Genomic DNA, 144,179 nt, shown 5'->3' on the forward strand with positions numbered 1-144,179 from the left:
GAAAAGGACCTATACATTTTACCGTAGCCTATTAAGGTAGGCTAATTTACAGTTAACCAGCTAACGGGTTTTTAATGTAGCATGTTTGCATTAATTTCCCCTCGTTGTTTCTACAGAATGGTTTGAGGGTTGTATTTCAGAAGTTAACAGCCGTGAGAAATAGCTCAGGCAGTAAAGAGCCGTAGCTGTGGATCAATAGAGTGATGCTGCGCCGAGCGAGCGCAAAGCCACGAATATGTGAAAGAATGCGCGAGGGGTGGAGTTCTACTCCTTTACTTTCCACTCCACACAGTAGGGACGAGAGATCTCGCCGCTGTCAGAAGAGGCGCACACTTGCACTCTTCTTTGAGTTTTTCATTTAGCGAACCAAACCTGTTGTGTAGTAATTTTTTTCTTGTAACATTGCTGATATATTAATATAAAGCGCATCACAGGGCATCCGCGCTCTCCAGCGCGCGACCAGCACAGACGCTGATTTTCTGTCACCCTGCCTGCTGCGGTCCTGCGCGCGCCCGCGCCTCGCTGGAGCTGTGAGATTTTAGGAAGCACCGCAGCAGCCCGAACTGCTAAACTGTTTGAAGTAGAGAGCGTTCTATTGTCCCACGCGCCCATGGAAGGGGACGTTATGGATAAACTAGAGGACATGGCCTCAGTGAGCGAGTTCGACCCTATCACGGGGAATATTCCCGCCACCAAAGTGGAGATCACCGTCTCGTGCAGGTATGAGATAGAATCAATTTACATTTGCACACTCGAGTTGAAATCACTTTAATTTCTTGACCTGTCATGTGTTTGACTAGATAAAAGTTCTTAAAAGGTTTTTTTTTTTTGGTTTAACAAAGAATCCTTTTCTTGTATATAAAAAAACAAGTTTAGTTTGAATTAGCGGGTTGGTTCTTTAGAAAAGAAGTTCTTGATTTTTCTTTCTATTGGTTCTGTTGACTGAGAAAAACGAAGCTTTTAATGTTCTTTGAAGCACCAGTAGCTTATGTAGATGGTTTTGCAAAGAAGCATAGCAATGTTCTCCTTTGGCATCAGGCTGTTCAACCCTGTTTTTTTTTTTTTAAGCCACCATGAATTATGTATATGAAAAATAGTTTTGATAGCAGTTCATATGCAACAATAATGATACCAGACTTTCTGGCTCTACAATATTGATGTGAGTGTAAATATCTAATATATCCAATATATACTTGCCTAAAGCACTTAACGTTGCTGCTCAATTGTCTCTATACAGAGATGCCATAAGTTGTCAGATGCTCTGAACATCAAGCCCCGACGGGCACCCCTATAGCCTATATAATCTTAGCTTTCCATCGATAATAAATGTCACATGTTTGTGTATTTAGTGAAGAACTGCTTGTTAAAGGCAATATATCTTCAGTTATTCTTTGCTTGATTTAGCAATGTGTAAAGTCGTCAAATCATAGCCCTGTAGTTTTGAAGCAAACAGTGTATATATTTATGTGAAGGAGCATAAAAACCCCACCCAAAGTCCTCATGTCAATGGATACAGCATTCACCACAGTGTGAAACAGCAGAGAGGGGTTTGTATATTGCATGTAACGTAATTTCTTTGGGTGAACGTTTTTCTTTTCTTTTCTGATGCTTATAACATCATCTTTACTTTTAGAGCAGACTAGGTTGGTCTTGATATGAATGCATCACTGAAACGCTGCTACTGGAAAAACAGGTTCTGAGATGTGGTGAAAATGAATTTCAGCCAGGACCACAGCCGGCTCTTTGCTCAGAGTGATAGGTGGGCTATTGGTTTGGGTTTTCAATCATCTTGAGGAGTAATGGATACGGCTGGTGTACTCAACATCTGCTATGCCTTTAATAGTCGCTTATAGTCAATTATACACGCTCCAGTCCAATTTAGACAAAATGATTTTACTGAATTTCCCAACTTGACAGTCAAACCATCTATTTAATGAGAGCAATTTCCTGTGCAAGTAGCTAATAACCATAAGCTCGCCAACTTCTCAGCTGCAAGTTAATATTGCCTGCTGTCTGCAATGAGAAAGGAAGAATACTGATTATGGGTGTAATTCGGTCTGATTGTTAGCTGAATGAATTTCTCTGTTAAAGACCAATACTTCATCACATTAGCTAAATGTGATCTCAACTGTTTTCAATAAACCAGATATAAATAGCTTTTTAGATTGAAATTTATTTTCAACTTTTACATCCACTAAAAGCTAAATGATTATATCAAAATAAGCAATACATACTGTACTGTACATTACACAAAAATTCTGACTTTAGTGATTAATTGCATTTTAATTTGAACTTGACATGTATTTGACAAGGGTCTTAAGTGTCACGCATATGCATGTAAGAGCATGTTATTGAATTTTTCTACCATTCTTTCTCTATCCTACTAAATAAAAAAGGGGGCTGGGGGTATGTAAGAAAATCATGAAGGAATACTAAAGCATGCATTATCAATTATAAGGGGATTTCTATCATATATCCAATCCTTATGGGTTCAAATAAGATTCTAATGAATAAAAAGTACTGAATATTAAACTTAAAATAGGAATTTCAGTTTGTACAGTATGATCTCAATTGGTTCTAAGAGAATTTTTAGAGGATCCTCGTTTGATCTGATTAGGACTGGTTCCCATTTCTAATTATGAAATTCCATTAGCATTCCTTTATAGGATTTTTTTTACCCTTCTCGCTTCTACACCCGCACATAACTGAAATAATTCCTCAAAAAAAAACTCATTAGTGTTATCAAATATGTGATCAAGTTATTGATTTTTACATTATTGTTATTATTTTAATTGAATTAGGTTTTTTGCCACCTCCTTGCTTCTGAGATTGAATCAATGAATAAATAAATCTATTGGACCTAACCCATTTTGGCCCTCTCTGTCAGTGCAGAACATTCTCTCCAGGTCTGTGATGAGACTCTGCAAGGCGGCGGTGGAAATCATCACCTGCGTTTGTTCTCTGTAATTGATTTAGTTTGGGCTGATTATCAGGGGATTGTGGCAGACATGGAATTGAATCGCTTCACTTCCCCCTCCAGATCCCTCATAACCTGCTGATGTTATTGGAGCACAGAAAGTTTGGCCTGAAAAACCAGAGACTCTGTGATAACCCTTATCACAAACAAAAGCTGTCCTGTGGCTGTGAGATATGCAATTGATCCAGTTGTCTGGCACTAATTGGGTTTTGGGTTCCGATTGGCTTGTGTTTTAGTATAGTCAAGTTGCAAGAAAAGTTTTTGGATATACTTAGTGGGTCTTGAGCATTAGAACTACTACAAATATGAAATATTCAAAAGTTGCTGTTCTTGCTGTTCAAGAATCAAAAAACGCAGTTTCCACAAAATATTAAGCAGCACAAATGTTTTCAACATTGATAATAATAAGAAATATTATTTCTTAGTATTCAGCGTATTAGAATGATTTCTAAAGGATAATGTGACACTGAAGACTGGCGTAATGTATGCTGAAAACTTAACATTTAGGTGATACTTTGCTAGAACTAGTCTAGATTTAAGTACACTGCATTGTTGTTTAATTTCCTTACAACTGAATGAACCAAAATTCACTCTGGACTGGCACTAAGCTGCCTTTTCAGTTAACTAGAGAAACGCACATGACAATACTGCAAAGACGAAACACAGTAACTACGGCAACACTGGATCCAAGTAAATGCTTTTCAGATATTTTTGATTGAATTTTGATTGATTTTAAGTCAATTTCACACTCCATTTTCTATGAATCTAATCACAGTTGTTCATCACCAAACACAACTGTCAGGACAGATCATAGTCTAAGAGACCCAAACTTTATTCCTAACTCAAATTTGATAAAATGCTCGTTTTACTTTTTTACTTTAGTTTTTATGGGGGAATGGAATTAACTACCCTCTGAAGGGGTAGTGATAAATATGACCACATACATTTGGGAAAACAACATTGTGACTAAGAGCCTCAGTGTAATGTTTATGTCATGTTTCTCTTTACCCTTTCTCTCTAGTCTTAGCTTTGAGGAATGCTGATCAGCTTTGTGAAATGCTGATAATGATTTAAATAACACAAATGCAATTTAACTAATAAGAAAAAATATTGTCGCAAAATAGAGTGCATCTGGTACTCAAAAAAATGCCTTGGGTGCTCTAGAAGGGGTAAAAAATACAAACAATTATAAGTGGATCACTTTAACAGACTGCATTTAACAGACTGCAAGATAACTTCCTGTTCTCTATTGTTTGGCACCCCGATAAAGGCCTGTTTGGGCCAATTTCACGTTGGTGGTTTTTAATATGCAAATAAAGGCTTTTTAATATTAAAATCTATGCGAGTGCCTGGACTTGGAACTGTGTCTCTTTCATAAGGAAGGATCCACTTATAATCGTTTGCATTATGCAGTTTAGCTAACTAGAACTTTCTAGATACTTCTGCATTATGCTATTAGAGATACAGAAGTTTCTTTACCATTTATCTAAACATTGAATTCTGAATTTAATTCTTACTGCAGGGAAATTCCTTGTCCTTGCCAAAAACCATGTGTCCCTGTTGTTACTATCCTCCATGAGTAGCTCTCTGTATTGAAAAAGTGAAGGAATAAAGTTGCAGTTGTTGGCAAGCTTCAGTTTCACTGCAGATTCACGTCCTCCTCTTAGTTGACCTTGCAGGTGAGGAACCAGATCATAGTATACATCTACATTCACACTGCACCGCTCTGCTGCTAGACTCTCCATGCTCTACACTGCTGAGAAGGGCTCTGTCTGGTGGGTATTTGCAAACCTGGAGATGATTTACGGTTGGGGTTCAGCTCTTTTCTAACCGTGTGACTTGATTCCAAATGGAGCCGTGGTGTATTGTAAGCCGTTATTGTTCTTTTGCTATTCGTTCAGCTCCAGTGCCTTTTATTGCTGGATTTCATCATCTGATTATATATGCTAGAATAGCAGAATACCTTTATTCCCAGAGCTGTGAATATTAGGGCAGACATTCACATCGTCATATGTATCCTGCTTCCCACATGTCTTCCTTAATAGATTTAAACACTCTGCTACCAAAATGAAAAACAGTCAGTTTTGATTTTGCAGATGCTACTTGGACCTGAACTGGTGAAGAAGCAAGTAACTCTAAAGTGACACTGAGAGAAAGATAAATGTAGAAAGATGGATGGATGGATGGATGGATGTATGGATGACAAGTATATCAGAATATAAGGATTCTACGTAACGGCATGTCTGTCGCATTGCTCAGCAATGGCTTAGAGTCCGAGCCTTTCACTGTGGAAATGTAAACGCGGGTCAAACAAGATGCATCGTCGCACCCACCCTGTTTGCCATCTTCATTGCTGCCATACTCCACCTCATTGGCGAAGAGCTACCACAGGGGATTCCAATCATGTACAGAACTGATGGTAGACTCTTCAACCTTAACAGGTTCAAGGCCAAGAACAAAGTCAACTACACCACCATCACAGAGCTTCAGTACGTGGATGATAACATCATTGCAGCACACTCCGCAGAAGACCTCCAGGACATCCTGAATGCCTTTGCCAAGGCGTACAGAGCCCTGGGCCTAACCTTAAACATCAAGAAGACCAAGGTCCTATATCAGTCTCCACCCAACAGGCAAGCTACCCAGCCCACCATAAAAGTGGACAACACCGCTCTTGAAAACGTGGACCACTTCCTCTACCTTGGCAGCCTTCTTTCCTCAAAAGCTGACATTGACTCTGAGGTCAACCGTCGCCTAAGTTGTGCCAGTGGAGCCTATGCCAGACTCAGGAAAAGAGTCTTTGAAGTCCGAGACTTAAAGGGATAGTTCACCAAAAATGAGAATTTGATGTTTATCTGCTTACCCCCAGGGCATCCAAGATGTAGGTGACTTTGTTTCTTCAGTAGAACACAAATGATGATTTTTAACTCCAACTGTTGCAGTCTGTCAGTCATATAATGCATGGCAATGGTAACAAAATGAATGAGAGTAAAAAAAACATGCACAGACAAATCCAAATTAAACCCTGCGGCTCGTGACGACACATTGATGTCCTAAGACACGAAACGATTGGTTTGTGCGAGAAACCGAACAGTATTTATATCATTTTTTACCTCTAATACACCACTATGTCCAACTGCCTTGAGCGCGCGCACGGCATCTGGCGTAGTTTAAACATGGTGCCTGTAGTACAACAGTTGTTATACAAATAGAAAAGTAAACCACAAAAAAACATGGATTTATTACATCAAAACTTCATTTTATTTTGTTACTTTTCGTAAGGGCAGCTTTACAAATAAAAAGGACACATACAAAGGTCTTGTTCACATACCTCAGTTGGATGTGGAAAAACCATAGGCACAGCTGATGGTTTAAGTCGTACGTGATCCTCTCCTGGGTATGTAAAATCATCAGGGGAAAAATGATCACTGCAGACCCTCAACAACTTTAGTACGTTAATGGGTATGTTGATATCCAGCCAAAGAGCAATCAACCATAACTTCAGGCGAGCAGGCTCAGAAGTTGGGAATACGTGGAAAGTCACCACTCCCGAATTAGTTAGCGCGAGATAACGTAATCTTTTAGTTTTAAGTCGGTTTGAACAATCCGGATAAGCGCAAATAAGTGCCATTTTGATTAGCCGTCATACCTACAATGTTTTTGCACTGTGTAAACAATGAGTGACATATACGCGCGAGAGATCACTTCCGGCGCTTGCGTAAACTACGCCAGAGCGCGTACACACCTCACGCACCGGATGCCATGCGCGCCCTCAAGGCAGTTGGACATAGTGGTGTATTAAAGGGTGAAAAATGATATAAATACTGTTCGGTTTCTCGCACAAATCGTTTCGTGTCTTAGGACATCAATGTGACGTCACGAGCCGCAGGGTTTAATTTTGATTTGTCTGTGCATGTTTTTTTTACTCTCATAGATTTTGTTACCATTGACATGTATTATACGACTGACAGACTGCAACAGTTGGAGTTAAAAATCATCATTTGTGTTCTACTGAAGAAACAAAGTTACCTACATCTTGGATGCCCTGGGGGTAAGCAGATAAACATCACATTTTCATTTTTGGGTGAACTATCCCTAAATGTATGGAGCCTGAGTGATGGACCACCTACAACAGGCGCCTGAGAGCCCTGGAACAATACCACCAAAGATCCTTATGAAAGATCCTGAGGATCTGCTGGGAGAACAGATGCAACAACATCAGCGTCTTGGAGGAAGCCAACATGACCAGCATCACCACTATAATAATGAAGTACCAACTTCGATGGACAGACTACGCCATCCGCATGTCCAATACACATCTCCCTAAACAGATCCCGTACTCCCAGCTGAAGGAAGGTCATCGAGCCACTGGCGGGCAAAAGAAACCTTAGAAGGACAATATCATGGCCATTCTGAAGAAATTCCACATCACATAGAGCAAGTGGGAACACATTGCACTGGACAGGAGCTCCTGGAATAAATCTGTGCAGGAATGTTCTGCACGTCATCAAATAGAACAAAGTGACAGCTTCGCAAGGAGAAAGACAACCACCACCAGCAATCAACACTCTCCGCTGCCCACACTGCACCAATGTACGCGGATCACGAATTGGCCTCTACAGCCATCTGAAGACCCACAAGTAGATGACCCAATGGAGAGGACAGTCATACTCACCCAGAGTGACAGCCGATGATGATGTTGGGATGGATGGATAGATAGTGAGGTCTTTGGCTTGTGATAAAGAGGCAGAATCAATGACAAATGACGTGAGAGGCTGAATGAGGCTGAGAGATTTACAGTCATTATATATTCACACTGTAATCTACTGCAGAAGTGATTGTGCGTGTCCAAGTTTATGTGTTGTTTTCATCCAATCTCTATTCTTTTTGTCCTGTTTTTGTAATGATTTTTGTCTGTAGGATTGATTGGCATAATTGATATCTAGAGGAACCAACCGATATTACAGTGAGGCAGTAATTTTGAACTTTTAAGAATAAACAAGCCCTACAATATGACCAATATGTGATTAAAATAAAATCATAGGTTGGTAGATAACAGTTTTTAGGAGGAGGGACTGAGTGTCTGACCTCTGCATGTCACAGAGGGAAGCGCTTAATATGGTGAATAGTCTAACAGATGGTTGAGAGAGAAAAAAACAGCTGCTGAACGGATGGATGGGCTGGATGAGAGCTTGGCCAGTTGTTAATTGAGCTGGCTGATTTAGTATGCGTATAAATGTGTTAGTAGAAGAGCGAGTGTGGGTATGCCTGCGTTTTGACAGAGTATGGTGTCAAATCAAAGAGCTCAAAACGGCTGTCTCGCAAACCCAGAATTCTCTTGTGAGGGGATTTGTGATCATCGTGTGATGTGACAAAGATGCTAGGCATGACAAAAGGCTTGTCTGCACTTGCTATTCATCTCTGATCTTGGTCACACTTTATTTTGATGGTCTACTTTAGACATTCTACTAACTTTAAGTAACTTTGCAACTACAGGTCAACTAACTCTCATTAAAGTTAGACTGTTAGGTTAGGGTAAGGTGTTAGGGCAAAGTTACTTATAGTCAGTAGAATGTCTGTTGGGGGACTATCAAAATAAAGTGTTAGCAGATATTAAGTCTACTAATACTCTACTGATACTCTAATGAGAGTTAGTTGACATGCAAAGTTACTTATATAATGTCTAAAGTGGACTAAGTGTTACTCTGATCTTTATTGGGCTTATTCAGTTGAGTGCGGCTGCCCCCTTATTGAAATGAAAACACATTGATTGGCATCACAGTTTTGAACTCCAAAACTAGAACTGACCCAATGAGATGTACTAAATATCAGCATTGATATTTTCACATTGCTACTATTAGTTTTTTTTACACTGGATTGAGGGAGTTTCTTGGTTGTTATTGTGAAATTGTTGCAGAAGAGTCAACATGAACTGACCCTATTTACTTTCTTGTTTTCTTTAATTGAGATGTAATTGCTTGCTCCAAAACTACATGATTTAAATTACTTTTCATTTTTGCTGACATCTTCTTGAAGGCACTGACAGGTGGAACACCAGAGCAAACATTATTTAGCGTAGAGCAAACAGAGCTGGCATGGAGGTCAGTTTTTGGCTTTGAGCATCACTTATTTTAATTCTCCTTTTTTGACCTGCTTTAGTGGGTTTACTCTGATCCATTTTAAACAGTTTTTCAGTATTATCTGATAACAATTTCTCTGGTAATTGTAATCTGCATTCCTCTACCCCTTTGTGGAAAAAAATCTAATCAAATATCAAAATTGTAAAACATAACACATTAATTATTTCTCTATTAGGCATTAATTACACTCATATAACCCATGGTGCAGCACAAGTGTTTAGGGAGGCACAATATATTGGGACCAAATTGTTAATCATCTGATATTAAATTAATATTTAAAGTTTTTATATATTGATTGATTGAAATCAGACAATACTGGGTATTTACAGGCTGATGTTGACATTTATATGTTGATGCCTTTAACTGATTTTAAGGGAATGTGTTAAAAATTTAGCTGACCGTTCATACTTTTCTCATCAGCAGTTCATTTCCCAATGAGTACTTATCCATATTTCAATATAATTTTGTGATGCCTAAATTCACTGAAAATCACAACATGAACATAAACATTTTAGTGTTTAAGTTTATAGACAACATTTTGTAGAATTTTAATAAAAAAAAAATTAGGCTATAGAATTGGGCAAAATTTTAATATTAGTGTAGTTTTTGTTTATATATGCTATATATACTGTTCAAAGGTTTGTGATTAAATTTTTTTTTAAATGATTTTGAAAGAAATCTCTTACCTAGGCTGAATTTATTGCATTTATTTACACAAATACAGTACAATATTGTGAAATGTTATTAACTTTTTAAAATTTTAAATAATTTTTCTATTTTATATATTTATATATTTTATTATATAACCTTACTGACCCCAGATTTCTGAATGGTAGTGCATAAATATGCATAAATATCTACCACAATTTGCAGAGTTGTTTGTTAATCAGTGTTGCAGTCTGTTAAACTGAGTAGTATAGTCCTTACAAGTGGAGTAGACTGATGCCTAATGTTTTACCACTCCAATTACTTAATCACACAATTACCATTACTTTAGCAATTTTTAATGTGTTTTTTAAGCACTTTTCCTTTTTATTGTGCAATATGACACTTTATTAATATCTGTTTTGCTGAACTTGAGTTTTATTGTTTGTACTGTCCTCTGTAACCAAATAAACAACATGTTTATCCTATAAAGAGGTAATTCAACTTAAATGAGCACCATAGATCAGAATGTGCTGTGTTACAGTGATTAAGTGTTGCATTTACAAGCTATTGAGCAAGAGACATGCAAAACGAGATCACTGGCCCTGCTGACTTCTGACTACACCAGAGGTTTTTGTGTAGATTTATGCCTGGTTTATGAACAGCGCTTGCCAGGATTTAATTATGCTGTTTCATTCTTGTTGTTGATGAGCAGTAAAAATGCTGACACTCCCGTTCTTCTGTAATTACTTCTTGAGGAGAAGACAGAGGGATTGTATATCATATTACATTTAATAAAACACTATAACAGGAATTCCTAGGTCTTAGAAGTGGCACAGGACCTGTGAGAGACATTCTAATAATGTACTGGTTGATTGCCAGTGTCCTATGCTGTTAGGTGGCAGTTAGATGGAGCCCTAGGTCATTAAATTATTCCCTGCTAGCCATCTTTTGTTTTGACTCATGGGAAATGTTTCTCCTAGTGTTGTTTGTACTCAGTCCTGCTCTGGGCTTTGTTCAGAGTTCATCAAATAGCCATGATGATAAGCACTCTCCATTGACCTGAGAGTCTGTCATGGTGGTAATACCCCTGCCAGGATGGCCAGACTACAAGAGTTTTCATTCCAGACGACATGATGAGCGACATGATCCTTTCCTCTCCTGCACCTCCAGGTCTGTGGCTTTTGGCTGAGATGCACTCTGAAATTTCTCTTTGCTCCCCTTAACCAGATAGCAACTTGAATTACTTTTTTTTCTGCTTCTTTGAACCAATGAGGATTCATTGGCTGAAGAGTTTAGAATCTATTTTGATCCCCTCTGGCTGAAATAGCTTCTCCCGCATGAGGGTGCCAATTACAGTGCCACTGGGTTCTGGGAGAGCGGGGGTGAGATGGAGATTGGATCACAAGTCCAATAGTGTCAGACCACTGCTTTGGCAAAGAGAAAGAACTGATCTGTGTGCTGTAACACATCTCACTTTGAAAGGTGATATTAGCACCACAGATCAGTTCTTTCAGTCAAAACATCAACACAGAACACTACACTACAATTACAAGTCTCTTCAGCCAGATCTAAACATATGTTCTGAGCTCAGAAACTTGGCAGAAACATTTATTTTATTTTATTTTGTTTTATTTTATGAATTTGAGTTACGCACATTAATTGGTAAATTAAATAAAAATCAGTTTCATTGTTGCATTAATATTTGAGACGACTCGGTCTCACTTGCCTTCTATTTCTTTCTTCTGTGAAATATATGGATATTGGATATTTTGAAGGATATCATCTTTTGCATTCCACAGAAGAAAGGAAGTCATACAGGGTTGGAACAACATGAGGGTGCGTAAATGTGACAGAATTTACATTTTTGGGTGAACTAAACCTTTAAAGGGGACCTATTATGCCCCTTTTCACAAGATGTAATATAAGCCTCTGGTGTCCCCAGAATGTGTCTGTGAAGTTTCAGCTAAAAATACCCCACAGATAATTTATTATAGCTTGTCAAATTTGCCCCTATTTGGGTGTGAGCAAAAACATGGCATTGTTGTGTGTGTCCCTTTAAATGCAAATGAGGTGCTGCTCCTGGCCCCCTTTCCAAAAGAGGGCGGAGCTTTAACATCTTGCGCTTTGGTTGTTCAACAACAACAAAGCTGGAGAATCTCACGCAGCCAAAATGATGATTGTCCGTTATGGTGTTCAGCCCTACATTGTTCAAACTGGAGTTGGACACTGATGGAGAGACCCAGGAAGAAGTTACAACTTTTAGAATGCAACTGGATGTTTCTGAACGGTTAGTGGATTAATTTGTGTAGTTGCTGTGGAGTTGATTCAACTCATCATCAAACAAAGTTGCTGCACTTAGTGCATTATAGCACTTAAACACGGAAGATTTTTATGATATGTCCCCTTTAAGACAGGATTTTAATCTCTTTAGTAGCTTCATTAATGTTTATATGTGAAAAAAATAACATGACAAGCAAGGCATTGATGAATGATTTATGTGTAAATGTATGATTAATGTCCTGTCTTTTATGGCTAAATTTAAACCTTTCTTACAAACCTCAGACATATAAACTACTGTTTTAGGATTCCTCTTAGGATGCAGTCGTGCCTCAAAGCCCAAAGGAGTTAATTTGAACTTATGGTCTGTGTTTGAACATCACAGATCTGTCAGAGCTTCTATATGTTTAGACAGTTAAGCCTATTTCAGCAGACTATAATGGCTTTCCAGAAGCCTTTATTTCAACAGTGTTTTAACGGTTATCATAGAATATTCTCTCTTAGTACTGCAGATTTTCAGCTTTTCTGACTTTCTGAAATCTGTATAATTTAATATAATTTAATACCGACTCTTTAAAATACAGAGAAAGAACAGAAAAATAATAAAATAATTCACATGACTTCAAGTTCAATTTTTTTTTTTATGTGACTTTATCCTGTTTTTCTAAAACACTGCTTGGGTGCAGTTAAATTATTGGTTTTCGCATTAATTGGCGCCTGACTCTCCATATAAATGAACTCTTTTGTTTTGGCGTTCTCAAGGCTCTATATTCCACTGGTGAAGGATTGAGAGACTCATTTAAAAGGTTTTCATTTGCAGGAGAATTGACAAGTCTCTGTCTGTTAGAGGTTTGATACGACAGCATGCATTAACAACATGTAGCTGACACTCATCTCACTTTCATTTTCAAACACCCATTATACAGTCCAGAGCCACACATAAAATTTAATTAAAAACCAGTTTCTCTGACAATGATATTGTGACAGAAATTAGATATTTTTCAAGCCTGTCAAATTTAAACCAATGGTTTTTTGATTGTTTTTGTTAAGCTGCTCTCAATTTCTAGGTGTGTATAATCATGCAAGCGATCTATTATAGTGATTTAAGACTCTCTGAGACTCTATTGAACCTGTGTGCCAGAATCACTCTCTGATTCAGTCAGCTCTGATTCAAAGATCCAGTTTATGAGAATTAGATCAGATGCCAAGATCTGAATGGGATGCACAGTTGTTACATTCTGCAAAAGATTAAATTTTTGAGCATACTTGTGCCTTATTTCTGTGCTATCATGTAACAAATTTAAAGATAATGTCTTTCTGTTTTTAATTACAACTTGTTATTTACTCATTTAGCAGACTGTTTAATTCAGTGGCTGCCAAAGGTTGCCTCCAGTGGACAGCTAAGTGAAATCACAGCAGCGCACTGAGAATCTGTCATTTCAGCTCACTTTTTAACCAGGGTACATTGATCAAGGATACATCGGAGATGATCACTACACAGCAAAATCACAGTTAAATCATCTCTGCTCGGAGAACATATGGTCCCTCTCTAAATAGTGTTAAAGTAACACTGAAGCAGAGTTAAAGTTAATGAGATAATTAAGCAATTAACTAAGTGATGATTGAGCGTTAGTGATGAACACCTGCTGTTAACAAGCAGAATCAATGAAGAAAAGAGAAACATAAGAACTACAACTGACTTCAGCCACAGTCTTAGATGAAATCACCTGAAGATAAAAGACATTATATCTCTCAAGATCTCAGCAGAGGAGGATTATATTTTCTTCAGTGATTCTGCTTGTTAACAACAGGTGTTCATCACTAATGCTTATCCATCACTTAATTAATCACTTAATTATCTCATTAACTTTAACTCTGCTTCAGTGTTACTTTAACACTATTTAGAGAGGGACCATATGTACTCTGAGCAGAGTTGATTTAACTCTGGTGATTTTGCTGTGTAACTTTCATTGCACTAACTTTTCAACAGTTCATTGTACTTTTTATATTATTCCCCTAGAAAGGTCCAACCACAAAACTACTATGAAAACCAAGTCCAAATCATTAACTCTTACAGCTTAGAGCTTTTCATGTGAATCATGCTTTTGTACATGAGAACCCAATTAAAAATCAGCATGCCATAGCAATATAAGAGAGATATGATTGTGAAGTATGAGATATGAAATAACAGAAGATTAAAATGTAAAAAATATTATTTATAGATAATTTGTATATTTATATTGCAGATAAGGCTGTTTAATTGCTGGTAAAATACCTGCACATAAGGTTGTGTTTCATTACATGGTAAATATATTTGCAATTATAAAATTAAAACACATTTCAAATGTTGTTTGTGCTTATTGAGTTATAATTGAGGTACAGTTTTTTTTTTTTTTTTTTTTTTTTTTTGCCACCCAAAAAGTGTATGTAAATGTATGTGTTTTATGAAGCATTGACAGTAGAGATCCTTCCATTTTGTGTTAGTGCTCTGCTAATGTTGGCCAATTGTACAATTTTTGGCATGATTGGAGAAAAATGTGCATGTATAAAAAAGTTAAATGCCGTCTTTCTTTCATATATGGGCATGATGGAAGTGTAACTTGCTTCAAAACACACAGTGACAAAGATAAAATCTCATGTCAAGAGATGCTGCTAATGGAAGGGAATGAATAGATTCTAAAATAACATGTAAATGAGAGCTCCATCTGGTTTATTTGTGAGGCCTTTTATTCATTTTATGGCTGAACTGTTTGACCGAAGTGACCTAGTTTATCAGTCCTTAATTGACTTTTTTTTTCTCTCCTGTTTCCCCAGAAACCTGTTAGATCGAGACACGTTCTCCAAGTCTGATCCTTGTAAGTATTTCTCTTTTTTCATGGCTGAAGTACTTGTTTTTGAACCTAAAATCTCTTTTTACACACATATACAATCTTGGTCCCCAGGTTTCGTACCTCACTGACATGTTTTCCAGTTCAGTCTCTTCCACACACCTCTCTGACTTTCTTCCGCTCTCCACACTTTGCTTGCAATTTGTCTACTCTGCTATTTCTCCAAGTTGCCTAAAACACATGCATAGAATTTGCATCACAATGTGACAGCTTTTCTTCACTATCAACAAAAATGCAGAAGTGCTTAATATATGCAGAGCATGAACTCACCCCCCCTGAATACAAATGCTGCATGAGTCATGGGGACTTGTGTACAGTAAATCTCTCGCTGAAGACATGAGATTATGAAATAGAGAGCAATGGGTCAAATAGTCTGGCCACCTTTGCAATTCTAATCATTGCAAGAAGAACTTGTCTTTCTTAGAGGTTGCTTTTTCATCAATGAAACTTGATGTTGAACATTTGTTTGTTGTCAGAATTATTCAAATTTCTTAGTTATGTTTCATTTAACCTTTATGTTCCACAGTGCTGTGTGAAACTAATAATTTTGAAATCTACCTTAATATAAATATGAGACAAAAACTTATACAGGGGCATTTTTGCTCTCATATCTTGATCTTAGTGTCATTCTAACAGCATTCTATAGGCTCCTTCATGTCAAATAAAGACACACACATACATATTCAATCGCGTCTCCCTATTTGTGACATTTGGAGAAATATTTATATATTTCCACATATTTACTTTACATTTCAGTAGTAAGATCTCTTTAGATTTCTTTAAGTGGTCATTTCTAGAGATGTGCATCTCCATAACTGAGGCCGACGCGATACGCATCTCGATGCATAGCCATCTATACGATACATTAAAGGTACATATGAAGCAGCTACCGATGCGATGCGATACGATTCTCCCCTATTACGATGCAGTGCAATCCGATTTTGATTCAATTCAACACAATGCGATTCAATGCAATATGATGCAGTGGAAAAAAATATGATGCTATGCAATTAAATATGTAGGGCTCTAAACTTTTTATTTTTTCTCAAATTCTGTTTTATTTTGATTTATTTTTTCAAATTACTGCTAAAATTAAAACATGGATGAAAAATGTGATTATTCCTTCAAAAATCTTAATAATTATTGTATAATTATTAGTAGTAGTATAGTATTACATCAAGACATACATTATACCATATAATAGTAGTACATAGTACTACAATAGTAATAGGGCTATATTTCTATTACAAGTTAAATTTTTATTTTGACGGGTTGCCGTGATCTTGAAGTTTCTGTGTGTATATATGATATGACAATAGTTTTTTTTCTCAAATTAAATGGTAAAATGCTCATGAAGTGACTCTCAGAGCAGCTCTGGAGATAAAGTTTATGTGTTTATGTCATCATATAGTCAGATGGCAGACGCTGGAAAAAACAGCGAGCGTCACGTGTGCTTCAGTATGTATAGTAAACATTCACGCAAAACATGCAGGTATCATATTCAAATAGTCTTTTTGCGGTTGAATATTCACAGACACTAGTCCATATCGCGATTTGATTTAAGTGTACCCACACAGCAAAAGTACTCCGCGGCAGATCGGCCGCGGAGGTATCGCGGCTTCTGGAACGTATCCGCGAACGGACCCGTATCAGCGTCCACTTGCGCGCAGTGACGAATCTGCAACGAAGGCGGATCGCGGACCCGCCGTGGCTCCGTGCGGCATCCGCTCCACATCCGTGATTAAAATCTTACCTCCGCGGCAAATTGATACAACCATTGCAGTAAAGGCATGTGCGCGTCCGCGGATCCGACATGGGTCCGCTCAGGATCCACTGATTGACAGTAAAATTTACGTCCAGAGGATCAGCCCAGAGGATCAGCTCCGCCTCTGGGCAGCGCCAAAACGAATGTGACAGTCACGCGGGTTTGGCGACTTGAATGCAGATCTGCCTAGGAGTCTCCTGCTGTGTGGGTACCCACCTACTTTTGATTTATCCATCCAAAATTTGACAAATTCCGTGATATTCCACGTTATACAGTAAATTCCATTTTCATGAATGGATTCCACGATTCCGTCCGTGTCTTCTGCATCGCGGAAATCATAGGGCCCTGAATATGGTACAGATAGTTCGCTTTTATTTCTTTAGTTCAGACAGACAGCAAATCATAAATTAAAAACTTCTAATGCATGGCCCTTTCACAATCATTGTAGTGCCATGTTAATCTATATTCTATGTGACTCTCAGGACATGCCTCGGTCTATGTAGTGTTATGATACGTCATATTCACAGAGCAGCAGTGATGAGAGAACGCGTTGAGAAACAGTTTACAGAGGAGAAATCAATCTACTTATAAAATATTTGTCACAAATTATTGTTCACTTTCTGTAAATAATAAAATATATAGTGCATCTACTAATAATTATATATAAATGAAACGTTTTTTACAGATGCAAATATGTTAGAAACGATGCATCGCGATACAAATGCCAACTTGTATCGGATGCACACTTTTTAAATCGATGCATCGCATCTGTAACTATTATGCTGATCCCTAGTCATTTCTATTAATTTTCCACAGGCGTGGAAATCATGAACTAAGCTTCTAGTTCTTAAGCTGTTCTTCAGAGATGCATCTACAGTAACTGTAACCTAAAAGATTTTTCTTAAAAATGAAATAGATGCTGATTTCTCTCTTTTTTTCCCCCCCTCTTTCTCATCTTCTCAGTGTGTGTTCTGTACACTCAGGGAGTGGAGTCTAAGCAGTGGCGTGAGGTAAGTGTCCACGTTCGGGAACAAACCTACAATCAGCTCTGACAGAGACTCCCTCATTTCCCCTAATCAGCTCTGCATATCCTCTCTGTCTCTCCGCCCCCTTCACTCTCTTCACAGCCCTCTGGTGCCCATCACTGCCCATTGATTCTCCTGTTGAATATTCATGAATCTGTCCCCTTGGCCCTGAGTGATTGGCTGTTAAGATGATTGTACACTTTCCGTTAGTGATTAGCATTAAAGTTGATCTGGCTCTAAAGTTACAGGCCAGTGCATTTGTAATGCTTCCCAGCTCACTGAATGTGATTTTTCACACTTAAATTGTGTTGAGCTAGAGGACCCGGCCCTCAGATTTGGCAGGTCATTACAATCAGCCGAAAATCGGACATCCTTGGGCTATCATATCCATCACTGAGCCAGCAAAAAAGAGCTTGTGTATGAAAAATCGCATTGCGGTACTCTTTTGCAAGTCTTGGTTTGTGTTACAGAGACCCTTATAATTAAATCCCTTATTAGCAGGTGACGGTTGTTCTAGCAGGTGTTGTCAAGGCCGATGTGAATGCGTCAAAGCGGTCGTAAATGTCAGGATGTGCGCGTGAGGAGCTGTAACAACTTTTTGACCCAAAATAAAACCATACTGGTGTCGATCCTCCTTCTTCACAGCGGGTTTTGATGGAACACCTTTCTCCTATGATGAAAGACGACAGCTTACATAACACTGAGCAGGTTGCTAACTCCGATTAGCTGCGTAGACTCTTTCTCCATGCCTTTGCCCATGTAAGATGCCTCTTGTTTGGGTATAATACCAACCGCTGTGGAAAAGAGGCAGTCAAGCTGTAAGGGATTGATAAGGATGGAGTGTTCTTTGTGCGTTTTTCTGTCTCAGCAGGAGATTTGGGAATATGTGTGTCTCTCTCTTTGTTACTAACACAGCGTAAGCGCCTTACTTTGACTGAGTGATTGTGTCCACGGTTTGACTAGTGTACCCCACTTTCTTTTAACTTTTTTTTTATATTTAATTCTTTACACATTAATAAGCAATGAACCACTCAGTTATATGCATTACAGTGATATTACCATGGATAAGAGTGTTGTTATGTGAAAAATCCCCCTTAAATGTAATAAAACATTTAAATATTAAGTTTGATAAAAGACACCAAATGTTCAATAAATGATTCTGTAATGGTTCTGTAAGAGATGTCATCCTTTCTGGAGTTTCCTACTTACTGAATTACGCACGCTCCCTTTTTTTTTAATCAAAATAGCGTAGTCACACCCCAAACTGACAACTACTGACGAAGCTGAACATGGCGTTAAACATGAATGATATGCTTCAACTACCACACTCTCAGTTTCCTGCTTCCCATATATGAGCTGTTCATGATTGCACGGAATGATGGACAAGCAGAAAGCGCATCAATGGCTTTTGCTTGACTAAACAAAAAATCCAACTAATAAGGATATTTTCTGAGTGGCATTCTAATAAAAAAATAATGTACAACACCTTTAAGAAAGTTTAACATGATTTGCAGTTGTAAATATTATAAAAAGGCCTATTCACATCAAGAATGATAACTATAGGGATAACTATAATGATAATTATGTTAGTGTCCACGACATTGGACGGTAACAATGGTTATTATAAGCATCGTGTTGTCTGCTGCGTTAAATGCTCAAGCTCTTTTAAGATTCTGATTGGCTGTCAATGTTTTTAGCGTTCATCAGCTGGAAGAAAATTGCTCTGAAAGTCGTTATTTTTATAGCTGTTATAAACGTCTAGAAATCCCAAATATCTCACTTTCTGAAAGTCGCAGTTATTTGTCACATCACATGATGAGTTTGAACTGACATTGCTGTCAATTTGAAAAGTCATTGATTTGATTACTCTCCTTTGGATAAGATCGTTTTTATCTTCTGAGCATAATTAACTTAAACTTTATTTTTGCACCTGTTATGATTTCATTCTCTTGTGATTTCTGTTGTGATGTTCTTTTCTCATCACTGCTATTGTGAGGTTCAAAATTTACAAATGTCAACTGCCCCATATCAGACAACATTGTGTTTTATCCATAATTTCTGAATGTGACCTTGTGCTAATTCTCCTAGTTTGCACAGTAGTAGGTCTGGACAACATGTTTCACCCCCTTTTCACTGCCTTGGCTTTGTTTTTAACACTCAGTGGGAGGTAAAGCTTTTCCAAAAACAGTTTGGTGATTTAAGTTAAATGTTTTTCTTTGCATCTCCTTTCTCCGATGGGATTTCGGTTTTGAAAAAAGGATGTTGGAAACCAGTGCAATACTTGCAGAATAATGCACCATATGACAAACATAAAAGGCTTTATGGCTTTATATAGCAGCAGGTCAACAGAATGATTTATACAGTAGCAGCCGGTGAAATGATAAAGTCGGACTGTGAGGTCGTATTAGCAGTACATAAAGCATTATGCTGTGAATGCTAATGACTCTGTCCTCTGCTATCACAGAGCCTAGCTTGAGAATGTTCAGTCATTATGTTTATGGACTTTTCAACCTAATTTTATACAGATTTAGGAGTGTTATTTGTGGTTCAAGCTATTGATTTTGAATTTTTTAATTCTTGAGTTTATGCATATCTAAACTACAGCAGAGAATATCAGACAGACATGCCTCATGTACTAACCATATATTGCACTCCATGTTTGTAAGAAAGTCAGACTGTTGTAATACAGTGTTTTTCTTTGTCATTAACAAAATTATGGTGGTCTTTACTGTATGTTTAAATCACTTTAAATCACCTACAGTATGTTTAAATCACCTTATCATTCCCTTATCCCTCATAAACTGTCTCCTTCATTTCTGCAGGGCCAGGGTGTTGTAACACCCTTCTGGTGATTCATTTATTTATGCATTTCTCATCTGCCTCATCTTGTTTAATTATTCATGGAAAACACAATTAGCTGAGGGAACCGACTGCAGAGCAGCCTTCAAGAATACAGTGCAAAGACGACAGGCTTCTGTAATCTCTTCTCTTCTCTTCTCTTCTCTTCTCTTCTCTTCTCTTCTCTTCTCTTCTCTTCTCTTCTCTTCTCAAACCAAACCAAACCAAACCAAAATGTGTGATTATATTATTAACATTTTACCACAATCAAGCTTAATGGTGTTACGAGAATTTTGACGAAGAAAGAAAGGAAAGAATTAAAGAACTAAACTAAAATTACAGTATCACATAAGATTACTACTATATGTATGTGTGTATATATATATATATATATACACCATTCAGGCATAACAATGAACACTTACAGGTGAAGTGAATAACACTGATTGTCTCTTCATCACGGCACTTGTCAGTAGGTGGGAAATATTAGGCAGCAAGTGAACATTTTGTCCTCAAGTTGATGTGTTAAAAGCAGAAAAAATGGGTAAGCATAAGGTTTTGAGTGATGGCTAGACGATTGGGTCAGAGCATCTCCAAAACTGCAGCTCTTGTGGGGTGTTCCCAGTCTGCAGTGGTCAGTATCTATCAAAAGTGGTCCAAGGAAGGAACAGTGGTGAACCAGCGACAGGGTCATGGGCGGCCAAGGCTCATTGATGCACGTGGGGAGCGAAGGCTGGCCCGTGTGGTCCGATCCAACAGACGAGCTACTGTAGCTCAAATTGCTCAAGAAGTTAACGCTGGTTCTGATAGAAAGGTATCAGAATACACAGTGCATCACAGTTTGTTGCGTATGGGGCGGCATAGCCGCAGACCAGCCAGGGTGCCCATGCTGACCCCTGTCCACCGCCGAAAGCGCCAACAGTGGGCACATGAGCATCAGAACTGGACCACGGAGCAATGGAAGAAGGTGGCCTGGTCTGATGAATCACGTTTTCTTTTACATCACGTGGATGGCCGGGTGTGTGTGTATCACTTACCTGGGGAACACATGGCAGGACACATGGCACAACAACGAGTTTGAGGTGTTGACTTGGCCTCCAAATTCCCCAGATCTCAATCCAAGCGAGCATCTGTGGTATATGCTGAACAAACAAGTCCGATCCATGGAGGCCTCACCTCGCAACTTACAGGACTTAAAGGATCTGCTGCTAACATCTTGGTGCCAGATACCACAGCACACCTTCAGGGGTCTAGTGGAGTCCATGCCTCGACAGGTCAGGGCTGTCCTAACACAATATTAGGAAGGTGGTCATAATGTTATCCCTGATTGGTGTATATACTTGAAGAGTTCATTTGCAAAAACAGTTAACTCCGTTTTTATTAATTCTCACAAATCATGTTTTTTTATTGTGCAGTTGGGTTGTTTTGATTAAGTAATAATAACTCCAAAAAATACAGGTAACTTACAAAATTAAAGTTCACTGAAAGTATGTTTTTTTATACATATTAAAAGTTTGTTTCTTAGCAAATGCAGATAACTCCAGCAGCCGTTTTTTGGCAAAAGCAGATAACTCCATATTTCAGTTAAACAAAACCAAGTAATTGCTTTGTAACTGCATTTAAAACGCACTTAAACAAGCGTGTGCACACAAACGCACACACACACAAACAGATTGGCACACACATACACACACACACACACAGGCATGCACGCATGTGCGCGCGCACACACACAAACGCAAAAGAACAAACAAGGTTTCAGCATGTAAGACGTGTACATGGACTTGCAGGAGTTGAAATTATAAATCCTCGATCACTTTTAGTCAGCTTTGACGAAACTTCCCTCTGTGTGTCTTTTTGAAGTGACTAAAAGCCATGTCACCTGACCTGAATACTGCGCGCTGATTCACTAAAACAGACTTATCAGTTTCTGTACACAAACAACAAGGGCGCTTGTCGGCTTTTGCTGTAAAACGTGAACTCGCAATGCCTTGACAGTGGACAATACCGGCTTTTCTGACAAAACGGATTTATGGTTCAGAACGTGCTATATGTGGAGAATAACGCACAGCAGTTCATTTTTTTTTAAAGTGGCGTTTATCAGTTTTTGCAAATGAACTCTTCACTTATAAAATACTTCACAGTATTTTATATGTTTTAGTTTAGTTCTTTCTTTTAGTTTTTTTCTTAAATGCTTTACTTTCATTTCCTCCCTTCCTTCTTGTTTCCTTTTCCCTCCTCCTTTTCATTTCTACTGGCATTAGATTCTGAAACGTTCACCCACCCTCTCTAATTCCAAACTCTGATTTATGTTTCTTACATAAAACTAACTATGGACACATCCTTACAGAGACAGTAGAAGATGAAGAGGAGCTTTTATCATAGTGAATCGAAAGGCTTTCTGCTTTTTCAGAGGGTGTTACACAAGGAATATTTTGAAATGGGAATGTTTATGGTTGCACAGTAATTCAGATATAACACAGAGAGCTGGAGCAAAACTGTTATTTGTACATTAACATAGAAATCACAGTTTGCAGTAATGCATATGTTCAGGTGGATGAATAGACTGTCATTAAAGTGACATCCAAGGCATGAGCTCAGAGCCTTGAACTCATGAATATGAATATTCCTGAATATGTATTACCTGTAGTCTTCATTTGCACTTACACACACATACATATACATACGTGCCACACAAACATTACTGATTCTGAGCAGGGGTTCCTGTTGTTCATTAGTAGCATGGATACTTAGCCTCTCAAAATATCACCTCTTCTAGTTTTTCCTATGGCTGCAGAGTCACAAGAACAGGGCAGTTAAATGGATATAGACTTGTCTGTGGCTGCACTGTGACAACTTTTTCATTCCCATGTAGCTGTTCTCTCTCTCTTTTTGTGTAGTTTGGGAGAACTGAAGTCATCGACAACACCCTGAACCCAGACTTTGTGAGAAAGTACATCCTGGACTATTTCTTTGAGGAGAAACAGAATCTTCGGTTTGACATGTGAGTTATTCCCTTTGATGCTGACACACAGGAATCTGCCCGACTCTCCGATGTGCTGTCCCACTCCGGGCTTTCTGCTCTCGCTCTGTCTGTTTGTCTCTCCCTCTCCTAGTGTGTCTTCTTCTGTAATTATTAATGCTGCCTCTCTCTTGACTGTCATGTGTAAGGGGCTGGATCAGTGGAAGGGTGATAAATATTTCAGATGAGTTTTATCCTCAATCTTTACGCAGCGGTTCAAAAGCAAATGTGTGGCACGGGATCCCAGATGATTTACAGTGTGTTCCTCCCTTCCCTGCACCCGACTGTCCATCTCGCTCACATTCACCACCTTAAATGGGTTTTGCTGAGTAGAAAAGAGGCCCCTGCAGTGCAGGCTGGACTTAATTGGAGAGTTCAGTGTGCCGTCAGCGAGAAACCTTTCACGTTTGTGCCAACTCTCGCTTATACCAATGCAAATATTCACTGAGCCAACCAGCTGTGCCTCAGAACAAGAATTTAAATGCAGTCTAACGGTGATCTGATTTAGGGTGAAACGTATAATTTCTTCACCAGTAGTGAAATGTAATTGCAAAAATAACACTCCTTCTATTTTCTATTGTTCGGACAAAATTATCATGGCAACCAGATACAAATTCAAGTTTTGATTTGTTAAAGTCACGATGCAACGGAACTAGCGACAAATGTTTTCTTCCATATTGTGATGTACAGCCGAGTGTGACAAATTATTCTAAACTAAAAAAACTAGGATGGGCACTTGATTCTATGCATTGATTCTTGATTGATTTTGAGATGTGGGGCATTGAACTTAAGAGACGGCAGATGAACATGAGCTTGCAGAGGCGGACAAAATGATTGGATAAGTCTGGCATACATCATCAGAGAGAAGTACACTATATTACCAAAAGTACTGGGACACCCCTCCAAATCATTGAATTCAGGTGTTCCAATCACTTCCATGGCCACAGGTGTATAAAATCAAGCACCTAGGCATGCAGACTGCTTCTACAAACATTTGTGAAAGAATGGGTCGCTCTCAGGAGCTCAGTGAATTCAAGAGTGGTACCGTGATAGGTTGCCACCTGTGCAATAAGTCCATTCGTGAAATTTCCTCACTACTAAATATTCCACAGTCAACTGTTAGTGGTTTCATAACAAAGTGGAAGCAATTGGGAACAACAGCAACTCAGCCACGAAGTGGTAGACCACGTAAAATCACAGAGCGGGGTCAGCGCATGCTGAGGCGCACAGTGCGCAGAAGTCGCCAACTTTCTGCAGAGTCAATAGCTACAGACCTCCAAACTTCGTGTGGCCTTCAGATTAGCTCAAGAACAATGCGTAGAGAGCTTCATGGAATGGGTTTCCATGGCCGAGCAGCTGCATCCAAGCCTTACATCACCAAGTGCAATGCAAAGAGTCGGATGCAGTGGTGTAAAGCACGCCGCCACTGGACTCTAGAGCAGTGGAGACGTGTCCTCTGGAGTGACAAAACACACTTCTCTGTCTGGCAGTCCGATGGACGAGTCTGGGTTTGATGGTTGCCAGGAGAACGGTACTTGCCTGACTGCATTGTGCCAAGTGTAAAGTTTGGTGGAGGGGTGGGGTTGTTTTTCAGGGGTTGGGCTTGGCCCCTTAGTTCCATTGAAAGGAACTCTTAATGCTTCAGCATGCCAAGACATTTTGCACAATTTCATGCTCTCAGGGGATGGCCCCTTCCTGTTCCAACATGACTGCGCACCAGTGCACAAAGCAAGGTCCATAAAGACATGGATGAGTGAGTTTGGTGTGAAGGAACTTGACTGGCCTGCACAGAGTCCTGACCTCTTAGAGCGGAGACTGCGAGCCAGGCCTTCTCGCCAACATCACTGCCTGACCTCACAAATGCGCTTCTAGAAGAATGGTCAAAAATTCCCATAAACACACTCCTAAACCTTGTGGAAAGCCTTCCCAGAAGAGTTAAAGCTGTTATAGCTGCAAAGGGTGGGCCAACTCCATATTAAACCCTATGGATTAAGAATGGGATATCATTAAAGTTCATGTGCATGTAAAGGCAGGTATCCCAAAACTTTTGGCAATATAGTGTGTCATTTTTCACTGGAAGGTCCAGTTATGACATTTTAATGAAACATTATACAAGGTCAATTTCAAGGTAAAATTGAAAAATAAATTAATGGATGCACAGATGAATTGTTCACAATAAGATCTATAACATGCATTTAGAAAACACATGCGGAGTTTAAGAGACATTCTCTATAAGAAATCAAAATATTATCATTATCATTAGTCCATTCCAGATCAAATAATGTGAGGATGGTTGAGCATTCTTCTTCATAACACGTAGCAAGAGAAAATGGACCATGCTATCATCTAACAATACTGACTGAATCTGTTCTCTTGGATTTCAGATATGACATTGACTCTAAAAGTCCTGATCTGGCCAAACATGTGAGTATACTGCAGCACTTTGTATGTGCTTTTTGTGTATGTATATATGTATGTGCATGTGTGTTTGCTTGGATATATATGAAATTTCCTTGTGTTCATTGGCGATTGCACTCATATTGTTTACATGCATGCTTCTTCATTCTGCAGTTGGTTTTATGCAATTTTGTATCATTATCAAAGCTGTGCAAAACTGAAGAAGTAAAGTTCTCTCTCTGGCTCTCTAATATAACTCACTTTGGCTCGAAATAGCACACTGTATTCTGCAATGTGCTTAAACTTTGGAAATACACAGAAATATAGACAGTTCCCTATTAAACTGATAAAAGGCAAGCTACAGTATATAATGAATTGAGGGAACACTTGCACCACTTTTCTTTCTCAGTCATTGTGATTCTTTTTAGCAGAAACAGGCTTTCTTTCTATGTAATTTATTATACTTTATAAAATGTATATAAGTATTATAAAATAATTGGTTGTAGGTTTTTTTTTTTTGGACATTTTTCCATCATTATTTGAGTTGCATAATTATTAAAAACTGTACCAAAACTATGCAGACAATAAACAAGTGGAGGCAGTTGGTGAAATTATGGTTTTGCATAGAACCAACCGAATGTTTTGTGTGGGTGTGTGTGTCTGTCCATTTTCATTTTCAGTGAAATTCAGATTCATGATTCGGTTCTTACTCTTTATTTATTTTTTGTTTTGTAAACCATGGTCATCGTGGGTGTTTTCCCCTTTCTCTCTTCTCCAAGATCCTTTCTCACTATTCTCTAACTCTCGTTTTTTCTCTCCTATCCTCTTCGACCTGACTTCTTCAATTCGTTTGTATTTTTTTTTTTTTTTTGTCTTTTCTGTTACATGATATGCTCTGTTGTTATTGATATATTTGCGGCCTCACCTCCCTCCTGGAAGCCCTCCGATTTCAACGTACGTCTCTGCCTTGCACTCCTAGAATTTTCTCTTTACCGGTACAACTCATTTATACACAGTACCACCCTGACTCATTCTGCTCTCTCTTCTTTACTTCCTGCGTGCCAATACTGCCTCCTTTGGTCTTTCTTTTGTTCGGGCTGCCCTTCTGTAGGATTTCCTAGGTCAGACCTTCTGCACTCTGGGTGAGATAGTGGGTTCACCAGGCAGTCATCTGGAAAAGCCTCTGGGGTAAGAAGCTAATGCACTGTTCTATCAGCCACGCTTACCTCCTCAATCAGATCGGGATGTATTCAAAGTTAGAGAAGCTGTATGGGCTCAACGGTTGTGCCTGAAACCATCTCAGACAGATTACTAGCCACAGCAAACAAAGAAATGGCTTTCTGTGCAGATGTTCTTAAGTAGATGACCTTCATTCCTATTTGCTGCCTATCTATCTACACTGTAAAAATGGGAATTTTCATTGGTGTTCCACATATACTAAGAAATAACTTACACATAAATTATTTACAAAAAAGTTTTCCTAGGTAAGGTTTTTTTAATGCTATTGAAAAAAATTCTCTTCTGCTCACCAAGGCTGCATTTATTTGATAAAATATACACTAAAAACAGTACTATTGTGAAATATTATTACAATATAAAATAACTCTTTTCTGTTTTAATATACTTTAAAATGTGATGGCATATCTGAATTTTTCAGCATACTCCAGCATACTGAAGACCAGTCACATGATCCTTCAGAAATCATTCTAATATGCTGATTTACTGCTCAAGAAACATTTCTTATTAGCAATGTTGAAAAAAGTTGTGCTGCCTAATATTGTTGTGTAAACCTGGAAACATTTTTTTTCAGGATACCTTGATGAATAGAACATTCAAAAGAAAAGTATTTATTAAAAAAAATCTTTGACTATCACTTTTCATCATTTTAATGGATCCAAACAAAAAAAAAAGTTCTTACTGACCCCAGACTTTTGAATGGTACTTATTCCAAATATTGTCTTTGTAAACTCCCAGAATGCTTTTTTTTTTTTTTTTTTTTTTTTTAAGTTCTTTTGTTCTGTGGTGTTGTTGAAAGCTTATTTCGTCACTTAATGATGTTTGTCTATTCATTGAGGTCCCTGTGTGTCTATATATAATTTTTGTACACATTATTTCTGTTATGCAAGATGTTGTCATCTTCAGAGGCAGATTGCAGAGTTACTTCATATTAGCTGTTTAAAATTCTGATAAACTGCTTGTGATAATTTGTTGAACAAAAAATCCAGTTTTTGCTTTTTTTTTGCAATTTGAGTAAGACATTTTGATTGATGAAAAAAAAAAAACATTAAATGAATACATTCAAATTAGCCAGACAAAGTAGTATTATTGGCAACAATTATTAAGAGTTGTTGGGAGGAAAAAGAAAAAATCTCAAAGCATCTTGTTGCCTTGAATATTTTCCTTGAAATACCCTTTTTTACAGTTTTAGTGCATCTGCTCCATATTTCATTTAGCAATTGAGTTATTATTTGGTGCTAAACTATTTGTGCAAGCGCCAAAGCTTGTTTGACCAATGAGTCATCTTTTGCTACTTAGGCCATAAACATTTTCTTCTTAATTAACTTTATATTTGTATGAACTGAAGCACACAGGCCTTGTATATTTTGACTTTGGCCAAGCAACTATCATGCACTCCACTTGATCGGTTTAAACTGTCTTCCTGTTCAGATCTTGCTGAAATGGGCCGTAGCCTGGTGTTCTGGTGTAGTTTAAAGCGTTATAACTGCGGAATGATGATGGATACTCCCATCTATCCCTCACCATCTATGTCTCATGTCAGTGTAGCAGATTAGGCTTGTCGGTGCAGATTGCAAACGCTAATGGAACACAACTAGACTTCCATGCTGCGTTTACTCCTAAAGAATTTGACATGCAACCCTAGAGGTGGCGGTTTCTTCAACTACTGGCACTGATATTGTAGATATTGTTGAATATTTGTGAGACAAAATGTCTTTTGTTTTGTTAAGGCTGCTTTTATGGCTAGCATTTTGTACAATTAAATTACACTTTCAAACTTTTTGCATAGTTTGACAATCACAGATATATTACATTTCATGGGTCATATAATGCCACTTTTACAAGATGTAAAATAAGTCTCTGATGTCCCCAGAGTGTGTATGTGTTAGTGTATGTGTAAGTTTTAGCTCAAAACACCCCACAGATCATTTTTTATAGCATGTTAACCCCTTAAGCCCGAAGTGTCCCGCCGGCAGGACACCACCCCCCGGGAAAAAAATCATAATCAAATTACTAAGCAACCACTGACAGGAATAACACAAAATAGGTATAATTTTAAAGCTTAGAAACTCAGCTTTTTAATGCATTTTAAACCATTTTGTTCAACTCTTAAAGAGTGCTGAGTCATAACTCTAAAACGAAGTGTACCGCCCGCGGGCGCCACCATGTAGCCGGTTGATTAACTCCTAAGTACTGTTATTTGCTGAAAAAGAATAAAAAAAATAATAATAATAATTTCTGAAATATTTCTTTTTTTGTACTATGTACTCCAATGTGTCAAAAGCAGCATATAGCTCAGATAATCATGTGTTATATGTCATTTGAAAGGTCTCACAGAGTAGAATACGAGTAGAATTGTTTTGGGCTTTGACTAAACTTGAGCGAGTTTTTGTAATAAACCGATGCAGCAGTTATGTCACGTTTTGACTCGTAACTTCAAGAAACATGCTCCGATTGTGGAAAATTCTTACGATTAAAATGAGTCCAACATCAGCATAATCCAATAAGCCGATCACGAGATATTGATCACGCAATTACGACACATAAAACCCCACAGGCGCACAGATGCTGACTAAAACTAAAATGTAGCTATCACTTGGCATTTCCGCTTATAACTTCAAGAAACATGCATAGATTGTAGAAAATGGCACATCATTACTTACAGTGGATTCTCCCGATTGTAAAATTGTCATTTTACAACAATAAATTAAATTTTAAACGTCAAACAAAAATAAAATCTATACAAAAAATGTAAATGTTTTTGAAATATAGGAAAAATAAGTGACAGTATAGTTTGATCTTTATAGAACAAAAAGAAAAAATATGTTAGTTTTAATAAAAATCTACCCCTGGGACTTAAAAGTGCAGACACATCTTCCCACCCCCTCCATGAGCTGGAACGGTTTTAAATCTGTGCTGGCTGAGAATAGATAATACAAGAGAATACAATAGAGCTGAAGTTTAGGAGGTAGATGTAATGATTGCCGGGTTTAGTTAGCCTTTATATACAGTACACAACTGAATGCTGTGGGTCGAGCAGACCCTTATTGATCAACCTGAAACACCCACTCAATCTCATGCTGGACTGAGGCGTGTGAATTGCTTTCATTTATGGGCATTATCTGTGCAGAAAGGAGGGTGCAATTGGAGATATTTGGGGTGAAGAGATTTCCCAGTGATGATGAGCTGTTCTGCTCAAAATCTGTGGGAGTTTAAGAGCTTTAGGGGGGAATTTGAGCCCCTGATCTCTGTACAGTTTTCCCAGACTGTGTTAAACTAGATGGAGACAGACATGGAAGGGTGAAGGCTGTAACAAAGAGAGACTGCATTCACACAGCAGCAGAAAACGCTTGTCAGTTCTGTTTTAGAGAGCTAAATGAAATTGTGTTCGTACAGAATTCTGTTAGTTGTCAGAGTAGCAACTGGTTTCCACACTGAGGTGACTGTCTTAAATTTTCAGGACACGCAAACAAAGTCTGACAGCAGGTATATTGAATAGAATGAACAGCACTGTAGTCAACAACTGCTGTCTGGAGAGTCACCAACATACAATACTGTGCAAAAGTCTAGATGTTTCACAAAAATATTCGTCTTGAGATAGTTATTTTTATTTTCTGCTTTAGTGTGTCAGTAGAAAATATTAATTTTAGTTTTCCAAAAGTTCCTTTAGCAAAATCCTTGTCTAAAAGTCCAGTGAAAAGCAAAGGGTGTCACACCAAATATGGATTTGATTAATTAATTAATTTATAAATAAAAAGCTATTGATGCCAATGTACATATGACACTACACATCGGCACACACATATTGCTTTTAATCTGAAGATGTAATTTTATAATTTCCTGATAATTTACTCACCCCCATGTCATCCAAGATGTTTATGTCTTAAGAAATTAAGGTTCTTGAGGAAAACATTCCAGGATTTTTCTCCATATAGTGGACTTCAACAGGGTTCAATGGATTGAAGGTCCAAATTGGGCCTTTTATGTGCATTATTATGCAAAAATATGAGGAGAGTTCTCTGCTTGAAAGACCCACAACTGGCAGATCAGTGTGCTGCTGCTTTTCTCTCCTTATAAAATATAGAATTGTTGACTAGTCAAGTTAATTAAATGAACTGAAACAAAAAGAGAATATACTTTTAGTGTACAGTATAAGTAGGTGAATTGGGATGAAGCAATTGACGTTGGATTTGTGTTCAGGCAAACTTTATTTGAATAGATAATTGAAGGAAAGAGAAAATAACTTTGTACTCTATGTAAGTGTGTGCAATTGAATTGTCGTCTTTATTACACATAGGCAAACCCCTTTCCTCCTCTTTCCACACTTCAGTAATTTCAGATAGCCATAGAGCTGTCTTTGTGTATCTATTGCAGGAAACAGACTATAGCGTTCACATCTATACTGTGCAGCTGATATAGATGCAGTCATCTCTTGAAATGTATCCATCCGTTGTGTTGAAATAAATACATCACAGACTACAGACTTAGCAGCTGAATACAGAGAATTGTTTGGCAATAAACAGAGTGTAAGGAGAATTTAGCCGCAGGTTGAACTGCTTTAAGACAAACTGCAAAACTAGTCTGATTGGATTTGAATTTCAGCAATGTTAATTCATCATCTCCCCTTCACTGGCTGTGTGCTGAAAGAACACAAAACAGAGCCCAGCTTTAGATTCAATTAGAGCTGTCTACACTTCAGATTGTGTTCATATAGGCAATATAGGAAGGGAGGTAACATAAACCTTATTGAATTCAGTACATTTGGTCCATCTGTGCCTTAAAAGCACCTGTAAATCTTTCTCCTTTAATGGTAGAGATTTAATCAAATTGACTCCAATGTAAGGCAATTTATCTTTGATATATATACAGTGGGTACGGAAAGTATTCAGACCCCCTTAAATTTTTCACTCTTTGTTATATTGCAGCCATTTGCTAAAATCATTTAGGTTCATTTTTTTTCCTCATTATGTACACACAGCACCCCATATTGACAGAAAAACACAGAATTGTTGACATTTTTGCAGATTTATTAAAAAAGAAAAACTGAAATATCACATGGTCATAAGTATTCAGACCCTTTGCTGTGACACTCATATATTTAACTCAGGTGCTGTCCATTTCTTCTGATCATCCTTGAGATGGTTCTACACCTTCATTTGAGTCCAGCTGTGTTTGATTATACTGATTGGACTTGATTAGGAAAGCCACACACCTGTCTATATAAGACCTTACAGCTCACAGTGCATGTCAGAGCAAATGAGAATCATGAGGTCAAAGGAACTGCCTGAAGAGCTCAGAGACAGAATTGTGGCAAGGCACAGATCTGGCCGAGGTTACAAAAAATTTCTGCTGCACTTAAGGTTCCTAAGAGCACAGTGGCCTCCATAATCCTTAAATGGAAGACGTTTGGGACGACCAGAACCCTTTCTAGAGCTGACCGTCCGGCCAAACTGAGCTATCGGGGGAGAAGAGCCTTGGTGAGAGAGGTAAAGAAGAACCCAAAAATCACTGTGGCTGAGCTCCAGAGATGCAGTCGGGAGATGGGAGAAAGTTGTAGAAAGTCAACCATCACTGCAGCCCTCCACCAGTCGGGGCTTTATGGCAGAGTGGCCCGACGGAAGCCTCTCCTCAGTGCAAGACACATGAAAGCCCACATGGAGGACTCCAAGATGGTGAGAAATAAGATTCTCTGGTCTGATGAGACCAAGATAGAACTTTTTGGCCTTAATTCTAAGCGGTATGTGTGGAGAAAACCAGGCACTGCTCATCACCTGTCCAATACAGTCCCAACAGTGAAGCATGGTGGTGGCAGCATCATGCTGTGGGGGTGTTTTTCAGCTGCAGGGACAGGACGACTGGTTGCAATTGAGGGAAAGATGAATGCGGCCAAGTACAGGGATATCCTGGACGAAAACCTTCTCCAGAGTGCTCAGGACCTCAGACTGGGCCGAAGGTTTACCTTCCAACAAGACAATGACCCTAAGCACACAGCTAAAATAACGAAGGAGTGGCTTCACAACAACTCCGTGACTGTTCTTGAATGGCCCAGCCAGAGCCCTGACTTAAACCCAATTGAGCATCTCTGGAGAGACCTAAAAATGGCTGTCCACCAACGTTTACCATCCAACCTGACAGAACTGGAGAGGATCTGCTAGGAGGAATGGCAGAGGATCCCCAAATCCAGGTGTGAAAAACTTGTTGCATCTTTCCCAAAAAGACTCATGGCTGTATTAGATCAAAAGGGTGCTTCTAGTAAATACTGAGCAAAGGGTCTGAATACTTAGGACCATGTGATATTTCAGTTTTTCTTTTTTAATAAATCTGCAAAAATGTCAACAATTCTGTGTTTTTCTGTCAATATGGGGTGCTGTGTGTACATTAATGGGGAAAAAAAATGAACTTAAATGATTTTAGCAAATGGCTGCAATATAACAAAGAGTGAAAAATTTAAGGGGGTCTGAATACTTTCCGTACCCACTGTATACTGTATACTGTATATATATATATATATATATATATATATACACAACCCGAATTCCGGAAATGTTGGGACATTTTTTTAAATTTGAATAAAAAATTTCAAATCACATGAGCCAATATTTTACTCACAATAGAACATAGATAACATTACAATTTTATGCACAAAATAAGCTAATTTCAAATTTGATGCCTGCTACAGGTCTCAAAATAGTTGGGACGGGGGCATGTTTACCATGGTATAGCATCTCCTCTTCTTTTCAAAACAGCTTTCCAGCTGCTGAAGAGTTCATGGTCGTCTTTCGTTTAATAATGCGCCAAATGTTCTCTATAGGTGAAATATGTGAACTGCAGGCAGGCTAATTCAGCCCCCGGGCTCCTCTACGACGAAGCCATGCTGTTGTAAAAGCTGCAGTATGTGGTTTTGCATTGTCCTGCTGAAATACACAAGGCCTTCCCTGAAATAGACGCTGTCTGGAGGGGAGCATATGTTGCTCTAAAACCTTTATATACCTTTCAGCATTCATAGTGCCTTCCAAAACATGCAAGCTGCCCATTCCGTATGCACTTATGCACCCCCATACCATCAGAGATGCTGGCTTTTAAACTGAAGGCTGATAACATGCTGGAAGGTCTCCCTCCTCTTTAGCCCGGAGGACACGGCGTCCATGATTTCCAACAAGAATGTCAAATTTGGACTCGTCTGACCATAGAACACTTTTCCACTTTGAAACAGTCCATTTCAAATAAGTCTTCACCCACAGAACACAACGGCGCTTCTGGACCATGTTCACATATGGCTTCCGTTTTGCATGAGCTTTAGTTGGCATCTGCAGATGGCATGGCGGATTGTGTTTACTGACATTTGTTTCTGGAAGTATTCCTGGGCCCATTTAGTAACGTCATTGACACAATCATGCCGATGAGTGATGCAGTGTCATCTGAGGGCCCGAAGACCACGGGCATCCAATAAAGGTCTTCGGCCTTGTCCCTTACGCACAGAGATTTCTCCAGTTTCTCTGAATCTTTTGATGATGTTATGCACTGTAGATGATGAGATTTGCAAAGCCTTTGCAATTTGACGTTGAGGAAAAAATTTTTTTTTTTAAAGTATTCCACAATCTTTTTACGCACTCTTTCACAGATTGGAGAGCCTCTGCCCATCTTTACTTCTGAGAGACTCTGCCTCTCTAAGACATCCCTTTTATAGCTAATCATGTTACAGACCTGATATCAATTAACTTAATTAGTTGCTAGATGTTCTTCCAGCTGCATCTTTTCAAAATTTCTGGCTTTTTCAGCCATTTGTTGCCCCCGTGCCAACTTTTTTGAGACCTGTAGCAGGCATCAAATTTAAAATGAGCTCATTTAGTGGATAAAAGTGTAAAATTTCTCTGTTTAAACATTTGTTATGTTATCTATGTTCTATTGTGAATAAAATATTGGCTCATGTGATTTGAAAGTCTTTTAGTTTTCATTTTATTCAAATTTAAAAAACGTCCCAACATTTCCCGAACTCGGGTTGTATGTATGTGTGTGTGTGTGTGTGGGTATATATATATATATATATATATATATATATATATATATATATATATATATATATATATATATGTACTGTGCCTATAGAAAGTCATCATACCCTGTAAAAATCTTTGTCACATTACAACTTGGAAAATAAAATAAATTAAGTCTAACTTTATTAAGCTGTATGTCCACATTATAACCCTCATCAGCAAAGTGAAAATAACATTATAAACCATTTTGGAGGATTATTAAAAATTGAAAAACTAGAATAACATGGTTGGAAAAGTCATCAGTCTCATGATTTAATAATATTCGTAGAGCCCCCTTTTGCTTTAATTACAGCCATTAATCTTTTTGGATATGTCTGTACTAGCTTTGCACACCTAGATTGGGGAATATTTTACCCATTCTTCCTTGCAGAATTGCTCAAGTTCAGTCAAATTCCATGGTGAATGACAATGGACTACTCTCTTTAAGTCCATCCACAGATTTTCTATCGGATTTAAGTCAGGGCTCTAACTTGGCCACTCAAGGACATTCACCTTCCTATCCTTATGCCTTTGCGTTTTTCTTTTGGTGGTATGTTTAGGATCATTGTCGTGTTGGAAGGTGAATGGAAGGGATGGAAGCATCCATTTTCCCTTCAATCCTGACCAATTGAAATATTGAGCGGAGCGTCACACCACGCAGTGATAATGGCTGGAGTGAGAGTGAAACCTGAGCACTAAACACTGAGGGATGGGGCGACGTATGTTTCTGGCTCATATTTTTGGCCGTTTTTTCTCTTTCAGTCAAAAAACAAAAATGCCATTTTCTGAAATTTCGGTGCATCCCTAATACATAGGATTTTTTTTTTTTTTTTCAGGGATCATTGGTAGCAGTTATAGCTTACTTGGTGCCTTTTATTTTCTTATTTCTGCTTATTTTGCATTTTCATTGTATAGAAAAGGGCAGCTTTGACATTTGTTTTTTTGTGCCCCATTCAGTTTAAATGGGGATGATGCTTCTGGCCCATGGCATTGGGTTATTATGTCATGCTGATGGACTGAGCCTGTGCTTTATATCAGCGTTAAACAGGACTTGTATGCTTTGATTCTGGAAATGCATTATGCTGAGCTGCACTGACAAATAGAGAGGGAGGGAGTGGAAAAACAGAGAAATAGAGAGAGAGAGAGAGAGAGAGAGAGAGGTTGAGAGAGAGAGAGAGAGAGAGAAATATGGGCCAGTGAGTCTTATCTAGGCCTCAGATTCGATACTCTGGTGGGACAACACAGCCATGAGTTTCTGACTGCGGGCTGTTTGAGCTTTTTACTGAAGAAAAAAGTCTTTCAAATTTAAATGGTAACCAGACAAAAATGCACAACGAACTGTGAGCTGTAGAGTGCAACAGCAGACAGGGCAGAGAAATCTTTTGGAGGAAGCTTTTGCCCTCAATGATGAGCACAGTCCCAAAAAAAATCCCTCCAAGCAAAACAAACTGCAAAAATGTGCTGTGATGTTGCTCTGATACACCAGAGCTATTTCTGCATGATCCAACTACTGACTATTATAGTCTACTTTCATTGGAGAAAGGTTGATTTAATCATAAATAATAAACTGGTTTTGTTCAAGTAATTTTTACTTATATATATATATATATATATATATATATATATTGGCTTTTAAAATTATAAATTAAAACAGTATGTAAGAGCCACAGTACACAGTACACAGTACACAGTACAGCAACAGCAGGTCTGCAAAACTGCAAAATCAGAATATTCAAATACCTGTCCCACCTAAATTGTAAGTGTTGATCCATCACCTTGGATGAATTAAATTGGAGTTCACACATTCAGCACAGGAATCCGTGATGGTCTAAGCCGCTCCATATTATGCAAATACACAAACATTCACACTGAAGGATGGTGCTTTTCAGTGCCTTTTTTTATAGGTCCCCATCACAAAATGAAATTTTAAGCCATTCTGTCATTTTCAGAGAGCTCAGGACAGGAAATGCATTTTCCATTCCATCTAGAGCAGCACTCTAGGCTAGGGTCATTTATGCAAGGGAATTGTTATCATAATGTATACAATGATCTCGGCTGAGCAGACAGACCATGTAAAACGCCTCCAGTGCCGGAAACAAATTTTACCTCATGGGTATTCTACCTGTTGTCATGTTGACAATAGCTGATTTGTTCACTTAGTGGTCAGTGTCTCATGACTGCACAAAGGCACACTGCCATCTCGGTGACCTCTAGAAGGATTTATTCTTCTCTTTTTACTACAGTAGGAGACCTCTGACATGCTTACGGTGCCATATTTTTAAACAGATTCCACTATAGGCAGCAGCCTATAGCCATAAGGACAAAAGCAAACAGAATTATAGATATGAATGCTATCAATCCCTATGCACAGTCAGGTAGGAGTGGTAAGAAGAAGAAAATGTATCAGCTATGACACAAAAATGACTCTCTGAAGAATATCTCATTCAAGGAAAGTCAGATACCCAGAGTAAGCACAATTTCAGGTCTGTAACAAACATCCCCTTCTCTTCTGCTAGATGAATGGCTTCTGTTTAGCTGAGGTAGATCCGGTAACTCCATTATGTTGAATCGATTGTTTTAAGAATAACATTGAATTGTAGGTATGCATTCTCGCACAATAAACAATAATTATTCATTCGAAGCTTGTTTAACTGCTATGCGTCTTAAGTAGCTCTGGATGCTGAAAATGAGTCTTCGTTATGATAAAGCAATGGTCGGTTAGCCAGGAGGTTTCCTATTAATTATGGATTATGCAGCCACTTGCAAATCATGTGCGAAGCTTTGATTTTTTTTTTTTTTTTGGTTAAAGCTATTTTGCAGGATTCTTCAGGTGTCAGAATATTCACTGTTGCTGTGTTTAGGCTTTTGAGGCCGTTGGAAGACTAAACTCCACAAGTGGTGGAGAACAGTGCACCAATCTTAATTCAAATCCGGGTATATTTAAGGATTACGGATGTCTTTCTAAGTATGAAAAGCAATTGGATTTAAGTTATAATCTCATTCCAACCCCTTGTGGAGTTCTGGAGCTTTATGTAATGCAGCTTGACTGCGACTCGCTCTGCGCAGTGAATCAGCGATCCGTCATATTTTACCCTCCGCTCTGTTTGTCTTAGTTTCACATGAAATGAGTCTGGATAAACTTATTCACTTAATCTCTTTGTTAGACAGATGAATGTAAATGTTCCTAACAGCCCAATGGTCTGTGAATGCACAGCTTATCGCTCTCAAACAGGGCTGTTTATTTCAGGTACTCTAGTTACACACGTGCTCGCATACTCTGAAACACATGAATATTTAATCTGTCTTTCTCTGTTTTCTTCTTTTTTTCTCATGTTCAGTACTTATTCTCTAAGAATGATGCTCAGTGCTGAAAATCATGAGGCACAGGATACCATTTTTATAGAGGACCAATCACATGTAGTATTGAGTGGGCTGTGTCAATAATTTTCTTTCTATGATTGTTATACTGTACAAACTGTATATTCTATCCCCTAACCCTAAACCTAAACACAACCCTCTAAACACAACCCTCACAGACAACTTTCTGCATTTTTACATTTTCAAAAAACATAATTTTAGTATGATTTATACTAAAGAGACCAAAAAAAAAAAAAAAAAAGTCATTGTCTGCTATTACAATGACATGAGGTTTACCAGGACCACACATTTTGGACACATTTGGGTGAATACATTTCAAAATAGAGCCTATTTTACACCTTTTTTAGTCATATATACAATATTACCTGCATTTAAACTCGTAACAAACATTTTAATTCATGTATAATCAGCTATTCTCTGTTATCACTTTTTCCACCAAAATGGTGCTGGTTCTCATGCCGGTGTGGTGCCGAAATCTGAGCCGGTGATGCACTGCTGTTTGGCAGGGGAACAATTTTAAATTATTATTTATTTTTAATTTTTAACAACATTATTAACAATTATTATCATTTTTTTTAAAGGTGTTTTTTTTTCTCCTTTTTAAAAAAAATCAAAGACTCCCTAGCACCCTTTGTGGACCCATGGGATCCCCAGACCCAAGTTTGAAAACACCTTCCATAGAGGACCTTAGTTGGCCTCTCATCGCAGGGCCTGGGACAACGTTCCTTACGACGGCCTTGATTGTTCATTTATTTTTCCCCCTCTCTCACCTGTCAACCTGCTGTCTACTTAAATACCAACATAATCCTTCATCCTAATGATGAAATGTGCAAACATCTCCACAAATCTCACTTCCTGCTGTATGGAATGACAATGCTGGCTAGCGTTAAATCCTATGCATCTTCTTTAGTCATGTGAGATGACATTTAAGCATTTTCGATTACCCAGAGGGCTTTTGGCAGGTTTAAGACATCATGGGACACCACGTTTAATTACAATGCAGTTTATCTTATTCTTCGGTACAGTATACAATTTTCTGTGATTCATTAGAGGATGAGCATAAAGAGAAATCTTCCCTTATTGTAAACCTTGGAGTCTTTGTCAACAATTTGATGAATAGCTTCTGATATAGCATGTAGAATTACCTCACAAGCCGCAAGTACCGAGAAATTTGTTAGGCTGACGAGTAGCTCCATAAATCACCTGCTCTTCTCACATGAACTGATCAAATCAGGCCTGCCCGTTCGAAATGAGATGCCGAGCAGCCACAGATGCCATGATGAAGAAAAGGCTGTACCAAGTGCAACAAAGACTGAAAATATTCAGCATAATACCAACTAACTCCCCTCTCAGCTAACTTTCTTTCATCTGTGATCAGTATGTAAAAATATTCCCCCTGTTCCTTAAGGACAGGACTTAGTGCGCATACTTTGTTAAAGGACTGTTTGATCATACCGAACAGGTTGGGCTGTGTGATGTTGACTTATAAGTCATTTGGCTTTGAATGGCGGATTTGGGACAGTATCATTGATCCTCCAAATCTCCAATGGCCTCAGTTAAAGGTTAGAAAGTTGATATCAAGCTCTCAGCTATGTGCAAAAAGATGCCTTGATCTCCTCCCTCATGCTGGTGTGAGCTCTAGATCATTGTTATTGCTTATGTCAACATTATTGAGCTTTCCCTTGGAAGGTGCAATGCTGGGAATGCCAACAAAATCTGCCCATAGTCAAATCATGGGCTGCAGTTTGTGTAAGGTATGGAGTTTGTGTCTAATTTATACTGAATTATTGCATAAATGCAAAGTATCTAGCATCCTTGCTGAATAAAAGTGACAGCAACGACTTTATAATGTTACAAAAAGATTCATATTTCCAAAAAATGCTGTTCAAATGAACTTTCTGTTAATTAAAGAACCTTAAAAATATATATCATATTATATATTAAGCATTATAACAACTGATTTTAACATTGATAATAATAAGAAATGTTTCTTGAGCACCAAATCATCAATGATTTCTGAAGGATCATGTGACACTGAAGACTTTAATGATTGTTCAAAATTCAGCTTTGCTATCACAGGAATGAATTACATTTGAAAATATAAAGAAACCATATTTAGAGAATAGAAAATGGTTATTTTAAATTGTAATAATGTTTCACAATATTACTGCGGAGTGAAAACCTTCTGAAATCTTACCGACCCCAAACTTTTGAGAAAAGTTGAACTGACAGTGTATGTATTCTTAAATTCCACATAGAGTTTAATGGCTGGGAAATTTTCAAAATCTTATTTTCTGCTGATGTGGACCTTAAACAGCTTAGATTATCTGGTTTGGTTCCAGGTCATGATATTGCTTCAGTGGCAATATGCAATGCAAACATTTTTTTTTAATAGCTTTTTCAATTTAAGAAAGGAAAATTAAACTCCGGTGAGTTTTCATTAAGAATAAAATAGCGTGCTGCGTTCACTGTCAGGCTGAAGGCACAGAGGGGTTCAGATGTTTGATCAGATGCTAATCAATTGGGGATGCAGCAGGGAGTGGTGTGAGCACCATTGATTTTGCTCTTCTGCAGAGCACAGCTAACACACAGTGTTAAAAGCTACTTTCCAAATAAACAAATGGCCATACCAGTGGGGTTTGTGATAGGAAAAAATGCCATATTTCAATCAGTTTCATCATTTTTACTCTCCTGTCGCACTGAATGACAGTACATACAGCAGCTTGTGAATGAATATGGTTATAAAGGATGTTACAGTTGTCAGTTTGTTCACGTATCTTGCAATTACAGTGCAACATGTTTAATATTGCTGTCAGTTGCAAGCTTTCATCTTTTTGGCATTTTGGAAGCCTGTTTCTGAGAGCGTTAATCAGGGTATGACCTTAGAAAATGAGCTGAACTCCATCAGTTAACCCTGTTTTCTTGTTTCTGGTTTATGTTCAAGAATTGAATCAAAGAATCTGTTTGGCTGTATGACTTACTGTACCACTCTGTCAACGATTCAAAGAGAATTGGTTTAGATACTATAGAAAAGACACTGGAGAATTCATAATAGTGTATAAAAAAGATTTTTTTTTCTTTAGCAAAGAAATTGTTTTTAACAAATTGAACACAATACGTTTCAACAAGTCATCTCTAATACCCGAGGGGAAAATATGAGCAGCAGCAAACACTGACCTTTCCAACCTACATGTGGAGGTGAGACTGAGGCAGTTCAAAACAATTCTGGTGATCCTGCAACTTCAGAAGGTTAATGGGGAAACTCCAAAAATCCATTGTGTGTTTGAATTATTCAGTGTATTTTTTTTACAGAATAAATGAACTGGCCTCAACTTTAGATTGTGAATTTGTTTTCCACCAGCCATTTGAACTTTTAACAATAATATGTGTTCGTTGAAAAATGACTCCCTATTCTAAAATAATATTATGTAATTATATTATATACACTAGTGTTCAAAAATTTGTTGTCAGCAAGATTTTTTGAAATAAATTAATCATTTTTTTCAGAAAGGACACATTAAAGGGTGACATGACATTATAATATTAAAAAAGATTTCTCTTTCAATAAATGCTGTTTTCTTTCTATTAATCAAAGAATCCTAAAAAAAAAAAATGTATAAAAGTTTCAGTTGTTATAATAAGAAATGTTTCTTGAGCACAAAATCAGAATGCATACCTGCAAACTAGTCGCTTTTCTGCGAAATTCACTGTTTTGAATCAAAATGTGTCATTTATTTGAATCGTGTAGATCCAAAGAGTTTTTTTTTTCGGGGGTGGGGGGTGTCAGGGTGAGTTTGCAGGCACAATAAACCTCACAACAATCGAAAATGGGCTACTTTCCCATAGACTGGAGTGAGACCATAAACGTCTCTCGAGCTGTCGTGATCTTTTTTGGCGCTTTGTGGTGTGACTGACACATCGCTGTAGCACTTCAGTTCAAACAGAGGCAGAGCGCACGTGAACGGATCATCCGCTTTACAACACGAAATAAACATGAATGGATGTAGGATGAATGAATAGCGAAGCTATGTTGAAAGATGCAGTAAAACTTACTTAAATCCGTATCATGTCATATGTAACGTTAATCGATCAATCATTGTATCAACCGCGGAAAAGCGCCAAAAAATAGCTTGTAAAAATGTCACATTTACCTCAGAAAAGCCGTTCAATGTCAAAAAACTCGTTAGTCAGCCACATTTTGTTATATATCCACTGTGACTATAGGCCATTGCATATACATGTACTTAACATGTGTTTCAATATTGAATGTATAAATCCGTTTTATGACAGCCACCATTTAAATGTTTAGGCCGATATTAAAAATGAGTAGAAACATAATTATGTCATTAAAAATGACAGCTTACAAATCAATTAATTTTAACCTTCAATATTATAATGATGTACCAGCTGTGGTTCCCTGTATAGTTTACAGCATTAGTTGAGAGATAATTTTTTGAGGAAATTTGCCATGTACTTTACCTTATAGGCCCCAAATTAATCATTATTGAATTGAAGGTAATCAAATCGAAATCAAATCGCATGCTTCTGAATCAAAATCGAATCTAATTGTGAAATTTGTGTCAATGCCCAGCCCTAGTGTCAATAATTATTATTATTATTTTTTTTTTACTTGAATCAAATGTTGTTTTTTCCATTTATTTTCTTGTGGGAGTGCCTCAGAATGCTTAGTTTATATGTTAAAATCACAAAAAAATTCTCCTGGGGGAAAAAGGATGCCCCCAGACATCCCTACTACTATTTACTTTGTAAACATGTCACATTTTTCAAAACTTTGGAGTTTGATTGTGACATCTAAATTAGAATCTTCAGTGATTGACAGAAATAAACTGGTGCAAATCAGCCAAAGATTTAGCTTTACAACATCTAAAACACATCCTGAGGCAGAGATTTATTTTAACAGCTGATGGTTGCTGTTTGTTGACTGTGCAGGACGCATTCAGGGCAAAACAATGATCTGAACTAAAATATCAAGTTTTTGTGAGCACACAACTCAACTATGATCTTCAGCTCCCCAGTATATCATTTTAGCTCTGATATCACTTATCCTGCTGTTGTTCTGGCATGTGGCCATGTGCAGTCCTGAAACTTTTTTTGTAATTATATGGGAATCAGGTCATTATTATCAGTATTTCTTTTACAGTATTCCTGCCCTACTATTCCCAGTAACACACTAATGCACTGTATGTGTTATTCTTACAGTGGCATCCCTGGGAAGAACTGCGGTACCATTATTCTCACTGCAGAGGAACTTGGAAACTGTCGGGTAAGTCAGCAGTTTTACTTTATCCTCCACAGAATAGTTTTGCTCAGAATAATTGTTTTTTCAACCGCCTTTCTCTTCTAAATATATGTAACTCTTCAGCAGTGAAAACCTTAACTGAAATGATTCACTTTGATAAGAAAGCTGACTGTTTTACTCTTGAGATCAGACCATTCACTGCCTGGCAGCCAAATACATTATTCCGGAGAAATGAACTACAATATGTTATCTCCACAGACAAAAGGGAAACAACTTCAAAAACCAATTGAGCACCAAAGACATATTTTCATGCTTTTATTTCCATTTTACTGACAAAATGCTTTAAAGGCATACATAATGGAATAACAGAAGCCATGGTATTTGTAGTCACAGGTTTGCATCATTATTTAATATTTCTAACATGAATTATTAACCTTCGGCCATTTACTTTAACTAAATAAAACCAGAACATGGGCTGATGGAGCAACAGTTGAAAAATTACAGCACATTCAGTAGTGAAGATCATTGCAGCATTGCCCATTGGGTAGGGTAAGAGAATTTGATCTAGTACACAGTGAAGGCTTTGTTTCTTCTGAATCCCTTGTTCTTCTGAATGCTTTCAGCTAGTAAGAACCGCTCTTATTGAACCAAAGGATCATGGAATTGGCATCAAGGTTTTCAAGGAAGAATAAACACAGAATGGAATGTTGCATCAACTCTTGTCACAGCTTGAGTATAAATAATCTGGGTTTGCTTAAAAAATCAAAGTGAGATATGGATTTTGTGACCTCTTTGAACCAATTCAAGGGCGACAATGTCTCTAAAGTTCCCTTCTAAGACTTGAATGCTTATAAGTATACATATGAATTCTTGGATTGCTCTTTGAAGCACTTTGGACATTTTCTACATGTCTTGTTTCAACCTGCATTAATTGTCTGGGCCTAACGAACTGAAGAGGTTCATCCATCCAATCTAATATTCTGCTTATGCATTTTAAATTTGTTCTGACATCAAGTCTTGATTGCTGTTGGATACTGAAGGGTTGGAGATGGTATTAGTGAATAGCACTAGATGTATATGATAAGAGGCTTCTTATAAATGGGAGTGATGGCTTGGAAAAATGATAAGCAATAAAATGCTAATTAAGAGGCATTTGATGAAATCTGGTTCTGTAGACATACATAGACTGATGAATAGGTGCGGTGGGTAATCAGACCATGAAGTGTTTTCTGCAGAATAGTATTTTATTTTAATATACAATACTATATTAAAATTATTTATACAATTATACAATTTTTTTCATATTTATTATATTTTTTGTTTTATTATTTTTGTAATAAAATATTATTTTGATATCATTTTTAAATATCTAAAATATCTTTAAATATAGTTTATTACAAAAAATCAAATGTGATCTTTTGATATGCATTGTCATATGACTACCATTGACTACCATAGTAGGAAAAAAATACTATAGTAGTCAATGGGGGGGCGAGATCTGCTTGGTTACAAACATTCTTCCAAATATCTTCCTTTGTGTACAGCAGAACAAAGAAATTTATACAGGTTTGGAATCTGGTTTCATCTGCTTTTCTGATGGATTCAAGGTTTATTCACAGTAAAGGAGTTTGTGGAATTCATTGAAAGAATTGACTCATTTGTTTTGTTTTTTTAGTGCAGCCAGCGAAGATAATGTAATAGAAAAAATGTTGAATTGATATTATTTTGCAGTCCACAGTTGTTTTATTTCATCTCATTCTCTTCAGACTACAAGGTAAAATATAACAATGCCATGGCTGTGTAGATTGAGGAGGTCAGTGATCCAGGAAAACACAAAAAAGTTTCTATCTCCATCCCTCCCATCTCTTTATCATGTCTTCTCACTGGAATGTTCCTGTATCGTTCCTCTGTCTAGTAAAGTTTACTCTGTCACTGGAGATTGTACTCATTAAATAGCTGAAATAGCAGCACAGAGTAAATTACAGCTTTTCCGGGTTGTAAATGGCTATGTTGCGTTGACTACAGGCTCAAACACACACAAAGGACTGCTCATTTGAACGATCTATTGCATGCACTCGCAGCCTCACTCGAGCTCATTTGAAATGCTCAAAAAGCTTTTCCCCTCTGTGAGAGTAATAGATTGGTACATCTGCTTGATCTATATATATTTCACATGGTAGATCAAAAGATTTTACAGGATGTTATGAAAGGCCGGGTTTTGATCAGGTACATGCAAAGAACATCTATGAGGAAATGCACCATGTGGAGAGAAAACCTCTGTTTAATAGTGAGAACGAGGTTTGCAAATATCTTCAAAAGTCTGTCTCTTTCTAAGAAGTTACATAGTGGAATCACATTTAAAGACCAGATAAAACCTACAAACCCAAAATAACGAGTGAAATGTCTCATCTACAAAGTACAATGTGGCCAAAGACAGGCAGCTTTAGATGTGATGTGAAGGGCTTTGAATGTCTGTCATTTATTTGACTAACTATGCTGTCGATTAAGTTGTTTACTGTTGCTGAAGAAAGCATTTCAAAGAAAACTGCCACTCATGCTTGATTGCTCAATTCATAGAGGCTGGATTCAAAGCTAGCATAGGTTGATATTTTGCTTTTCTCTGCTCAGATTGTTTTCAGCTTGAATTGATCTTGCTAAGTTGCTATTTATGGGATCATAATCATTTTGAATGTTTGGTTTTAATGGACCAGTTAATCATGTGCAAAGTCCTCCAAACACTGTGGTTTAGTTTCAGTCAAGAAACCATTCAAGCAATGCATAGGCCTGCTAATGAAGGTAAGGCTCTTTTGGCCATCAAATATGAGGTGAATTGTCCCTCTAGAGCATGAAAATCCTCCTTGCTATTCAGTAATCAGTACATGTACTATTAGTTTTAATGACTTTGTATCATTTAGACCACACACCAATGATGGTGTCTCCATTGTGTTAATAATGCCACTCTGCAAACCCCTAGCAAGCAGGTTTATGATGATGTCAGTCGTTACTGGAATGTAATTAACCAACTACACACTGGACGAAAGGTCATGTGATTGAGTCCTCTGGAAATGTTCAGTTCTTCTTCAATCTCTTCTCTCACTCACTCTTCCTCTCTCCTCACTGACTCCAGCCTACAATTTCATCATTCTCTGAATGGCACTTTCAAAGCAAGATAGTGTTTAGCGGCTAATTGGTTCAAATGGAATTGATGCTTGCTGATGGCAGGCACAGATTTACCATTTGGGGCACAAAATAGCCATTTAGGGCCAAGTAGCCCCTTTTGTTTTTTTTTATCCCAAGAAATTGTATGTATTACTGTCAAATTATGTCACAATAATAATAATTAAATTAGTATCTTGATTCATGTGAAGTGTTATTTTAGTATTATTTATATAGTGTTGTTATATTTATTAATATTTTGAATTAGCTTTTATTTTTATATATATATTTTTAGTTTACATTTTATTTTTAAGTTTTAGTAATTTTCTTATAAAAAATGTCATAAGATCATAAGTTTTTTGTAAATATTACTCTATATATTTCTAAAGTTAATTTATTTTTAGTAATTTTAGTACTTTAACTTACTTTCAGTTAGTTACCCAAAAATGTCTCATTTTTATTTAAGTTTAAGATTTTATATTTATATATTTTATTTCATATCAGCTTTATTTAAATTAATATAAACAATTTTGATTTTTAGTTTTAGTTAACAATAACAACACTGTTTAGATGCACGAATATTAAAATATTCTGACCGAAATGATAAATTATTATGTTATTTTTTTTATTTTTTATTTTTTTTGTAGAGTGGTGCAGGGATGGCGACAGAACCCAGAAGACTAATTCGCCGCTGGTTCCTTTGAGATTTTCCTATAGGGTTTTATAATGTGTTATTTTTTTTTTTCAATTTAGCAGTAATATAGAGTACCTCAGGGATGACGTGTTTTTGTAGGCAAAACCCGGAAGAGAGTTAGCATTTTAGGACTTTTTGAATGGGTTTTTGCTAAATTGCCTGAAATAAGGTCTGTGGTTAACAAAGCCTCTAAATATTTTCACGTTTTGATCTATGACATAAAACACACCAGTTATAACCTGCTTGTGATTTTTTTAAACCTTTATTGTGTCTTAAAAACGGCGGTTGCTAACAAATTGCTAAAAGTGACTACTTCTTTTGGCGGGGACTTTAGACGTCATCATGACAAACAGGACATTTGGACAGCATTTGTCATGAAAAAGTGAATAAGTATTCATACACAGCGCAGATCATAATCAGCGAGCATGTTTTTAAATAAAGTTGTTTTCTAAATAAAGTTTGAGGAAGCTTGGTGGTGGTGATGTTGATCCGCGACCATGGTGTGCTGTAGTCCGTTTATAGCCTACTGTTAGCTTTTTATATCTGACGACTTTATTGAGGCTTCAAAATGTATAAATGTTGTGTTAACTTGTAAAGATTATCTTGATAGACAAAACGTGTAAGTGTCATAACCCTTTGTTAAACACGGAGCTTATTTTTTGCGATTTTCCAAAATTCTATGGGAAAAATGCGTAGGCTTTTGGTCGAGGGAACCAGTGCGCCGCTAACTTCCGGGTTGGCCTACAAAAACATGTCATCCCTGAGGTACTCTATAAAGCCCGTGGTAAACATAACTTCATGATACTTTGATGTTTTGTTCTACAACGCAAACTGCACACACTCACACCCCAAACTGTCTTACCTAGTTATTTATTAAAAACACGTTTTCAAAAATAAACATAACTGCTTCAAAATTTGTGTTTTTGGTATGGGTGAGCGTAATTTACGTCATAGAACAAAACGTCAAAGCATCATCAAGATATGTTTACCACAGAAAATCTCGAACGAAACCAGGGGCAGTGTTTTGACGGTTTTGACCCTGCTCCGCTCTATTAGAGATGGTGTTAGATACTACCTCATGATAAACTGTTTGTAAAATGTATTAGCATAAAACTGCTTCAGTAAACAAAAACATTATGAACTAGTCATTGGAAAAAGACAGAAAATTGGAATGAGAAAATTACAATCACCGTATCGTTAGAGGGTGTCAGTATTGACACAGTGTGAAATATTCTGATTAAACAACGGCCAGCCATGTTTCTTGAGAGCAAAATATTGAGCCTCAGTCAGGGTCAGTGGTGCTTGTGGGAGGAATCGTTCATTAGCGAATGATTTATTCCAGAGTCTTTTAAAGAATAGGCAAAAAGGTTGTTTTACCTTTAAACCTTTTCCCACCAAAAATCATAAGGTGCATGAAGGATAGACGCAGGTGTCTGGAGCACATGACTTTATAAAATGTGCACATACTGCTGAACTATAGAGACATGGTGAGGGTGAATTGTTCCTGAGGGTCCAGAGAACCTCGTCATTCATCTAAGCTGCACAAGAAAAAGCAATGTGCCTCTGATTTTACCAGATGTAGCTGCTCTCTGCACTCTTTCAATCTTTTACCTTCCATTTTTCCTTCTTTTGACCCCCCATGTTATTTCTTTCTCTCTTTTCCACAGGACTGTGCAACAATGCAGTTCTGTGCCAATAAGCTGGATAAGAAAGACTTCTTTGGCCGCTCTGACCCGTTCATGGTGTTCTACAGAAGTAATGAGGACGGAACGTGAGTTAGCTGTCTCTCTTTCTCTGTTCGATTCGCAGCACTCTCTCATACAGGGAAGGGTGTATGAGGAATGTGCATGTCTTCTTTTCCTGAAGTCATGTAAGAAGAGATGAAGAAAATTGTTTGGGCTCTTAGGAATGTCTATGAAAATTGTTCTAGCCAATAATATTCACTTTAATATTTACTTTTATCAATATTCAAACTTCTAACTGCCTATATGAAATGAAATATAATCATACAATGCGTACTCTTTTGTTTGAATTTCACATCTTTGTGTTTTGTTGCTTAGGTTCACTATTTGCCATAAAACTGAAGTGGTAAAGAATACGCTGAACCCTGTCTGGCAGCCGTTCACCATCCCTGTCAGAGCGCTTTGCAATGGAGATTATGACAGGTGCACTCACACATACACAAACCGACACGCATGTCAATATGCACGTATGCTTGTGCGCCTGTCGCCAATGTTAACAGATCTCATTCACTGTGAATCAAAACCAGTGTGCAAAAGCTTTCACACAGTAATTATGATGTGACAATACATTTTTCAAAATTTAGGATATTTTTTTAGGATACATAAACAAATCACAGAAAATTATATTATATTATATTATATTATATTATATTATATTATATTATATGTGATTTTTATTTGTCCATTTGATTTATTAAATTAAAATATATATAAAAAAAATTATAAGTAATAATAGTAACAATATAATAAAATATAATATTGTTCCTATTATTACTTCAGTGCTTCCCACACATAGACTTTACTTGGGCAGGCCGCCCAAGTATATTTGGAGACACATTTATGCTTTTATTATTTTTATCCTCGTATACTTTTGTATCCGCCCGAGATAATGAAACCATCCGCGATCGATTAACTAATGGAAAATCTCCCCTCGCCCTACGCGTTTCGTACCTGCTCGTTGTATGCGTCAGAACTGTTTACTCCCGCTGACATTCCCACGGGCGCTGCAGAGATGCGGTGGGTATTTCACAAAGAGCGCTGCATGTTGCAAAGTCACAAGGCGGCGCTGTTGCGCGTTCTACAGGCTCGCGCAACAGCGCTTCAGACTGCTTCAAATTGATTCTCAATCAATGAATAGCGCACATTTATGCCAAGCGATTGCTAATGAACTCAAGTTGATGAATTATGACAATGTCAACTTTATGGCCTTTATATAATATGTTTTAGACAATTGTAGGAATATGAATGATCAGCCCGCAAGTGTGTAGACATTTCAAAATAAGAGTCCCGGTATATTTGGGGCTTGTTTATAATTAAAAGTCACAAGCTAAGTTTTTTTTCTTCTTCTTCTGGGCATTATTGGTATTTTGGTTACACAATAAATTGTATTTCATTTGATTTCCATTTAATTCATAGTAAACTATTGTAGTCTCCCCCCACAGGAAGAAAAGAGTAAGAACATTATTTGATACATATTCATTATATAAATTTTACTAGTAAAATCTGTGTCCCATTCACTGATAGAGACACTATATGACATAGCAAGGAGAACATATGAAAAGGAGAACCATTTAAATGCTGTAATTTTAGATAATTTACAATGCATAATAATACATAATATAATAAACAGTATGCTATGTAATTAAAATTAATTTCAATAAATAAAAATACTGTTAAAAATCACAAATTATTTGTTTGTCACATGCAGTAGATCATTTCTGTGCCGTGGGTAATAGTAGGATTTTTCACCCGGCTACCACCGCACCGCAAGTAAATTTCAAACCTGTGGGAAGCACTGTTACTTGTAATATCATATAATGTTTTAAATATTTTAACTTGAAAAAAGTAAAAAAGTAAAATAAAATTTCAAAAATATTATATTATATATTATTAGATTTTTATTTGTCCATTTTATTTATTAAATTAAAATATTAAAAAATTTTAATTATAAGTAATAATAGTAACAATATAATATAATTTTGTTCCTATTATTACTTATTGAAAAAAGAAAAATGTAAAATAAAATTCCAAAAATATTATATTATATTATATTATATTATATTATATTATGCATGTTTGTAATAAAATAACTAAGAATAAAAAGTAACTATACTGTATAACTATGTGTCTTTTTCAGAGTAACAAAACTGTGTTATTATTCATTCTGATATGCAGTCAATCACGTGTAGTCTAGGACTATGTAAAGGTGTTTAGTATGTGGAATAGCCTTATTTAGAGATGTTTGGGTGTGTATTATGCTAATTAATCTGTGGGTATGCACTCTGTTATTTAGAATAATTTTAGCAATGAGGGTTTAACATTAGAATGAGGATAAGAGCCCATTTGTGTGCATACGCTGTTGTGAATCCTGTGGAAATTTAGCATGAGAATGCTGTCGTTACTGAATAAGACCCCGTATTACGTGCGTGTCGAGAGGGGTAGTGTCACTGTGCTCTTTGATTCAGTCGCAGACTGCTGGTACTCATTGCATCAGCATTTTTTGATCACAGACAGCCCTGTTCACGGTGCTGCACTGTTGTGATTTATGTGCTCTACAAGGACATATTATTTTTGCTTTGTACTTTCTGTGTAGCAGATATTTGTGTGTGTGTTTGCACTACACTGTTTCTTTGTTGGTCTACATTGGCCTATATACTTTCCAGTGTGTGTCAAGCAGTTTGTTGTGTTCAGTGATATTTCGTAGGCCAGGGATGGGCAATGTCGGTCCTGGAGTGCGGCTGTCCTGCAGAGTTTAGCTCCAATCCTGATCAAACACACCCGAACAAGCTACTCAAGGTCTTCAGGATAATGCTACAGGCAGGTGAGTTTGTTTTTATCAGGGTTGGAGCTAAACACTGCAGGACAGTGGCACTTCAGGACAGACGTTGCCCATCCCTGTCGTAGGCTGTGTGTGTGTGTGTGTTCATTTTCATGACCCAGGTGAGGCTTGCAGACGCATTGACAGCTGTGTGTCGTCTGAGAGCTGTCATAGCCAATCAGAACACAGGGAACAAAACCACCTGCCACCCAGTCCCCACCTGGCCTCTGATCCCTTGTGTGTGTGAGAGACAGAGCAAAAGAGAGAGAGAAAAAGGAAAGGGAAACTCCAGCTGTTGTGGTGCTGTGTTAATTATTACCTGCTGTAAGGCTGCCAGCTGAGAGGAGTATTTATATTGCAGTTGGGATATTTTTTTTTCCAACAGAAAAAGGTCCATAATGAGAGTTTTAGCTGTTATGCAGATCCTAATATATCAGAATAGCAAATGATAATAACTTTCAAGCAATAATGTGGCAGAAAATATGCTATTATGACATTATTTTATATTATTAGAGTGCTGTTGTGCTGATGATCAGCTTAGGTTGAGTTGAGTTTGTTTTTAGCACATAAAGCTATGCAGTATCTGTCATGTTGATCATCAGTGTGCATCTTCTGGATGTATATCTTATTCTCTGAGACAAATGCCTGTATTAAATCAGGTTAGCAAAGAGGGCGGGGCCTCCTTCAGGGGTCTTAAACAAATGAGGGAAAATTCAGTTTGATTGACATGAGGGGAAGCCATAATTTGCCCATAGTGTCATAACTGATCTGCATCTGACTGTGATCTTGGGGAGAGACAGGAACAGCACTTAACCCTGTCAATCAGCCACTGAGATGTGTCTCCTGGGGGACACATCTCAGACTTTACAGAGGAAATTACCTCAGGGCTTCCTTATGTATCAGACACCTCTGGGTGATTGATAGAAAGTTGTGGAAGTTGTTTTCCAGTAGAAAGTCCTATAAAATAGTTATGTTTGGCACTGGAGGTTTTAGTGTAGAAATGTGTGCAGAAGTTCTGATTAGTCTATACATTTTCTAATATTTTTGTAGTGTTTTCTGGTTTGAATTGAGATGAAAAAAGTACTTGCTTTATTTATAATGTATTTAAGAATATTTTTTATTATATTTTAAAATGTAATTTACTCCTGTGATGGCAAAGCTGAATTTTCAGCATCATCATTATCTTTATTGTCACATGATCCTTCAGAAATCATTCTAATATGCTGATTTGCTGCTCTAGACACATTGCTTAATATTTTTGGGAAAACTGTAATACATTTTTTCCAGAATTTTTTATTAATAGAAAGTAAAAAAAACAGCATTTATTTGAAATATAATTTTATGTAATAATGTAAAAGTCTTCAATTTAATGCATCCTTGCTGAATAAATAAATATGTATTCATTTCTTTCAAAAGAAAAAAACGGTACTGTATAAAATATAATTTTATATATTATATCACAATAATAGACTGGATTAGATTAAATAATTATATTTTATTTCAGATTACGCATAAAAACAAAAATAAACTGTGGTTGGTCACTTTAAATGTCAATTAGACCCTTGTCTGTAATAAGTTGCAATTTGAACTAGACCTTTTGCTGTTTAGTTGAAGGTCTGTGAATCTATTGGTTGCCTGTCTGCAGGGAATCTGAGTGCTGATAGACAGGATGTGTGCCATATGATCTCTGATGAATCACCTACATCTGTTCTCTTACTCCAGAGCTGTACCAGTCTGCTTTACCAACAGATGGAGAGTTTCCCCATGTACTCAATGGAAGTACAATAGAGGCTCAGTACTCTGAGTTTAGGTCCATTCTCTCATCCCAACTCAGATGATGCATTTGTGCCACTGAGATTTCATTTTTATTTTCATTTGTAAACAGCAGCAAATGATTCTAATCAAGCAACCGTACAAAATCATATTTTACATCCTACGACTATGGAAATTTCCTGATTTCCTAAGTACAAATCCACCTTTCATAGCATAATCATGTGAAAAAAAGATTCTGCTTAGTAGATCGGAATGAATTTCCATCAATTTATTTATTTCTGGTGATGATTTTTGACTAAGGGAGGCTTTCTGGTTAAGCTAGTTAAAGGGCAAGTTCACCCAAAAGTGAAAATCCTGTCATGTCAACAGTTATGATGTCATTTTTTTGTAAGGACACAAACAGCTGAAATATTCTTCAAAATGTCTTTTTGTGTGTGTGTTCTAGAGAAGAAAGTAACTAATACAGGGTTTAGAACAACATGAGGGTGAGTAAATGATGACAACATTTTTATTTTTGGTTGAACTATCCCTTTAAGAAGAGAGCACAGCACACATTACTATATGCTGGTTATTTAACAGGAAAAGAAGAATGATTGGCTGAATTGTGTGTGATCTTTACTGTTGTCTGTTTTTGTTCATTAATTTTAATCGCAACAGTAAATACAAGCACAATCCTGCATTTTGTGATAACAAGTGTGTGACATGCTTCGGCACCAAATGCCGTTAAGAGCTATTACCCTCAAAAGCCATTTTTATTAACGAGGCTACAAATCTCCGTTGCCTCTGTGTAATTGATCGCGTTAACTTGCTTTGAACAGAATGAGTTTCTAATTATTCAAAACTTCAGATGTAATTAATGTTTAAATGAAACTCGCCTGCGTCCTGTCAGGTGAAGTGACGCTTCAGGGCTGCTCCGTGTCACAACCCGGGAGTTCATTCCCTGTCGACCGCTGTTTAATTCCGAGTGCACTGTCTGGATAATGGCCTGTAATTGGTTGGTTTTAGCATGGAGATGAAAAGACACAGAGACAGAGTCTCTCAGCCCCTTTTTAATCAGAAAGCATCCATCAATTCAGCTGCCGCTCTCTTTTCAGTGTCTGACAATTCGCCACACCATGTTTCTAAATGCTCTGTTTTAAATCTTTCAGGTCAATTAAAGTGGAGGTGTACGACTGGGACAGAGATGGCAGGTAGAAAAACACACATTTGTTTATTTACACTACACATTTAATGTAATATGATGATCTCATATGTGTGCATTTGGTATACCCCGCACAAAGACACATTACTGACACATGATTTTTTTCATCATGATTTTTCCTTGAGAACGTAGTGGTAAAATTTCCTCCTAGCCTCCTTTAGTATTCATGTGACCCAGGCTCTAAAATGCCTGGCAGTAACAAATACTGATCTCTCCCTTGTAAAAAAGTTCAATTCCATCTATTTTCATCATCACAGACAGTAAGAGTGTCTTTTTTGTTCCTTGTGCTTCAGTCATGATTTTATCGGCGAGTTCACCACCAGCTACAGAGAGCTCTCTCGCGGTCAGAGTCAGTTCAACGTGTATGAGGTGAGTTTAGTAAATCAGATACTGATACATTAATCCACAGAGGATCCATTGTGTTCAAATAAAGGAGGTGATTCTAGATTCATGAAGTGATGATGGCAGAAAAAGAAATAAAAAAGTGTGTATGGGAACTTATCTTGTAGAACCGAATCTGTTTTGAACTATATCGGGGAGACTGCGCTTGGTTGGAACATCCCCTTGATACAGGGCCATACTCTGGGTTTCATAATTATAAAGATCACAAAATAGAGTTTGCTAGGGGGGTTTGGGGGATAATTTACATTTCCCTGGTCTACATATGTGAATTTTAAGATACTCGAAGGACAAAAAATAGATAACAATAGCTTTAAAACCATGTCAGTAGCCTACATTATTTGTCAAGCACAGCCTGATAACAGATACTTAAACATGAGAATCAGATTAAATGTTGCAATGAATGATCCACAATACAGACTGGATATACAGAAGAGGCTACTGATAAAGGTGAAATATTTGCATTCTTCACTCTAAAAAATGCTGGGTTGTTTTAACCCAGCGTGTTGGCCCAACGTGCTAGGCAGTTTTATTTAACCCAACTATTGTTTAAAAATTACTATATCGCTAGCTTAAAATGAACCCGAAATAGGAAGCAAATTTTAAGCAAGCAATACAGTCATTTTTAAACAGTAGTTGAGTTAAATAAAACTATCCAGCAGGTTGGGAAAACATTTAACCCAACCGCTGGGTTTGTCCATTTTCGACCCAATTTGGGTTGTTTTTAACCCAGCATTTTTTAGAGTGTTGGAACGCTTAGATCTGAGTACATGTTATCTCAGGTCCATTGAATAATATTAAAAGATACAACTTTTGATTTTAATAAAGCATTACATGTTGAAATGAACATCAACTAAGATTAACAAATGCTAACAAATGTTAACAAATGGAACCTTTTTCTGGTATGTTACCAAATAATAATAAAGAGCATTTTCAATCAATATCTAGGGCATGGTTTAGTCCAGAATGTAAAAAATGTTTAAATGTAAACAAATGTTTAAAAATAAATAGGCTATTAAGTCTTTAAGTAGCCTATTAGTATAAGTATTTGGTGCAGTGATGAACACCAAAGCGAATACAAAAACCTGTGGAAACCGACAACCACAAGTGCACCACTTAAATTGAGCTAATAATGAACGCAATATAGTTTTATCTAAGAACTTAAGCTTTAATTAGCACCCATTTGGGTTATCTTAATGTTTGTTTCATTAGATATATTCAGTATGTAATGAAAAGTGCACCAACCATCTCATGGCTCCCTTATTCATCCTGTGACTGAACTTTGTCTGACTGCAAATACAGCAGCAGCAGCAAATGAGTTGAGATATTTGTTTTTGAGTGTTTGTGAAAGAGATCAAGACAAGATATATATTTTGTGTGTGTGGGTATATATATAGTCAAACCAAAAGTTATTCAGACATTTTTAATATTTTTGATATATTTTTACTAGTGGGTGCAGGACACTCACTGTAAGTGAGGATAGCAAAATAAAGTAAACTGTGACATATTATACCCCAAAATTCTTCATACAGTGGACTACCAGTAAAACTGATAAAAATTTGGAACCAAAAATTATTCAGACACTTTGACCTGACCATGTTTTTCTTAAGTGTTATCTGACATAATTAAGATTATTTTTTTCTGACACAGTTTAACTCTGAGCTCTTATCATATTTTATTACCATTTTTTTAAACTATAGTGAATGAACTGTATTAATGAATGAAATGTTCAAGGTGTCTGAATAAATTTTGGTTTGACTGTATATATATATACAGTGGGTACGGAAAGTATTCAGACCCCCTTAAATTTTTCACTCTTTGTTATATTGCAGCCATTTGCTAAAATCATTTAAGTTCATTTTTTTTCCTCATTAATGTACACACAGCACCCCATATTGACAGAAAAACACAGAATTGTTGACATTTTTGCAGATTTATTAAAAAAGAAAAACTGAAATATCACATGGTCCTAAGTATTCAGACCCTTTGCTCAGTATTTACTAGAAGCACCCTTTTGATCTAATACAGCCATGAATCTTTTTGGGAAAGATGCAACAAGTTTTTCACACCTGGATTTGGGGATCCTCTGCCATTCCTCCTTGCAGATCCTCTCCAGTTCTGTCAGGTTGGATGGTAAACGTTGGTGGACAGCCATTTTTAGGTCTCTCCAGAGATGCTCAATTGGGTTTAAGTCAGGGCTCTGGCTGGGCCATTCAAGAACAGTCACGGAGTTGTTGTGAAGCCACTCCTTCGTTATTTTAGCTGTGTGCTTAGGGTCATTGTCTTGTTAGAAGGTAAACCTTCGGCCCAGTCTGAGGTCCTGAGCACTCTGGAGAAGGTTTTCGTCCAGGATATCCCTGTACTTGGCCGCATTCATCTTTCCCTCGATTGCAACCAGTAGTCCTGTCCCTGCAGCTGAAAAACACCCCCACAGCATGATGCTGCCACCACCATGCTTCGCTGTTGGGACTGTATTGGACAGGTGATGAGCAGTGCCTGGTTTTCTCCACACATACTGCTTAGAATTAAGGCCAAAAAGTTCTATCTTGGTCTCATCAGACCAGAGAATCTTATTTCTCACTATCTTGGAGTCCTTCAGGTGTTTTTTCATGTGTCTTGCACTGAGGAGAGGCTTCCGTCGGGCCACTCTGCCATAAAGCCCCGACTGGTGGAGGGCTGCAGTGATGGTTGACTTTCTACAACTTTCTCCCATCTCCCGACTGCATCTCTGGAGCTCAGCCACAGTGATCTTTGGGTTCTTCTTTACCTCTCTCACCAAGGCTCTTCTCCCCCGATAGCTCAGTTTGGCCGGACGGCCAACTCTAGGAAGGGTTCTGGTCGTCCCAAACATCTTCCATTTAAGGATTATGGAGGCCACTGTGCTCTTAGGAACCTTAAGTGCAGCAGAATTTTTTTTTGTAACCTTGGCCAGATCTGTGCCTTGCCACAGTTCTGTCTCTGAGCTCTTCAGGCAGTTCCTTTGACCTCATGATTCTCATTTGCTCTGACATGCACTGTGAGCTGTAAGGTCTTATATAGACAGGTGTGTGGCTTTCCTAATCAAGTCCAATCAGTATAATCAAACACAGCTGGACTCAAATGAAGGTGTAGAACCATCTCAAGGATGATCAGAAGAAATGGACAGCACCTGAGTTAAATATATGAGTGTCACAGCAAAGGGTCTGAATACTTAGGACCATGTGATATTTCAGTTTTTCTTTTTTAATAAATCTGCAAAAATGTCAACAATTCTGTGTTTTTCTGTCAATATGGGGTGCTGTGTGTACATTAATGAGGAAAGAAAATGAACTTAAATGATTTTAGCAAATGGCTGCAATATAACAAAGAGTGAAAAATTTAAGGGGGTCTGAATACTTTCCGTACCCACTGTATATATATATATATATATATATATACAAATAGCAAATATATACAGTATATGTATATGACGGGAAAAAGCATTTATATATTTGACAAAGGAAGGGGAGGATGGGGTTGGGTGTGTATAAATATGCCATGTGTGTGTGTATGTAGTCATCCTAGTATTAGCCCTGTGGTGGGGTGAGGGGGTGGTGAGATGTTCTACAGGAGTGTGACAGTCCCAGCGGTGTGCTGAAAGGATCTGGGGTTTCCTGGGGATTGAGTCGGACAAACAACACTAGAAGCTGTGGTGTCGGTTCAGCTAAACCCCAATCCATACAAATCACATCATCTGTGCCCTGGTTTCCAAACTGTTAGCCAAGGTTGCGTATGTAACTGACCTGAACTGGATTTGTCAAAGCATCTAAACATTTAGATCAGTTGTGTCTTTGAAATTAATAAAAAAATAACTGGCAGCCTGGAAATGATCCAGTAGCAGTACTATCAAATTTTTCTTTCTTTCTTTTGGATAAATTTAGGTTTAATTAGAACCGCATTCATTTTCTCATTCTCTCTCTCTCTCTCTCTCTCTCTCTCTCTCTCTCTCTCTCTCTCTCTCTCTCTCTCTCTCAATTCAGTTCAATTCAAATGAGCTTTATTGACTTGTACACTATTGCCAAAGCATTGGCCATTACATGAGCAATGAACAAAATAATGATTATATAATATACAAAATAAAAATAAATCAATAAATCAATCAATAACTAAGTATATAAATACATGAATAGATTTTATAAACAAGAATTAGCAAGAAAAAGATTAAGACAATGTAAAGAAACAACAACAACAAAAAAAACGTTGTACTCTCTCACACACACACACACACACACACATTTGTTTTTGTGAATTGTGGGGACATTCCACAGGCGTTGTCATGGTCTCGTATGTCTTGAGTGTTGTTTCCCTGCCTGGATCTGTATTTTCCCATTGGATTATCAAGTCTTATTTGGGAGTATTCTTTTCGTCATGAGTTTATATGCAACCAGCACGTTACATAAGACCCGACCTAAAAAAGATAAGCGGCGTGTTTTGTTGTTTGTGTTTTTGTTTTATTTTTGTGACTACGTGTTTTGGGGTTTTTTCTGCACATGGATCACTTGACAGCAGTCGAACTGCTATGCCTTGAGCAGAAGGACCACTCCCTCGAGGCACATTTGGAAGATTTTCTCTGCCTCGTACTAGCTACAACTTTCCCGGACAACTGCCTCTGTAGCTTCCTATATACCGGCCTCAACACCGCCACCAAAGAGCAGCTGTCTGGAGAAGGGCCTCGAGGGAGCTTCACCGAATACGCAGAGTGGGTGCTGGTGTCCTGTGATTCGCCGCTCACAGTAGACATCGTTGACGATGACGACGACACCAGCCCCACTAGGTCACGTCATCAACACCCTGACTGCGAGGATCGGCAGCATGAGCCCACCGCAGGCCGTGAGAGGGACATTGCCGCGATGTTTGAGGCAGCGCCAATGAGAGCGACCGAGCAGAACATCATCACGGAGCCTGAGCAACACGGGACTGACCAGGTGTGCGAGCTGGCTGCACCATCTGTCGCCGAGGGAGTTCTAGTGGAATACGAAGGTATGGAAGTGAACCCCACCCACCTTCCCGCCACTGAGAGTGAGTTGTTGGCAAGCACTGAGGATATCTGTTTTGATTTAGGAGAGGTTAATCTTCTGCCTGTTCTGCTACCGTCTGAATCTGTCTGTTACATATCTAGTTCTCTGGCCCCGCCCAATCTCCCTTTCCCACCACCTCTTCTAAACTATTTTGAGACTTTTCTATTTTTTGTGGGATTTTGTAGCGCTCTCCAAGCCCATCGACCTGGCTCCTATACCTACGCTCCTTCCACCCTCGTGGTCAGCAGTGACCATTGGGCATTCGGCCTCACTGGGCTCCCTCGGCACGTCGGCTCCGCCTGGGTCAGACATCGCCACGCCTCCACTGCGGACTTGCGGGCCATCTGCTGCTCTCTGGCCCTCCAACCCTTCTGCTATGGCTAGCTCCGCCCTCCCTCAGGCTCCACCTCCGCCCTCGGTCGCTCCAGCTCCACCTCTGCCCTCCAGATCCCTTCTTCCACTTCGGGGGGTCGTCGCTGCGGTTCCGTCGCGGTCGCCTAGGCCATCGGGGTCCCTTCGCGTCATCGGCTCTCCAGCTGCGCGGTAGGCTCCACCATCCATGTCATCGTCGCCTCCGGTCGTCCCCATGGTGGCGTCAGTGACAACATCGCCATGGCTCCTCCCTCCTGCGACGCCGCCATGGGGCGCAGTCTTGGCTGTGGCCTGGATCGGTCAACATCTTCCTCTGCTCAAGGCTCCACCTTGGCTTTCACCACCTTCTGCACCACCCTGGACTTTTGTTTTCCGCCTCCTCCCAGTCGGCCGTCCACCTCCAGAACCACCTCCAGCATCATCTGCTGTTTTAGCACCACTTCGTCCACCTCCCGAACCCCCTCCAGCCCTCCCTCTTTGATGTTACTTTACGGCGTGAGGACGCGCCTCGCCGGAGGGGGATGTACTGTCACGGTCACCGTCATGTTCTGTTTGTTTTGATTTTCATTCATCACATGTGCTGCTTTGTTCTGTGTTCCCGCCACTCGTCAGTCACATGGACACTTCACTAATCATCACAGCTGTTTGTCATTTGAGTTAATAGTCTGTGTATTTAAGTTCCTGTCTTCCTTTAGTTCATTGTCGGGTCTCGTATGTCTTGAGTGTTGTGTTGTTTCCCTGCCTGGATCTGTATTTTTTCCATTGGATTATCAAGTAAAGACTTATTTGAGAGTATTCTTCTTCGACGTGTGTTTATATGCAACCAGCACGTTACAGGCGTAATGGTTTTTATACTGTACAAACCGTATTTTCTATCGCCCTACACCAACCCTACACCTAAAACTACCATCACAGGAAACTGTGCACATTTTTACTCACAAAAAGTCATTCTGTATGATTTATAAGCCTTTTGAAAAATGGGGACATGGGGTAATGTCCTCATAAGTCACCCTCTCCTTGTAATACCTATGTCATACCCATGTCATTATACAAATTTGTGTCCTGATATGTCACAAAAACACACACACACACACACACACACACACACACACACACACACACACATTCCCTTCCTGTAAATGATGTGTCATCTCTAAATGTTCTATTTCAGGTGGTGAATCCTAAAAAGAAACTCAAAAAGAGAAGATACATCAACTCTGGCACAGTGAGTAGTGAATTTGCTATCATATTTTTCAGTACAAATGTTTTAATATGTTAAATTTACCTTAAAATAATACTGCATAAGATCAGATTTGTTTTAGTATACTATTACCTTGTTTCCCACAGGATTTTTTGAGACTGTGGGGGTGAATGATCTGGGGGCATGCCCCACCGGAAGAAAATTTTGTACATTTTAAAGTTAAATTCATCAAATGGTGCACTTTGAGAGTTCAAAATTAAGAGCCCCAACCCATGTTCAGTGTGCAAATTAAACAAAGGAAAACATATTATTATCCCTATGACAGCAAATCGTTAATCAAATGCACTGTAAAATAAATGAAAATTAATATTTACTTAAGTATATTGTTTTACTTAGGGCAATTACAATTTTTTTGTCATAATTTCTACACTCACAAGAGCTAAACACTTGAGCTTTTATTTTGATGGAAAACTGCAGTTGTGCCTTTATTTTGGCGGAAAACACTGGATCACGAGCTGATTGCGCAAACAAAGTGCACACTTTGCTTTGAAACACGCAGCGCAAACAGACTTATTTATTTAAGTCACAGTCTTTTGCAATTTGATAAGGGGATTAAGCCATATTTTGCTTTCGATTTTAGTTCGTTTGACAGATACTGTGCCAAAGCAATGGCACAAAACACAATGTTAAAGACCTTTTATGTTATAGTGAGAAGTTTAAATATATTTTCAGTTCATTATGAAACTGTGGCGGGACAGATTAGACTGTGGTGGGCCGCCAGTCTAGTTAATGAATGTGAAACACTGATTTTAGTATTTATTTATATTTTGACTAAAAGTAATATTTTATTAATGTTTATTTTTATATTTTCAGTTACTAAAACTTAAACTAAAATTAAAATGAAAACTGTGCTTTTTATTAGTTTTTCTTTTAAATATATTTACATTATCTTTAATTTATTTTCATTTCAATTTTAATTTTAGTCATTTTTGTACTTCAACTTAACTTAATTTATTTCATTTAGCTGCCAAGACAACATTTCAGTTTTTTGCATCGAATTCACTGCATTCTTACAACAGTGAATATATTTGTCCAGCTGTATTCTACAAGGACTCTGTATGTCTGGTTATTATTCAGATAAATTACTCGACAATCTGATATCCAAGTCCCTTGACTGGATAGTGTGTTCTGTTTCATACTTTGATAAGGAGAGCAGTGAGGAAGTAATATTGGAGGTCTGGGTGGATAACAGTGATTGATGATCCACAAAGACTCTCCGCATTGACTGCCATGAATTGGCTTTGAGATTGTAATCAAAACTCAAATGAATAGTCCATCACCTGTCTTCCTCCCAACATGGAAAGATTCTGGTTTTCTAATGACAATACTAATGAAAAAGACTGTGTGGCACTGACAGCTGAGAGAAGAGAGTCTTTGCATAATGTGATGATGGATTGTTTCGTGGCAGATGTGGTTTGTGCGCATATGCTTTTGAAAAACGTCTGTTCTTTGTTGCTCAATTACCCAGGTGACACTGCTTTCATTCTCAGTGGAGGCCGAACACACGTTCCTGGACTACATCAAAGCAGGGTATGGACGAAAATACACACATTCACCCTCATGTAAGCTTATGCACTGTATTTAGCCTGTTCTAAAATGCTTCTGAAATCTCCGCATCACAACATGTAATTTTTGTAAACATTCTCAGCGGATGTAAAGGTCAAAGTCTTGCTGAAGCCACGAGGATGTTATCATTGTAATGGCGTCAAACAGCTCATCAAACAGCTTTGGCAAAGAGTTCCGGTAAACAAGACCTGAATAACCCCTTAAATGCTAAACTAGAACAACAAACACAGCTATTGTTGTAGTTACTGTAATCAGTATTCAGGGGTTGCCAGGTCCTTTTCAGTTTGCTCTGATGAAAGGCTGGCCTTCTGCTCTGATGCCAGTTTTGCAGAAAACATCTCAGGGCCGTCGACCTTATACTGTGGTCTGATCCACTGATATCTCTGGCATTAGGAAGTATGACCTGCTGCCCCTCTCTGTCTGTTATCTCTGACATAAAGGCTGCATCATAAACTGGAAAAATGCTGCATTGACAGGCAGGGAGGAAGGCATCAGGGCATGTCTGAATCCAAGGTTTGAATAATATCATGCTTATTAAGATCTCCATCTCATTGGTTTTTAAGGGTAGCGATGTATCCTGTCTGTTTGGTGTGGTGGTGAATTGAAATGGAATGATTGAACATGTTGCACTTGGTGAAATCAGGTTTCGCGTCTGGGAGGTGCGTGCACATAAAGCCGCTGCTCATAGAGCGTGCGAGTCTTGATCGGAGTTGTTTTTGCAACCATTTTGGGCTTGAACGGTCAAATACACACATTTATGTGTCAAAATACCCATCTTTGTGTCATGTCTTAAATGAACGTGAACCGAAAGTGCATGTGAATCAGTATATTGGATCAGTGCATTCGGTCTTAAAGTGACAGCAGACTAATAAACCTGCTGCTGCCTGTGTTTTCAATGTTAATCAAACAACAAAAGAGAAACTGCTCCTGACTGAATCACTTGTGTAACTTTAATAAGAATACATTTATATTTAGTTCACACAGTGAAGACTATGCAGTGTTTTTTGAACATTTAAATACTTTATACAATTTATGTAGCCTAGTATTTCTTATTTAGTGCTTGAATTTTTCAGGCAGGTCTATTTCTTTTGTGACTTTGTTCTATTGTAGTTGTTTCATATTTAATTAGTTTCTTTGTTCTTAATGATGTCCTTAATGAGTAATGATGCAGAAAATTAAGCTTTGGCATCACAGGAATGAATTACATTTTAACATATATTACAAAACAGTTCTTTTAAGTTGTAATAATATTTCACAACATTACTGTTTTTGTTGTATTTTTAATCAAATAAATGCAGCCTTGGTGAGCATAAGAGAAACTTTTGAATGTGGTGTATATGTTTATTTATATTAAACTAATTAATATAATAAAATAATAAATTTTTACTGAAAAAGGCTTAAGGCTTTCTTATATTTTTCTAGATCATGATGTGAGATGTTGTTGTTGTTCCTGTTGGAGGTATCTTCGTACATTATATATTCATTCATTGACTTATTAGGTAGCAGTAGTTAGTTTAAGAAAGAAAGATGTGGCTTGCAACCTGACTGTAGTGTTGAGTGAGTAACGGCTGGCTCTCTTGTTCTGGTTGATTCATTGATAAGGTTCAACAATCAACAAAGACTCTTCCTAGTGACTTGACTTTGTTGTAGTCTTGGTGGATAGCACAATTACTAGTACTGCTTTTTTACTGATCCCACACTTTTTAATGGTAGTGTATCTTAAGAATGTTTAGATATTTTTAATGGAAAACAAAAGTATTCTTTAAGATAATTTTTCACAAGGAATGAGGAGAAATAAGATTGGGAATATAAAATATTTTTCTTCATCTCTAAGGTTAAAAATAAATGTGGCAAAATCCGAAAAAATAAAAAAAGAGAGCGGTAGAGTCAGAAAGAAAGCGAGTGTGTAAACGTATCTATGATCTGTGACTATCCAAAAGACGTGGCTGACCTTTCACACTAGAATAATCCATATCGCTCTGACATCACCCTGTGTGCCACGTTCAGTTCACACCGAGTCAGATCACTCTATCCACACTCAAACTGCTTTCTGTCAGGTTTTCACCTTTGTTATTTTTCTCCATCAGACTCTGACCTTTAATATTGACGCTGAAAGCAGACCTTTGTATGGATTTCCCATTGCTACATGTTTCATTCACTTTCCTCTTTATAAAGAGGGCTATATATAACCCTTTTGGTTCCTAAATCAACATTACCTGCTTCAGAGAGTGTGATGGATTCTCTTTTTACTTCTGTTAATGAGTGAAGGAATCATGTCTTGAGCGAGGTGATAATTTAGTGCAGGTCATAAAGGTAGCTCTCAGAATTAATGCAAAATTTAAAACCCTTTCCAAGGACCTTATTAAATGTTTAATCATGTTTTTGAACAGAAATGGACTGCAGGAAGATTTTTTTTCTTCTAGACTAATTATAAATATTAAGGCAAGACACTACAGGTGAACAGGTTAAAACTTTCAACTAAAATATCACCATACTTTCCCAGTTGAAAAATCAGTTCATTGATATAGTTGTTTTGTTTTACAAGTTTTCTGAAATACTATGTTTAAAGGGTCATGAAACCCCAGAACACATTTTTTGAGCTGTGAACAGATATGTATAGGCTTAAGGTACACTAAAGGTACTCATTAATTTTATTTATAATTTGAAATTAGTTATTTTTGCATTTTTCAGAGCGATTTCTGTCTTCCGGTTTGAAAAGCAAAGTCGGAGCAACGTCACAAAATCTGACGTCATCGTGTACTACCGGCAAGATCAGGAGTGCTGATTGGCTCCAGTATGGGCTGGTCGAACATGCTGACGTCAACAATTTCTGCATTTATTCATGAGAAAAAGCACATTCAATCCAATCACTGCGCTGTAGTATGCATAAGATTATAATTGCAGTATCACTTCTCTCGCCTCTGTCTCTGTTGTCATTCAGAGATGGGTCGTATAGTTGTGTTTGTTTCCTGCTACAACACAAAAATGCGTTGTCCTGCAACGCGACCAGAGCAGAAGTTTGGGTGTAGGCGGTTTGTTTTGCTGTTATCTACCAGCACAAATAGAAAATATGTTCGCATAAGATCGCATTACAGCGGAGAATTCAAATGTCACAAAAGTGCGGCTCATTCTCCTCTGCCTGCTCTGCGTTCGGACTCGCGAGCAGTGTGTATGTTTCCCTCAGCACAGCAAGCACGAGTGTTGTTTGTATTTTGCCCGCGATGCGGTCAGAACTGAAGTTTGAATACGAACACATGAAAAATACGATTGTTATTATGATATACACGCGGAGCGCGCATATGATCGGTTTCAGCGCGGAGCTCCGCGATGAGTATAACAACACTAGCCACGTGGATTATAGCTCATATACAGAATAAAGTATCCGTGTTTAAAGTTTTTATAGACATATTTCGCATATTCTCCTGCACCAAACATGAACCAGCACGGTGTATGCACACATATTTCATCAAGTCTTCTTCAAATGACATATATGTGCAAACTGGACACTGATACGTGTATCTGAACGCGATGACATGATTATTCTGATGAACGAAATACTTACAGAATGGACAAAATTAAACTATGTCTTTATTCTTTCTCTGTTAAACTATGTGTCGTTTATCATGAGACTGCAGTGCTCGTAAACGTAATGAAAGTATTATTAGCCCTTTTAAATATTCTTTCTCATTTCTCCCTTGTGCTTGGGAGATTGCTGTCATTTTCTCCGTGCTCATATATTAGTATTCATCATTCTGTATAATGAGTGTGTTGTATGTCTCTGTTTCATTGGATGTTCTCTCCCCTCTTCCCCCCCTCTACACTCCCACTTTTCCAGAGCTTTACACACCCATTTTTAGAGATTTTCCAGCTCAGAGGTGTAAACGACCAGGCTAAAACAGGGGGGTTTCATGACCCTTTAAATATGCAAATGATTACCTAATAATATGCACTAATTTGCATAAATTTCCAAAACAGAAATCTGATTGGATAAAGAAAGGTTCAAAATTCTTGTTTCATTTAGTTGACATTAGATTTTAAGGTTTTTACAGAGGGGATTCTGGATATCTGTTTTTATCACTCCATAGATCAGATACTGTCAATTGCTTTTATGATGCTTTTATTTCTTATTTTGTTTAGTGAATCTGAGTGAAGTGCTTTTTTATAGGTGATTATGTGTTTATAGGTCTCTTGAACTCATCAGATTCCACTTCATCCTGGTCCAGAGTGAGACATTGTGTCAAATGCCATTAAAGAACTCACGAGGGGAATACAGCCTTAAAGACACAACAAAATATTCATAACTCCACTCTACAGCAAGGAATTACAAAACTGTCGCACTGCAGAGATGTGTGTTCTTGGATCAAATTGCACATTTGTGCATTAACAAGATATGTTTAGATATCTTGTATGTGTGTGTGTGTGTGTGTGTATAAGATATATATAATTGTCTTTTTTTTTGTATTTATTGGATTGAAAGTGTCAATTCATCATGAATGTAAAATACATCTCTCTGCTCTGTTGCTAATGTGACAGGCACAATCCCATCATTCTATATCATTCTTTTCTTGCTGTTTTTTTCACACCTATAGATGACATTCAGAATTCCACCATTAAGATAAATGTTCTTCATATAAAAGCTCTGGTTCAAAAGCTCTCCGAGGTTTCTCCACCAAAGGAGCTGTTGAGGTTCCCAGTATAATGCAGATTAATGCACCAGCCCAGACTTTGTGCCTGAAGACATCAGTGATAATAATAAAAAAAAAAAACTTGAGATGGACGGAAAAAAAGAAATGAAGATAAAGGAGCATAAACAGAGCTTGTTAATCACCATTGTGCTGCTCCCCCTCCTTCCTGTTTATATTGTGCTGAGTTAAATAATAAAAAAAAGACAAGGGCTGATAAAAAGTAAGCAGATTTTGGTGCTTACCCAAGGTCTTTGCATAAGCACAATACCCTAGTGTTGCATATGAATGTGATTTGGCCAGAATCACTCATTAACAGATGTGTGGTCATGCTTGCGGATGTACAGTGAATGTTTAAAATACATAATTACTCTCTGATCACCCATCACTGATGAATCAGCTCTTAGGAAAACATCTCACCGCAGGGATTGTGTATGAATGACAGCTGTAGCCGCCGCTTGCTGACAAGAGGCTTCATTTAAAAAAAAAATTCCCCTTTTCGTTTTTGTGTTTTACACGTTTGCATCAGAGGATGATTTCTTTGTATGTGTGGAAATGTTTCATAAATATTCACTGACCTCATACTCCATGTTTTCCAACATTATATTTGCGTCCAGAGCTCATTTCTCATTTGCACCGAGAGCACAGCAGACTCATGAAGAGTTCATGCTGAAAGAGGAATTCCACTGAGATTCAGATATTAGATGTCATTACAATATTTTTCGGTGCTTCAAAGGTTGCCTCTGCAAGTGTTATACTCCCATAAGCAGCAGAAAAAGTTGTTTGCTACATATAATCATTTCCGTTGTGCAGGTGTTCAGATTTGCCATTTGTTTTCTGTGGGCTCAGTGCTCTCTGTTAGTTTATAGGGAATAAAATGATCTAATGCAAGAGATATACAAAAGCAAACTAAACAAAAAAAAATGCAAGTATTAGAATTTGTTCTGTAAAAGATTTTTCTTTTTATTTGTATAGCACTTTCCAGAATATATACAGTATTATACCAAAGCAGCTTTACAAAGAATAAAGAATTATGTGTGAGACAAAATCTGAGACCTATGTATGTATGTTAATTTATGCTTATTTATTTTATTTTATTGTAATGGCTTTCATGCCATTTTGTCTGTATGATTTATGACAGTGGAAAACTGACTGGAAAGTTCAGGGAGAACAGGACTGGGACATTTTTATGTTGGGAACAGCACTACCCTATTTCCAACCAAAATTTAACTTGAGCCTGGAATAAACTAAAACTCTGAAACTGAAGAATGAAAACAAATAATAATAATAAAAATAAATATATACTTCAATTCAAGTTTTTTAATTGGAGCAACTGGTCTCAGAACAGCAGTCGACAAGCTTTCCACATACAAAACTGCCAAAAATCATGGATTCTCTCACAACTCTGTTTCTGTATTGAAATCAGTGGGAAGTCCAGCTTAGTCCTGAATTACAAATGCTTGTCCTGCAGAGAGACTGGCTAGAGGACAATGCAGATTTCAATACAGAAACTGAGTTATGAGAGAATCCGTGATTTTTGGCAGTTTTGTATAATATGGAAAGCTTGTCGACCGCTGTTCTGAGACCAGTTTCACTGTTGCTCTAATTAAAAAAAATGAGGAAAAAGAAGTGGGATTACACAGATGTTAGATCTGCCCACCAGGCAGAGTTGATTGTGAGGAATGTGTGGCTGGTGAGCGGGAGGTTGGCTGTCGTCCTGTCAGGTGAGAGAGACGGCACAATGCAGGGCTGGAGATGGTAATTGCACCAACCCCTCGAACAGCAGGAGTGGAAACATTGGAGTGTTTTGAAGCTGGAAATGTTATCTGTGCCACGGTTTGGGGTGAATCAGGATCCATCACCTTTGCTGAGCTTCACCGTCAGGTTCTCACATCTGAAATGTGTAAAAATGTTGGCTCAGATTTAAATGCTTTCATTTGATATTCTTACCGTCTCACTTTCTCTCTCTCTCTCTAGCACTCAGATCCATTTCACAGTGGCCATTGATTTCACTGCCTCCAATGGTAAGAATTTTCAGTGTTGATTGTTTCCTGTTTTGAGTTTGTTCTCTATGCTGTTGGCTAATGTATCTGAATCAGATTTTACATTAATTTATGATCCATCCCTCTCTCTTTAAACTCTAGGGAACCCTTCACAGTCTACCTCCCTGCACTACATGAACCCCTATCAGATGAACGCGTATGCCATGGCGTTGAAGGCCGTGGGCGAGATCATTCAGGACTATGACAGCGATAAGATGTTTCCTGCATTGGGCTTTGGAGCCAAGCTTCCTCCTGATGGCCGGGTTTCCCATGAATTTCCCCTGGTACCTGTTCCTAGATATGATAGATTATGTGGATTTCACAGCTAGCTGGCACATATCCAGAGTCATTTCTGCTCGAGTCCTAAATACGTGCCTTGTATACACTCAGTTTGTGAAATTTTACTGTATGGTTGTTTTGAAGTATTTATTTAGTTGTTTGCACATATGTTGATGATATTGTAATTAGTAATGCTCGGTTACATCTATGTGTAATGTGTAAATAAGGCTCTCTTGACACTCCTGCTCATTAACGTTACCCAAGCATTCATGATGTGCGTGTGCCAAACCCTCATCTCGTCGAGCATTTTGAGTCTCTTAATTAGTTTTCACTCACTCTTTCTCTTTTTTTCCCTTCATCCTCCTTCCCATCTCTTTTTCCATGTGCTCCAACTTCATGACTATTCATTTTCATTCTTACTGCTTCACTCCTTGATTCTTCGAATATCACTGTCCTTAGAGCATGAATAATTATCTCATGATGAATCATAAAATACTGAACAGTTTCTGAGATCCCCAAGGGTGATACACTAGAGAAAGTTTTGACGGTGCGTTTAATGAATATGAATGAGTAAAATGGGTTGTGAGGATGCAGAAAGAACCAGTTTTTGGTTGAATGACACTTTTGCAAACTCTTGCGGTTTCCCTTTATGTCCTTGGGATGAACCATCGCCATTGAAATCAATGGATTCGCAGTTGAAATCACTGATGCAGCGCAAATTCTAGTGTGTAGATGCCCTAATAAACATCAAGTACTCAAGTTTTATATTCAAATGAATAACTGCAAATATTTTGAGAAATGTAAGTTTTATGATAAATCTTATCTGCTGATTTGACCTTGACAGTAGAGGCATAGTTATTGATTGATCTCTGATGTTCTCTTTGAAGAATGGTAATGTAGATAACCCATATTGCAACGGGATGGAGGGCATCCTAGAGGCTTACCACCAGAGTCTGAAGACTGTCCAGCTGTACGGCCCCACCAATTTTGCTCCTGTTATCAACCATGTAGCGAGGTAAGAAAAAATGCAACGCTCAAAGGAGCATGCTGGAACAGCCGAAAACTCATCCTGTGTAAACCAGTAAAAAGATACAGTGGTGAAACAGATTTCTGGTTTGAAATGAGTAGAAAATGGTTACATTAATCAAAGTCTTTTCTCAAGTAAGCAAAACATTTATCGTGACAGACTTTATTTTGACTGGAGGCTTTACAGTTTTGGAAAAACAAATCAAGCTGGTGTTTTAGGACCCCTTCAAACAAACCAAATCTTCACAGGCAGAAATGACGACATTTATATCAGAAAAACAGGACCCCATAAAACGTAATTTTTAAATTTCAGGCTGTCCCAGGTTCAGCCATATTAACCATAAAACCAAAACCATGCAATTGTGAGATATAAAATCGCAACTGTGAGAAACAAAGTCTCAGTTGTGAGATATAATGTTGCAATTATGAGAAACAAAGTCGGAACTGTGAGATATAAAGTTGGAAATATGAAAAAGTTGCAACTGTGAGGAAAAAGTAGTAGCAATTACAACAAATACAAACACACTTGACCTTTTTGTTTTGTACTCAGAGGCAAACACAGGCTTTTATACTCTTGAATACTGTAACTGATGTGATTGTACTTATTGTATAAATTAACATGCCTAGATGATTTAACAAGCACCAAATGTTTGTTTCTTGTTGCTGTGACCAAGTGCGGACCTCCAAGAGGCCAGATCTTCTGTCATAGCTTCTGTGAAGTGTTTTGCATCACAAAGAGCATTATGGGATTTTGATGAAGGCAGAAGAGCTGTGTCAATAGCACAGGGACATCCCTGAGCAAATATATATATGCATGAGATTCTGCACTGAATACTAAGTGTTCAATGATTATGCTCATTCTTTCATTATTCATCTGCGATGTTAAAACACAGTCAATCAACTGAACCAGCATGAAGAGATTTTCATGTTTGGTTTATGGTTCATTTGGGTGATTTGGATCATAACATTTTCTGCTAATACATTTGTTAATATAAAAAAAGGTTACTGTATGTGTGTGTGTGTGTGTGGATAGGTATGGTGCAGCAGTTCAAGATGGCTCGCAGTACTTTGTGCTTCTCATCATCACAGACGGTGTGATATCAGATATGGCTCAGACTAAAGAAGCCATCGTCAATGTGAGTTATCTTTGACCTCACTCTCTCTCTTTCTGTCCTTAAAAACTGTTTATATCATCACACTCTGGTGAAACATTGCATCACAAAAGCCCCCCAGGCAAAGCCTAAGAAGAGTTAAGGTGCGTTTTGGGTCTTCTGGAGGTCCTCTTCCACACCTAATGGGATTCGTCTGTCACCGTTGCTATAGTTACCCAGCAGACTGGATTTAAAGGGAATTTGCGACTGTTTAGTCACATTATTAGAACAGCCACACCTTCCTTTTAAGATCTTGCCTGCTGCTCTATCTCTTCTTCACCCTCTACCCTTGATGCTTTGGATCTCGGTCTTCGGTCACACGGTAACATGCGCTCTGAATGACCGAACAATGCATGTGCGTTATTCATTTCTATGCCTCAAGTGATTTTTTTTATTTTTTATTGAAGTCTGCTGTGAGAATTTCACTCTTGTGCTCTTTTCTGTTGGTCTTTTTGAAATGATTAGATAAAAATGAGCACTTTGAAGTATTTCTCATTTGCATCCTCTCACTCTGTGATTCTCTGCACTTACAGCAATTTGGCCTCTTATATATTCTGAGAGTAGCTGAAGCGAAATGTAGGTTAATTCAGTAAACTGAATGGTAATAACTAATTCAGATCATGGAAGTTTTTTGAACAAGAATAGACATACATGCTTGCTGGTACTCTGTAAAAATCGTTTTCTTAATCAGTATCTGTCTTGTTTTCAAGTAAAAATATCTAAACATACTTTAAATAAATACATTACTTAAGAGAAAATAAGTTAAAATATTGTTACATTTATTTTTCTCATCTCAATTAGCTTAGTTTTGTTAGTCTCTTATATCTATTTTCTAAGAGAAACTAAAATGATGTCGATTAATTTCTAAATGGTTGCTTTGGTCAGTGATTTAGATCATGGGAGTTTTTTTTCTTTCTGCTACACTTAAAAATAATTTTGTTGATTAGTATTTCTGTCTTGTTTCCTGAAAATATAATTAAACATCCTTAAAATAATGGATGTTTAACTAAACACTTATTAACTAAATACTTACTTGAGAAAAACTGAATTAAACATTAATTATACATTCTTTTTACATTTTGATTACATTTATTTTTCTCATCCCAATTAGCAGTTTTTTAAGTTGAACTTAATTAAACTTTGTTAAATGTATGCTTGAGACGAGAAAAAAAAAAACTAAAAATTTAAATAAAGAACAAACAGAAAAATAAACTTGAAGAGACAGTATATGATCTTAGAAATATATCTAAAGATTTTTCAGTATTTACTGAAAAACATGGCAAAAATAATGATTTTAAGAATCAAGTTTGCAGTGTACGTGTAAGAATTTTGTATTTAATATTTAATAAATCTATTAAATGACTTTATTCTCGCTGACACCAGCAGATGTGAGCGTGTTCAAGCAGCCACTGAAAATCTAAGAATACACTGAAGAGGCAAGAGGGTTTGTGGCTCAGCAGACAAGAAAACACTGTAATTCACAGAGTTTATTATAGGCTAGAGCTGTAAATGTGTCACATCACATAATTCACAGTAATCTGCACTTATTTCAAGGCTGGGAGAGGTATTTGGTATAAAATAAATCAAGAAAACAGGGAGAAACAAGTGGGAGAGGTAAAGTAAACAAGTGAACGACAGAGATTGTGAGTGAGGTGCTTGAAGGAAAGACCTACAGGAAATAGAGCAGTGAATTCATGAAGTGTGTGTGAAATGTGTTTGTTTAGATTCATCTTCCCAGCTCTATTTCTTTCAACACATGACCGCCTCTGTCCCCCATGAGCATTTCCGGGAATGCTGACCTACTTCCAACCCCATAAATATGTTTTTATAATCCTTGCCCATTGGCACCAAGCACTCAGTGTGCTGTCTGCACAATGCATACAGACAGGGATGGACTGGTTGACGAAAAACAGCCCGGGACCAATACCATCCCCATCACAACACATAGTGGATAAAATAATAATTGCCTGCATTTTGTATGTTTGTTGTTTGTTTGTTTGTATGTACTGTATGTATGTATATACACTCACCGGCCACTTTATTAGGTATACATTGCTAGTACTGGGTTGGACCTCATTTTGCCTTCAGAACTGCCTTAATTTATAGTGAACTCATTGTCATGTTCAAGAAAACAGTTTGAGATGATTTGAGCTTTGTGACTTTGTAGAAGTAGCCATCAGAAGATGGGTACACTGTGGTCATAAAGGGATGGACATGGTCAGCAGCAAAACTCAGGTAGGCTGAGGCTTTTAAACAATGCTCAGTTGGTACTAAGGGGCCCAAAGTGTGCCAAGAAAATATCCCCCACACCATTACACCACCAGCAGCAGCCTGAACCTTTGATACAAGGCAGGGTGGATCCATGCTTTCAGGTTGTTTACGCCAAATTCTGACACTGCCATCTGCATGTCACCACAGGAATTGAGACTCATTAGACCAGGCAACATTTTCCAATCTTCTGTTGTCAAATTTTGGTGAGCCTGTGTAAATTTTAGCTTCGGTATCCTGTTCTTAGCTGACAGGAATAGCATCCAGTGTGTTCTTCTGCTGCTGTAGCCCATCTGCTTTAAGATTCAACATGTTGTGCATTCAGAGATGGTCTTCTCCATATCTCGGTTGTAACGTGAGGTTAAGTTGCCTTTCTATCAGTTCAAACCAGTCTGGCCATTCTCTTCTGACCTTTGGCATCAACAAGTCATTTTCACCCACAAAACTGCTGCTCACTGGATATTTTCTCTTATTGGGACCATTCTCTGTAAATCCTAGAGATGGTTGTGCATGAAATCCCAGTAGATCAGCAGATTCTGAAATACTCAGACCAGCCCATCTGGCACCAACAACCATGCCACATTTAAAGTCACTTAAATCAACTTTCTTCCCCATTCTGATGCTCAGTTTGAACTTCAGCAGACTGTCTTGATCATGCATTGAGATGCTGATTATGATTATCTGATTATATATTTGCATTAACGAGCAGTTGAACAGGTGTACCTAATAAAGTGGCCAGTGAGTGTGTGTGTATATATATATATAGATTATGTATGTATATATGTATATACAGTATCTCACAGAAGTGAGTACACCCCTCACATTTTTGTAAATATTTTATTATATCTTTTCATGTGACAACACATGATGTTTTATTAACAAAATTCGGGAGGAGCAAGTTCAGATAATTAACCTAATTAGCACAGGTGGAGAGCATTCAGTTAATCAACTCAACCAATGTCAAGAGGTATAAATTCAGCAGACTTACCTCTGTTCATCTGAGAGTTTATCAGCATCCCTCCTCCACCCCATCTCCTCACTTCTAGTTCTATCTACTTTTACCACACCGGGGGGAGTACTCTGGGTTCGGGCCAAAATTCTGAGCTCGGAGCCCTCTCCCCGGACAGCACGCCAAATACGCATAACTTTACTCTATTTAATTATATGGATATGTGAACTCGTGAATGAAGAAATGACACTTTGCTACAATGTAAAGTAGTAAGTGTACAGCTTGTATAACAGCGTAAATTTGCTGTCCCCTCAAAATAACACACAGCCATTAATGTCTAAACCGCTGGCCACAAAAGTGAGTATTTTGTGTGACTACCATTATTTTCCAGCACTGCCTTAACCCTCTTGGGCATGGAGTTCACCAGAGCTTCACAGGTTGCCACTGGAGTCCTCTTCCACTCCTCCATGACGACATCACGGAGCTGGTGGATGTTAGAGACCTTGCGCTCCTCCACCTTCTGTTTGAGGATGCCCCACAGATGCTCAATAGGGTTTAGGTCTGGAGACATGCTTGGCCAGTCCATCACCTTTACCCTCAGCTTCTTTAGCAAGGCAGTGGTCGTCTTGGAGGTTTGTTTGGGATCGTTATCATGTTGGAATACTGCCCTGCGGCTTCAGTATGTCACAGTACATGTTAGCATTCATGGTTCCCTCAATGAACTGTAACTCCCCAGTGCCGGCAGCACTCATGCAGCCCCAAACCATGACACTCCCACCACCATGCTTGACTGTAGGCAAGACACACTTGTCTTTGTACTCCTCACCTGGTTGCCGCCACACACACTTGACACCATCTGAACCAAATAAGTTTATTCTTGGTCTCATCAGACCACAGGACATGGTTCCAGTAATCCATGTCCTTCGTCTGCTTGTCTTCAGCAAACTTGTGCATCATCTTTAGAAGAGGCTTCCTTCTGGGACGACAGCCATGCAGACCAATTTGATGCAGTGTGTGGCGTATGGTCTGAGCACTGACAGGCTGACCCCCCACCCCTTCAACCTCTGCAGCAATGCTGGCAGCACTCATACATCTATTTCCCAAACACAACCTCTGGATATGACGCTGAGCACTCAACTTCTTTGGTCGACCATGTTGAGGCCTGTTCTGCGTGGAACCTGTTCTGTTAAACCGCTGTATGGTCTTGGCCACCATGCTGCAGCTCAGTTTCAGGGTCTTGGCAATCTTCTTATAGCCTACGGCATCTTTATGTAGAGCAACAATTCTTTTTTTCAGATCCTCAGAGAGTTCTTTGCCATTAGGTGCCATGTTGAACTTCCAGTGACCAGTATGAGAGAGTGAGAGCGATAACACCAAATTTAACACACCTGCTCCCCATTCACACCTGAGACCTTGTAACACTAACGAGTCACATGACACCGGGGAGAGAAAATGGCTAATTGGGCCCAATTTGGACATTTTCACTTAGGGGTGTACTCACTTTTGTGGCCAGTGGTTTAGACATTAATGGCTGTGTATTGAGTTATTTTGAGGGGACAGCAAATTTACACTGTTATACAAGTTGTACACTCACTGCTTTACATTGTAGCAAAGTGTCATTTCTTCAGTGTTGTCACATGAAAAGATATAATAAAATATTTACAAAAATGTGACGGGTGTACTCACTTCTGTGAGATACTGTATATACAGGTGCTGGTCATATAATTAGAATATTGTAAAAAAGTTCATTTTTTTATTGTAAATTATTTTAAAAAATGAAACTTTCATATATTCTAGATTCCCTACATGTAAAGTAAAACATTTCAAAAGGTTTTTTTTTTTAATTTGTTGATTAGAGCGTACAGCTAATGAAAGTCCAAAATCCAGTATCTCAAAATATTAGAATATTTACATTTGAGTTTCATTAAATGACCATCCCTACAGTATAAATTCCGGGTATCTTTTGTTCTTTGAAACCACACTAATGGGGAAGACTGCTGACTTGGCAATGGTCCAGGAGACAATCATTGACACCCTCCACAAAGAGAGTAAGTCACAGAAGGTCATTACTGAATGGGGTGGCTGTTTACAGAGTGATGTATCAAAGCATATTAAATGCAAAGTTGACTGGAAGGAAGAAATTGGGTAGGCAAAGGTGCACAAGCAACAGGGATGACCGCAAGCTTGAGAATACTGTCAAGTAAAGCCGATTCAAACACTTGGGAGAGCTTCACAATGAGTAGAATGAAGCCGGAGTCAGCGCATCAAGAGTCACCACACTCAGACATCTTCAGGAAAAGGACTACCAAGCCACTTCTGAACCAGAGACAACATCAGAAGCATCTTACCTGGGCTAAGGAGAAAAAGAACTGGACAGTGAACAGTGGCCGAAAGTCCTCTTTTCAGATAAAAGAAAATTTTGCATTTCATGTTGAAATCATGGTCCCAGAGTCTGAAGGAAGACTGGAGAGGCACAGAATCCAAGCTGCTTGAAGTCTAGTGTGAAGTTTCTGAAGTCAATAATGATTTGGGGGGGCCGTGACGTCTGCTGGTGTTGGTCCATTGTGTTTTATCAAGTGCAAAGTCAATGCAGCCATCTTCCAGGAGATTTTGGAGCACTTTATGCTTCCATCTGCTGACAAGCTTTATGGAGATGCTGATTTCCTTTTCCAGCAGGACTTTAGCACCTGCCCACAGTGCAAAAACCACTTCCAAGTGGTTTGCTGACCATGATATTACTGTGCTTTATTGGCCAGCCAATATGCCTGACCTGAATCTATGGGATATTTTCAAGAGAAAGATGAGAAACAGTCGATCCAACAATATACAGATGATCTGAAGGCTCAATAGTGCCTCAGCAGTGCCACAGGCTGATCACTTCCATGCCACACTTCACTGATGCAGTAATTTGTGCTAGGAGCAAGTCATTTGCTGTAATATGTCCTGCCGATCAAGTATTGAGTGCACAAAAGAACATACTTTAAAGAACTTGAACTTTTCTGTTTTGCAAATCCATTTTTTGATTGGTCTTAGGAAATATTCTAATATTTTAAATTACTGGATTTTGGACTTTCATGAGCTGTACGCTCTAATCATCAACATTTAAAAAAAAAACTTTTGAAATGTTTTACTTTACATGTAGGGAATCTAGAATATATGAAAGTTTCATTTTTAAAAATAATTTATAATAAAAAAATTAACTTTTTGATGATATTCTAATTATATGACCAGCACCTGTATATATATATATATATATATATATATATATATATATATATATATACAGTGCTCAGCGTAAATGAGTACACCCCCTTTGAAAAGTAACATTTTAAACAATATCTCAATGAACACAAAACAATTTCCAAAATGTTGACATTTTGATGAAGTTTAATATAACATCTGTTTAACTTATAACATGAAAGTAAGGTTAATAATATAACTTAGAGAACAAAATTTTCAGTTTTACTCAAATTAGGGTGATGCAAAAATGAGTACACCCCACTGAAAGTCTCTGGAGCAAAGCTAAATTTTAGACTACAAATGTCGAATTTAACAAGAATAAGTGTAATTATTCATTACACAGGTGTCCAGCAGACAGTTGACTATAAAAGGGTGTTAAAACCCCTTCCCATTTCATGCTGTCAGCAATGGCACCACATGGAAGAGAAATGTCACAAGACCTGAGAAAGAAAATAATTTCTTTACATCTCACAGAGACATCCAGGTTGTCCACGGAAGTTAATACCTCGACAGGAGCGTCTTCTGATGAGAAGGGCTGAAGAAAATTGGCATGCAAGTTCACTGCAGTTATCTAAAGAAGTAGAAAGCCAAACTGGGGTGACTATTTCCTGTGACACAATATGGCGTACACTGCAGAGGAATGGCATGCATGGGTGCCATCCATGAGAGAAGCCTCTCCTAAAGCCCAGGCACAAAAAAGCCCGCCTAGAGTTTGCCAGGGCCCATGCTGACAAAGACTACTGGGACTCTATACTCTGGAGTGATGAGACCAAGATAAATGTTTTTTGGAACTGATGTCTTCAAAACTGTTTGCCTACAGTGAAACATGGTGGTGGCAGTGTCCTTATGTGGGGCTGCATGAGTGCTGCTTGTGTCGGGGAGCTGCATTTCATTGATGGCATCATGAATTCACAGATGTACTGCTCTATACTGAAAGAGAAGATGGTACCATCACTCTGTGCCCTTGGTCGTCGTGCACTTTTCCAACGTGACAATGATCCTAAACACACATCTAAGGCCACTGTTGGATTTCTGAAGAAGAACAGGGTGAAAGTGATTCATTGGCTCCTGATTTGAACCCAATCGAACACCTATGGGGAATTCTGAAGAGACAAGTTGAGCATCACTCTCCATCCAGCATCCAGTCTCTAAAAGAGGTCATTCTTGAAGAATGGAAAAAGATAGATGTTGCAAAATGTCGCCAACTTGTTCATTCCATGCCTAGAGGACTTGGTGCTGTCATTAAAAATCATGGAGGCCATACAAAGTACTAGATGCAGTAGTTTTTATTGTGGGGTGTACTCATTTTTGCATCACCCTAATTTGAGTAAAACTAAAAAATGTGTAATCTAAGTTATATTATTAATCTTACTTTCATGTTATAAGTTAATCAGATGTTATATTAAACTTAGTCTTGTCAACATTTTGGAAATTGTTTTTGTGTTCATTGAGATATTGTTTAAAATGTTACTTTTCAAAGGGGGTGTACTCATTTATGCTGAACACTGTATATATATATATATATATAAATTCCCTGAACATTAGTAAAGCAGAGCTGACTGTGTATTTCAGAATCCCTTACGAAAAAGAAGTTTATTCAAGTGTGCTTTTAGTATAATTCTTTTAAACTAAAAATAAGAAAGTATACTTTCAGTTTACTTTTTATATACTTCTCAGAAATATACTTCATGTACTTCTGAGAAATATACTTAAAATTGCACTTAACTTGACTTATACTGACAGCGATACAAGCGATAGAAGATTACTCACACAAATGTAAAATAAAGCGATCATCAAACATTAAACAGCATATAAATCAAAACTGCCTAACGTTACTGAATGAGGACTATGAAGCTTTGGGGGTGTTTATGGACTCAATCTACTCCACCTGTGTTTGATCATCGTTCTGAATACCATCCGGACATAGTCTTTGACAAAAATGCAACTTTCTCAGCTTTTGTTTAAAATGTTTCCTGGATTCATGAAGCTAGAATAAAATGTTTTTAAAATGGAAAGAGTTAAAGTACAGTTAAAGGTATTTCAAGTATAAAAAATAATACCTAAATAGGAACATAGAAGTATACTTAAAGTGCAAAAATAATATATAAAAAGTAAACTATAAGTGTGATGTCATGTTCACTTAAAGAAATCTTACAAGTATACTTGCACTAAACTAGTAGTTTACTGATAGTATATTTCAAAGTGTACTTTCATATACTAAAAATGTAGGTACTACTAGTATTAAAATAGTAAACTACTAGTATACTTTTAAGTTCACTTGTAGTACAGATGCAGTACAAATGAGAAACGTAGCTGTGAACTAGTTGTGTACTTAAAGTTTACTACTGTTACACTTATAGTACACTTAAACATATACTTCAGTTGGGCCAATTTAATCCCAAGCAGTATTAAAATAATACACTTACAAGTTTACTACTAGTACATTGATACTAGTATACTTACTACATAAAGTATACTTAAAAAAATATACTTGAACATTACTTTAGTATACTTGATCAAATGAACTTGAAGTATACTAGTTTTTTGTAAGGGATACCATGATAATCAATATAAATAAATATACTTCATTTATATATATTAATTTCCTCTATATTTATGTCTGAAATTCTGAAATAAGCAATCAGCTGATTCTGTTTTAGTGTTCATATTCTCACAATTTGTAGAGTCCATCTTTTGGTTTCCCACATAAAGCTCAAGGGTTACTGAAGAAATCGATCTCTGAATCGTAGTAATTAATGATCTAAATCACTTGTTGGTTTGATTAGCTCTCCAGGCCCCACAGTTTGGGGTTTGTTTGTGCTGTGTGTGTGTGTGGCTCTTTTTCATCTTGTGTGATGTGTTTTAGTGTGTGGCCCCCAGTGAAATTCCAATTCTAACTCCATTACAGCCCACAAACTTATCAGTGTGACTGAGGGTGTGTGTCCAGCCAGCTTTATTCAACAAATTATTCATTCCTCTCAACAGGCTTTCACAGGCCCTCTGGGAAAGTACTTTCAAAATCCAAACCCTCAGGAGCCTTTAATATTTCTCTCATTATATATTTGATACTGTATATTATAGGTATATTTCATTATAAGCTCTTCAGATTACATTTCATAGAAATCATGTTTTCCCTCTTGTATGTATTTCCTTTATTTTAGTCTGTTTCTGCTGGGATCATGTGTAATGCATTATATGCAATTACTTTTCATTTCAAACCACTGGGAAGTCGCTTTAGGGAGAAAGTGAGTTTTGTTTCTCTGAATATCCTGTGGTTTTCTTGTTATCCGTTGTCACTCGTAAGCTGCCTCTGAGCTTGCTCAATATAGACTCACTCTTTACTTCTCTGATAAAGGGGATTTGACCTGTCAGTCAGTCATCATATCAGGAACAGGGAAACTAGCACAGGAGAGAGAATGTTGATCCAGGAGGGCCTGAATAATGCATAGTTTTTCACGTCACTGTATGAGGAAAAATCACGCTGTGTCAAAATATTGTTTTCAAACCATCACAGTCAAAGTCATAACGTCCTTTCAAACCTGACTGGCTCAACGTGTTCTGAAAAAAGAAAAAAGAAAACAATTCTTTTGTTATCTCTATAATAAGCTGTGTGTTAAATGTATAAAAATGTTTACATTTTATTGTCGTCAAGCTAAAGCTGGTTATATGGGTGAGGGTGAATCTTACAAAAACACATCCAGTTCAAATTTGACCCCAAAACAGAAAAATAATAAGAAATTATATTTTACATAAAGCAAATTAAGTTTTTGTTTTGTGATTCACACTAGATTCTCATGACAGTAAAACAGCAAAATGATACAGTAAATTTACTGTAATATAATGAAACCATAATGTATAAATACTTTTGTTTTGCTAGTTTTTGATTCTCAGAATAGTAAAAATAATAAAGAAAGATTATTTTTTTAAATCAGAATGGCTGTATTACAAACACTACCGTGATGTATAAATACTTTACAATTTAAATAAATCATTATAACATTACATTAATGAGATTTTTTTTTTTTTTTTTTTTAAGGCAGAAATGAGTGTGAAATTGTCATGGAAGTAATCATACTGGTACTAAAAATAGCTCTCTTTACACAGACATATACTGTATATGGAAGATATAATTTTATTCAGGTTTTATTGATTGATTGATTGATTGATTGATTGCAACTTTTGACTGTACAATTCAGTGTGTTTCCTGGACTCAAATGAAGTATAGTCTCAAACTAAAAGCAAATATGTCAGTCAACCATTACAGTAAATCAGAGTAATTGTTCATACAGTTATCGTAGGATCATATCAGAGCATGGGAACTCTTTATCATGAGATAGAATGTGTCTTTTCTGTTTTCTTCCTCTCAGGCGGCAAAACTACCTATGTCCATCATTATTGTTGGAGTTGGCCAGGCTGAGTTTGATGGTAAGAAACAAAACTAATCTCACACTTTTGTAAAGATTCATTCTTAATCTTATTTAGTTTTATCTTTATATCTTCTTCTTATATTCCATTTTCTTTTCTGTTTATTTACTTTATTTACTATATTGTATGTACTGCAAACATAAAAAGAAAATGTACTGCATAACCCTTTATTGTTTGTTTGTATTGTACTCAGCATTTTCCTAAACATTTCCTGCTCATAACTATCAACTCCAATAAATGAAATCTAATATTAGCATTCCCACATGGAGGTTTAAAACTTGAAGGCATGAATGCAACTTCACAGTTTGCACTCAAAGTAGAGTTTCTGGATGAAAATTCACCTAATTGGGAAGGTTTAGGGTTTCGGATTGATAAGCAGATGTCAACTCACAGATCTCACAGCTGTTCAATATAATTAGCCAGTCACACCATCTGCTATTAGTATTTGTGTTTGGCCTTTCATAATCAGCAAAGAGGTAAATGTTGGTGTCATGCTGGGGCGAAAGATTCAAGATTGAGTTTTACTGGCTGGAGGGCAAATAACATGATGATCTCACTTTTTAGCCATGGTAGAACTGGATGGCGACGATGTAAGAATATCCTCCAGAGGAAAGCTGGCGGAAAGGGATATTGTACAGGTACAAATCTTTATGTATTTGTATATTTATGCATTTATGTTTGTATATAAATGTATTAGGGCTGGGCGATATGGCAAAAAAATAAAATCTCGATTTTTTTTTTAGAATGATTGACCGATTCACGGTTTCGATTTCATTTTTTTAAAAAATTTTTTATACTGTTTAACTACTCAACTTAAAAACTTAACTACAATATGATTTAAATAACATTCTCAATCTGGTTAAAAAAAAAAATCCATTCCAAGTGCACCACACATGAAGTGATCAACATGGTGTAAATGTAAAACAATTTGTTAAACATCTTTGTAGAAATATGCCTGAAATATGAAGGCAAATGTTGTACAAACTTACCTTAAACACATCATATATACTCAGAAATAATATTAAATAAGAAAATGCTAAATATTTCTTAGCCAAAAAGTAATAGCAATAAATAACACCAGTAATAGGCTATTATTAACAGCAAATGCTTTGTAAAAACAGAAAACAACAGCAGCTTTCAGCCTGTCAACATCATGCAAACATGAAATATCAAACAGGTTTACAGCTGTTTGCATTCCATTGCGCTATTTGTCCTATTGTTTTTATGTTTGGCGGACATGTTTAGGTGTTGCACTTGTGTCTCGCGTCTTTTGCAGCGTCTCACCCATGAAACGGCATTATAAAAACACAGCAGTCAAGTTAAAAAAAAAAAAAAAAAAAGCGCAACTTGCGTTTAATAACTTTACCTTATTTTCCTCATTCCACTGCCTGCGTCTCATTTTTATAACGCAATAGCGCATTTCTGAATGAACAGCCGCTTAAGAATAGTGATGAGTTCTACATTCATAGAGCGTCACATGAGAGCGGTTAATCAGGCGCGCCGGCGCCATTATGAGGTCGGATCATTTTCTTCTCCTAATGGTTATCATTGCTGTATTGTCAACATGTCTAATTGTAACGCTTGCTAACATTTTTATTCAAAATCGCGATTTCTCAAATTAAAAAATAATAAAATCGAGGCAAAACATTAAATTCGAATTAATCGAAAAAAATCAGAAAAATCGCCCAGCAGTAAAATGTATATGTGTGTGCATACACACACACACACACACACACACACACACACACACACACACACACTATTTTGTGGCAACTATGAGTGAGACATTTGAAACATTAATTCAATTTCATTCAAAAACATTGATTCATTCAGGAACAAAACAGTGACTGAGCCACTAAATCATTCACTCAACTGATTTGTTCAAAAACATTGATTCAATCAGGATCTGGATCACTACTGGTTGGTATGTGGTGTGTGTGTATATATATATAACCAGTGTCAAAGTAATACAATAACTATTTGAGTAAGTTTCTTAAGGAAAAACATTTGGTGACCTACATTTACAGGCATCTCAGATTTAAAGAACACTGCGACAACACACATATCTCAAGATAAACAACAAGCTGTGCGCAACCTATAAATAAAGAATGATTCCAGAGTAATTTTTGTAAAACAGCCAGGTTTTTATTACATTGTTTACATGGAAATTTCAAAACATATAAATGACTCAGGGAGTAAATAAACACCTGTAACTACTGTTTAATCTTGTCTGTGCCTGCAGTTCGTACCATTCAGAGACTATATGGACCGGACAGGAAACCATGTCTTGAGTATGGCCCGACTTGCCAAGGATGTCCTGGCTGAGATTCCAGAGCAGTTAATCTTATATATGAAGTCAAGGGGCATCAAGCCCAACCAGACGCCACCAGACTACAGCCCACCTGGGCTCAGCCCAACCCCCACCATATGAGTTTACCCAGCCTGCCGAAAGAAAACAGCCATGCTTGTTATGTCACCTCCAATTTGGATCTCATTCAAAGCCAATACGACTGATTCAGTATAAGGCATCTAGAGGAGCGGATGGTTTCAATTCTCCGTCTTTGGATCTCATACACTGGAGAAATTGAAAACTGTATCTGTTTTCTGGCCTTTGAACTGAAAAGGATGGTTCTTACTGGTTTGTGAGTTTGTTTCCCCCCATAATTTCTTCACGAATTAGTCAACGTTATGAACAGATTTATAGTTTAGATATGACTGTGCCAGATATATGGAGAACATCTGCGCAAGCAATGCAATTTTCTGCTCATTTAACATCTCAACATCTACAAAAACGCTTGTGTGTCAGCATGCAAGGACTGTGTGTTATATTAGGAAAATCTTCTTATATATTTTATATCCACCAGAGGAGGTAAACAAGAGCATCACTAGGAAGTGTGATTTTAAAATATAGTGAAATTATAACTGATTGTTTGAAATATTATACCCTGTATGGGTAATCTATGTAGTGGAATGGTTTGATTTGTTTGTAGAATTTGTAGATAGTTCATGTAATTGTGGTTTTATTTTTCCACAGGGTTTTGGGCAAAGTCTTTTTAGTACAAAGTAATACTTCCCATTGCAGTTTCCCATTTATAGCTTTTTAGAGCTATGATAAACAAGATTTTCTATTCTAAAGCATGAAATCCAGGTAAAAACAATTGTACATTGCATTAAGACACTGTATCAAATGTATTTACATACTTTAAATTAGAAAATTCCACTGTAAAAGTCAGAGAAAGCACAAATATTTTCTTAATGCTGTAAAATTTGTAAATGTTAATCAGAGAGAAGTCACAGATTCAGATTCATTACTCACACTTTACGCAGACTGAAATTTCAGGCAAATGATCAACGCTTAAGAACGCCAGATTTACTTTCCTTTTTAATTTGCCACTCCAGTTCCTTAATGCTCTGGAGCCGGTATATCTTGATATTGTACAGCAGTTCCTCAGACACACACAACCCATCAGGGGGAAACATGAGAGATGCCTCGCCGCTCGCTGCTAAAGATGATTGGAGATGAAGCAGCATCTGCTGTTTTTCTCATAGCACTGTTTGACTCGTATCCAGCCACGCTAAACCTTTGCCCTCTCATTTCTGGGATTCTCCCTGGAGTTTAAAACACTTTTCTATTTTCACCATGACAGGAATTATTTTAGTGGTTTCAAAAGATAAAAAGCACATTGCATGCAGCTGAAGTTGCATTACTCGCAGTGCAAACACAATGCCATTTTGTTTACATGTTTGGATGATTTATAGCATTGGCATAATATAATTACTGTAGATAAGCATCGAACATAGTTAAATTGATAAACTTGCCTTACAAACAGTAAGTTTACATTAATTGTTGATAGCAAGTATAAATTAGAAACAGTATTTTATATATTATTGCTAAGGAAGCTCATGTTGATTTTTACTACCTTAAGACTTAAAACATTCAGTTAAATCTCAGAAAATGTTAGATTTACTCTTATTTAGCATTAGAAACACTAAAAAACATAGTAGCCTATACAGCCTCTTTTGTCAGAGGTCCATTCCTTATCATAGACAAATGTGTATGTATCAGTAAATACAGACTGTTTTTTTTTTTTTGACAGCAGGGCTGTTTATACTTGTTCTTATTCATTGTTTTGATACATTTTCTTCTTGTCCAGTAAATCTTGATGTCTTTGCTGGTTTGTCCCAAGTTGTAACAATGTTTTGGTTTTAGAGCAAGCATCTGTTAATATACTTCTATTTTACACACTGTAGATTATGAACTGTGAAGTTGAACTGCATTTTTTTTAAGCACAGATGTTTACAAAATGAGAATTCCTCCTTTTAACCCACTTTTACAACAAGAATGACTTCTTTTGCAGAGATTGTTACATTTGGAAAACTGTTCCCAGGTAATAAGACAATGTGTTTAAGAGCGCCTCTCTTACCTTGAGTTATTAGCACACTTTTAGTTACTGAGAATAAAGTGATCCATCAATCAATTAGGAGGTGAAGATGAAGTCTGACAAAGGGAGCATTGGGCGAAAGGGTTTGTTTAAGAGTGTTAACAGGTATATTGATTTTAAAGACTGATTTACTCTTCACTGGATATTGTTTTCTTTTTTTTTTATTTGGTGTTTTTAAGTGTTTTTTCTTTTCTTTATACTAATTCTGCTTTTCAGATGTAAACCTGTAATTTCTACTAGCATAAATGTAACCTTTTTTAAATCCTATTTAATATTTATGAACACATGGCTGCTAGGAAGCTTGTTAATCCGAAAAACAAATTACAGACTTCCTGAAACACATGTATATCTCTATCCAGAGAATGTTAATGGGTTAATTTTATAGCATGGTGTAAATTTAGCAAATACTATTTTTTTTTTTATCCCACTATAATAAAGCCAGTAAGTCATAGTGAAGTAGCTCACAAAATTATTGCAAAGAGGTAATAGTATGAAAAAGTGTAAATTATGTACTAAAGATGTGGCCCTTGTCCAGTGCTAACATTCCCTCTGTGAGATATGCATGATTGTGCCAAAATGGCCGCCGGGTTCAGTGATAAACTGACCTGTTGCTTTTCGTTAAGCCTCTGCCGCTCATCTCATAACCGGAACACAGAGCATGAAGCATCTCATCCTTGCTGGATTCATTTTCCTTCTCTCTTTTTCTCTTCTTCTTTACCTCTCTTTATCTCAGTCGATATGCATGGTGAGCTGTTCCAAACTGAACATAGAACATTGCTGTTGTCATTCCCGTGGTGTGTGAAATTTGTAATGGATTGCCTTAAAAATGACAAAGAATAAAACAATGACAACGTTTTTCTTGAAGATCGGAGAGAGATTTTTTTGTATGCATGAGTTTCTTCTTCATGAATAATCCATCAGTTACAAACTGTTACAGTCTATTACAAACCGAAGCAGCCTTTAATGGGAGAGCAGAGAGATTTTCTCATTAATTCATGTTAGATGCCACGGCTGGGCCCTCCAGAGACAGGTGTGCATTTACATAAGTCTATTCGCTTTAGTTCCTCTGGGTTTGTCACATTCATTCTGAGCGATTAGTCACTAGTCTCTCTGGTCACAGTGTTTAGATGGTGTACATGGGTGAGTTTCCTCTCCTAAAAGGGTAAAAATACCATTAAATGTCTTTAGTTTTTTTTCTGCGCTAACACTGAAGAAGTTCCAGTCTATATGTTCATTATGTTCACTTGCTAAAATATTGCTATTTAGTGTGTAGTCAATTCTATTTAGTCTGAAATTGACTGACTTCAAAGGGCCATCCTGATGCAAATAGTAAAGTAAACTCTAAGTCAGGAGATGGGTAGAATTTTAACTAAGTGACAAGTATTGTTCAGACTTGTCCTTTAATCACAGTCTGTTTGTTATTGCCAAACAGCAGCAAAGAAGAGAACTCACCGTCCAATCAGTGGGCTCCCTGGGGCCGGCTGGTGTGTTTCTTTCCCCAAGATCACCTGCAGCATTTAATAAAATTCACTTCTGTCACATCAGCTGCATCACCTGAATTGAAGGAAGGAAAGAAGGAAGGAAATATATCACTGATACCGAGTTTATTTGTTTTCTCCCTCGAACAAAAATGCATTTGCTAAATTGCCGTCCTGCTTCTTGAGGCTTTCAGCTCTTCTATAATGAGTGGAACTCTTTGAAATCAAAAGCTATTTTTCAATGTTACCAGGAGAGATGGAGACTCACAATTCTGACAGAATGATTGATGGTCCCTTCAAAGACCACCGTATCGGTTTTGAGTGCTAATGCCAAATTAATTCCACAAATTGCTCTGAAGAACCAGCAAAAGCAATAGCTTTCACTGACAACTGTTTCCCAACAGAGAAAAAAAACATCTCTGGAAGAACAGATTCAAAGTATATCCCAAACAATCTGGGAGAGACACATTCGACACCAAAACAATCCATAGTGATGGACAGAGATGGACTATACTCATAGTCTGCAGTTTATGCTCATGCAGCGTTCTCAAACTTTTTCATAGGACCCAGCACCAGTTCAATCAAACTCAGGACCCATCACTTTTTAGAGTAAAATATATATAAAAAACACATTTTTATTATTATTATTTCTTTTTCCTCAGTTTTGTTGCATAATCATTAAGACACTATATAAAAATTAGGAATCATGAGCAAAAACCATAAACAAAAGCATCACAAGTGCGTTCCAGGCAAAGAGAGAAAATATTTTTTTGCTTTCTTGCTGGCACAGCAAGTAATATTAGCCTAAGTGTTCCTAAAGTGCATTGCCATCATGGAACCTGCAGTGAGTTCAGTGAGTCATATATTGATTCAGTACCGCTCTGGGTAGAGTTTCCCAAAAGCATTGTAAGCCTAAATTGGTCGTAGAACCATTGCCACCAAAGGAGCTATGATCAGCTTAGGCTTACGATGCTTTTGGGAAATCTGGTGGATTAGGTGAGTTCATTCAGTGACAGACTCGTCAAAGTGATAGCTACAGTAACTTAAAGGGTTAATTCACCCAAAAATGAAATTTCTGTCATTAATTACTCCCCCTCATGTCGTTCCACACCTATAAGGCCTTTGTTCATTTTCGGAACACAAATTAAGATATTTTTGATGAAATCTGAGAGGTTTTTTTTTATCCCCCATATAAAGCAACGCAAGTACCACATTCAAGGACTAGAAAGGTAGTAAAGACATCGTTAAAACAGTCAACATGACTACAGTGGTTCAACCTTAATGTTATGAAGAGATTGTGGGTGCTTCTCAAATGGAAGGCTGCATCCTAGTGAGGCTGTGTCCTTCCTAGTCCAGTCCTTCGGAGAGGCTGATAGGTAGAGTCTTCCTCAGCATTAAACACTAGAATGAGACAGTCTAGTAAGTGCACGTAGTTACGTAATAAATGTTTCCGCCCCGCGGTCATGGGACGAAAGTACTATTACAATTATAATTTGAAAAATACTTTGCATTAAAAAACTTTATAAACATAACTGACTTTATATTAATGCCGTACAGGTAATTACAACCATTTGTGGTCTCCCAGTAGTGTGCAGTAGTCTACATTATGCACAGTTTAGCATCGTGATTAATTAAAAAAAAAATCCCTTCAGCTCCAAAGTCTTTTATTTTTTGTCTTGCATTACATAGTGAAATTGGACAAGCTCAGTGCTGATTCATTTTCCGATAATTCTTTTTTTGTGAATTGGAATGTGTGCAAAGGATTGTGGGTGATTAGAGGACGCGAAGGATGCACTTGAAGACTCTTCAAGTGCATCCTCTTCAAAGGACTCTTAAAGGGTTAGTTCACCCAAAAATAAAAATAATGTCATTAATTACTCACCCTCATGCCGTTCCACACCCGTAAGACCTTCGTTAATCTTCAGAACGCAAATTAAGATACTTTTGTTAAAATCCGATGGCTCAGTGAGGCCTGCATAGCCAGCAATGACATTTCCTCTCTCAAGATCCATTAATGTACTAAAAACATATTTAAATCAGTTCATGTGAGTACAGTGGTTTAATATTAATATTATAAAGTGATGAGAACATTTTTAGTGTGCCAAAAAAACAAAATAACGACTTATATAGTGATGGCCGATTTCAAAACAGTTCGGAGCGGGTATATTTTGGATGGGTCAAAATTATTGATTTTTCTTTTATGCCAAAAATTATTAGGATATTAAGTAAAGATCATGTTCCATGAAGATATTTTGTAAATATACTTCCGTAAATATATCAAAAATTTATTTTTGTGAGTGGATATGCATTGCTAAGGACTTCGGACAACTTTAAAGGCAATTTTCTCAATATGTTGATTTTTTTGCACCCTCAGATTCCAGATTTTCAAATAGTTGTATCTCAGCCAAATATTATCATATCATAGCGTAACAAATCATATATCAATGGAAAGTGTATTTATTCAGCTTTCAGAAGATGTATAAATCTCAATTTCAAAAAACTGACCCTTATCACTGGTTTTGTGATCCAGGGTCACATTTACTGTAAAAATAAATGCAGTACATTTATGTGATTATTTATACACTGGTGGATTAAAACAACCAAATTTGGGTCATTTTGGCAGCTCTACACAGCTCTGGGTCAAAACGGGAACCCCAAAATAGGTTGGAAATTAAAATCACACAGGAAATTACTACAGTAAAACACAGGCAACAGTAATAGGCTAGTAAAAAGGTGAACATTTATAAGCAAGAACACCCAAAATGGACAAAAATACATGGCAGCAGAGAAGATGCAACCTTACGAAGCAGCCTTCTGATTGAGAAGCACCCCGTGTGTTATTTTAAACGATTCATTAAAAGAACCGGCTCATAAAAGTCATGTCAGTGAATCTATAGCCCATAATTATTCAAGACACGCTGTATTTGTGTGCAGCGCGCCATAAGGAGTGCCGCTGCTGATAAGCAATGCAGAATTGCTGCGTCTGAAATTGTGTAGGTATTTTTTATTTTTTTTTTAATAAATAATTACTTAACGACCGATAAAAAGTGCGTTCTATATATTATGAATGTGTATAGTATGAAAGTAATCCGGGCGTGCATTTGCCATGTTGTCATTATTATGTGACCTACCAGCGTCAGTTGGACTGACATTCATAAATCCTCTCCCATAATGGACTCATGGGATAGCAAAGCAAACTTCAGAATCTCGCTGGAAGTACTAGATAATCCGAGTACTTTTTGCCTACTCTTTTATGAGTACTGTGAATTCGGACTCTTGTCATATACTAAGTTTTTCGCCTACTATAAAGTAGGGAAGTACGCGATTTCAGATGCCACCACTGTTATGGTCTGTGTCACACTGGTGGTGTCATGTGAGAAATATGGAAATATGTAAGTACAAGTTATGTCTACAAACGAACTTGTTATTTGTACCAAATTTGAGTACTTTGTGTCATATTTCTGACACTACCCACAGTTTAAAAACCACTGCTCTATTTATTCATTTGGTGCCGCGAACGGAAAAGAATGAATCGTTCCTCGCAATCATGTAGATCTATCTTTTGTTTTGTTTTATTTAAGAAACACTACGAATAATAATAGATGCTGGTAAATTAAATATTAACCGTTAAAGGGTTTTCGACTGATTGATGCGATATTATAACATTTTTAATTTTGTTTGCTTGTATCAGGCTTTTGTCTATTGTCTGTCTCCATTGCAGTAGAGATGTCGGTCCCCTTACAAGACACATGGCTGAAGGGAAGACAGGTCTGAGGTTATCAACGTGCTGGAAACACTAATGCTCTTTGTCAACCCGCCTTAAGCCAGCCTGCTTTAAAACACAGTCACTGAAAAGCACGAGCCTGAAATAGAGAAACCAGGGAACATTTTCACAAATGTCATATGAAATCTGGGGCATCGGAAGTCTAGAAGAACTCCAGCCCTCAGACACATTTCATCGCACCTGTTAGGCTGCACATTTTTAAATAATTTTAGTGTTCATTGTACAGCTTTGACATTCATCTAGTTTCAACAATACATACATAACAAGACCTTTGGCAATGCTCAGAGAGATGATCAAAATAATTCCCCCGAACGACAGAAAGAGAATAAAACAGAATAAAATCTACATATTCACAATCAAAAATACATGAGCGAGGGATTTTTGTAAATATCCAATTTGCGTGTTCATTTCAGGCATATTTTAGCCAACAACAGAATTCATTTGCAAGTGCAGCGAGCAGTTAAATGTGTTTTTCTGCTCAGAAAATTTGAGAGGTTTGCCACAACACATTCACTTTACTCAGAGGAAAAACAGATGCATCATCATAAGCCAACTCAATCAATGGATTGGTGTTCTGTGCTGTTAAAATAAACTCGACTTGCCTGGTTAAATAAAGGTTAATAAATGAAATTAAGCCAAGCTAACCTAAAATAAAATTAACTAATTTGATATAACTGTCAACAGCTGGCATTATCAAGAGTATACATTAATACACTTTGTTGTCCTTACAGTTTGACACCCAAGAATAACATAATTTGGACTTTTTCATAGCATAGTGGGATGATAATAATCTGTTTTCTCAGTTTTACACATTTTGGTTTTATTTTTTAATTTCATGAATCTTGTCAACTCATTTAACTTTCATCAGTACAGCAGTTTCACCATCCTGCTTGGTTCATCAACAATCCCATCGAGTTCAGCCAGAAATCTTGGGGTAACCTTTGAACTTCAAAGACCACATTGCAACGACAGCATGATCATACAGGTTTGCACTGCACAACATAAGGAAGAACAGGCCTTTCCTAACTAAGCATGCAACACAACTTCTCATCCAGGCCCTTGTCTTTATTTCTAGGCTGGACTGTTGCAATACTGTTCTGGCTGGACTTCCAGCATGTGCAATTAAATCAAATGATTCAGACCGCAGCAGATCGACTGGTCTTCAACGAACCCAAGAGAGCCCATTTCACACTGCTGTTTATCGCTCTGCACTGGCTGTCGGTCGCAGCTCGCATCAAGTTCAAGACATTGGTGCTTGCCTACAGGATGGCCACAGGCTCCACACCCTCCTACCTCCGAGTCTACATGCCTGAGCCTGCGGTCGGTAAGTGAGCAGAGGCTTGTGGTACCATCACAGAGAGGCACAAAATCAGTCTCAAAAACATTTTTGTTCACTCTTCCTTGCTGGTGGAATGATCTTCCCAGTCCTATCCAGACAGGCAAATCCCTGACAATTTTCAAGAAACAGCCTGCTATTCTATTTCATTATTCCTTCGTCTATGCTCTCACTATTCCTTAAAGGGTTAGTTCACCCCAAAATTAAAATTCTGTCATTAATTACTCAACCTCATGTCATTCCCGACCCCTAAGACTTTCGTTCATCTTCAGAACACAAATGAAGATCTCTTTGATGAAATCTGAGTGATTTCTGTCCCTCCATAAACTGCCTTTGCAACTAGAACTTTTACGCTTCAAAAAGTTTAAATAGAGATCAGGAAAACTAATCCATATGAATTGAGTGGTTTAGTCCAAATCTGAAGAGACTCGATCGCTTTTTATGATGAACAGATTCATTTAGGCTTTTACTCACATATAAACCTTGATCAGCGAACATAAACAGAAGCACAACCGAACTTGAATGACGCACAAGAACAAACCTCTTCCGTACCTTATTGGTTACACAGCACGTTTGAGCTTCCGGAAGAGGTTTGTTCTTGTGCCTCTTCAAGTTCGGTTGTGCTTCTGTTTATTTTCGCTGATCGAGGTTTATATGTGAGTAAAAGCCTAGAAATCTCTCCTATTTAATCAAAAAGATCTTAATTTGTGTTCCGAAGATGAACGAAAATCTTACGGGTTTGGAACGACATGAGGGTGAGGAATTAATGACAGAATTTTCATTTTGAGGTGAACTAACCCTTTAATACCTCCCTAATCTTAATTACTGTGTTGTATTTTTACCTACATTGATTTTATTTTTTATTATAGAAATGTAATACTGGAAAACTATGAGTCAGGGCTGTATGATGAGAGCTTTTCCAGAGAGCTTACAGAGAAGCCAGCAACTTTCTAGTGCACTGGCCACCTGCTATCACATTATACTGGATGCAGATTAAGTGAACAGCTTGGAATACCAGAATGCCTCCAGAAACTTGAAGGAGATGACAAATGGTTTTAATTCTTGAAGTGTGCTTGATTTCCAGTGTGACAATAGAAATCTAACAAATATAACAACACTGGTGCAATAATAAATCTGTAAACAGTAAAACAGTAGAGGTTAGGCTTTGTGCATCTCTTCTACTTAATACTTGAACAAATTCTCTGCTTTGGCGTTTAATGACAAATCCAATAAAGCCTTTAGATCATACTTTATATTAAGTGTCTTTAAATACTATGTACTTACATCAAAAAAAAAAAAAGTACAATGTACTTATTGTGTTCATATTGTATTGCAAACATTTTGAGGTGGGATACGGGTAAGGTTAGGGACAGGTTTGGTGGTATGGGTAGGTTTAAGGGAGGGTTAAGGTGTAATGGAAGGGTCAACAGTGTAATTTAGATGTAATTACAGAAAATAATTACAGCTGTATGCAGGTGTTTTTAAAATATAAGTGCAATGTAAAAACATGTACACAATAATTGTATCAAATGATTAATTTAAATATTAGTACATAAAGACATCTAATATAAAGACATTTAAAGTGGGACCAGATTTCTACTCTACAAACTCTCCCTCTTTTTCTTTCTCATTAAGCTGTCTTGGCTCTTGTTGTAAAGTGAGGGACACCCTGACTGGGGCACATCAAAGACTTTTTCAGTAGCGACAGGGGCTGATGAAATACTCCATGCCTAATTTAAACCTCCAGCAGCACCACCAGAACTTGGCTCAATCTTCCCAGTAAAAGTCACTGGATGGCCTACTTCAGGAAGCAGGCTCAAATCACATGAGGCTCTCATTCTGACAATACCAATCTTAGAGAGGGAAGAACTGCATTATGCTTGGTGTGATGATGCTGTATCCTGCACTGCAGATAATGATCAGAGACCATAAGTAATTATGCGATCTAAGATCAAACTGAGAAGGAAAGTCTTCAGAAGAGTATCAAAATCAAACACATTTAGCCCTGCATCTTCTATATCACACAAACTTAAATATAGCTTCTGTAGGCTTCTCAACGTTTTGCCACGATGACTTTAAACACACAAAAAAGTATTTTTTATCATTTTAATTGCAAAGTTACTTTTGAGCCACATCACATGAGAGCTGTTGTTCTGAATATCATTGAATTGTTCAGACAGCAGATTAGTTTGAAAAGATTCATTTAAGAGCAAAACACCACTGTATTTTTCTCAGAGATACACAACAAATCACAGGCCCTGTCCCAAATGGCACACTTCATGTGCACTTTCGGTCTTGTGAACTTACAATGGCCGCTGCGTGCACGTGTCCGTTAAGTCCACAAGACCGTAGGGTGTCCCATTCGTCATTTAAGCTTAAAGAAGTGTGCTCGTGAGCGCCCCCTTTGCGGCTGCTATGCGCCCTTGATGCGCACTTCTGTGCAAAGAGATACAAAGAGAAAGAAAATATAATGATAAAATATATTCTATTCTTTGTTATCACCAAACCTGCACTTACTCATCATCAACACCTCTCTTCACACTAGTACCTTTCCCACAGCATTTAAGTAGGCTCGGATAACTCCACTGCTAAAGTAACCCACTCTAAATCCACTCTAAATAAGTACAATGTTTTTTTTTTTTCAATTTTTTCTCTGCCAGATAGTTCAGAATAAACATTTCTGCACCTCCAATAAACTTACAGTAGTGGCGTTTCATTCCTGAATGAATCAGTGTTTTTGAAAGAATCGATTGAGTGAACGATTCAGGTACCTGTCATTGCTCATCATTTGTTTTGTTCCTGAATAAATCTGTGTTTTTGAACAAATCGATTGAATGAATGAATGGTTCTAATGACACACTCATAAAGACAGTCACTTATCGCCATCTATATGGTGTAACAATGAAACCTGCAGAAAGAGTCGGCTGAAAAATCCCCACCACTAATGCACATATTTGCAGACTGATAGGAATGCACACAAACAAACACAGGCAAGCGGAGTGATACAAACAATAAAAAGTCCCAGTTATTGGAATTTGCCATCCAGCTTCGACCAGTGTTGTGCCGAATTCAGTGGGTCACAGAATTCGGCATAACACCGGAACTAACTGTTGCATATTAGCTCTTTATGTGGATGGTTGGAAATGTAATCGGTAACACTTTAGAATACAGTTCCATCATTAATGAATAACTACACAGGAGCAAATGAGTAATGCATTATTAATACTCTAGTAACTACTATTAACTAACAAGAAATGCTGATTAGCGAATTAGTAAGTAATAGTGCTCAGTTGAAGGTGGTAGTTCACTATTAGCTAATCAATAACTACTATTTTTTTCATACCTCCCAGAGGACTACTAAGAACTACTATATACAGGTTCATAATTAACATGAATAAGGCATAATGTATAATTAATTCTAATGTGAAGGTCATGGTAATCCACTAATGACTCAAGTATTACCAAATCCTTCAGAAGAAGTTACTAATTCATTAATCAGTTTCTTGTTAGTTAACTAGTAGTTACTAGAATGCGTTACTCATTTGTTTCCTTTATTTATTAATTATAGAAAACAGTATTCTAAAGTGTTACCATGTAATCTCATCCGACTTTTCATTTTAAACCTACACGTTAAATGGATAAAGAGTAAAATCATTTAGACTCCTCTCACCCCTTTGAAAAAAGAAGTTTATTCATGTGGGCCATTAGTATACTTCTTTTACACTAAGAATAAGAAAGTATACTTTCAGACTATTTGTTTTGTACTTCTCAGAAATGTACATTATACTTCTCAGAAATATACTTAAAATTACACTTAAGTATACTTGACTTGTACTGACAGAAACGTCTATATTTGGCCGATACTTCCATCTTTTGATTGAGATATAGACTACTAATTATGGCTTGTAGTTGTGTTTACTCTTTTGATTTAGAAGCCTATTAAATACTTTTTTTCACATAGTTTTACATACTGTCTTATAAACTTACATTGTTTAAAAAAAACTGATTTAGAAAGAAAACTAGTTGTGTACTCAGAGTTAACTACTGTTACAATACTTGAAAGTATAATTATATACACTAAAAAGTGGGCCAATTTAGTCCCAAGTAGTATTAGAATATAGTACACTTACTAGTATATTACTAGTACGTTGAAATTATTATATACTTACTACATAAAGTATACTTAAAAATATATTTGAACTTAAGTATACTTAATAAAATGAACTTGAAGTATTCTTTTTTTAATGAGAAAGGACAGGTGGGGTCAGTGACATTTTAACAAGATTTTTTCCCCCCTTCAAGGCACTTGGTGTAAATGCCTTGCCCTGTCTGACTCTCTTAAATGGCAGTGTCCAGCAAGGACTAATGGGGTGTGCAAGGAAGCTATTAGATCTGTCCCGCTGCCCTTCTGTAGATCATGAGCAAATGCGTCGTTTATTTCTATTTGTCTTCTGCTTCTCCTATAGACAGATAAGTCAGGCTTTCGTCGCCAAGGTTGATAGACTCGGGGTCAGGCGGCTGAGAAAACAGCGTTTTCGTGCAGTCAGATTAGCAAAATTTAGGCAACATTTTGCCAGCAAAAAGGTCCATTGTCTACTGTCAATAGTGTAGCGATGTATGAAGCAGAGCTCACACATTAGTTACTTTCTAATAAAGCAGATTTCTGTTTGCCAACATGGTGACATCACACGCAATATAATATAAGCCTAATAGGCCTATATAGGTTAATATAATCATTTCTTAATTCCGCACTTTTTTCTCATCCTTTATTCAAAATAACATTAATTTATTAGTAATATCTATTTCAGATAATCCCTATTGTCACGCAGGGTTGTTTACACATTTAACTTAACATTGTGTGGCCAAAACATAAGGATGTCGTTACCTTTAAAGGGTTAGTGCACCCAAAAATGAAAATAATGTCATTTATTACTGACCCTTATGCCGTTCCACACCCATAAGACCTTCATTCATCTTCGGAACACAAATTAAGATATTTTTGTTGAAATCCGTTGGCTCGGTGAGGCCTGCATAGCCAGCAATGACACTTCCTCTCTCAAGATCCATTAATGTACTAAAAACATATTTAAATCAGTTCATGTGAGTACAGTGGTTCAATATTATTATTATAAAGCGACGAGAATATTTTTGGTGCGCCAAAAAAACAAAATAACGACTTATATAGTGATGGCCGATTTCAAAACACTGCTTCATGAAGCTTCGGTGAAGCGTTATGAATCTTTTGTGTCGAATCATGATTCAAAACCGCCAAACTGCTGAAATCATGTGACTTTGGCGCTCCGAACCGCTGATTCGACACAGTGATTCATAACGCTCCGAAGCTTCCTGAAGCAGTGTTTTGAAATCGGCCATCACTAAATAAGTCTATATATAAGTATAAATGGATCTTGAGAGAGGAAATGTCATTGCTGGCTATGCAGGCCTCACTGAGCCATCGGATTTCAACAAAAATATCTTAATTTGTGTTCCGAAGATTAACGAAGGTCTTACGGGTGTGGAACGGCATGAGGGTGAGTAATAAATGACATTATTTTAATTTTTGGGTGAACTAACCCTTTAACAATGATCTTGTGGCCAAAGCAACAAAGCAGTGAACCAATCATGTCACCTCCCAGTCACTGTCCATTTGCGACTTGTTCGGTACAAAATAATTCACTTGAAGCATAAAATAACATGATTTGATGTCGATAATGGTATTACTATACTATCCAGTCTAACATTTAACCATTCAGTGATAACTCAGAGGGGCCAACTGAATTACACATTTAGGCCGATAACTCTCTCACTGGCTGTGGTGAGTCTGTTTCCCTGTGGCGGTTGAGCCAGCGGTTGGCCGTCATTCCAGGATGTTAGCTGATGTAGGGATGCCTGTGCTGGATCAGCCCAGTCTAGAGAGCATTTTAATGTGGATTTAACCTCATCTGGAATGCAAAGAGCCCCCCTGATACATCAAACCATTCATCCTTTATGAGCAGAGTGAGCGTGTGCAGAAACCAGAGGTGAATTAAACATCAGCCTGGCTTTAGTTGTGTATTTCCTAGCCGAGCAGCATGCAAGCCCATTCACTTACACACAATCCCTCAGTACGTGGGTACAATGGTAAATAGAAGTGTTTGGGCTACCTAAATATGTATTACAGGCTTTATCTCAAGCTGGTGAATACTAAATCACAAACCTCTGACTTCCCTGGTACGGCAGAAATATATTAGACATTGATCCGCTCTTATTTTATTCATATCTTTCTGAATATGAGGCATTGGTATCAGTGACAGGGACAAATCCTTGCGGATAATCTTTTCAGAGAGGAATTGTTTAGGTGAAACTTTTGATGGTGCCCATTATTTGAACATAGAAAACTGAGGAAACAGAAATATCTGATAAAACTGCTATGAATCTGTCACAGTTGAAAGTTAAATTGTAATGCATCTCTTTCCACAGGCATCAGTGGAGATGCTTGTGGATTTTCATGGTGTGTAACTGGTTTAAGTTTTTTTTAGACTCGTACCCATCTGTGAGGCAAGAGCATATGACAAGATTGAGAAGAAGGGCTGCTTCTCTAATGTCTGCTAATCTAATCAGACTCTCAGTGGTGTAAATGTTCCCTCTACAACGGCCTTAGGAGGTTAAATTACTGCAAACTGTTATTTCAGTTTAAATGGAGTAGTATTTGAAGATTAAATTTTGAATCTAAAATTAATAGAATTTTGCAGCTATGCACATAATCAGTACTTTCATAAAAAGCATTTCTCAAACTTTTATTGGCAATTGTAAAATCCATAAGATTAATTCAAAATATTTTCCTGCATTTATTGCTTGTAACTGTAAATGTAGGTGAGTTTTAGAACATTGAACTACTCTGCCACCTTCTGGTTAAACCAAAAGCCTATTCAATTCACACAGCCTAAAGCAAGCTTCTCCTTTTTTGGTCAAGAAAAAGTGATAGGTCACCTGAAAACAAAACATCTTACAATAATCTACTCACCTTCATTTCATTCCTTATGACTCTTTTCCCCTTTGAACACATAATATAAAAGTAGTCAATGCATCTCTTGCACTATACGTCATTTGAGGAACATTGTATGAACACTGAAATTTAAAGGAACACTCCACTTTTTTTGAAAATAGGCTCATTTTCCAACTCCCCTAGAGTTAAACAGTTGAGTTTTACCGTTTTTGAATCCATTCAGCTGATCTCCGGGTCTGGCGGTACCACTTTTAGCATAGCTTAGCATAGTTGCGCAGTGTCTCTCACAAATGTCTCCATGGTTGCAAGGCACGCTCCCTGTGCAAGCAGGAGGTCACAGGCGCTGCGTAATATTGCGCCGGCTGCACCCATGGTACAGCAGCAAAGTTCCTTGATTATTACACCGGAATGAGAGTATAGTTCCTAGCCATATTGGCCTAGAAAATAGCAACTTTTCATTTTCCGTCGGTCTTAGTACACAGTGTAACTACAGAAGAGTCAAGTTTTAAATAGGAAAAATATCGAAACTCTTTGGTCATTTTTGAGCTAGATGCTAACGGTCTAATCAGATTCAATGAACTATGCTAAGCTATGCTAAAAGTGGCATCGCCAGACCCGGAGATCGGCTGAACGGACTCGAAAACGGTAAAACTCAACTGTTTAACTCTAGGGGAGTTGGAAAATGAGCCTATTTTCAAAAAAAGTGGAGTGCTCCTTTAAATCAACTCTGCTCAGAGTACATATGGTCCCTCCTTAAATAGTGTTAAAGTAACACTGAAGCAGAGTTAAAGTTAATGAGATAATTAAGCAATTAATAAGGCTGTTACTGAAGTCATATGTAGTTCTTGTGTTTCTCTTTTCTTCAGTGATTCTGCTTGTTAACAGCGGGTGTTCATCACTAATACACAATCATCACTTAATTATTTCATTAATTTTAACTCTGCTTCAGTGATATTTTAACACTATTTAGAGAGGGACCATATGTACTCTGAGCAGTTGATTTAACTCTGGAGATTTTGCTGTGTATCCTGCCACATTAATGATATGCAGGGACATCTTTGTTTGCATTCAGAGATAAATTCAGCATGCCCAAAAGCACATAAAACAAAAGAATACACTGCACACAAGCTTCACTCACTCCCCCACACTTTGAGAACCACCGCCCGTAAGAAAACTATTAGGTGACAGATTAATCAAAGTATTACTCAAGGGCATTTTCTCAATTAATGTTTAATGCTTTGAGCAGCTAATAAAGTCACAGGCTCTTCTCTTTATGATTCAAAGTATTCTCTCTATGCCAAAGAAGTTTATGCTAATTTAAAAATACCACCAAGAATTATTATTTTAATAATCTTCAAATCCTTGGTCTGTCACACAACACGCACATTTTCTATCCCGTGCCCGTCTGTTTGAGGCTGCTAAACATTTCACACATTAAATAAAAGTTAATTTGGATGCTTCTTCAATATTCTACACATGAAACTGAAATGTTTATAGTTTAAAAGGTCTAAAATCATATGCTTTAAGTAAAAGATATATCATAAGCAAAAACGGTGATTTGTAATCAAGCCAATTTTGACAAGGAACACTTTTAATGACATTTTTTTCATACTAAAAAACACAATAAGGTGCTTTGTAATGCTACATTTGAAAACAAAGGTATGATGACATATTTCAGACATTAGAACCTCCGTGTTTCTGTGGTGAAAATAATACCATCAAATTGATCCAACGTATGTAAGAATTAGTTATTGGCACAGCACTGATACATAATAATTAAGCATTTACATGAACATAAATGTGATCTTAATCACAAACTGATTTAATTAGATTTAAATCTCTTTATAGCCGCTTCAAGAGGATCACCTGGTGGTTTAGGAAGATCAACTTGATTAATGCGATACTTTTCATGATGTCCACATAACACCTGGTCACTTTTGCATTCTTCAGCAGGTATGGTGAAGTTCTGAAGGAGCCACTGCTCTCGCTCTAATATGAGGGTCAAGGCAGAGGTCACTGATCTTGTTTCAGGGGGTGTGAGTGCAGCTGAAGCGGTAACACAGGTTTGATCATGGATACTGATGCTGTCCATTGAAGAGCACATCGCTCTAGAGTTGGTGCTGCCCATTTGAGGACTCTTCTCCTTGGATGATTTTGTTGGACTTTCATGCTCACATTCGTACATGGAGCTGCGATCAGGTGATCCTACATCTTTAAGTGTACTAATGGATTCATTGTCCTCCGGAGGAAGGCTGCTGCCAATCGTGACGACATCTTCTGATGCAACTCGGACGAGATTCAAACGCTTGCCACGTGGGCCGTGATATGAGTCGGTGCTCATGTCTAGAAGAACGCAGTCAGAATCTTGATCCATCTCAGAATTCCCATCTATAGTATCATGATCTACCTCTGCATCATTCGAATCCCTGTCATTGTGACTAAGTCGGGTTATTTTTGACTCTGGAGAGTCAAACACCACCCCTCGAGACTCTGAACGTGATGTTCTTTGAAGCATGCCTGTTATGCCGTTTGTGGAGGCCTGAATATTAGAATTGGTCATCATGTAGTGCTTGACCGATTCTGGAATCACCACCTCTTTAGACTTCTTGCGGGGACTCAGAAGGGAAGAAAAATAAGGCAGGCAGTTGCCCACAATAGGCACTAGCGAGACAGGACGAAGGGCAGACACAAAGTCCTCTAGCTCCTGGTAGGAGGAATGATCCGAGTATGGCACCACATAGACATTACGGTGGCAGGAGACCATAGGGCGGCTGGTGGGCAATATAGCGATGGTAGGCTGCACTTTATTCCATGCCTGCAAGTTGGAGGCGTTGATCACAGACTGAGAGACCACGCGAATACGGCCCGCACCAGAGTCAGTGGTGAAAACGTCAGGGAGCTCCAGGACTTGCAAGGTTTCCAGACGCTCCCTATCCACCTCCACCCATGTTTTAAACTCCATAGCCAGCTCCACCAGCAGAGACTCTTTACCCAGAGAGTAAAGACCTAATAACAGATAACAGACTCCTTTTTAATTATTGCAATAATAAATATCAAACAAACTGTGTGAGATGAATTTAGCCACTTTTCACAGCATGTTTTCTGTCAATACAACTACATAATAATTAGTCAATGCATGAATATGAAAAAAAATGTATACGATTACCATTCAAAAGTTTGGGGTTGGTAAAATTTTTTAATGTTTTTGAAAGAAATCTCTTATGCTCACAAAGTAAAGTAATTAAAGTAAGTAATTTATTGCTGTGATGGCAAAGCTGAATTTTCAGCAGCCAGTACAGTTTCATTGTCACATGATCCTTCATAAATCATTCTAATATAATAATTTGGTGCCCAAGAAACAATTCTTCTTATTATCAATGTTGAAAACAGTCATTTTATTATTTTTGGGGGGAAATCGTGATAAATTTTTTTTAATCCAGGATTCTCTGAAGAATATAAAGTTAATTTTTTTTATGAATAGAAAGTTCATTTATTTGAGATCTTTTGAAATTTCTGTAATAATATAAAAGTCTTTACTGTCACATTTGATCAATTTAATGCATCCTTGTTGAATAAAAGTATTAATTTCTTACTGACCCCATACTTTTGAACTATATAGAAGTATGTACAATAGGAGAGTCACCTAAAAATATTGAGGCTTTTTGTTGTCTGCGTCTTTAAATGCTCAAGCTCTTTAAAGTTATGTGGATTCTGATTCTCAATGTTTTTATTGTTCATCAGCTGGAATTTTCCCCTCCAACAATATCGTTCCTCTGTGTCGTTATCATTATAATTTCTTTGAAACCGTTTTGTGTAGCTGTGGACTTCCCTATTCTCACAGAATTAGAACGATTATTAAAACTTTATAGTTATCATTACAGTTATCATTTAGGCTTGCTGCGGTAGTCAGTGTTACACTGTGTTTGGCCGTACACAGATTACATTACTTGCCCACCATGGCTGTCGTTTTGCTTTTTTATAGAAATAACCATTTAGTTCAGTTGGACAACGGTGCTACAATTATAAACTGAAAGTGTTTGCTCTGCTCCATATACAGCACTAACTGCAGAGCCACAGCACAGTGCAGCAGGAGTCAGATTTCACTAATCATGTAATAAGAGCAAGGAGAGATGACGGACAAGACGATGGCGGGGGATTTTGGTGTATCGGTAATTTGGTGTTGTTGCAAGTTTATATCCCGGTGTGAAGATTTCCCTCACCGTGACATCCCTATTATCATTACAGTTGGCGTTTATTAACTATCAGACTAAGATGTGTTTTGTTTTTTGTAGTCTGAACTGAAACACATGAAATTGTATTACCTGAAATACTTTTATGTTGAAAGTGTGAGAGTCTTACCAATAACGACAGCATATCCAGAATGAGCCCTAATGATCTCTTTAATTTGCTGAGTGGCTCGCTGACGAGAAGGCACAGCTCGAGTGGGGTCACAGTTTGTGTTGTCCAGATACAGCACATCAATGGTAGTGTTGTTCCTCAGACACTGCTCACGGAGCATGGATGGGGTATAACGGAAGTCACCTGAGATAAAACACATTAACTGTATCATTAAAATGTAATCTCAGTATGTGACAGTGAAATTAAATAACTTTCTTAAGAAAAACTATTAGAATACTGTGCATTTCTATAATATTTATTTTCTCATCCCACACTCACCAGTGTAGAGTCTGGTGCCAAAGTATCCCTCGAAGAGAAACATAACTGCCCCAGGACAGTGATTGGCATCTATTAGAGTAACGGTCAGACGCTCTTTTCCAAGATCATCTAGCATCAGCATGTGAGCTTCCCCAATCTCTAAAGGACGAATCCACTTCTCTTTGACCTGTAGCTCACAACAAGACGACACAATTTTTAATTCCTGCTAGTTTCAGCCGTTTAGCAGACAAAAGTGTACACGGATAATTAGGTCTTTTCAACATCGGTTTAGGTCTTTTTACATCCATTTTGTTTTCTAGACCTCTGAGGTTTTTAAACTTTTTATGCGAAGGACCCACAAATATATTGTTCCGTTTGCAAAGAGACCTCTTCCTAAAATATTAAGACAGTTAAATATTTTCATGTATAAAGACCAATTCATACTGAGTGAGAAAAAGCTTGATATTATAAAAAAATGTGTTGTTTGTAAAAATGAAATAAAACTTTTATATTGTTTTATATGGTTGCTGTACTAAAGCCAAGCACATGCTTAAAATATTGACTTTACTATTAATGTTCTGTTTAAACCTGAAGAGAAACATTTTTAATTCAATTCAAATTTCTTTGTATGGCACTTTTTTCATTATAAATATCACACCATTTAATTTACAGATAACTTTGATATATAACTGTTGTTATTGTTAACTAAAACTATTAAAAATTGCTTTCAGTAATTAAAGCTGAAATAAAATAGAAAATACAATGAAAAGCTGGAATAAATGAAATGTAATGACTGCAATAAGTTTAAGTTGCAGTGCTACAATTACTAAAACTGAATGAAATAAAAAATAAATTAAAACTATAAAGAAATAGTATAAACTAATAAAAATGACAAATGCACATTAAAAACTTGAAATAAAAACTGATATAAAAATAAAATACAGAAAATCAACAAATACTAAAATAGTATATAAATAATACTAAAATAGCACAGATAAATAATGATTAAAATATAATAATTCTTTAACATTTCCCCCAGAACCCTTATGCAGACCCCAGTCATATCCAGCTGGTGGGCACACCAGTTTGATCTCACCTTCAGCTTGAGCTGGAGCAGTTTGGCAGTGAGAGGTGAGCAGTAGATGGGCCTGTGACTCCAGGTGGATGAGAGGCCAGAGGTGTGATCCGCGTGCATGTGAGACAGAAAGAACAGACGGACGTGATGGCACTTACGGAGCTGCCAGCAGTCAACGGCTATAGGAGTGTCTGGTAGGACTTTTCCGTTCATTTTGTGCTTCTGTGAGGTGCTCAGGCGGTACCTACAGCTTATTCCTAAAAATATTTTTTTTGACAAAAGCTGTATTCAGTTGCACTGGTTTTGTTGGTGTTTGAAAAGCGTCACTTCTCTAGCAGTAAACAAACACAATATTAAATATGCATTGGCAAGTGCAATGTAACAGTCTAACAAGCAGCGTTAGCTGTAAAGAAATAGCGGCATCGCATTTAAGTTTCGCTTTGCTTATGCGGAAAGTCAGACAAAAAAAAATAATAAATGTAACTGCATGCTTGCCAGTCAGTTTTCATCCGAGTGTTTTAGTAGGCCGGTTAGCCGGGCAGATGATGATATTGTCTATTTGTGCAGATGAGCGCCATGCTAAACCTAGCATTGGACTTTCAAGGGTCGCGATGTGTTTACCAATTCAAAATATTTCAGCGCGCTTTGAAATCACTCTGTGGCATTTGCAGCTGGGTTGTCCGCCAAAAAATACGTTTATTGTCCACGCCTCCATGTCGCTCACGAGCTCATGTGACGTCACTGACTTCCGTAATGTGCAGATTTCGGGACTTTTGCTGCCAGCCTTGAGCTCACACCAGTAATTGCCATAGAAACAGCAGCTTCCACCAAATATCACATTTTTAAGAGTATTGATCACCGTAGATGATATTAAGTGCCGTTCAAACTTCAAATAAGATGCTTTTAAAATGCCGCTTGAGTTCATTTCTTTCTTTCTTTCTTTCTGTTTGTGCTTGACTTTGAGAAGCAGTTAATTATGTAATAAAATCATATATAATAAACTATTTTCATTTGAACATGTAACCACTGGGCGGTGCTGTTCGCTTAACTTTCGCTTTACAGCCCAGGTTCAAATTCAAGTTCAAGTTTATTTATAAAGCACGGTTAAAAACAACAAACGTGCTGCACAATTAGGAAAATACAGTGAATTAGATAAAATTAACAGTAAGATAGCAAGAGAAAAAAAAAAGAACTCAAAATAAACAAATTCAAACGAGAGTTATACAACTAAAACCCCTATACATCTCAAGCAGCACCATAGGCTAAGGAGAAAAGATGTGTCTTTAACCTAGATTTGCCTAGCCAGCACTGATCTTGCATACCCCTCAGCATGTGCAGTTGCGCCCCTGGTGATGTGCGCTCTCTTCCTTGTACCTGCTAGAAGTCTGGCTGCTGCATTTTGAACCAATTGCAAACATTGAAGAGTACATTTAGGCAAACCTACATATAAGGAACTGCAGTAGTCCAATTGTGATGTGCAGGGACATTTACAGACATTGTGGGGGGCAGAGGCTCAAGTGTAAAAAAAGGGCACTTCTCATAATTATTTATTTAAAAAAAATAATAAACAAAACATTACATATATGAACACAACTCTGACTTCACAATTTATTTTAATTCCCTTACACTTACACAGTTGTTTCATACTCCACAATAATCAGTTCACACGGAGACCATGGTCTTCTTTAATATTTACTATGCATGTTTTCTACACTACTATTTTCATGTAGCTATATATATTTAGAATAAATGACTGGACCAAGGAGAGGAACATAGTTAAGGCTAATAATTTTTTTATTTTGCACAAATCAATAAATCGTTTTAATTCTTTTGGTGTTATTGGAATACTTCTTTCATGTAGTGGACAATTTTAAGATTTTGGTCTATTTTTCCTTACATGTCTTCTTTTACTCTAATGGAAAGAAAACTTCCAAAACATACACATTTAGATGGTGTTTGTTTTAAGCCTACTACCATCCGTCTGTTTGCATCTGTAGATTTCTTCTAAATTAACCAAAACAAGCTAATCTGCATATTTGAACACATCAAGAGTTTTTTCCTCTGAAATGTTATAAGTACTTAATATATATTATAGCAAATACCTGCAGAGGGCGCCAAAAGCCTGGTGATTGTTGTTGTTACACAGCACGATCAAATCCTTGTTTTTGGCCAACCGGCATAATTAAAAATATAATATTAGTTAAATAATAATAAAAATAATATTCGGCCACTTCTTTATGATAGAAATGCTACAGCAACTGTAATTTCTTCAACAAGAATATGTGGACATCAAACATGCACACTCAGAGCGAGGGTTTAAACCTTTATTATTGTATTCTCCTGTCTGTGTAAGCGTATTAAGAATGATAGCATTATGCAATGCTGTATCATGATTTTTTTAATGGTTTTAATAAATCGTGCATCCTTAGAAAACGGTCTAATAATGCGGTTCATGGATTCGTGTCCGTGGAATGCTCCTCTTCCGGTATTGACAGCCCTATCTTTACCATGGTTCAAAACGCAATGCATCGCACATTAAAATAATTGAAATTATAATATGACGCCTATCAAATCAGGCAAATGCATCGCTGGTGGTCAAATTATTAACGCGTCGTTAAACGTATAAATAATCTTAGCCTTAAATAGCCAAAAACTTTCACATGTTTGTGAGGCTTAGATGCACGCGGTTCATCTAGGGCTTTTTTCTTTTTCGCTTCTCATTGCCAGACAGCTGGGCTGGTTCAGCCCTGACAAAACATTGCAAAACGTTTTTTAAACGGAAACGGTTGTGTGTTGAACCAAAGACTATAGAATGACCGAGTGACATGACTTGTCTTAAAGGGACTTTGGTTGAACACCCCGTTCTATATGGCAGCTGAGAAGGCCATTCTTTGTGCTCTTTTTGAAGAATTTTACGTGTTTAATGCTGCAAAATACGCTCGATGTTACAGTCACTGCCCTTGCCGTCCAGAATAAAAGAGAACATCCTGTTTCTTTAATACTTAGTGGTTTACATGCATGTTGATGTTGATTGGGCTGACATTTTTGACACACCCACCAAACAATAGAAAACGTATCTCAAACCAGCGCGCAACGTTTTGCTACGGTTTCCGGGTTGAACGACATGTTTCCTGGAAACGGTGTGCAAGAGGTTTGAGATATGTTTTCTCTTGTTTGGTGGGTGTGTCAAAAATGTCAGCCCAATCAGCATCAACATGTATATAAACCACGCAGTATTAAAGAAACAGCTCGTAAATGTAATTAACATCAAAATAAATTGACAAGGGCAAGTATATTGTTTGCACATGTTTATTTACATTAATGGCAAAATAACTTAAATAATAAGAGAACAAGTATAGATCTGGACCTTCTTTAAGTCTGTCTAAATATCATTTAGTAATTGCAACAGAGATCGTATTATTATAGGGAGATAGGAGGGTCTGTATCTCTTAATTACCATTGGAGAAAGCATAACGGCTAACTTAATCACGTGCAGCACCTCTCAGCCTATCGTGTAATGGCAGTGACATCAGTCGCAACCTTCCCTAGTCTGCCGTCTCTTAAATGATACATTATCAAGCTAAAATCTACATATAGTTCCCAACTAAAGTATTGTTTAGTGTAAAATATGCTGAAGATTAGCAAACAGGCATAGATTAATTAAATTATTAGCTATTTCCCCACAAAAGCTGTTTAATCAGCATAGTGAAGCCTCTCATCCATTGACATCCATTCAAAAAACAGCCTCTGGTCTCATTCCCTACGTACCGCCTGGGGCGGAGCGTTAGCATCAGCCATTACGCTTTTTTGGCTAAAGGTTGCAGGATTGCCTTCCAGTGGCTTTGATTGCAGTGTCTTCTGGTCCATATCCTTTCCTTAGGAAGGTGTGCTAGACACTGATTAATGTAACATAAAAATACTTTACTTATATATTTTGCTATTGTATTGTGGAGTGATACTTTCAAACATAATGTTGGATCACAATAATTAGAAGTTTCCACAAATCCCTTCACTCGTTTGGGATGTTCTCTTTTATTCTGGACGGCAAGTGCAGTGACTGTAACATTGAGCGTATTTTGCAGCATTAAACACGTATTTGTACCGACTTCTTCAGGCTCAGAAAATTCTTCAAAAAGAACACAAAGAATGGCCTTCTCAGCTGCCATAGTTGCATCTCTTGCGTCATCAGAACGGGGTGTTCAACGCACCACCGTTTCCTTTTAAAAAACATTTTGCAACGTAATGTCTGGGCTGAACGCAGTCCAGTTGCACACCGTTTCCAGGAAACATGTCGTTCAACCCGGAAACCATAGCAAAATGTTGCACACCGGTTTGAGCTTGAACGTGCTGTTGTTTATCTGTTGTCTTTTCCCGGGCATGGTTGTCACAGGTTGTCAGCCAACAGCAAATACGAGGTGGGGCATCTGAACTCGACAAAGCCGAGCTGATATAAAGTATTTTTTTTATTCAGTAAATAGCCTATATTTGTTTGACAGGGAAGCTGTGCGCAAACAGGAATATATATTCATTTATTTAAAAAAAAAAAAAAAAAAAGCACCCCAGAAAAAAGGGTACTTTCTCTCGAGGAAGAAAAAGGGCAGGTGCTCAACCCCCTTTTATGTCTAAGTGTGCACGTGCCTGGTGATGTGAAAAGTGCATGAATCACTAATTCTAAATCCTTCTTTGAAAAAAACTGTTTTAATTTGGCAATAGTTCACATAGTAAGTCAGAATCAATGATAACACCTAGATAACTCTGTCGTGCAATATTAGCGACACACAATGAAGAGCTGAAAGGTAAGAAGTTGAGGAACTTGAGGAAGTTTCCAGACATCAACAATTTTACTCCCTCAAGGCAGGAGATGAGATTATATAAGGAGCTACCATCGTTAGACTTGACAGGGTAAAAAAAATTAAAATTAAAAACGTGTATCGTCCGTGTAACTGTGATAAGAGACACCATACTTCTGAAAAATAGACCCTAGAGGAAGCATTTAGTCAAATCAATGAATTATATTTGAGATATAGATTTATATTTATATTTTTTGTATATTTAGATGTTAGTTATATTATATTCACTTAGCAAATGCAAAAATATGTTTTTGATTTTAGGCTTGATGTGTTTAAATCTGGCAAAATTGGCCTAATAATTATGGCATGCTTTATTTTATATTCAGCGCCCATTACCTCCACTAGAGGTCAATATAACACCATGATACGGCGCAGAGTACCCTGACTTTTATCCATAGACTAAAAGGTTTTATCCTACAGTTTTAGCACATCACTTTGAGGAATTCTTAACAGAGACACTATAAAACAGAATATCAGCAACAAACGTGACGAAGCATAGACTACTGACACCTTGAGTTAAATTATAGGGGAAACTGTGGTTGTTTGTTTCTGATGAGTCTTTTGCGAGTTTACATTTCGCAATTCTGACTTTTTTTTCTCAGAATTGCGAGTTCATATCTCGTAATTCTCAGTTTATATCTCTTATGACTTGTGAGATGTAAACTCAGAATTGTGAGGTTAAAAGTTGCAATTACCATTTTATTTTATTTTTTTCTGTGGTGGAAATAATATCTCATAGTTAGGAACTAGATTTGAAAGGATGTGATAAATGATGTTGCATGGCTAAAATCATTTATGAAAATCATTTGTAATTTATTCCTTTTTATCACTCATTCAAGCTATGATCATTTACCACATACATACAGACACATACACAAATATAGTAATAATAGTAATAGAACAGAATAATATGATAACAAGGCAACTGGTGGAGCAAAAACAAAAAAAAAACATTCAACGTTTCATATTATCACATTTTTTATTTTTGTTGCTACCATCTCAAAGCTATAGATGTTTAACACATTTGTAACCATATGTAAATTAACATAACTTTAGTCTTGAATTAACAAAATTTAGTAAATATTTCATGACATTTAATGTATATTTCTATAACTTAAGCTTTTATTTGAGCATAAGTGGGTCAATATTTTTTTCAACTTGAGATATTCAACAAAGATAAAAACTGTGCCATGCAACTCTGCCTCCCCTACCCGTGCACATGGACCCCTGGGACCTGTGTTATTTCTACCAAGAAACGTCAATTATTACTTGTTTGCTTTCTGCTCACGTGTGAGGAATGATGGCATAATAGAGGTTTATTTGGAGATCTCAAGATATTGTTTAACACAGAGTAATTTCTAAATTATTATTTTTTGTTTTTCATTAGCATGAGACAAACAAAAGCTGATACCAACAGCTGGAGTATAAGGCAAATGTGCTGACAGTGATGAATGATGATGAAACACTTCCATTGATAGTAAACTGATATTTCCTGTTTTCGATCACATTGAGAACTGCGTGGGTTTCAGGGACTAGATGCTCCCACCTCTCTGTTGCAGTGAAGTAAAAACAAGATGGTAGAATTAATTAGCCCATTGTTCCCATTTACTCAGAAATATTTCATGTACAAATGATGGTAATTCCAGAACCGTTTAACAATTATGAACAAAATGTACTCGGACACGGTGCATAACATTGCTATGTACAGATTAAATACATGTTCAGTTTTGATGTCAGTATAGACACAGTATTACATCCATATAGGAGATCAAAAACCCCACAGAAGTGTGACAAGTGACATATGTCTGTGCCACTACAGTGACCAAATGAAATTTCAAAAATAATTCCTAAACAAATTCCTAAACTCTCACATGAGTAATTGCCGCCCAAACTCACGGTCAGGATGTCGGTGTCAAGCTGGTCAGGATGCTCAAACAAACAGAGCAATGTTCTGATAGCGCCCAAGAGCCACAGTGTTTTTGAGGAAATCAACCTAAAATGGCTTTACTTATAGTTGGGATAGGAGAAAGCATTTTATCATCTCAAAAAAATACTGGGACATTATGCTAATAAAATAATAATGTTCAACCAAAACAAAACAAAAAACATTAATATCATATGACATCCCCTTCAGCCAATAAAATTAAAATCTATTTGCCATGTGCTTGACATTTTTGGCATTTTAGGTCACATGCTGTCAAGACTCCATAAGGAGTTAATTTTAGACTAGAATATATGCAGGTGCTGGTCATATAATTAGAATATCATCAAAAAGTTGATTTATTTCACTAATTCCATTCAAAAAGTGAAACTTGTATATTATATTCATTCATTACACACAGACTGATATATTTCAAATGTTTATTTCTTTTAATTTTGATGATTATAACTGACAACTAGAGAAAATCCCAAATTCAGTATCTCAGAAAATTAGAATATTGTGAAAAGGTTCAATATTGAAGACACCTGGTGCCACACTCTAATCAGCTAATTACCTCAAAACACCTGCAAAGGCCTTTAAATGGTTTCTCAGTCTAGTTCTGTAGGCTACACAATCATGGGGAAGACTGCTGACTTGACAGTTGTCCAAAAGACGACCATTGACACCTTGCACAAGGAGGGCAAGACACAAAAGGTCATTGCAAAAGAGGCTGGCTGTTCACAGAGCTCTTAGAAAATAGAATAGAAAATCTATGGGATATTGTGAAGTGGAAGATGCGATATGCCAGACCCAACAATGCAGAAGAGCTGAAGGCCACTATCAGAGCAACCTGGGCTCTTATAACACCTGAGCAGTGCCACAGACTAATCGACTCCATGCCATGCTGCATTGCTGCAGTAATTCAGGCAAAAGGAGCCCCAACTAAGTATTGAATGCTGTACATGCTCATACTTTTCATGTTCATACTTTTCAGTTGGCCAAGATTTCTAAAAATCCTTTCTTTGTATTGGTCTTAAGTAATATTCTAATTTTCTGAGATACTGAATTTGGGATTTTCCTTAGTTGTCAGTTATAATCATCAAAATTAAAAGAAATAAACATTTGAAATATATCAGTCTGTGTGTAATGAATGAATATAATATACAAGTTTCACTTTCTGAATGGAATTAGTGAAATAAATCAACTTTTTGATGATATTCCAATTATATGACCAGCACCTGTATGTATGTATATATATTTTATATATATATATATATATATATATATATATATATATATATATATATAAATTCCATTTTTGATCCTTTTTTTTTTTTTTCATATCACTGTACACCCAAATGTGCTTTCTAAAGTTTTTGGTCATTTTTAATGCACGTTTTGCAAAACTAATAACTCAAAGAACAAAAGATCTGTGTGTCATTCATAAATGAAGTCCTTTTAGGGGATACATATTTTCTGTGTAGCTGGCACTTTTTCAGTACTGGCAGGCAGTATAATAGTCTTTTTGCCTGTTTTAGGTTGATTTTTTTAAGTTTTATAGAAGACAGAGAGGAAAAGCTGTACCTTTTCCAGAAAGTATTGATGATAGTGATGGCAGATCATAGTAAGAAAGGAAGAAGTGGAGGATAGAAGCAGTGAGGGTGAGGATAGAGATAAAGAATATAAGTTGTAGAATGTAATGGAAGTCAGGAATTTGGGTACATTATCCTATGCAAGTGTCCAACTACAACCAAAGGTCAGATGCCATTGCCTATAGGAGTCACTACACTGACAAGCAGCGATGCTCCAAAAATGATGACTAAATGGGTCGAGTTACATGTGGATAGTGTGGGGTATGCTGAAATAGAAGAGTCTTGTTGATTTTCACTTGTGCTGCAATAATTGATTTGGAATTCCAAGAAAGAAACAATGTTAAAGTTTTCTCTGAAAATATGTTATATAAACTAAAATACAATAAACATTTTTTCACCCAAAAATGTAATTTCTGTCATCATTTACTCACCCTTGTATTGTTCCAAATCTAGATGAGTTTCTTCTGTTGAACTAAAAAGAAGATACTTTTTAAGAATGTTGGTAACCAGTATTATTTTTTTTCCCTACTATGGAAGTCAATAGCTACTCTGGTTACCAACATTCTGCAAAAATATATTTTTAGTTCAACAGAAGAAAGAAACTCATACAGCTTTGGGGCAGTTGTGGCCTAATGGTTAGAGAGTCAGTCTTGTAACCCAAAGGGCGTATGTGTTAGTCTCAGTACCAGCAGGAAACGTAGGTGGGGGAAGTGAATGAACAGTGCTCTCTTCCTCTCTCATTACCCACAACTGAGGTGCCCTTGTAACAGCTGTGTGTGTGTGCACTTGGATGGGTGAAATGCAGAGCACAAATTCTGAGTATGAGACACCATACTTGGCCACATGTCACTTCACATTTTTTAAACAAAATAAGGGTGAATAAATTATAGAATTTTCATTTATTTATTTTTTTTAACTAACCCTTTAAAGACTTTTTAAATGCTTTTTGAAACACTAAGACATGGTTTCACTACTTTCCAGGCAGTGAAATTGCATTTGAAATTGTGGCAAGTTTTTGACATTTTTACATATGAGTTCCATATGAAATAATAGCACAAAATGAAATGGAATATTAATGAAACCCTAAGACCTTTTCACTACTTTTCAAGTCAAAGGTCAGATTTAGAATACTAATTTTGGAAAATGATTTTAGTCTTAAATAAATGTAAAATATAAAGTCTTTTTTTTTCTAGCTGTGATTTCACAATTAGCCCCATAGAGGGTTAAAGGAATGGTTCTCCCAAAAATGTAAACTCTAGTTTATTTTATAATTTATTATTGTATTTTAGTTTATATAACATATTTTCAGAGAAGTGTGAATATTCCGCTGAAAATCCCCCTCTGTGTTATACAGGAGAAAAAAAGTCATATGGGTTTGGAACAACATAAATGTGCATAAATGACAATTTTTTTTGTTTTTGGGTGATCTATCCCTTTAAGACAAATCAAAATAGTTCAGTAGGTTTTTCTTGTAGTGTAACATGTCATTCCAATCCTTTTGTGCCGTTTTGTTTTAAAATTGATAACTTTGATTTTGGAAAAAGTATAGCGAAGTACTGCTGTAATACTGAAAGCTAATACACTGTTGGATTTGATCATTTATTAACCCTGAATGTTCAAATAGTGGAGATTTAGTCTTAGGTACAGACAGTTTCACTTTTGTTTTCAGGTCATAGCAAAAAAAGAATAAATAGAACTTTAGTGCATCTTCATTTCCTCAAACAATTCCAGTTTTGTTATGGCATGCGCACAATCATACACATACACGCACAAATTTGCTAAAAGGCAAGATAACCTCACTGCAACTGTGAGTAAAATGCAGTATCAGCTGCCTGCAGTACATACTTTTGTCCTTCAAAATAAAAGACCGGTTCTCAGACACTCCATAATAGGACAAGAAAAACCTGTGTCCACCTCCATGTCACTGTTTCTGACATCCTTTTCCTGTTATTGTGCACAAAGGTTCAGAATACAAGCAGAATATCCAAGAACCTGAGAGTGTATGGTGCTCTGATGTCAGTTCTGCATACATTCATATAGAACCAGTAACTGGTGATTAGATGTTTCCATATTAACTATATTAATGACAGAACTGCACAATATACAGTTGTGTGCAATCTTTGATTCATTATTTGAGCAAATTTTTTCTCATTTAATTGTATGATATGCACTGTCAAACTCATTGTAGTTAAAAACATCCTTCAGGGCTTCTTCATAAAGCAAGATTGCCTGTGGTTCCCTCTTATGAATTTTCTCATCAAAATTATTTGATTAACTTGGTGCTTTTTGAGCAATGCTGTCTCATTCCAATAAATGGACATTTCAGCCAGAATAGCCTGTAGTGAGCTCTGATTTACATTCAAAAGAGACAAACCAAGGCTTGACAGCTTTGGCCGTCCATCCAGCAGAAGGTGTTTGACCTCCTTAGAGGATGCTGGGATGTCAGTCAGACGTTCTGTTCCAAAGCAGGTTCTGGAGGTACAGCAGCCGCAGCAATATAGTAGTTGTTATCCAGTCTCTCGCTCTGCTGGCTCTCAGGGGGAGGAGCTTTCTTGCAGCAGAAGTACTGCTTCCAGATCCTCTGGAACGCAGTACGAAATTTCTTGATGCGGAAAGCATAAATGATGGGGTTGACGGCAGAGTTGCCATGCGTGAGCAGAATGGCAATATAAATGAGGAACATGGGCTTCTCATACTTCGGACAGAAGAGCGTGATGCAGTTCATAATGTGGAGAGGAAGCCAGCTAACAGCGAATAGGAAAAGGACTAGTGCCAGTGACTTTGCCAGCTTCAGTTCTTTGTCATAATACTTGTTTGGTTCAGAGTGGCTGGACACCTTCTTATTCAGCTGTTTGTGGATCATGTAGAAGATTTCAGAGTAAATGATGAGCATGAAAAGAAGCGGGGGAAGCACCCAACCAAAGAAGTTGAAGTAGACCATGTACTCCATGCTGATGACGTTCTCAAACCGGCAGGTGACGATGAGGTCAGGGCCGATTGAGCCGTTGTTACGTTGCAGGTTGTGTAAATTGTTCCAGCCCAGCATGGGAGTCAAGCCGACTATGAAGGCCACCGTCCAACACATGAATACTGCAATTCCAGCTCGTTTGGGAGTGACCACTCGTTTATAACTACAAAACAAGAACACAATTTTGCAATCAATTTTAATAAAAATTTGAATCCATTTATTAATGTTATGCACTATTATTAATGCAATATTATTATTTCAAAATGTGCATTAAAGAAAACACATGCATCTTCACAATATGTCAAGTCACCTTTATTTATATAGCGCTTTTTACAATGCAGGTTGTTTCAAAGCAGCTTTACAGTGATATTACAAGAAAAAAAAGGCTAAATTCTGTATAAATAATACTGGTACAGAATTTTGGTCACTTTGCAAATCACTTCTTGAAATCAGGTGTATAGTCTTTGAATAACCAAGGCCAGCTTCTTTTACCTGCTGTCTAACTTTAAGAGCCAAATTGTGACAAAGTACCACCACTAGAAAGCGCATTTCAATCAAACCCACTCCCTATCGTCCTCAGTTTTGGGGGTAACACATTAAAAGTAATGCGAGTTATGTAATCAGATTACTTTTTTCAAGTAACTAACTAGTAAAGTAATGCATTACTTTTGAATTTACAACAAAATATCTGAGTTACATTTTCAAATAAGTAACGCAAGATACTTTGTTTTCCATTTAATGACCGACACCTCTCCTGTCCCCATGTTGAGAGAAATTGGAAATGCAGAGGCATTGTGTACACGGTGTAAAAATGATGGTTATTCTAGACTAAATGTGAGCATACATTTACTCATTTACTTCTCCTGCATTCCAGAATGGCAGCACAGCTGAAAGGCTTGTTTGTTTGAACTGCTTTGCCGTTTGTTTGCCCTTTACTGTACCGGTGTTAATTTGCATTCCTTCAGCCTGAGGCTTATTCATATCACTTGTGAAAGGGCATTTACATTTGCCAAAAATAAAACTGTTTTGTCGTTATAAAAACAAAGAAACAAACAAACAAACAGCCCGGCCAGATGACAAAAAGTAACGCAAAAGTAATATAATGCATTACTTTCCACAAAAAGTAACTAAGTAATGCAATAAGTTACTTTTTTGGGGAGTAACACAATATTGTAATGCATTACTTTTCCCAACACTGCTCATCCTTCAATACATCTTCTCCAAGATGTCATCTTTTATCCAAGATTCTAGGTCGCTTTCCAAACTCCTTGTCTTTAGTGTGAATGATTTCACAACAAAGGTACATGTGATGTAATGGCAGACTTTCAAGTCCCTGCAGCTGTCTGACTGAATTCCACATAAAGGTGCGTTTGGAAAGCTGTGATGCAGGACTACACTTTATACAGAATAAGAACCATATGCACTATTGAAGAGTGGAACAAATAAAAAAAATAAAAAAAATTGTAATAATGTAACATTCTGCATTAGTACAGCCCTGTAGACCACAGAACTTTAGTATATTTTACTTAAAGGGTTAGTTCACCCAAAAATGAAATTTCTGTCATTAAGTACTCACCCTCATGTTGTCCCAAACCCGTAAGACCTTCGTTCATCTTTGGAACACAAATTAAGATATTTTTGATGAAATCTGAGTGTTTCAGAACCACACATAGGCAACAATGTCATTGCACCTTTTGAGGTCCAGAAATGCATTAAAGACATTGTTAAAATAGTCACGTGACTGCAGTGGTTCAACCTTAATGTTATGAAGCGACGAGAATACTTTTTGTGCGCAAAAACAAAACAAAAATAATGACTTTATTCAACAATTTCTTCTCTTCTATGTCAGTCTCCTACGCAGTTGACGTAGTGAATGCAGTGCAGAGCTTCTGTATTTACGTCTGAACGCCAGCTCAGTATTGGCCGACACTGTAACACGTGAGCAGCAGTATGCATGCGTGTGATGCTGACGCAGGAGCCGGTCAATAATGAGCCAGCGTTCTGATGTAGAACACAGAAGTATTGCACTGTGTTCACTACGTCAACTGCAATACATGAAATAGCATTATACCCCCCCTTTAAGGTTGAACCACTGTAGTCACATGACTATTTTAACGATGTCTTTAATGCTTTTCTAGACTTAAAAAGGTGCAACGACATTGCTGCCTATGTGTGGTTCAGAAACCCTCGGATTTAATCAAAAATATCTTAATTTGTGTTCCAAAGATGAACGAATGTCTTACAGATTTGGGATGACACAAGGGTGAGTACTTAATGACAGAAATTTTATTTAGCTCACCTTTCCGTTATTCTGGGATCGTAACAGATGGAATTTGTGGAATTCATGTAGATCGAATGCTGCTATCAGTGAGACATATTAGATAAGATGATACACTATATTCAACTTTTTACTCCAATTGTTATGCTGATAATATAATTTGCATTGTAAAACAATTCAATAAATGAGAAAAAAGCTAAATAGTATTTTCTCTAATGATCTTATTCTCTAATGACCCCACTGTAGGCCTTCTATTTGATATCTTGTGTTTTCATCTATTGTGCACAACGGTTGATCCGACTGGCAGAGCCGACAGGCATTCGCTCAGGGCAGCAACTCTATACACTTCTTAGACACACTTCACTTCTCTGTAGCTCTTTCGCGACAGTTTCATGGGATTGTTTTTGCTCTCCACTTGCCCCTCTCAAAATTGTTTTGTAGGAGGTAATTTTTTCCATGTAGCCCCCGTGTTATATTTCCCTCACACCTTTGCTATGTGTCTGCCCACAAGCCACCTCACAAAAGTGTTGAAGGGGTGGATTTTATGTTAATTTTGGCATATACTATAGTACAGGTCATGGCAATTAAGCCGGCGAAATCACAAAATTAAATGCAAAGTTATAGAAGAATAAATCTGGGATTTGAACACAGGACTCCAGTGATTGATGCATTACAAATAGAAAAGAGCACAGAACACAGAACTATATTTTCCACACAAAAAGCATCTTTAAAAATGGAATGGCTTTTACATAGCTGAGTATGTTGCATTTAGCTGCTCTGGGGAGAAAGAGTAACCCAGACATAGAGTCTGTAAATAGATAGAACTTAAAAGCAGATAGTGTATGCATTTTGTGCCCTAAAGAATTAAATAAGCCCATGTGCATACTGAGCCAGGTGCAGCTTTTAAACTGTCTAGAACAGTGTACTGTTGTGATGAAGAGTTGAAATGTGGAACGTTTCTTGAATTTTGTCTATGATCTCTCTGACACTTGACATTAAGTGATAAGCACTAAGTATAGAAAGTTCAATACAAAAATAAGGAACTGCAACAACCAAAAAACAATTTTATACCACATATAGCACATATACCAACAAATATAATACCCGTTCTGAAAAACTAAAATAAGAGCCCGTTCAGATCCTTTGACATAGTGCTTACCTATATTGATAAAATCTATGGAAAGCTCTGCAAATATATGGTGTAAGCGGTGTAGAAATGTATGAGTCATATTATGTCATCAGCTCAGATACACGTGGTTTCTTCCATCTGTACCTCTTAAGCAACAAAAACTGCATGTTCCTTAAAAACAGTCTAGACAGACAGTGGGACTAATAAAATGGTGATGATTATTCTTTATGTAATTAATTAACTATTAATGTAATATTTTTCATAATTTGTGTTCCAGGAAAGTGCATGTCACAAATTTGCTTACATTTTAGTGACATACAGAATAGTACAAAATATTTCTTCCATTTACGTCATTATTTTTCATAGCCTATATATATTTCCAATGTGTCAACATAACGTAGCCATACTTACAGCAGAAGGAAATCTGCACCAGAAGGAAATAAGAGAATGATAACTTTACCTGGTTGGAATCTTGACTCTCAGGTATCGGTCGATGGCTATAGCGAGCAAAGCGAGGATAGAACTTTGGGTCAAAACCAGCACCGTGCACGCCACCAGCAGACAGCTGTAGAAGTGAGTCTGGAGTCCGATACTTATAGTTATCGCTAGTGGTATGACCAGCGCTCCTACTGCAATGTCCGCGAGCGCCAGAGACACAATGAAGCAAAATGTAGTATCTCTCAGGGATTTATTAATTTTTACTGCCCAAACCACCATCACGTTTCCTATCACGGATGACACGGCGATCACCACCTCCATGCCCATGTAGAGGGCTTTGGCCGCGGAGAGGTCCTCGGGCATTCTTCTGCTCGACGGGAATTGATAAGACGATGAATATCCACGCGACAACGGGTTCAAGTGGAAGTGATGTGTAAATTGATTAACTGTAGTAGTCCAAAGAAAAATGCTCCCATTTAAGCGTTGCCCCTCAAAAGACTAGCTGTATTCCACACATGCCTATTTACATTTGGAAACGGAACGCGAGAAGAATAATCCTCACAAACCATAGGCTAAAAGTGACTTACAAAATATTCTGCTGAAAATATCGACTAGTTTTGGCGTTTTCTCCTCGTTTACTACAGCGCCTCCTTATTGGATCCACCTGCGCTCGTGCGAGACAGGCGCGCGCCACTTATTCATCCCACAATCATACAAATACATCTCTTCGTGTCACCTACAACTGTCAGGCAGTTCTCTGGATGTCCAAACAGTAGGAAAATAAATTAAAAGACGCACCATATTTGTCCCTGGATATATGAAACAAGATACTGTCCGGAGCGCGGGTCGTTTCCAACACTCCCGTGCTATGCGGTGCCCCAGAATAGCTGTCGGTGGGTAGAGCCCTTTGTCTCACCCATACTCGGCCACTTAGCAATTTAAAGCACTTTTAGGAGCAAAATAAGTCCAACTAACCCGTGTAGATTATTTTTTGGTGAAAATGCCAAACCCAGAGGTCATTCCAGGAGAACAGGACAGGAGGACAGGAGAAAAAAAGACCAGCCCCAGCACCGCACCGTCTATTTTGGTTCCTTCTTTGAGCATGTCTGAGGGACAACCTGCTTTGGCTACTTTCTTTTGTAGAGAGCCCGAACTACTTTTCTCATCACTGTATTTGTCTTCAATCGAAGTCAAACTCGAGATAAAGAGTGAGGCTGACCACATTCCCCCCCCCCATTTTTATAGTGTAATATTAGTGTTCACTATGAGATATTGCACCCATGAGAGTGAAGAGGAGTAGGAAGAGACAGTGGTTTATAAGCAGTGACTAATTTAAACGCTCAAACGACGCCCCATAGAAGATGTAAAATGCATTGTGAAATATATTTGCAACATTTAAACTAAACTAATAGGTTTAATAATCTACAATAAGCTTAATGTGCCAACTGAGACACAAGTAAATAAAATCACAGTATGCTCCAGTCATCTCACAAATGAAGCCAGTCTAGTTACTCAAAAATGATGTATCCGACACTCTTTGCAAGGTCCTTTTGATGTTGAAGTTTTAAGTAGGGGAGAACAGGGCTAGTTGTTCCACTTTTTACCCCATGTAATATTTATCAGTGTAGGTATATTTTTGAAAGTTAATTTTTGTATAAATGGTCACATTTGAACCTGCCATAGACAGAAATGGCTTTTAGCAAAATGTAAACATAAAAAAATATATAAAAAATACTAATGTACTATTTATTTATTTACTTGACCAACAGACATCATAGTTAAAAAAAAAATATTTTTATAATATTTAATAAAAAATAAGATTACAAATTCTAGAACATGTTATGTGTGTTGGTATTGTGGATCAGCCTCTGTAGCTGACAAAAATCTCCAGTTTTTGAGGTGAATCATAATGAAGTTTTCATCCATCTGACACATCCCGGTCAGGGTTTCTCCAGCTTTTGAGTGTGAGCTCAGAAACAAAGCACAGAGCCCCTCCACGATAGATGCAGGTGATTTTAGCAAGTAGAAAAATTCATGGCATGAGAAAGCTGGCTGAACTGCAGTGCCTGTCTCATTTCCATAAGAGAAATTTCTGGATAATCCATCAAGAGCGGCGAATCCATTCATGCATTTCACACAGAATTACAACATACGATTTATCCTGTCGATTCTGAGGAAAGGTGTGCCACATTCCTGTAATGTGACTAATCATGACTACGCAGGAAAGACTTTTATATAGTAGTGTCAAGTTTTAAGGTGCTTTATTGCCATGACAAATATTTGTTCATTCATATTGAAACAGCTTATATGCATACAGATAAAACAATGCAAAACATAAATTAAGAAAAAGGACATTTTTTTTTTTTTTTTTTTTGAAAATCAGTTTAATTAAGAAATAAAAAGCACATTAAAAATACATTAGTTATGCCAGTGCTTCATGAAATGAACTCATGTCTATGTGGGATTCTACAATTCTCCAGTGTGTTCTAGGACATAATATCAATAGTCAGATCAATGCACAGCTGTGCAGTCACTAATTATTCAACCATACCTGCAATAAAACTTATAACATGACTGAATATGTTGTGAGGTCCTTTTTGTGTCCTATAGGAGCAGATTCAGTGTCCCTGGGAGTTGGAAAATCTTGATGGTAAACATCTTTTCTATAGTACCCAACTGGCACTAAGATGTTGTAGCAAAACCCTAGCTGAGCAGGACCACATCAATGGATCTCACACAAGGGATGACAAAAGAAATTAGCAATCAGTAAACAATCAAACAAACAGACTGCTTAGGATTCTCAAGATGATAAGGGTGTTTATTTTGTTTTGCATACTGGATTACAATGAAAAATCTTTCAGGCTCTTATCAAAGCTGTTCAACTGTTTGTTGGCAAAAAGCTCAGGCCAAAAGGTCATATGCGGGGAGTGAGAGGTCAGAGAATGCAACAAAGCGCCCAAATCATATTGTTATATATGGCGATGGACCTGATGGTGTTATTTTCTAAGCAAAAATGATTACAAATATAATTTCAATGAATGTTTTTATATACAGAAATATTATTTTGTAAAAATATAAATAATTATTATTACTATTACAATGTTATTTTAATAAATTCTGTATATTCCGTCTTTTGCATTTTCTTTTTATGCAGCTATAAACTGAAAAGACTTTGGCAATAAAAAATAGATCATAAAATAGTGCTGCAAGAAAAACGTTTAGTAACCTTTGTTAAAACTCCTGCATTAATTGCTCAAATGTGGTCTGCCAGTGGCAGTAACAATAATAGACAAACACAATTTGCCTAAACTAACAACACCCAAACAGTTGTCCTGTGGTCCTTGTCAATACTGAACACATTGTCTAAACATTTACCTAACTGATGACCAGCTCCTTTCAGGATACAGTAAACACTTCTCAGACTGACGGTAGGGTAACAATCCCAATGACTAATGACTAAGACAGTGTGGACTAGAGAATCTGACCATCTAACATGCTTTTATGCTTATTTAGTCAAATGAAGCAGAAATCTGTTATATTTTACTCAACCTGACCGCTGTCTTGGCACGAATACGTCCCTGATTCACCTTGAATATCCCAAGGATTGCAAGAATATCCACCCAGAAGGCATGAATTGAGTGAGGTCCCTGAAAAGAAACAGCGGAAAATGTGACGTGGTAAGCACTTTTGTAACCGCAAGGCCGTCCCCCTGAGACTCATTTGTGTAGATTTTTTAATGGCTGAGCCATTTTGTGTCCAGCTCCATATCATCCATATACGCATGCCTAAAAATGCTTTGAGGATGTGTTTGTAGTAATTAAGCAGACATAGAGATGTGCAACTGTTTGTGTGTTTCTCTCGCTTGTAATCCCTCCCTAAGGAACATTTGCTATGTCCACAGTTTGAGAGCAGCACTTTACCAAGGGCAGTATTTGCTTATTCACCTTAATGACCTGCTCAGAAAGTCCGCACTGCTGGGTTTTCTTTAGCAAACATCTGGGCTTTGCACAGTTGCAGTTGACATTATTAAACTCATGTCGGCTGCTTCTATTTCAGTCTCCTTCGTCAAGACACCTTTCGAGACCTGTTAACACCAACCATCCCCCGTAAAGTCTGTCTTTAAAAGCAACTATCAAGAGAGAATCATGTCATAAAGGACTGACTCTTAAATGTCACTAGAGACCTGTAGCATCAGACCATTCACTTAAACTTACACAGACCCTAAAACCAAGCGATTAGGACAGGAAGAAACAAATGTATATTTATGTAAACAAGTGATCAAGACCTTACCTGTTTTACAAAATGCTTGTTGTGGTTGTTTATGATTGTATTTTGCTTTATGGCTGTGTAGTGGTAAGCATGATGCCTCTTTTCAGACACTGTGTAAGCATAGTCAGTATTATTGAATATACAACCTAGTTATCCTAGTTCCGGTCCTTGTTTTTGATTGGCCAAGCTGTGTTCCTAGATTGCAGATATACATTATAGCTATGTTTCCATCCAAAGTTGCAATTTTAACTTATGCACAAAATTGGAATATTGCGTAAAATATTTGTGAATAAAGCATTGTTTCTATCCCATGTGTTCAAGAGAACAAAGTCGTAACTTCCAGGGAAATTGGCGCAAAATATCTGTATCAGAATTATACAAATTTTGACAGCCAATCAGAATCCAGCCGACATTAAATTCCCTGTGAACCGGAAGTTCAGTTTTCTCCAGTGTTGTGACGTTTTTCCAAGTGAAACAGAATATTGAATAGAGGGCAGGGTTTTACTTTAGCGCTCCTCATCTCCATCTCTCGCTCATAGCAGACTAACGGTTGGAGGGGAGTGGTTTAAGCGTTTTCAACCCAAGCCGTCAAACTGATGTCATCAGAGAAGGAATGCCATTCCAGACTGGAAGTAACTTTTCAGATTTTGATTACAGATTACCACGACAAACAATTTTTTTTGTGTGTATTAACTTGCACGGATTAATTGTTCACCACAAGACTAGTAATATGTGCTAAGAAAGTAAATAGGGTCAATTCTGATTTCTTTAAAGAGCTTGAGAGTTTTTAAAAGGGAGACGACATAACAGCAGCATGTGCTTCGCACATTATCGTCATTGATGTGGACACCAGAAATATAGTTATTGTTACAGTTATCCATCTTGGGACTTTAGTGGTGGGGAATTGCTTTTTATATGTTACATTGTTAGGCCAATAGGTGGCGACAAGTCTTTATGAGTGAGTTGAGTCATTTACTCAACCAATTCATTCAAAAACAGATTTATTCAGGAATTAAACAAGTGACTGTTTTTTATAAGTGAGTCATTAAGTCATTCACTTAACCGATTCATTAAAAAATACTGATTTATTGAGGAACAAAACACAACAGCTCCAGTGCATTGCTCAGAGACGTGCGGTGGTGAATTCTACTTTGGCTTTGTTTGGAACTACTTTCGTTGACAGAGCGAAATTTGTGTCTAAAATGTTAGTTACTCAGTATTCACTTCTTGCTTTTTGAACTGTTGTATAAAAGCAATATCACACTCTCAATTCAGTTGTTATTCGTGATTACCAGCGGCATAAGGCAGACTCGCTGATTCCACCACAACAACAGCATTCTTGACTGAATTCTTGCTTGCTTACCACCTTATTTTTCAGGTAAGAGCGGGCGTGGCCATTTGTCATTTTAATGTGTCTGGCTTCCGGTGTCATTCTCTTCCAGTTATTTTTGGCTGTACAAAACAGGTTGTTATGCTGCTTGATATTGCAAACTGGCATTTCTTACCATATTATTTTAATGTATTGTTTTAATTATAAATACGCTGGATTGTAGCTCAAACAGTTTTACAGTTTACTGCACTTTGATATTCTTCTCGTTATTTCCCTATAGTGGCTAATAAATCAGAAGTCTCATACATTCACAGAAAACACCTTACTTCTGCGTTAAAAAATAAGGTGGATAAGCATTAACTAACATTGCCAATACTCCTAAAGGGTGAGGTATTTCCCATAAAAACTGCAATTAGGATTCAAGATGATGACTTGACATATGGCAATGACTATAAATGATTGTTTAATTACACATTCCAGTTTTCTGCTATTTAAAGTGAAGCCTCTGTGAAGAGCGTGACCTCTTGAAGAGCTGCCAGCTCTCCTCTCCACTGGCCTGGATAGTGGAACTGCCAGATTTCTCTCTACGAAGAGTGAGAGCAGCTTGTCATCACACTCCTAGATTTTTAAAGCTAGAAATATCAGCAGATGGTCCCTCAGCAAGACCGCTGGCAGTTAAAAAAACGAGGTAGCTGAATTTTTATTAAGCTAAAACGGTGGGGAAAAGAAAATAAGAGAATATTCAAACATGCTTTTGTAGAGAACATTTTCTTGACTGCATTGTCAGAGTCAGCCTCAAAGGGTGTTCACGTCTTTTTGAGGTAACCATTACTCATTTTCTACCTTATCACACCAGATGCCAAGCACATCTTGATGTGAAGTGTGTAAACTTAATATTGAAATGGATATTTATTTATTTAGTCAGCAATTTTATTTTTATTTAGTTTATTTTAATTATTTTGTATATTTGAACTTATATTTGATTAGATTTTTTTCACCCAGTCAATTGAAATTTCAGTCAGGGCTCTGTTCTAAATGGCCAATTTTCCACTTCATTCTGTCCATAACAGGAAGCCGGATGACATGGTTTTTCGAGGCTATTACTGCACTTCATCTCTGAGATTCATAGAATTCGTGGTTGGGGGTCTATGAGTGGGCCGTGTTTTTCTCGGTAGTACAAAGAGACAGCAGGAAAGAGACTGAGCGATGCTGTAGGTCATCATGCAGAGCTTCGTTATCGTATACCATTCACCAAGAAGGATTATTGCCTTAAGGTCTGTTTCTTTAATGTTGCCTCATCTACAGTGCTCCTTTCTTCTTGTTTTGCTCTTTTTCTCACTCACTAACGCACATACACGCACATGGAGATGCTCACTCAGTCTATTCATAAAAATCAAATATTGTATTTAGCTGCTGCTGCAGACGAAAAAGAGCAAATTTATGTTTTAGAATGAATGTGTTTACATGCACAGTCTTACACCAATTTGAATAAGGTCAAATAAACACAATAAACTGTGCTCTTTCATCAAATAAAGTTCGTAAGCAATGCCTGCCGCAAATGTTTTTCTCATTACCCAGATTTAAAGGTGCAATAGGTGATTATCTGCAGAAAATTTTTTTGTTATGCTGGTTGAAAGTTTTCTCATATCCTGATAGCAATCACTGTGTTAAGCAGTTCAAATCTATTTTTATAAATATATATTGACTGTGGAGGGCGTAGGGCCATAAAATGTTCATCCAATCATTATATTCAGTCTGAATGAAATAATACAATGTCCTACCTGCCTTTCAACGTATGTTTTTACATACTCTCGTGCACCCTGTTCGTGCAGACATCATACGTCATCAGTGCGTTTCAAGCTATGCAGAGTTAAGACAGACACCAGTCACGAGCACCGCAACCAAAACAGAGGCCACATTTTACAGTTCCTACCGAATCAAAACAACAAGCTTATGCTGCGTTCATGCCATAACTACCATAATTAAGAGACGGCAACCCCTGACGTTCTAAACGGAGCTGTTCACATCCTCAGTCTCAGAATTATGTGTTTTCATGTCAACAGTATCAACACAGAAATTAATCTGCAGCAGTCAGGTACAAGCTCTCTAAGTCGTTTACGTCCATTATTATTGTAAATTTATAAAACGATTAGTTCCTGTCCTTGATTCTGATTGGTCAATATCTGTGCTATGACTGCTTCACCCAACGGTTCTGTGTATCAACACCCTTAGCAACTACTCTTAGCAACGTAAACTGTATGTTCTCAATTGATATTGTTCATTGAAGCTTACTGTATTATGTAGAAGAGTACTGTGAGAAAGACATTGAGTGAGCGAGTTTATTACCTGCATTCAGATTTAGCATTTTCCTTCAGGTCATTCCTATGTTCATAATAAAAAATCTGTTTAAATGTCTGATGTATTATCTTGTCCTTTTAACAGTTAAGGGGTTTTCCCATGACTGACAGCACTAGGCAAAGCATTTGTCAGTTGCGTCTTGTTCTGTGTTCACAACAATTCAGTCTTTTCAATGTAAAAGTCTTCGCTACTGACTGACACACTCATAAAGACAGTCTTTGCCGCCATCTAATAGCGTAATAATGTAACTTCTGTTGCTGTTCACGGTCAGGGACTATTTTTTCCGTTGGAAGGAAGGCTTTTAGTGAAAGTTTACTTCATGAAAGTTACACTGATACATATTTTTGGCTTTAATACTTGTATTGTGTGGTAACCGTTTTATAAAAGCAATAAGGTACTCGAGGCTAGTGCTGTATCGTGAATAAGTCACGGCTGAAGGGGTTGCAGGCACTCCGCTTCGTGTCATGCCTAACAACGCCCTTCAGCCGTGACTTATTCACGATACAGCACAGCCTCTCGTACCGTATTGCTTACATATGTGCTTTGAGACCTGAGATAGTTTAACACCATCTCTTGTGACGCTTTGCAGAGAACAGCTGTGTGTGTGTGCCTTCATGTGTTTTGGAGGAGGCGTGGCTTCGGAGACGCTCTAAAAGGAGGGTGGGATGTTGTGATTTGAAAGGTAGCTCATTATTGCTAGCCTCTCTGAACATGTCTTATTACACCTTTAACTTGGCATGATATACTTTTACCCAAGAAGGTCTAGAATATCTGGCAAAAGCTATTAGTTCAAAATTATCAAGTAGATGTGCACATCCCCCCAAAAAAAACCCCAAACTGGGCACAGGTGCAGGACAACAAAAAAACTAATGAAATAAGAAATCTGGTCTGATGAAGACCTGTTGGTCGAAACGTTGCATTATTTAATAAATTATTTATTGGAGCAGTTATTTTCAGTGTGCAGACTTCACATTTCTTATTTCAAAAGCTATTAGTTAGCATCCCCATTCATTTCAGTGGCATTTGTTCACAATTTCTTATAATCATCAGCATTTTTTGTGTGATTGAACACTCTGCATAAGTGATTGGTATCAGGTGTACTTAGAATCTCTCTGAGACAGACACTCTTTATATGAAGCACAGTTAGTTCAGAGGAATGATAAGCATCATGTCGCAGAGATTCATTAGTCATTATCACCCACGAAGGCGTGCCACCTCTTTGCTGTCATACCGTTCGTTTTATTAGCAATAAAATCTGATCAGACGTAACAGAATGGGAGCAACCTAACAAATGTCTCATGGATGCTTAAGAAACTTAAGCATAATGACTGAGATGATGAACAATGCCAGGTGCAGAACAGTGCACTTCTACTTCAGTTCCTGGCTTCAAGTGGGGTTGTGTGTTGCCAAAGAAGCAGATGAGTAGTATTACACTTCTGTGAGAGAAGTGGACCCTGCAGATGATCTGCAGGATGTTCAGCAGGGAGGAAGCTATTATTAGAGAAAGACACAGAGAGAGCGAGAGTAGTGGGAGATAGAGAGATGATAGAGTTAGATAGCAAAAAGAGTAATAGAGAAGTAGGAAGCTAGTTTGAAAAACAGATGAGAAAAGAGGATAAAAATGGGAGTTAAAGGGCTACAAGGTGTCTGGGAGATGACGGGAAAGAGATTTGTTGGATTTTCTGTTTCTTTTGAGTCAGACAGTTAATTGAGGAGGATTTCTGTTGAGAAAGAAATCATGGGAACAACAAACACACACACTATGTTCAAAATATTATATGCCAAACACATCTGTGTTTGATATAAAGAATAAATATGTGCACACATTCATTAACTGTGAGATTATGAACATAACAATTTAACTGCAAAGTACATCAAAAATGTACATGAATTTGAGAATATGTTTGTATTTGGTTTGTTCCCCTTTTGCTTTAAAGGATTATTTCACCCCAAAATGAAAATTCCGTCATTTATTACTCACCCTTATGTCATTCCAAACCTGTAAGACTTTCGTTCATCTTCGGAACACAAATGAAGATCTTTTTGATGACAGAATGCTGTCAGATTTCCTTTCATAAAGAGATTGGAAAACTAATCCATATGAATCGAGCAGTTTAATCCAAATTTACTCGATCGCTTGTTATGATGAACCGATGTAATTTAGGCTTTTACTCGCATATAAACATTGATCTGCGAACATAAGCAGAAGCTCAACCTAACCTGAATGACGCACAAGAACCTCTTCCAGAAGCTCAAACGTGCTGCGTAACCAATGAGGTTCATTCTTGCGTGTTACGCAGCATGTTTGAGCTTCCGGAAGAGGTTTGAGCTTCTGCTTATGTTCGCAGATAAACGTTTATATGCAAGTAAAAGCCTAAATTAAATCTGTTTAAATTAAATTAGTTTTCCAATCTCTTTATGAACTTTTTGACGTGTCAAAGTTTCAGTTGCGAAGGCAGTCTATGAAGGGAAATCTGACAGTATTTTGTCATCAAAAAGATCTTTATTTGTGTTCCGAAGATGAACGAAAGTCTTAGGGGTTTGGAATGAGACGAGGGTAATTAATGACAGAATTTTTATTTTTGGGGTGAACTAACCTTTAATGACATCAGCACTCAACCTGCACGAATTCACAAATTTGTATAAAACTATCTAAAAAAAGACAAAATATTTTCATTTTAACTTAAACATTGGCATTTAACAATTCATTTTTGATTCATTCCCTCTGCTTTTCACATGCACTAGCAAATATTAAAATTTCTTTTTTCTCTCCATTTTTGAAAAAAAAAAAAAAAAATAGGTCAGATCTGTTTTGCTGAGGATTGTGTTGGGAATTACATTGTACTCTGAGTGAGATACAAAACAAAGAAGATGAGGAAAGAGAGAGAAGAGAAGAGAAGAGAAGAGAAGAGAAGAGAAGAGAAGAGAAGAGAAGAGAAAAAGATTAAATGCATCCACCACCTGGTGATTTATCAGCATTTGCAGGTATCCTAGTGAGTGAGACCGATAACATACTGTACACACACACTATAACCCTCTCGCAATTGCACTATACACTGCTGAAGGTGTAATTCTCTGATGCATCAGGTGTAAAGCAATAGCTGAGATAAACCATCTGATCCTCACAAAAAATGAGATTATAGGAAAACAACATATGAAAATAAAAATGACCTTGGGAGAGGTGAAATGCTCTAAACAGTGGCCAAAACTCAATTTTCTGAAATGAAAATTGTCTGTGTAGAGCTCATTTTAGATTTAATTAAAGCTTGTGTCCTTTTAGCAAAGAGAAATTAATTTTTCTCTCTGGCACTCACTCCTTTTAGCGATCTACATTTGCTGAAGGCCACTAAGAAAAACAGAGCTCTCAGCCTGTTACCACCTGCTATTTTCATGAATACACTTTCATTTACTTCATTTAGCGGTCTAATTAATAACATGCATCTGAACATTGACAGGGTAAACAGAGAGAATATGTTGCATCCTGAATGACCTCTGCCACCCTTTTACCACAAACCATTGATTTGTGTGTGTGTTTTTGTGTGAATCTTTGTTTGTTTTAACACCTTTAGGGACATGGGGGTATGATGCTGCATTATTTATTGCAAATTAGAGATATTTACACCTCCCTTCCTCTTCAACCTCCACTGTAGCTTCTGCTGGAAATTATATGTATATGTGGAATAGATCTGAGAGATCTGAAGGGGTAAGCAGCACTCTCAGGATGGATTGTTGTTTTTTTGTTTTTTGAGGAGAGAGAGGAAGAGAAAGAGCTCACGATTGCTGTTTCTTTTTTATCTTGACCAGAAGTGAAAAAAATGGGTGCCGAGAGAGAAATTGAAAAACAGTTTGGTAAATACAACATGATTAAATGTGGAGATGATTAAGGCAGCATCAAAACTTAAAGGGGTGGTTGATTATGATTTCTCTTTTTTACCTTGTGTGTAATGTTGCTGTTAGAGCATAAACGTTTGCAAAGTTCTCAAAGTTCAATGCAAAGGGAGATATTTTCTTGTAAAGAATTCTCTGTTTAAGGACTACAACAAACAGCTGGTAGGGACTACAACGAGCTTCTTCCCGGGTTGGTGACATCACTAACCCTAAAATTTACATAAACCCTGCCCCCGAGAACACGCAACAAAGGGGTGAGGCCATGTTGGGCTGCTTTAGAGAAGAGAAAGAGTTGTTGTAGTAGAGTGTTGTTGCCATGCCGTCATTTTACGCCGGACTGCTTCACAAACGAAGGTCAATTCAACTCTGGATTTGCAAAAAAGATTAACATGACGGCACATGCTAGCCGATGAGTTGAATCAACTCCACAGCAACTACATAAATTTATCCACTAACCGTTCAGAAACTTCCAGATGCATTCTCTGATGCCTGGCCATCCCTATGAAAATATCCTGGCTCCATCACTAGATTAAATATTTTACATGGTTTTTATTTGTGGCTGTGGGTGAATCGAACTAAAATATGCAGTGGCACATCCATGGCTCTGGGAGATAAAACTTTTAACTGTTATTGTTTAAGAAATCCTGATCAGAACATGAAATGAATTATGTATTAGTTTAAGATTGCTTTGTGCTGCTCAAGATAGATTTGTAGATTACATCTAAATAAATAAGGGGATGTTTGTGTTACGGCACATTCAATATTGTGGTTTAGAGGTTGCTTTCTGACCCACTGTTTGATTACAGCGTTTTCTCTCTGGGGAAAATGGAGAGAGTGTGAGTTATATAATTTGAATAAGCTCTGAGGTCTTCATATCTAGCTAACCTCTCGTTTTCTGCCAAAACATCCTCATAATGGCCTGAATTAGTCAAAGTGATAAGAATCCAAGCTGTAGAAATTGTGAGCCTAATGTCACAGGACAAATGTGCTGCCAATAGTTCTCTTTGTGCAGAATGTGGTAAAGAGGGATTCTTAGATCTCATCACGTCATCAATTGTCTATAGCTACACAGGCATCTGAATGCAGACTATACGTCTACCATGTCATCCCAGTGCATGAAGGATACACACGTCATACTCCGAGCCTGAAGTGTACGCTTAGTCTGTTCCCGTGGCAACTGCAGAAAGCGTGAACTCTTTGCACGACTGACCTCACATGATTCCCATAAATTACTCTTCCTCGCTAGAGAGGAATAAATTGGAACTGAGCCCAGGATGATGATTGCACTACGATCTATGTAATTTACCTGTCAGCCCTGCTGTTCTTTGCTGCACCTACCACAATCTGTGAATGGACAATACCACACACATTCAAGGTGCTGTAATAAGCATGACCTGACGTCAAATTGAAAGCTGACACAGAAGGTTAATACTAGAACTTTGCAAAAAGAAAAAAATAGTCAGTCTTTTGTGTGTGCAGAAGAAACTTTTTGCATGCTCACGAGAAACTGACTGATTTCACCCATCCAAGTGCACACACACAGCAGTGAGTATTGAACACAGACACCCAGAGCAGTGGGCAGGCATTTTTGCTGTGGCGCCCGGGTTAGAGATTGGGGGTTAGGTGCCTCAGTTGTGGGTAATGAGAGTGGAAGAGAGCGCTCTTCACTCACTCCCCCACCTACATTTCTTGCTGGTACTTTCTAACCATTAGGCCACAACTTCCTCCACATGCCCAATGTGGGGCTCAAACCCACCACACTGAGATTAAAAGTCTTAAGCTCTATCAACTGAGCTAGCCGGGTAGGCAAACCTTTTGCATGCGCATTAGAAACTGAGGAATTTTTTTGTTACAATTTCCAGTTTATGTATACTATTTTCAGTTGTGCGTCACTGCCATTTTACTATGAAGAAAGCGAGAACATAGATGTGCATAAATTAATAGAGATATTTGAAGTTGAACAACTTTTAACTTGAGCGCAGTGTTTTTAGAACACCATGTCATGTGCGAGATGCTGAGACTTGAGTGCAATGGTCAAACACGTCCATCTAACCCATGCAGTCTTTTCACATACAACTTATAATTTACTTCTAAAAAATAATTTTCTATAGGAGTCATGGCTTTTTCAGTATTTAGTGTGGCATCATCCTTCAAAGACAATCAAAAGGATGTTGTGAGATATGAAAAACAATACAAATCTGTTTTGATGACTCCCAGAGATGTGTTTTTATATGTGGAAAGACTGCATGGGCAAGTTTGTCCTTAATGTTTTTAATTTCTTATCAAGTAATGTTAACCATAGACCTTTTCTTATTTATAAACATCTTAACACTATTTTAAAAACCTATTAGACATTCCCGACAGAACCTTCGGCTGAACAGCTCTATATATAGCTAGCCTAACCACAACTGACAGCTTCTTAACAACCAAATCTGCTGATTTTCCTGAAACAGCTGCCTTCAGTCCTGACATGTTGGCATAGTCAGCAGAGAAACGTTGTGTTTGATTTTTGTAGTAGCATTAGGGTCAGTGTCAACAAGGAGTTACAAATACCGTTTCAAATAGCAGAGTTCATCTGATCTCAAGCAGACTGTTTTGGAGTTACAGTAACATCCTCAATAATTAAAGTGTGAATGCTTGTTTTCTAAATGAACTTGTGTATTACATGATAATAGAAATGAGAGGAATCTGTAGTTCATTGGAGCAGGCAGTGAGAGGATATAACGTACCAACATGTAAAGTTGCTGACATAGACAGAGTTACAAGATCAGCAATCACTGAACGATCTCTCTCTCTCTCTCTGTGTGTGTGTGTGTGTGTGTGTGTGTGTGTGTGGGCATCAAAGCATGTGGCCTTAAAGGGTTAGTTCACCTAAAAATGAATATTCTGTCATTAATTACTCTCCCTCATGTCGTTCCACAACCAAAAGAAATTAAGATATTTTTCATAAAATCCGATGGCTCAGTGAGGCTTGCCAGCAAGATAATTAACACTTTCAATGCCCAGAAAGCTACTAAAGACGTATTTAAAACAGTTCATGTGACTACAGTGGTTCAAATTTTATGAAAAATATCTTAATTTGTGTTCCGAAGATGAACGAAGTGTGGAACTACATGAGGGTGAGTAATTAATGACAGAATTTTCATTTTTGGATGAACTAACCCTTTAAAATGGCCTTTCAGGTCCGTAACACTGATCAAACTCTCAAAGACCGTCAGTCTGTTTAGTCCAGTGAATTTTCAGTGACTCTTTCTGCATGTTACATTGTTTCTCCAGTAGGTGGCAACAAGTACGGCATTGAACATTTGTTCATTCATTCAACTGATTCGTTCAAAAGCCTTGATTCATTCAGGAATAAAACAAGTGATCTTTATTGTAGTTTTTTATAGTTATTGAATCATTCACTGATACATTCAGAAACAAATCAGATGTCTTTTTGAGTGAGTCATTGAATCATTTACAACCTTTTCATTTAAAAATTGATGAATTCAGGTATGAAACACCACTGCATCCAAAATCTTGCATTTTTATGAAGTGCACTATGCGGGGGGATAATGAAACATTTACCTGAATATTAGTTTCTTTATTTTAGCTTTGATTTATTTTATGTATGTAAATGAGGTTTTGATCATGTCATGTTGTTTGTACCTTGTATTGGCATCACATTTGTGATTTCAGAGGAAGTGGGCACAGGGTTGTTAAAATGTGTAAACATCATCTGGGAAAACAGTCAGATTCAGGTAAATTTAGCTGCTTATTTCACATATTGGCAATGTCTGTTCTCAATATTACTCCTTCACACACTATCTCTTTCAACACTATTGTCTTTATGGCTTGGTTGCACTCAGCTCATTTCATGAACCAGAAAACAAATAGATCCTCCTGAGCTGTTGTCAGTGGTCTATTGAGCCACAGTGGAATGGGACAGTGCGTCTCTGAGCTTAGGCTGGCATGTCAATCATACCATTGTCCTGTCTCTGATACTTCATTTCACATGCCATTTGTTGTTGTTATCCACCAGGCATCCAAATAGCCTGTTTTTTCTTCTTTTAGTGTGTCATATCTTTTCATCTTAAGAATGGTCTTACTCTGCTTGTCTCTCCCCTTTTTGATTTGAAGGCCATATTTATGCGTGATGTGATGAGTAGTAGCCTTCAATAATAAAGATGCAGGTGAATAGGTACCATGCAATCAAGATTTTACACAGAGCTGATGTCTTTTATCCATTTAAGTAAATAGCTCTTCCTCTACATGTTAATAGATTATATGACTATAATGCATCTTCTCTCTACAAAAAGTTGCACTATTTTTTTTACAATACAGGCTTTTATGAAGAAACATGAAATACTGGAGCGAACCACTCACCTATTGTATGGAAAGATAAAGACGTCTACCGTGCTTGACACAAGATGTGCACAGACACTCAAATTCTTTCTATCTGACTCCATTTAGATTGTTTACGCAGTTTATACCTAAAGTTTGGAGTTGGATTCCTTTTTTGTAGATTGAAGATTTAGATGTAAATGTTAACCATTTTTGCTGTATCTTGTGTGTAAATGGGGAACATAAATTCTTGATGTTATATAATAGGTTCTTCAGATCAGCCTAATGGTTTCTGGGTTCTTTAAAGTGCCTCTTCAAAGGCTCCTGAAGAACTAAAGAGTAAAATGCTTCTGTGGAACAAAGTGTTCTTTTGTAAAACCAGGCTGTAAAACTCTTTTTGGTTCGTACTTTGCAAGATATTGGGAACTGTTCTTTTAAGGGCTTTCTGTAAGCCTGCAGGGAGATGCAGTGCCAGCTCAAGCATTACTTGAATTGCTCTGCTCTGCTTATTGACTTTTTGTGCATTTGATTTGTTTGGCAAGGATGTGGATAAAGAGCATAGAATTCAACCTATTTTAAGTTCAAGTTGTTTATTTAAGTTTGGAAACAAACATACAGGCAAGTAAGCTGACTTTATGGAGATTTTACCCTGTGGTGTTCAAATGATAAAAGCAGAGATATTATGTTCATTACCTTTTAAAAGCTGGGGTCAGAAAGATTTTTTCTTTGAAAGAAATTGATACGTTAATTAGGCAAGTAAGTATTAAATATATTTAAAGTGGCCATAAAGACTTTCATAATGTTAGAAAAAATATATTTCAAATAAATGCTGCTCCTTTGAACTTTCTATTCATCAAAAAAATCCTTGAAAACCAGCGTGTCACAGTTGGAATGATTTCTAAAGGATTATGTGACACTGAAGACTGGAGTAATGGCTGCTGAAAATTCAGCTTTCCCATCACACATTTTTAAAATATGTTAAAATAGAAACTGTTAAATTGTATGTAAACTGTACGTTTTTACTGAATTTTTGATTAAATAAATATAACCTTGGTGAGCATAAGACAATTCTTTCAAAAACATTAAAATATCTAACAGACCCCAAACTTTTGACTGGTTGTGTATGTAACATCCAATTAACAACATTGTACAAATATAGAACCTTTCACATTTAATTTGTTTTAAACCTTCTAAAGCTAGTCAGATTAATTTTGACTCATTTTAATCATCTTACCCATTAAACTTCAGCAGGATCTGAGGATGTTTGTAACAGTCTTATGCATAAGTCTTCTGTATGTTTAATTTCAAGGGAGGCTGCTTCTGGCATGTTGTCTTGAACTTAACGTAGATTAAACCTTGTAACTGCAAATTCTATCATCCCGCATGGCCATTTTATATGGAGTGAAAATTAGTTTTATGCATTCACTAAATTCACAGCAGTCATCAGGGATTAAACAAGGTTATAAGGTTACTTGACTGGTTTGTTTTATCCAAGGATCTATTTTTAGTTTTCTCCTTAATTTAGTCTCGCTCACTCAAGTCCAGTGGCTACTGGTGCTTATCTCGAGAGTTGCCCCATTGCATTGTGGGAGTGAGTGTAATCCTGTATTATCGGGTGGCACAGCTGGTAATTCAGGTATAGTGCAGAAACAGATAATTTCACAGTGTGTTCTCATTTGGAATAGATTTAGCAGCAAATAGGTTGACTCAGCAGGAGAGATTTTCTACCTCAATCAGCTCAAACACTAAAAGGCTCATTTTGATGTATTTTTTATTCTCTTCTACCTCTCGCTCTATTTGCCTTCTCACTTATACCCTTTCATCAGTATTTCCATGAATATTTCATAATATTTCATGAATTTAATGTCCTTTATCTTTTTATAACACATCCAAAATTGCATTTCTTTCTATCCTATTTATATTTTTCTCTTTTTGTCATAATTAGTGTGAGGGACTAATATACTATAGTCTTTTATTCATATTTTTCTCTTTTTGTCATAATTAGTGTGAGTGAATAATGATGTTTTATTAACAAAGTTCGGGAGGAGAACATTTAGATAATCAACCTAATTAGCATGAGAGGAGATATAGATATATATATATATATATAACTGACCTGCCTCTATCCCACAACAGTTTTCCAGCATCCTCCACCACCTCCCCACTCTTAAATATTTCCTATCCCAACTTGGAGCCCTCCCCTCAGACAGCATATATTGTCTGCCAGATTTAGACTCGCCCAGATGGTCCACAGAGTTTGCATAATCACACTATAATCCTTCTGCCAGTGAGGCATCAGACTTTTTTCCCCCTCAATTTAACAAAACAACAAATCTTTTTAGGACCTTTTATCAGACTATAAATGGTCCTAAAATGTAGCAGATATCACTGAAATAGATGTCCTGAGAAATCACACCTCTCTCTGGCAAGAAAACTTCTGACAGAGTTTTAAAAATTTGCTTACAACACCTTTAAACCTCCACTTTCATTTATGTGTAAAATTACAAAGCTGATTCCAAAAAAGTTGGGACACTGTACAAATTGTGAATAAAAAAGGAATGCAATGATGTGGAAGTTTCAAATTTTAATATTTTATTCAGAATACAACATAGATGACATATCAAATGTTTAAACTGAGAAAATGTATCATTTTAAGGGAAAAATAAGTTGATTTTAAATTTCATGGCATCAACACATCTCAAAAAAGTTGGGACAGGGCCATGTTTACCACTGTGTGGCATCCCCTCTTCTTTTTATAACAGTCTGCAAACGTCTGGGGACTGAGGAGACAAGTTGTTCAAGTTTAGGAATAGGAATTGTAACGCAGTTCGTAAATACGGGAAGAAGGAGGCGGGAACCGGCGAACGTTCAACACAACTTTAATATATTAAATAAACAAATACAAAACGAAAGTAATGCCGGCCACACAAACATAATAAAACCATAAAATAAAGTCCAGGCCTGGTCCTCTCTTGTCCTTCACTGTCGTCGCTCCCCTTTTATGCTTCCGGAGCTCTTCCATGAGAGACTCGAGACCGGTGCAACGCACAGCTGGCGCTCATTAACACTCGCGTCACCGGCCTTGCGCCATTCCCTCACGGCTCTCGTCCGCCCTGCTCGTCACATACCCCCATCGGCCCTCGTAGGCCGGGGGGTACTCCCGAGACTGCGCTCTACTCCCCCCGGGGGCCAGTCTCGGCGGCCGCAGCACCTGGGGGTAAGGACAGACGAGACGAGAGAAAAGGAGACGGAAGCACAGGGAGCGACAGACGAGAGAGGGAAGAGAGGAAAAAGGAAAAGAAAGAAGAAAAAAAAATTCTTGGTCCGGTTCCCTGACACACTGCCGCTTGGTCCTCAGCCAGCTGAGAGGCTCTTCCTCGCAGTGCCATGCGATGGTACTGGACGCTCGGTGGACGGCTCAATCCTCCTCCGCCCCCTGGCGGCCGGCGATGGCTCCTCCGGCTGAGGGCAGCCGGCAGCGATTCCCCCGTTCCGCTCCGGCCCACGGCGAATGGCGGCGACTCCTCCACTCCCTCTTGGACGGCAGCCACCCCACCTCGTCCCAGGAGCACGGCAGCGAGCTCTCCGTCCCACCTGTTGATAAACGATCCAGCACCACCGCCTCGGGCAGCCACTCGCGGTCTTCACACTCCAGCGCTGCCCGAACTCCGCAGCACCGCGATCCCCCTCAGCAGCGAGGGCTCTCCGACAGCATGTCCCTCCTTCCTCCCGGGTTTCGGCACCAATGTAACGCAGTTCGTAAATACGGGAAGAAGGAGGCGGGAACCAGCGAACGTTCAACACAACTTTAATATGTAAAATAAACAAATACAAAACGAAAGTAATGCCGGCAGACCCTCACGGACGTCTGCCGGCCACACAAACATAATAAAACCATAAAATAAAGTCCAGGCCTGGTCCTCTCTCATCCTTCACTGTCGTCGCTCCCCTTTTATGCTTCCGGAGCTCCTCCGTGAGAGACTCGAGACCGGTGCAACGCGCAGCTGACGCTCATTAACACTCACGTCACCGGCCTCACGCCGTTCCCTCACGGCTCTCATCCGCCCTGCTCGTCACAGGAATGTTGTCCCATTCTTGTCTAATACAGGCTTCTAGTTGCTCAACTGTCTTAGGTCTTCTTTGTCGCATCTTCCTCTTTATGATGCGCCAAATGTTTTCTATGGGTGAAAGATCTGGACTGCAGGCTGGCCATTTCAGTACCCGGATCCTTCTTCTACGCAGCCATGATGTTGTAATTGTCTGGCATTGTCATGTTGGAAAATGCAAGGTCTTCCCTGAAAGAGACGACGTCTGGATGGGAGCATATGTTGTTCTAGAACTTTGATATACCTTTCAGCATTGATGGTGCCTTTCCAGATGTGTAAGCTGCCCATGCCACACGCACTCATGCAACCCCATACCATCAGAGATGCAGGCTTCTGAACTGAGCGCTGATAACAACTTGGGTTGTCCTTGTCCTCTTTAGTCCGGATGACATGGCGTCCCAGTTTTCCAAAAAGAACTTCAAATTTTGATTCGTCTGACCACAGAACAGTTTTCCACTTTGCCACAGTCCATTTTAAATGAGCCTTGGCCCAGAGAAAACGCCTGCGCTTCTAGATCATGTTTAGATATGGCTTCTTTTTTGACCTATAGAGTTTTAGCCGGCAACGGCGAATGGCACGGTGGATTGTTCACGGACAATGTTTTCTGGAAGTATTCCTGAGCCCATGTTGTGATTTCCATTACAGTAGCATTCCTGTATGTGATGCTGTGCCGTCTAAGGGCCCGAAGATCACGGGCATCCAGTATGGTTTTCCGGCCTTGACCCTTACACACAGAGATTGTTCCAGATTCTCTGAATCTTTGGATGATATTATGCACTGTAGATGATGATAACTTCAAACTCTTTGCAATTTTTCTCTGAGAAACTCCTTTCTGATATTGCTCCACTATTTTTCGCTGCAGCATTGGGGGAATTGGTGATCCTCTGCCCATCTTGACTTCTGAGAGACACTGCCACTCTGAGAAGCTCTTTTTGTACCCAATCATGTTGCCAATTGACCTAATAAGTTACAAATTGGTCCTCCAGCTGTTCCTTATATGTACATTTAA

The 144,179-nt window shown here is 37.6% G+C and overlaps 3 protein-coding genes and 1 long non-coding RNA gene across 8 annotated transcripts; 1 reads left to right on the forward strand and 3 right to left on the reverse strand.

Moving 5' to 3' along the window:
- Positions 1–252: 252 nt before the first annotated feature.
- cpne5a (copine Va) lies at positions 253–89,270 on the forward strand. 4 transcript variants are annotated; one of them, XM_051902005.1, is made up of 21 exons: positions 254–720; positions 14,857–14,897; positions 17,659–17,705; positions 23,459–23,562; positions 25,965–26,004; positions 26,917–26,931; positions 27,089–27,165; positions 43,845–43,908; positions 49,402–49,505; positions 49,795–49,899; positions 55,216–55,257; positions 55,562–55,637; positions 62,247–62,300; positions 63,805–63,866; positions 70,562–70,608; positions 70,729–70,910; positions 71,793–71,920; positions 72,965–73,067; positions 83,907–83,964; positions 84,529–84,602; positions 86,207–89,270. In XM_051902005.1, exons 1-21 carry the CDS (start codon positions 611–613, stop codon positions 86,393–86,395), a joined length of 1,722 nt encoding a protein of 573 aa, XP_051757965.1. In that variant the 5' UTR covers positions 254–610; the 3' UTR covers positions 86,396–89,270. The 4 variants fall into 4 exon arrangements, with proteins under 4 accessions (XP_051757966.1, XP_051757965.1, XP_051757968.1 ...); XM_051902006.1 differs by lacking the exon at positions 26,917–26,931 and having other exon boundaries at positions 253–720; XM_051902008.1 differs by lacking the exons at positions 254–720; positions 14,857–14,897; positions 17,659–17,705; ... (1 more) ...; positions 25,965–26,004; positions 26,917–26,931 and adding an exon at positions 26,934–26,972.
- On the reverse strand, positions 88,042–91,314 carry LOC127517004 (uncharacterized). Its single transcript, XR_007931158.1, has 3 exons — positions 91,162–91,314; positions 89,859–89,960; positions 88,042–89,560 (listed from the first exon to the last, which is right to left on the reverse strand). It is a non-coding gene; the product is annotated as an uncharacterized LOC127517004 (long non-coding RNA).
- Positions 91,315–103,559: 12,245 nt separating this feature from the next.
- On the reverse strand, positions 103,560–108,451 carry dclre1b (DNA cross-link repair 1B). Of its 2 annotated transcripts, XM_051904195.1 has the most exons (5): positions 108,216–108,451; positions 107,742–107,977; positions 106,667–106,832; positions 106,349–106,531; positions 103,560–104,995 (listed from the first exon to the last, which is right to left on the reverse strand). In XM_051904195.1, the coding sequence occupies exons 2-5, from the start codon at positions 107,931–107,933 to the stop codon at positions 103,812–103,814; spliced, it is 1,725 nt and encodes a 574-aa protein (XP_051760155.1). In that variant the 5' UTR covers positions 107,934–107,977; positions 108,216–108,451; the 3' UTR covers positions 103,560–103,811. The 2 variants fall into 2 exon arrangements, with proteins under 2 accessions (XP_051760155.1, XP_051760154.1); XM_051904194.1 differs by having other exon boundaries at positions 107,742–108,451.
- A 9,217-nt stretch (positions 108,452–117,668) lies between these two features.
- On the reverse strand, positions 117,669–124,157 carry adora1b (adenosine A1 receptor b). Its single transcript, XM_051904283.1, has 2 exons — positions 122,919–124,157; positions 117,669–119,214 (listed from the first exon to the last, which is right to left on the reverse strand). The coding sequence occupies exons 1-2, from the start codon at positions 123,257–123,259 to the stop codon at positions 118,530–118,532; spliced, it is 1,026 nt and encodes a 341-aa protein (XP_051760243.1). The 5' UTR covers positions 123,260–124,157; the 3' UTR covers positions 117,669–118,529.
- Positions 124,158–144,179: the final 20,022 nt, after the last annotated feature.

The sequence above is a fragment of the Ctenopharyngodon idella genome, chromosome 8 (genome assembly GCF_019924925.1).
Source record: "Ctenopharyngodon idella isolate HZGC_01 chromosome 8, HZGC01, whole genome shotgun sequence".
NCBI lineage: Eukaryota > Metazoa > Chordata > Actinopteri > Cypriniformes > Xenocyprididae > Ctenopharyngodon > Ctenopharyngodon idella.

What these genes read in the sequence shown, in the direction of transcription:
- cpne5a (XM_051902005.1), top strand. Translation starts at nt 611, where the DNA reads ATGGAAGGGGACGTTATGGATAAACTAGAGGACATGGCCTCAGTGAGC. An exon ending in GTTCTCCAAGTCTGATCCTT is followed by an intron (nt 14,898 to 17,658) that starts GTAAGTATTTCT and finishes TCATCTTCTCAG; the next exon opens with TGTGTGTTCTGTACACTCAG. An exon ending in AGGAACTTGGAAACTGTCGG is followed by an intron (nt 43,909 to 49,401) that starts GTAAGTCAGCAG and finishes TCTTTTCCACAG; the next exon opens with GACTGTGCAACAATGCAGTT.
- adora1b (XM_051904283.1), bottom strand. Translation starts at nt 123,259, where the DNA reads ATGCCCGAGGACCTCTCCGCGGCCAAAGCCCTCTACATGGGCATGGAG. An exon ending in AGAGTCAAGATTCCAACCAG is followed by an intron (nt 119,215 to 122,918) that starts GTAAAGTTATCA and finishes CTTGTTTTGTAG; the next exon opens with TTATAAACGAGTGGTCACTC.
- dclre1b (XM_051904195.1), bottom strand. Translation starts at nt 107,933, where the DNA reads ATGAACGGAAAAGTCCTACCAGACACTCCTATAGCCGTTGACTGCTGG. An exon ending in TGCTCCAGCTCAAGCTGAAG is followed by an intron (nt 106,833 to 107,741) that starts GTGAGATCAAAC and finishes TGTGAGCTACAG; the next exon opens with GTCAAAGAGAAGTGGATTCG. An exon ending in TGGATATGCTGTCGTTATTG is followed by an intron (nt 104,996 to 106,348) that starts GTAAGACTCTCA and finishes ATCTGTTATTAG; the next exon opens with GTCTTTACTCTCTGGGTAAA.